At 39.7% G+C, this 134,556-nt stretch overlaps 38 protein-coding genes across 38 annotated transcripts; 22 read left to right on the top strand and 16 right to left on the bottom strand.

The window, feature by feature from the left end:
• The first annotated feature begins 30,886 nt into the window (after positions 1-30,886).
• F4807DRAFT_245786 (uncharacterized protein) lies at positions 30,887-33,302 on the top strand. Its single transcript, XM_047994337.1, has 2 exons — positions 30,887-32,819; positions 32,883-33,302. The coding sequence occupies exons 1-2, from the start codon at positions 31,467-31,469 to the stop codon at positions 33,060-33,062; spliced, it is 1,533 nt and encodes a 510-aa protein (XP_047850631.1). The 5' UTR covers positions 30,887-31,466; the 3' UTR covers positions 33,063-33,302.
• On the bottom strand, positions 33,203-35,293 carry F4807DRAFT_245783 (zf-C2HC5-domain-containing protein). The gene has a single exon (XM_047994336.1). It carries the CDS (start codon positions 35,102-35,104, stop codon positions 33,542-33,544), a length of 1,563 nt encoding a protein of 520 aa, XP_047850630.1. The 5' UTR covers positions 35,105-35,293; the 3' UTR covers positions 33,203-33,541.
• A 598-nt stretch (positions 35,294-35,891) lies between these two features.
• Positions 35,892-39,417, top strand: F4807DRAFT_245773 (Six-hairpin glycosidase-like protein). Its single transcript, XM_047994335.1, has 5 exons — positions 35,892-36,024; positions 36,135-36,207; positions 36,338-37,640; positions 37,704-38,237; positions 38,430-39,417. The coding sequence occupies exons 3-5, from the start codon at positions 36,407-36,409 to the stop codon at positions 39,251-39,253; spliced, it is 2,592 nt and encodes an 863-aa protein (XP_047850629.1). The 5' UTR covers positions 35,892-36,024; positions 36,135-36,207; positions 36,338-36,406; the 3' UTR covers positions 39,254-39,417.
• Positions 39,418-39,544: 127 nt separating this feature from the next.
• F4807DRAFT_440850 (uncharacterized protein) lies at positions 39,545-44,071 on the top strand. The gene is made up of 3 exons (XM_047999332.1): positions 39,545-40,079; positions 40,245-43,315; positions 43,368-44,071. Exons 1-3 carry the CDS (start codon positions 39,726-39,728, stop codon positions 43,930-43,932), a joined length of 3,990 nt encoding a protein of 1,329 aa, XP_047850628.1. The 5' UTR covers positions 39,545-39,725; the 3' UTR covers positions 43,933-44,071.
• Positions 44,072-44,130: 59 nt separating this feature from the next.
• F4807DRAFT_245680 (UPF0052-domain-containing protein) lies at positions 44,131-46,275 on the top strand. The gene is made up of 4 exons (XM_047994334.1): positions 44,131-44,572; positions 44,638-44,655; positions 44,755-45,037; positions 45,114-46,275. The coding sequence occupies exons 1-4, from the start codon at positions 44,395-44,397 to the stop codon at positions 46,042-46,044; spliced, it is 1,410 nt and encodes a 469-aa protein (XP_047850627.1). The 5' UTR covers positions 44,131-44,394; the 3' UTR covers positions 46,045-46,275.
• F4807DRAFT_440844 (malate dehydrogenase-like protein) lies at positions 46,133-47,890 on the bottom strand. Its single transcript, XM_047999331.1, has 3 exons — positions 47,641-47,890; positions 47,388-47,505; positions 46,133-47,301 (listed from the first exon to the last, which is right to left on the bottom strand). Exons 1-3 carry the CDS (start codon positions 47,704-47,706, stop codon positions 46,463-46,465), a joined length of 1,023 nt encoding a protein of 340 aa, XP_047850626.1. The 5' UTR covers positions 47,707-47,890; the 3' UTR covers positions 46,133-46,462.
• A 1,721-nt stretch (positions 47,891-49,611) lies between these two features.
• On the top strand, positions 49,612-51,135 carry F4807DRAFT_464116 (kinase-like domain-containing protein; the record flags this gene model as incomplete). The annotated part of the gene is made up of 2 exons (XM_048002077.1): positions 49,612-50,328; positions 50,362-51,135. 2 exons carry the CDS (start codon positions 49,612-49,614, stop codon positions 51,133-51,135), a joined length of 1,491 nt encoding a protein of 496 aa, XP_047850625.1.
• Positions 51,136-51,226: 91 nt separating this feature from the next.
• On the bottom strand, positions 51,227-52,617 carry F4807DRAFT_245648 (uncharacterized protein). The gene has a single exon (XM_047994333.1). It carries the CDS (start codon positions 52,380-52,382, stop codon positions 51,342-51,344), a length of 1,041 nt encoding a protein of 346 aa, XP_047850624.1. The 5' UTR covers positions 52,383-52,617; the 3' UTR covers positions 51,227-51,341.
• A 491-nt stretch (positions 52,618-53,108) lies between these two features.
• Positions 53,109-54,596, bottom strand: F4807DRAFT_470505 (uncharacterized protein; the record flags this gene model as incomplete). The annotated part of the gene is made up of 1 exon (XM_048002825.1): positions 53,109-54,596. The coding sequence occupies one exon, from the start codon at positions 54,594-54,596 to the stop codon at positions 53,109-53,111; it is 1,488 nt and encodes a 495-aa protein (XP_047850623.1).
• Positions 54,597-55,204: 608 nt separating this feature from the next.
• On the bottom strand, positions 55,205-56,749 carry F4807DRAFT_245571 (terpenoid synthase). Its single transcript, XM_047994331.1, has 4 exons — positions 56,345-56,749; positions 55,736-56,275; positions 55,646-55,679; positions 55,205-55,591 (listed from the first exon to the last, which is right to left on the bottom strand). Exons 1-4 carry the CDS (start codon positions 56,566-56,568, stop codon positions 55,289-55,291), a joined length of 1,101 nt encoding a protein of 366 aa, XP_047850622.1. The 5' UTR covers positions 56,569-56,749; the 3' UTR covers positions 55,205-55,288.
• A 779-nt stretch (positions 56,750-57,528) lies between these two features.
• On the top strand, positions 57,529-58,387 carry F4807DRAFT_245576 (uncharacterized protein). The gene has a single exon (XM_047994332.1). The coding sequence runs from the start codon at positions 57,898-57,900 to the stop codon at positions 58,339-58,341; it is 444 nt and encodes a 147-aa protein (XP_047850621.1). The 5' UTR covers positions 57,529-57,897; the 3' UTR covers positions 58,342-58,387.
• A 357-nt stretch (positions 58,388-58,744) lies between these two features.
• F4807DRAFT_440812 (uncharacterized protein) lies at positions 58,745-60,364 on the top strand. The gene is made up of 2 exons (XM_047999330.1): positions 58,745-59,209; positions 59,271-60,364. The coding sequence occupies exon 2, from the start codon at positions 59,287-59,289 to the stop codon at positions 60,259-60,261; it is 975 nt and encodes a 324-aa protein (XP_047850620.1). The 5' UTR covers positions 58,745-59,209; positions 59,271-59,286; the 3' UTR covers positions 60,262-60,364.
• On the bottom strand, positions 60,365-61,211 carry F4807DRAFT_440809 (uncharacterized protein). The gene has a single exon (XM_047999329.1). It carries the CDS (start codon positions 61,139-61,141, stop codon positions 60,407-60,409), a length of 735 nt encoding a protein of 244 aa, XP_047850619.1. The 5' UTR covers positions 61,142-61,211; the 3' UTR covers positions 60,365-60,406.
• Positions 61,212-61,232: 21 nt separating this feature from the next.
• Positions 61,233-62,602, bottom strand: F4807DRAFT_440808 (uncharacterized protein). Its single transcript, XM_047999328.1, has one exon. The coding sequence runs from the start codon at positions 62,465-62,467 to the stop codon at positions 61,523-61,525; it is 945 nt and encodes a 314-aa protein (XP_047850618.1). The 5' UTR covers positions 62,468-62,602; the 3' UTR covers positions 61,233-61,522.
• A 1,122-nt stretch (positions 62,603-63,724) lies between these two features.
• On the top strand, positions 63,725-65,776 carry F4807DRAFT_440807 (glutathione synthase). The gene has a single exon (XM_047999327.1). It carries the CDS (start codon positions 63,810-63,812, stop codon positions 65,334-65,336), a length of 1,527 nt encoding a protein of 508 aa, XP_047850617.1. The 5' UTR covers positions 63,725-63,809; the 3' UTR covers positions 65,337-65,776.
• A 3-nt stretch (positions 65,777-65,779) lies between these two features.
• On the top strand, positions 65,780-67,377 carry F4807DRAFT_245348 (major royal jelly protein-domain-containing protein). Its single transcript, XM_047994330.1, has 3 exons — positions 65,780-66,737; positions 66,790-67,007; positions 67,082-67,377. The coding sequence occupies exons 1-3, from the start codon at positions 65,880-65,882 to the stop codon at positions 67,296-67,298; spliced, it is 1,293 nt and encodes a 430-aa protein (XP_047850616.1). The 5' UTR covers positions 65,780-65,879; the 3' UTR covers positions 67,299-67,377.
• F4807DRAFT_245238 (uncharacterized protein) lies at positions 67,181-67,784 on the bottom strand. Its single transcript, XM_047994328.1, has 2 exons — positions 67,558-67,784; positions 67,181-67,505 (listed from the first exon to the last, which is right to left on the bottom strand). The coding sequence occupies exons 1-2, from the start codon at positions 67,651-67,653 to the stop codon at positions 67,377-67,379; spliced, it is 225 nt and encodes a 74-aa protein (XP_047850615.1). The 5' UTR covers positions 67,654-67,784; the 3' UTR covers positions 67,181-67,376.
• A 247-nt stretch (positions 67,785-68,031) lies between these two features.
• On the top strand, positions 68,032-69,498 carry F4807DRAFT_440806 (glutathione S-transferase domain-containing protein). Its single transcript, XM_047999326.1, has 3 exons — positions 68,032-68,345; positions 68,397-68,836; positions 68,910-69,498. The coding sequence occupies exons 1-3, from the start codon at positions 68,300-68,302 to the stop codon at positions 69,120-69,122; spliced, it is 699 nt and encodes a 232-aa protein (XP_047850614.1). The 5' UTR covers positions 68,032-68,299; the 3' UTR covers positions 69,123-69,498.
• A 1,058-nt stretch (positions 69,499-70,556) lies between these two features.
• Positions 70,557-72,650, top strand: F4807DRAFT_245319 (uncharacterized protein). Its single transcript, XM_047994329.1, has 2 exons — positions 70,557-71,108; positions 71,209-72,650. Exons 1-2 carry the CDS (start codon positions 70,705-70,707, stop codon positions 72,518-72,520), a joined length of 1,716 nt encoding a protein of 571 aa, XP_047850613.1. The 5' UTR covers positions 70,557-70,704; the 3' UTR covers positions 72,521-72,650.
• Positions 72,651-73,513: 863 nt separating this feature from the next.
• F4807DRAFT_440790 (carbohydrate esterase family 1 protein) lies at positions 73,514-75,563 on the top strand. The gene is made up of 2 exons (XM_047999325.1): positions 73,514-74,311; positions 74,365-75,563. Exons 1-2 carry the CDS (start codon positions 73,994-73,996, stop codon positions 75,013-75,015), a joined length of 969 nt encoding a protein of 322 aa, XP_047850612.1. The 5' UTR covers positions 73,514-73,993; the 3' UTR covers positions 75,016-75,563.
• Positions 75,564-76,647: 1,084 nt separating this feature from the next.
• Positions 76,648-80,199, top strand: F4807DRAFT_464102 (armadillo-type protein; the record flags this gene model as incomplete). The annotated part of the gene is made up of 3 exons (XM_048002076.1): positions 76,648-76,805; positions 77,127-80,080; positions 80,144-80,199. The coding sequence occupies 3 exons, from the start codon at positions 76,648-76,650 to the stop codon at positions 80,197-80,199; spliced, it is 3,168 nt and encodes a 1,055-aa protein (XP_047850611.1).
• Positions 80,200-81,246: 1,047 nt separating this feature from the next.
• F4807DRAFT_464101 (uncharacterized protein) lies at positions 81,247-85,517 on the top strand (the record flags this gene model as incomplete). The annotated part of the gene is made up of 4 exons (XM_048002075.1): positions 81,247-82,184; positions 82,272-82,377; positions 82,437-82,964; positions 83,094-85,517. 4 exons carry the CDS (start codon positions 81,247-81,249, stop codon positions 85,515-85,517), a joined length of 3,996 nt encoding a protein of 1,331 aa, XP_047850610.1.
• Positions 85,518-85,853: 336 nt separating this feature from the next.
• Positions 85,854-91,580, bottom strand: F4807DRAFT_453680 (DHS-like NAD/FAD-binding domain-containing protein; the record flags this gene model as incomplete). Its single annotated transcript, XM_048000494.1, has 4 exons — positions 85,854-88,598; positions 88,658-88,783; positions 88,822-88,860; positions 89,838-91,580. 4 exons carry the CDS (start codon positions 91,578-91,580, stop codon positions 85,854-85,856), a joined length of 4,653 nt encoding a protein of 1,550 aa, XP_047850609.1.
• A 611-nt stretch (positions 91,581-92,191) lies between these two features.
• F4807DRAFT_453679 (retinol dehydrogenase 13) lies at positions 92,192-93,396 on the bottom strand (the record flags this gene model as incomplete). Its single annotated transcript, XM_048000493.1, has 4 exons — positions 92,192-92,322; positions 92,373-92,507; positions 92,592-93,254; positions 93,312-93,396. The coding sequence occupies 4 exons, from the start codon at positions 93,394-93,396 to the stop codon at positions 92,192-92,194; spliced, it is 1,014 nt and encodes a 337-aa protein (XP_047850608.1).
• Positions 93,397-93,755: 359 nt separating this feature from the next.
• Positions 93,756-95,742, top strand: F4807DRAFT_244823 (FAD/NAD(P)-binding domain-containing protein). Its single transcript, XM_047994327.1, has 4 exons — positions 93,756-94,189; positions 94,280-94,704; positions 94,760-94,875; positions 94,935-95,742. Exons 1-4 carry the CDS (start codon positions 94,114-94,116, stop codon positions 95,617-95,619), a joined length of 1,302 nt encoding a protein of 433 aa, XP_047850607.1. The 5' UTR covers positions 93,756-94,113; the 3' UTR covers positions 95,620-95,742.
• Positions 95,643-98,409, bottom strand: F4807DRAFT_470500 (putative maltose permease; the record flags this gene model as incomplete). The annotated part of the gene is made up of 10 exons (XM_048002824.1): positions 95,643-96,037; positions 96,094-96,248; positions 96,305-96,314; positions 96,364-96,475; positions 96,623-96,884; positions 96,938-97,318; positions 97,376-97,439; positions 97,494-97,499; positions 98,046-98,198; positions 98,263-98,409. 10 exons carry the CDS (start codon positions 98,407-98,409, stop codon positions 95,900-95,902), a joined length of 1,428 nt encoding a protein of 475 aa, XP_047850606.1. The 3' UTR covers positions 95,643-95,899.
• A 1,318-nt stretch (positions 98,410-99,727) lies between these two features.
• On the top strand, positions 99,728-100,577 carry F4807DRAFT_464095 (MACRO domain-containing protein; the record flags this gene model as incomplete). Its single annotated transcript, XM_048002074.1, has 2 exons — positions 99,728-100,344; positions 100,409-100,577. The coding sequence occupies 2 exons, from the start codon at positions 99,728-99,730 to the stop codon at positions 100,575-100,577; spliced, it is 786 nt and encodes a 261-aa protein (XP_047850605.1).
• A 394-nt stretch (positions 100,578-100,971) lies between these two features.
• F4807DRAFT_464094 (Aldo/keto reductase) lies at positions 100,972-102,179 on the bottom strand (the record flags this gene model as incomplete). The annotated part of the gene is made up of 3 exons (XM_048002073.1): positions 100,972-101,667; positions 101,759-101,779; positions 101,856-102,179. The coding sequence occupies 3 exons, from the start codon at positions 102,177-102,179 to the stop codon at positions 100,972-100,974; spliced, it is 1,041 nt and encodes a 346-aa protein (XP_047850604.1).
• A 1,087-nt stretch (positions 102,180-103,266) lies between these two features.
• On the top strand, positions 103,267-104,972 carry F4807DRAFT_440697 (PLP-dependent transferase). Its single transcript, XM_047999324.1, has 2 exons — positions 103,267-103,598; positions 103,649-104,972. The coding sequence occupies exons 1-2, from the start codon at positions 103,457-103,459 to the stop codon at positions 104,848-104,850; spliced, it is 1,344 nt and encodes a 447-aa protein (XP_047850603.1). The 5' UTR covers positions 103,267-103,456; the 3' UTR covers positions 104,851-104,972.
• Positions 104,973-105,341: 369 nt separating this feature from the next.
• F4807DRAFT_470495 (uncharacterized protein) lies at positions 105,342-106,724 on the bottom strand (the record flags this gene model as incomplete). Its single annotated transcript, XM_048002823.1, has 3 exons — positions 105,342-106,037; positions 106,096-106,177; positions 106,234-106,724. 3 exons carry the CDS (start codon positions 106,722-106,724, stop codon positions 105,342-105,344), a joined length of 1,269 nt encoding a protein of 422 aa, XP_047850602.1.
• A 1,249-nt stretch (positions 106,725-107,973) lies between these two features.
• On the top strand, positions 107,974-109,554 carry F4807DRAFT_464091 (glycoside hydrolase family 128 protein; the record flags this gene model as incomplete). Its single annotated transcript, XM_048002072.1, has 5 exons — positions 107,974-108,351; positions 108,405-108,557; positions 108,607-109,190; positions 109,250-109,365; positions 109,430-109,554. 5 exons carry the CDS (start codon positions 107,974-107,976, stop codon positions 109,552-109,554), a joined length of 1,356 nt encoding a protein of 451 aa, XP_047850601.1.
• A 640-nt stretch (positions 109,555-110,194) lies between these two features.
• On the top strand, positions 110,195-111,664 carry F4807DRAFT_470490 (uncharacterized protein; the record flags this gene model as incomplete). The annotated part of the gene is made up of 3 exons (XM_048002822.1): positions 110,195-110,243; positions 110,311-110,932; positions 111,034-111,664. 3 exons carry the CDS (start codon positions 110,195-110,197, stop codon positions 111,662-111,664), a joined length of 1,302 nt encoding a protein of 433 aa, XP_047850600.1.
• A 302-nt stretch (positions 111,665-111,966) lies between these two features.
• Positions 111,967-113,917, bottom strand: F4807DRAFT_453673 (putative MFS quinate transporter; the record flags this gene model as incomplete). The annotated part of the gene is made up of 4 exons (XM_048000492.1): positions 111,967-112,694; positions 112,788-113,142; positions 113,206-113,346; positions 113,468-113,917. 4 exons carry the CDS (start codon positions 113,915-113,917, stop codon positions 111,967-111,969), a joined length of 1,674 nt encoding a protein of 557 aa, XP_047850599.1.
• A 2,888-nt stretch (positions 113,918-116,805) lies between these two features.
• Positions 116,806-119,628, top strand: F4807DRAFT_244461 (MFS general substrate transporter). The gene is made up of 4 exons (XM_047994324.1): positions 116,806-116,945; positions 117,117-117,735; positions 117,808-118,020; positions 118,270-119,628. The coding sequence occupies exons 2-4, from the start codon at positions 117,544-117,546 to the stop codon at positions 119,392-119,394; spliced, it is 1,530 nt and encodes a 509-aa protein (XP_047850598.1). The 5' UTR covers positions 116,806-116,945; positions 117,117-117,543; the 3' UTR covers positions 119,395-119,628.
• A 1,794-nt stretch (positions 119,629-121,422) lies between these two features.
• F4807DRAFT_244546 (NTF2-like protein) lies at positions 121,423-123,327 on the top strand. The gene is made up of 3 exons (XM_047994326.1): positions 121,423-121,954; positions 122,023-122,466; positions 122,562-123,327. The coding sequence occupies exons 1-3, from the start codon at positions 121,639-121,641 to the stop codon at positions 123,275-123,277; spliced, it is 1,476 nt and encodes a 491-aa protein (XP_047850597.1). The 5' UTR covers positions 121,423-121,638; the 3' UTR covers positions 123,278-123,327.
• Positions 123,328-125,134: 1,807 nt separating this feature from the next.
• F4807DRAFT_244378 (MFS general substrate transporter) lies at positions 125,135-127,481 on the top strand. The gene is made up of 5 exons (XM_047994321.1): positions 125,135-125,457; positions 125,516-125,595; positions 125,653-125,717; positions 125,773-125,992; positions 126,050-127,481. Exons 1-5 carry the CDS (start codon positions 125,367-125,369, stop codon positions 127,187-127,189), a joined length of 1,596 nt encoding a protein of 531 aa, XP_047850596.1. The 5' UTR covers positions 125,135-125,366; the 3' UTR covers positions 127,190-127,481.
• On the bottom strand, positions 127,482-128,445 carry F4807DRAFT_244379 (uncharacterized protein). Its single transcript, XM_047994322.1, has one exon. It carries the CDS (start codon positions 128,092-128,094, stop codon positions 127,774-127,776), a length of 321 nt encoding a protein of 106 aa, XP_047850595.1. The 5' UTR covers positions 128,095-128,445; the 3' UTR covers positions 127,482-127,773.
• On the bottom strand, positions 128,445-131,123 carry F4807DRAFT_244389 (uncharacterized protein). Its single transcript, XM_047994323.1, has 2 exons — positions 130,805-131,123; positions 128,445-130,606 (listed from the first exon to the last, which is right to left on the bottom strand). Exons 1-2 carry the CDS (start codon positions 130,896-130,898, stop codon positions 128,796-128,798), a joined length of 1,905 nt encoding a protein of 634 aa, XP_047850594.1. The 5' UTR covers positions 130,899-131,123; the 3' UTR covers positions 128,445-128,795.
• Positions 131,124-134,556: the final 3,433 nt, after the last annotated feature.

Raw genomic sequence — 134,556 nt, 5'->3', positions numbered from 1 at the left:
GTATTTTTTCAAGATAATATTAAAATTATTTTTATATTTTTAAATATTATATTATTAAAGATTATATTAAATCCTTTATTTCCCTTAAAGAAATATTATATCCAAATTATACTTTTAATAAAGGCTTAATTAAAATATTAATTAAGTTTGGAAAGCTTATTAATATAACCATAAAAACATGGTTTCTTTTTATTAAAAGTTAAGGAAATTAATAAAATACACTTATACTTTAACTTAGTTATAAGGTTACATATTAAAGCCACACTAATATAATAAATAATTCTTCCTTTAAAAACTCATAATTAATTTAAACTTAAAAAAATTAATTATTATTCACAACACCATTAAAAGATTTTATTACTTTAAATATAATATAAATATATTATTAAACTAAAATTTCCATATATATTAATAAAAATTTTATTAATTTTATTTAAAAAAATAAATTTAAAATAACTTTATTTAATATATATCGTATATATTAAAAGAATTAAAACTATAATTTCTTAAAGAAATTAATAATAAATAAAAAAAAAAATTTTCCGGAATTATTAATTATATTTAATTAATATAAACTTAATAAACTTAATATATTAATTTAATAAATTTAATATATAATTTAATATTAATATATTAATATAATAAAATATAACCGATATAACTTTTTTAAATTATTAATAAAACTTTTTTAAAATTTAATAAATAATTAAAAAAAACTTAATTTAATAAAAATTTCAAAAGTAATTAATATAAATTTAAAACCGATAAAAACTTAAAAAGTAATTTAAGTTTATAACGTATTAAAAAAAATAATTCGGTTTTAAAAATAAAGTTAATAAATGTTTTTTTTTTTATAAATCGAAAAAATTATATACATATAACATGAAATAAAATTCTTACGATAATTTAATAAAAAAAATTACACAACGATTTTCTTATTAAAACATACGGCTCGTTGCACCGAAAATTCGAAATAAAAAATAAAAAAACTTTATTTAAATAAATAATAAAAAATTAAATTAATTATTACCTTAAAAAGTAATAAAAATAAAATAAAACTATCATTTAATAAAATCTTTTAATAATGTTATAAATAATAATTAATTATTTTAAGTTTAAGTTAATTAAAAATTTTCGAAAAAAAAGTTATTTATTATATTAATATAACTTAAATATATAATTATATAATTATATTAAAATAATAATGAATAAAAAAATTAATTAAAAATTAATATAAAATAAACGTAATTTATAATTATTTAAATTACGTTTATTTTATATTAATTTTTAATTAAATATATAATTAAATTAAATAAATTAACGTTTTAAAAAATTAATTTTTATAAATAATATAATTTAAATTATATTAAAATTCAAATCGGTTAATTTTAAATTTAAATTGTTTTAAAATAAAGGTAAAACATTATTTAAATTTATTTTAATAAACTTAAATTAAAGTTTCGTTTTTAATTCTATTTTTTTAATTATATTTATTTTTAATTAATTATATTATAAAAATTATTAAAAGTTTTAAAAATTGAATTTTAATTTAAAGTTTAATAATAATTTTTTTCTTTTAAAATTATATTTTTAAAATATTATTTTATAAATATTTATATTTATTCCTTTCGGAATTTATTTAAAATATTTTTATTTATTTAATTATATTATTTTATATTTAATATAATTTTATAATAATTATTATAACCTTTAATTATTATATTATAATATAATTATAAATTTTATTTTTTTATTAATAATTTTTTTTTATTTCTTTTATTACTTTTTTAATTTATTTAATAATATATTTTATAATTATTTTTATTTAACTTTATATTAAAACTTTTTAATATTTTTATTATTATATTTATTATATTTATTTTTAATAAAAATAATATAAATAAAAATAATATTAATTTAATTCTTTAAATAAAAAGCTTTCCTTAAATTAAATTATAAATAAAACGATATAATTTTAATATAATAAATAACGAACTTATATTTATAATATTAAATATTTTTTAAAAAAAATATATTTTATTACGGTTAAAATTAAAAACTTACGTAATAAATAATATATTTAAAAAATCCTTAATATAAAAACGTTTAAAAAAATTTAATATTGAAATATAATTTAAAAATAATATAAATTAAAACATTATAAATATATTTACATTTTAAAATAAATTTTTTATTTTATTATTTTCAGGTTTTTTTTAATAAATTTAACCTTAAAATATTTAAAACATTTAATAAAAAACTTTATATTATTAAAAATGTTTATAATATAAAATAAATTAAAAACTTTTTCCGGTAAATTAATTTATAAATACATATTAAACTTCTTTAAATTATTATATTTTTATTAACGATTTTCGTAAATAAATAAATTAATTAAAAATTTTATAATTCCGGTAAAATTAATATTTTTTTTAATTATTAAAACTTATTTAATTATAATATTAATATTAAATAATTAAATATTATACCGATTTAATTTTTTACTTTATATAATTAATATATATTTTTATAATAATAAAGTTTAACATTAAATAATAAAAACGTTTATTCGGTTTAATATAAATTTTAAATATAAAATAATTATAAAATAATTAAAATAAATAATTAAATAAATAATTAAATAATTTTAAATATATTTTAATAACTTAAATTTTTATAATATAAACTTATATTTAATAAAGAAAATAATTTAATATTAAATAAATTATTTATAATTTAAATATTATATTTATATATAATAACTTTAATTTTAAAAATAATATTAAAATTTTTAATTTAAATTATAAAAGCGTTATAATAAACTTAATTAATTGTTTTATTATTATTAATTTTAATATATATGATTTTTTTTAATTATAATAACATGTTATAATTTTTTTTAATTAAAAATAACTTATATTTTATATTATATTATTATTAAAATATAAATTTAAAGTTATAAAATATTTTATAATTAATTTAATTTAATTAATTTTAAACTTATTTTTTTTTAAAAAAATTACTTTTTTTTAAACTTATTAAACTTTAATATAATATTAATTATATTTTATAAATATTTATTATTTATAAAAATAAAAAAGAAATAATAAATATATATTAAGTTTATAATACTTTATTTTATAAAATACTTAAATATAAAAAATATAAAAATTAATTAATAATAATTTATAAAAATTAAAAAATTATATTTTTTATTTAAATTATTATAATTATTTAATTTAAAATTAAAAATATTTATAATTAAAAGTAATAAATATTTTTTATATTAACATTTTTTTATATTTTTTTTAACTTTATTTATATGATTTTTTATATATTTTAAAATGAGTAATGTTAACCGCGTAGTATGGGGTTGCTTATTTTCGCTGCGTAGTACCGTTAAAATAATTGGGAATAGCTTTAATTTTATTTTTATATTTAATAATTATTTGATAATATATGTCGTTACTTTTTTTTTTTTATATATATATTTTTACATCGCATATATAATATAATAATAATTAATTATATTATATATTTTTATAAGAAATATTTAATTAATTGTATTTATTTATTTTATTATTTAATAATTTTATTCCTTAATAAAGCTTATTAACCTTGCTATATTATTTAATATTATATATATTATTTATACTTTTAATCCTTAAATTAATTAATTCTTTCAAACAATGTGGCTTAATATTTTTAAGTTAAGAATAACCTTTTCGTCGTTTTTTTTTAGGTTTTTTTATTAGCTTTTTTAATTCCACACGCATGAATTTTCTTATTTAGCTTACTTGTCCTAGTACCATCCATACTAAGGTTAATTAATTGATTTTAAACATTTTTAATATATAATACATTTATTTTTTAATTAGAATTATTAAATGTAATTAATGTATTATTATATTTTATATTTTTCTTTTTTTTAATATTATTTGTTTTTAATAAAAAGTAAAGGCATTTCCGTAGTTAAGTTAAAATATTTTTATAGTTGTTAGTATTATTATTTTTAGAATTGTTTTAATTATATATATTATCGAAGTAGTTATTGTAATAAATAAAGTTGGATATATTTTAAAAAAGGATATTATTATTATATTCGTTTGTTAATTTGTTATTATTTTATGTTTCCGAATATGTACGTTTTGTTTTAGTTATTTTGCGAGTATGGGTCCCGTTTCGTGGCCGAAGATAATTATTATTAAATTCTTTTAAAATTTTTTTAGTGTTATTGGTTTCTTAAATTTCGAATACATTAAGAAACATGTTTATATTTATATTGGGGTTTTTAAGGATTAATATGATAAGTTTAATAAAAATTAACTACATAAAATAAGCGAAGAAATATTTTCGAAACAAACTTTAAAATGAAAAAAGTGGCTTGTTGTGATAACGTATAATTATTTTTAGGTTACCGTTATTTAATTTACCCGGAACTAAAAGTGTATAAGAACGAAACCGAAACTTATTATTATTTTAGGAATTTAAGTTTTTTTTTAGGAAGAAAACAAGGTTATTATAGTTAAAGAATTAATAAATATCCTTATAAAAAAATAAAAGATTATAGTAGTTATATAATGGGTCGTTGTGTAAGTAACCCTTAATTATTACGTAATCGCACATATGATTTCTTATAAACCATTTCTTATTGTTTTTTAATTTTAAGATAATATAATAAAGTTTTAATTTATAAAATAACTTAGTAACGCGATAAAATTTATTATATAATTTAACGGTGGGGAGGGAGGTAAATAATTTAATAAATTATTCCGTTTCCGTTGCTTCGGTTTTATTTGGTTTATTAACATTAGTAAAATTAACCGTGGAAAATGTTTCGGGGATGGAATTAAAAAAAGATTAATTTTTAAAGTTTAAATGGAATAAATATTAGCTTAGATTAAAATATTAATATTAAATATAAAAAATATATATATAAAAGGATATATAACTTATTATTAAGTTAATTTAAGACGTAGAAGTAATATTTATTACTTTGTAATATATTATTATTAAATATTTTAATAAAAGGTTTATTAGCGTTTAGAAACTTTAATAAAAACGGTTTATTTTTCCGATTTTTTTTTTTATTCTTGGTTTATATATTATAAGTTATAATATAATAAGTATAATATAAAAAAGGATAAAAAATGTTATTATTAAAAACTTGCAAGCTTATTAATGGGTTTAAATTTAGATAACCGGGGTGATAAATATTAATACGCCGAAGTAAATTTTTAGTTTTATTACCGGTAAGAAATGATATAAATGTAAGGAATTTATAAGAATTTATAATTTTTAACGTGATAATAACGTTGTTAATAATTCGATAAAAATATAAATAAAATTAAGATTAAAAATGGTTAATATTATTAAGTATAAAAATATAATAACATCCCGGGATAATATAAAGCCGAAACCGATAATTATAGTTTTAATAATTTCATTAATTAAATATTTAAAAATAAACTTATTAAATTTAAGTTATATGTCCCGGGTTATTAATAATAATTACTAAAATATAAATTAATAGTAATTATAAAATAACGTCGTTATTTTATAAAACCTTGTTAAATTTAATATATTTTTATATTAAACATGTTTTTAAATTTCCTAATAATTTTTTAAAGGTTATATAAATAATCTTTAATTTTATAAGTAATTAGGTAAGGTTAATTTATTGCTTTTATAATATATTAGATTATTATTGTTATTATTATTTTTGGTAGAAATAAACGAGTTATTATTACTCGAAATCATAATAATATTATTATGTTTAGTAAAAAGATTTTTATTATTATGTTTAATAAAAAGATTTTTATTATTAATTATAACATTTTATTAATAATATTTTTATTAAATATTTTTATACGGTTTTTTATAACTTTACTTAAGTAAGGTATAATCGTCGTTATAATTGTTAAATTATTAATGATTTTTAACATTTTTATAAAACTTTTTTATTAGAAATAACTTGCATTAAAAGGATTTATTTAATTTTCCGTTTTACCGCTTAAATAACCCTTTAATTATTTCCGTTACTCGTTTTTTAAGCGGTTTGCCACGGCTTCGCTTCGATTTTTAACTTAATTTAGCAATAGATTTTTAATCTTAATCCTCGATAGATTCCCATTATAAAGAAATACAGGATATAAAGGAATAATGTGTTTTAAAATATAACTTGCGTTGCCGGTAAGTAGCTAAGCTTTGTATACTTATAACCTTTATTAAACTTTAAAACAAGTTATTAAATTAATTACGAAATACCGTAACTTTTAAGTTTTCGATTTATAATAATGGTTTATTATTCGCTTTTAAAAAATATTAATATTATTAAATTATAACTAAATTTATATTTATTTACCGTATCTTTTCCTATACGCCATTAATTATTAATATCTTTTAAATAAATACTTTTAATTTTTAAGTTTTTATTTATAATATAAATATATTTATAAATCTTATGGTAATATAATAATCCATATTAATCCTTAATAAAATAATTATAGGGTAGTATTATTTAAGGAATTAAGTTAGCTTACATAAGTAAATAATTAGATGTAATTTAATATTACGTTAATAATAAATTAAACGCTTTTTATATGCAAATACGTAATATATTTTTAGCTTATTTAACTTTTATATATTTTTAATAAATTTTAACTTTTTTTTATTTTAAAGTTATGACATAATTATAAACTTAGTTTCGTACCATTCTTTTTAACGATTTTTCTAATTTAGTAAGATCCGTTTTATTATTTATAATAAATAGTTTTTTAATATTATTATTATTTAATTTCGTAAGAAAGGTTATTTATAAGCCATAATTCCGATATTAAAACATATAATAATTAACTTATTAGGTTTTAATAAAGAGGTATTTAATTCTTAAATATTTAATAATAGGTTTTTAATTTTTAACGAACTCGTCGTTTAATTGTTACCATACATTGTTAAACTATTCCTTAATGCTAAAATAAATTATATGTGCTTATAAAAGTAACACGCTAAAGCAGGTATAAAGGATTTTTTTAAATAAAACTTTTAACTTAATAATAAGTTAACAAACATAATTATTTAATTAATATAATTCCGTACAAACCTTATTATTTATTAACATCCCTTAAATATTAAGTTATGTTTTTTAACGATTTAATTCTACGTTAAAACCTTGTACATTAACTTTTTAAGTTAAGTTATTATATTTATCGTTATTATTATTTAAGTTATTAAATGTTTTTTACCATTTCTTTAAAACTTAAAAGCAAATATTTTTATTAAAATAAAAAATACACATCGTTAATTAAAAATTTAATAACTTTAATTTAATTATTTCTTTAAACTATTTTTAATAATTTAAGATAATAATTTTTAATTTTTTAAACTTATGTTTTTTAAAAAAACCTAAAAATTAATTTAAAACTTAAAAATAAGAATCCATTATTTTATTTAAGAAAATCACGAATTTAATATTAAACATAATATTCCTATTTATTATACCCGTAATATTAAAGAAAAGCATTTAATATTTATTCGTTTTATAAATATAATTAAATAAAACCATATTATCAAATTCCCTAATAAAATCTTTAAAATCTTTATATACTTAAAAAGTAGTTTAAAAGCGTTCTCGTTTAATAATTTCCTCTTTAATAATTTCATTAATTTAATATAAAAAATAAAGTATATATAATTTTCTTTATTAAAAACTTAAATAAGCAGATTTAAAAATATTAAAAAAGACTTAAATTAATATAAAACCTTGCTAAAATACCTTGCGGAATAAGTCGAAATAATTGTTAACATCCTTTAATAATATAATTATATTAAGAAAAATAACTTTAAACGATTTAAAAATTTAAGCGGATAATACCCCGGTATTATATAATCCTTCGATATAACGCTTATAATTTACCATAAAATAATAATAAATAAAGTTACTATAAGGTATAAAATCAAAAATATAATTACAATATTTATTATCGGTCTTATATAAACGGAATATTTAGCCGCCGTTTCGGTTAATATAATTCATACTACCTCTCTAAATACATCCAAGCTTTTTAATAAAAATAATTTTTTATAAAATTTTAACCTCAAAAAGTTTTACTTAATCTTTAATACACTTTATAATAAAATATTTAAAAACTTTATCCTTATAATTGTTAACGTTACAACAATAAATACCATAACCATTTTCCTTGGCATATTATTATAAAAATTCGAATAAAAGTTCTATAATTTACAAAAATAAACCACCTTAAAGCCCGCTTTCGAAGGGATTAAAAATTAACATAATAAAAGTATAAAAAACGTAATAAACTAAAAAAGAAAAACATAAAATAAAAAAAAAAAAAGAAAATAAAAAGGTATATTATTTAATAAACATGATAATAGGAATATAATTATTATTTAAAGTTAAGCAGTAATTAAAAAGACGTAATAAATGCATATAACGGAATTTAAATACGTACATAATTATTAAAACATATACCTTTAAAGTATAAGAATAAAAATAAAGTTATTTTTAATTGTTTTAACAATATTACACAACAGAAATAAGCAACCCCATACTGCGTAGTTAACATTGTTCTTTAAAATTTATTAATTAAAAAAATATATAATTTTTTAATTATAATTAATATATTAAAAAAAATTATATTTTATATTATTATAATTTTCCATTATTAAGAAATGTTTTTAATGTTTATATTTTTATTTTTTTAATATAAAATTTTATTAATATTAATGTTTTATATAATAATTAAATTTATTTTAATTTTATATAAAAAGTTTTAACAAGTATTAATTTAATGTTAATTAAATAAAAATTATTAATAATTTAAACTTAAATATTTAATTTTTAAACGTAAAAAAATTAATATATTAATAAAAAAAATAACTTTTTTAATATTAAATTTTAAAGTTTTTATTAATATATAATAATTATTAATTATTTATTAATAATAATAATTATAATGTAATTTAATAATTATAATATATTAAAGTAAATTATTTTTTAATTAATTTTTTTTTATAATATAAAATTAAATAATTATAAACCGGAAATATTATATTTTATTTAACTTTTTTATATAAACGTTATAAAATTAAAATTAATTATAAAAATCCTTCCATTAAATTTTATTTAATGTACGATTATTAAAAATAAATGAAAAATTATTAACTTAACTTTAAAATATATTAATAATATTTTTATTATTAATATTAAAAATAATAAAAATTCCATTTATAATATTTTTATTTTATTTAATTATTTATTTATAATAAAATTATATATTATTTTTATTTATAATATTTTAAAACGTAAGTTTAATATTATTTAAAAAAATTAACATATTATATTATTAATTAAATATAATATAATAAAATATATTTATAAAATATATATTAATAATAATATTAAAAAACATTTAAATAAATATATTATATTTTATTTTTTATATAATATATTAAATATTTTATATTAAGATTTAAAATATTTTATAAATATAAAAATTAATAAATTTAATATGAAAATAATTAAGTTTATTTATATATTAACTTAATAAAATATACTTATATTATATATAAAAAATAATTTTATTATTAAAAGTAATAAAAATTAACGTTTATATAAATTTAATAAAAAATAATAATAATAATAATAAATAATAATAATAATAAATAATAATAATAATAATAAATAATAATAATAATAAATAATAATAATAATAAATAATAATAATAATAAATAATAATAATAATAAATAATAATAATAATAATAAATAATAATAATAAATAATAATAATAATAAATAATAATAATAATATAATTAATTTATATATTATATAATTTTTATAATATAAAATAATAATTATAAAGTTAATAATAACTTTAATATCAAAATTATTAATTTATTAATAATATAAAGTTATATAATTATATTAATTTTAAAAAAAATATAACATTATAATATTATTAATATTATTATAATTATTATAAAAATATTTTAATTAAATATTTTTTATTATATATTTAATATAATTTTTAAATTATTTTATTTATATTAAAATTTATATAATTTTATATTTTTATTTAATTATTATTTAAATAAATATAATATTATTTAAAAAATATATATTTATTTATATATAAATAATGTTTTAATTCTTTAATTAAATTTTTATTTTTTTTATTATATTTTTTTCTTTTATTTAATATTATATTTTATATATTTAAACTTAGCTTTTTTATACTTTATTACTTAAGTAATTAAAAAAAAAGCTAGTAGCTTTATTTTTTTTTTTTTTTTTTTTTTTCCTTTTTTTTCTTTTAATTTCAAATAAAAATAAAAAAAGTAAAAATGATTTTTCTTTTTTTTCTTTACCTTTATTTATTAAAAAAAACATTAACTAATTTTCTTACGTTTTTTATATATTTATTTTCTTAAATAAAAATTTTAATAATTATTAATATTATAAATAAATAAATATAAAAGTTAAAAAATATTAACATTATTATAATATTAAAATTATTTGTAATTTAATTAAAAAAACTTATAACTTAATTATTTTACTTTTAATAAAATAAATAAGCTTTATATTATATTAATTTATTATAAATTCTATTAATGAAATAATATTTTATTTTATTATATTTTTATTTTATTTTATTTAATATTTTATTAAAATTAATATATATATATAAAGAAATAATTAATTAATTACAAAGCTTTTTACTTATAAAATTTTATTAATGAATAACATTAATATTAATACCGGCATTAACATTAATAATAATTTTTTAAAAAATTATTATTATTTTTATTAAATATTTACGGTCGATTATTTATTCCTTTATAAGTTATATTATTTTAATTATTATTATATATAATAACGTTTATTAAACTTATAAAAATAATTATTTAATATTAATATATTTATTTAAATAATTAACGATAACGGTTTAAATGAAAAAAATAAATATATAAAAAAAAATTTTAAAAAAATTAAAAAATAAAAAATAAAATAAAATTTTTTTTTTAAAATAATAAGCTTTATATAAATAATAATATATTATATATGTATTTTTCTATAAACATTTTATAATAATATCGTTATTTTTTAAATAATCGAAATATATTTTAATAATTTTATACGTAATTTTATTTTAATTTTTATTATATAATTTTAATATTAAAATAAAATATTATAAATAAATTTTAATAAATAAAATTAAATATTTATTAATAAAAAACTTCCTTATTTTATTAATATTAAACTTTTATTAATAGTAAATTTTTATAATTTTATATCTTTATTATTATTAAATATAATTTTTTAATATTATATTACGTTAATATATAATAATTTTAATAAATTAAATTATATTTAATTAAAAATTTTAATAAATTTAAATTAAATAATTTTTTATTATATTTTAATATTTAAAATATAACTTGCGTATATAACGCGTTTAATTTATTTATAATAATAAAAATAAACATGCGGTTTAATAACGTTACGTTTAAATTTAATAAAAAAATTATTTTAAAAAATTAAGATTTTTTATTAAAATATAAATAATTTAACGTAATTTAAAAGTATTTTAAATATATTAAATGTTAAAAATTATTTTTACATTATTTATATTTTTATTATTTTTTTAAATATTAATATAAGCGTATAATTTTTATTATTTTTTTCGCGTTTTTAAATATTAAATTTTTTTTTATTTAATTAAAAAGTTTTAATAAATATTATTAACTTTAATATATAATAAGTTTTTAAATTTTCTACGTTTATTTTAACCATTTTAAATTAAAATATCTTTAATAAAATAATTAAAATTTTTTAAATTAACTTTTTTATTAAAAACATTAATTATTTTTTATTAAATTTTATTCGATATAAATATTTCTTTAAATATATTTACTTAATAATTTAACCCGGCATATAATTATTAAATTTATTCGTTATAAAATATTTAAAATTTTTATTATATAAATTATTATATAATTTTCTTTTTAAAAGTAATTTTATTAAATAATTTAAGAAAAGGTTTAAAAAGTTAATTAAGTTTAAGAAAATATATATTATAATATATTATTAAGTGGATTTTTATTTTATTTTTTACGTTATTTTTTATTAACTTTTATAAGAATTTTAAAATATATTTTTTAAAATATATAACATTAATAAATTTATATATATTAAAATAAATAATTTATAAATTTTTTTTAAATTTAAGTTTAAATTTTATTTATTTAATAAATATAATTATATTAAATTATTTAAATTCCGGATTTATTATAAATATAACTTTATTATTAATAAATTAAAATATTATAAAATTAAAATTTATTAAAATAAACTTTACATAAGTATAAATAAAATTATTAAATTCGTTATTATTAATTTTTATTATATATTATAAATTATTTTATTTATACTTTAATAATTTTTTTTTACACTTTAATTTAATAAATTTTATTATATTAATACTTAATATAATAAAATATTAATAAAAAAAATATATTATGTTTTAAAATTTTTTATTTTAAATAACTCGGTTAAATTTTATATAATAAGTTTATAAAATTATTAAAAATAAAAAACTTAAATTATATAATTTATTTTACGTTATAAATATTTGTATTTATTTTAAAAATTATAATAATTAATATAATTTAATAAAAGGATTTTTTTTTAAATTTCTTTTAATATATTCGTTATTAATTTATAAATTAAATATTTACGTTATATTATTAAATAACGTGTTTAATTTTATTAGAAAGTAAATTAAATTTATTAACTTCCGAAAATAAATAATAATAAACGGTAATATATTTTTTTTTTATTTATAAAAATAATAATTTTATTAATAACTTTAAAAAATATTACGTTTTATCCCATTAATTAAAAAAAAATTTATTAATAATTTTTAACTAAATAACTTTTATTTAATAATTATATAATAATAAAAATATTATGTCGGTCATTAATAACTTTAATAAAATATAATTTATTATTTTTAATATTTTTTTAATAAAAATTAATTTTAAATAATATAAATTCTTTAATTTCCTTATTTAATATCGTAATATATTTAAATTAAAACATCATTTTTAAAATAAAAGTTTTTATTTAATAAATATTTAAATATATAATTTAAAAATCTTTTTATTAATATATTATATAAAGTTTATTAATAATTATAAATATTATTTTTTAATTAAATTTAATATTATAAAGTAAATTAAAAAATTATTTTTAAGTTATTTATTTTAAATTAAAAATAATATAAATAAATCGTTTTTTAATTAAATTTTCCCATATATTATTATTTTATTAAATAATAAATAATTATTTATATATAGATAATATTTATTAACTTTATTAATTTTATTAATTATTAAAAACGGATGTGTTTTTAATATTTAAATAATAATATTAAATTAATTTCATTTTAATTATTTTAATAAATATATTTATACGGTTATTTTATTATATATAATAATAAATATAATTTATAAAATAATGTTTTTTTTATATTTAATTTAAATAATAAAAATTATATCGTTATAATAAAATATAATATATTAAATTAATTATATTTAACCGGCTTTAAATTAAAACTTAAATACGTTTTTAATATAATTATTATTTAATAAAACATTAACCACGGCATATATAAATTAATATTTTAAATTATATATATATTTTTCGTTTATTTTAAATTATATATATTTAAAATAATATCGAATATAATTATAAAATAAAACTTTTAATATTATTTAATTAATTAAATTATTTAACTTTTTAAATTTAATAATTTAATAAAAAAAATCCTTAAATATAAAAATAATAAATAATATATTAATTTTTTTTAATAAGATTATCGGCCGGATTATACACGTACTTTTTAACTTCGGCGAAAAAGGGCTTTATAAAATTTAAAAACTGAATAAAAGTAAAGAAATTTCCCATTATACCGGTAATAACTTAATAAAATAATTAATAAAAAATAATAAAATAATACCGGAACGGTACCATACCATTTAAAAATCATTTACTTAAATACACCCGTTTTTTATTCTTTTATAATAAAAATAAATTTTTATTAAAAGTTGGAAATATTAATATAAATAATTTAATTTAATTTTATTAATAAAAATATAATTTATAAGTTTAAAACGGAAAGATTTTATATAAAAAACTTTCGATTTAATAATATAAAGAAAATTTAAAATATTTATAATTAATTTTTCGTTAATATTATTAATAATATAATAAAAATCGGTTAATTATAAAAATAAAAAAAAGAAATTATTTATATTAAATTTATAACGTGAATTTTTTTTTATATAAACTTTAATTAATAAAAGGGTTTGTTTACGTTAATAAAAAAAATAACCATATAATTCTTTTTAAATTTCATGTTATAAAAAATAATTATTATTATAATAAAAAAATTTATATTTAAATCGCGGGTATAACGTTAATAAAATAAAAAAAACTTTATTTAAAAATAAAAATAATAACCATTATATAATAATTTTATATAATAACTTTATTTAAAACTTTTTTATTTTATTTATTATATAAAAATATTTATATTATATATTTATTTATTTTTATTTTTTTTATAATTTTTATTAAAAAAATAATAAATTATATTATTATATAACGTAAATTGTCATGGCCTGAGCCATGTCGGAGCTTAAATCGGTTGGCCCTGAGCTTGGGCCACCTTGAAGTGGCGGTAAAACGTTGTTCCGGTACAATAAGGAATGGGGGGTATATCCCCGCAATTACGAAGTCGCATAATTGTTTCTTTTTTTAGTTTTTTTTCTTTAAGTAGATTAATACATGTGATCACCCCTTAAAAAATTAAACCATTATGTTTAGTTTAATTAATCCAGCCCTTAACATAAATAATTAATAATTAAAGCGGGTTAAGTTTTTTTTAACGTATAATTTTTACTTAAAAAGTTACCCCGTTATAACACCGTATATTCCTTATATAATATATATTATATAATTATATAAAATAATAAACACTCGAAATAAATAATAATAATAATAATAATAATAATAATATTAATTTTTAAATTTTAAATTAATTAATTTATTAATTATAATATTATCATTTTTAAATAAATAATTATTAAATATATAATTTTAAATTATAAATTTTTAAAAATTAAAATATTTTTAAATAATTAAAAAATTTAAAGTTTTTTATTATTAATTTTAAAATATATTTTTTAAAATATATTATATATAATTATAAAATAATATATATTTAAATTTTAAAAATAATTTTAATTTATAATTTTAATTAAAGTTTTTATATTATTAAACTTTAAATTAAATTTTAAAAAACATTATACCCGTTTTATAAATATATTAAAACGGGTTATATGAGTTATACGTAACGTGGTTAAATGTAACGCATTTTTTAAAATTTAATTTAAATTAATTAACATAAATTTAAATATAATAAAAAATAAAAAATATATCCCCGTAATTACGAAGTCGTATAATTTTTTTTTTTTATTTTTTTTTAAATAAATTAATATATAAATTACCTCGTTATAACACCGCACGTTTTTTATATAATATATATTATATAATTATATAAAATAACGAGCATTCGAAATAAAAAATAATAATAATAATAATAATAATAATAATAATAATAATAATAATAATAATAATAATAATAATAATAATAATAATAATAATAATAATAATAATAATTAATATATATAATTATTTTTTAAAAATTATTATTTTTTATTAATTTTAATTTATATTTAAATTATTTGCGATAAAATCGCAACGTATTTAACGTAAAAACATCGTATAATTATTAATCAAATTTAATAATAAAACATTTCCCGTTAATATTATTATTAATATATAAACGGGAAATATAATAATTAATGTATTAATAAATAACGTTATTAATTTAATTAAAATAAATTTAAACCGTAATAATACCACATTTAATAATAAATAAACCATTAAAACAAATAAAAAAAATATATATTAAAATAATAAAAACATAATTAAAACATTACTTTAATAAATAATAAAAATAATAAAAGATTTTTAAAAATTAAAAACAAATAAAATTATTAAATAAATTATTTAATAAATAAATATATAACTTAATGGTAGTTAATTATTAAATTAAAAAAAAAAGCGATATTTTATAATTAAAAAATATTAAAAAAATGTTTTCCTTAATAAAAATTAACTTTTTAAAAATAATAAAAACTAAAATAAATATTATATATTTCCTTTTAAAACCAACCATATTATAAATTAATACCGTTTTAACTTAAAAATTATAAATAAATATAACCATTAATTATAATAATATTACCATTTATAATTAAATATTTACTTTAATAATTTTAATTAAAAAAATAAAAGAAATAATAATTAAAAACGTTTAAACGAAACTTAAACTCGTAATACATAACATTAAAAAAGTAATAAAAATAATAAATAAAACTTTAAAATCGCAAAAAGTTATAACCGTAAAATAATTACGAAATAACAACATTATATTTACATTTTATAAAAAAATAAAATAATATAAAAAGAAATAAAATTAAGTTAAAAAAACTTTCGGTAATTAAACATTAAACTTTAATAAAACCTTTATAATAATAATTAAAAACTTAAAAGTAAATTAATTATAAAACATTTATATTAATTTTAAAAACGTTTTAAAAAAATTAAAAGAATAAAATATATACTTTATAAATTAAATAAAATTAATTTATCGTAAAAATAATAAAATTAAATACACCATTTTTATAATAAAAATAAATAATTTATAAATAATTTAACGCTTATACGTTAATAACTTAATATGGAAAATAAAATTATTTAATTATAAACTTTTTTTAAAAAACATTAAAACCGAATAATATTATAAATATTATAAATTTAAATATACCGTTAAATATTATAAAAAATAACTTAAATATAATAAATATGCCGGTTTAACACACGAAGGAAAAAATAAAAATTATTAAAATATATTACGTTATTATAATTATAATAATAAACACGTAGTTTAAGAAAAAAAATATAAATACGTGGAAAAAACAAAGAATAAAGTTAAAAAAATTTACACCTATAAACCTTATTAATTCGAAAAAAAAATAACCATAAAATATATATTAAACCCATTTTTATTAAAATATTATTTTAAAAATAACATTAAATAAAAAAAAATATAATATAATTAATTCCCGCTTAACTTATATTAAATAATTAAATATTAATAATTCCTTAAAAGCCATATAAGTTTTTCTTACCTTAAAAAAAAGAAAATTAAAAAATAAAAACAAAAATTAAATTTAAATAAATTTTAAAAAGTTTATAATTTAATAATATTTCACTTAATTTTTATTAACTATTATAAGTTTATAATAACTTAAAATAAGTTTAAAACTTATTACTTAATAACCGTAATAAAATAATAATTAATTTCCTTAAAATATTTAATAAAAAAAATCCGAATAATATATTAAAATATAAATAAAAATAAAATAATAATTAAAACATTCCACTTTTAATATAATATTAATATAATTATAATTTAAAAACTATAATTTATTAATAATAAACTATATTATTTATATTTAAAAAATTATTATATAATATAAAAAAAGTTAAATAAAACCGTTATATATATTAATAAAATAATAAAAGAAAATTATTAAACCGGTAAAACCGGCCATAATTAAATATTTATAAACTTAAAGTATAATATTAAAAAGTTTACAATTTAATTCATTTATATTAAACTAAAAAAACTAATATAAAAAAACTTTATATTAAAAATCATTATAAAAAAAATAAATGAAAAAAATATAATAATAAAAGATTTTAATATACATTATTTATTATAAAATAAAGAAAATAAAATTATAAATAACTTAAAAAAATTACTTATATTAATAACGTAATAATAACTTGCCTTTATTATAAAAAAAAATACCATTATATAATTTAAAAAAAAAATAAAAATTTTATTATAAATTTAATATAAATAAATAAAAAGTTATTTTCCACCGTTTTTAAAAACTTTCCATAAATAAGATTAAATTATATAACGTAAAAAATATAAATTAATATCGATAATAATTTACCATTTAAACGTTTAAAATTAAATGAAAAAGTTTAAAAAAAATTAAACGAAACATTAATTAAAGTAAAATATAAAAAAATCGTAATACTTAATAAATTTAATAACTTAAAAAATATAAACGAATATATTTTTTATTTAATTAAATAATTAAAGAACATCGTAAAAACAACGTTATTAACCCGTAAAACACCTTATAATAAAGCAATAAAATAATAAAATAATTAATTAAAATAAATAAAAAAAAATAACTAAATTAAAATATAAATAAACCGTATGACGTATAATTAAATTATAAGACACGTTTAAAGCTATAAATATTAAATATAAAAAAATAATTAAAATAATTTAAAAAAATAATTTTAAGAAAATAATAATAAAAACTTTTAAAAATAAAAAGATATATTAAGTTAAAAACCTAATAATTTAATATTAATTATTAAATTTTACCTTTACGAAAAAATATTATAAAAGAACTTTAAACGAAAAACCACCGGGATAAAAACACGTTATTAATGTAACATTTTTTCTTAAACTTAATAATTAATTTATTAAACATTTTAACTAATTTAAATTTAAATTAAAAACAAGAAAAAACCTTCCAAATATTAAAAAAAAAAATTAAAAAAAAAATTAAAAATATTATTAAAAATATAAAACCTTAAGAAACATTTAAGGAAGATATATTTTTAATTAAATTCTTAAAAATATACGAAAAACCATTATATTACACTTTTTCCGTAATTATAATATAAAGTTTTTAATGCGAGCTTTTAAGGGCATAACATAAAGAGATAATTATGCACGTGGCCCGTGTTATAAATAAATAAGATAAAGGACCTTAAGTTTTTATTTTAGAATCTTTTAACTCCGAAGGAATTAAGAAAATTCATGAATCTTATATTATTTTCCCACACTTTAAAGGTTTGCATTAGTTTTATATTAAATTATTACTTTAAAACTTTTTAAAAAACATTAATAATAATATTATTAAAATTAAATAAGTTAAAAAAAAATCCCTTTTAAATGTATATAAACTTATCGCATTATTTAATATAATAAAAAAAATCATAAAAAAAATCATAACAATATAAATTATTATTATAATAATAAAAAATATATTTTCCCCGAAAAATAAATAAAAAATAAAACATATAAATCCATTAAAATTATAATTTAAATAATTATTAAAAACATTTACTTAACGTAAAAACATGATAATATTATATTATTATCTTAATTAAATATATTAAAAACTTTTAATAATATAATATATTAAAAAAAAAAAAAGTTAAACTTATATTTAATAAAAAAAATACGGAAAATTAATATATTAAAATTAAAATTTTTTAAGGATTACCTTTATTACTCATTTTATTTATTTTATACATTACTACTTTATATAAAAAATTAAAATAAAAAAATATATTAATAATAAAATTTACCGATAATATAAACTTATTAATAATAAATAAAAACTTTAATTATAACTACCGAAAATTAAAAAAAACGTATAAAACTTACGAAATGTAAACAATAAAATATAACATAACTTTCACATTATAAAAAAGTAAATTAATATATTTTATTAAAGCTCATTAACTTATAAAAACCTTAATAAAGTTAAATTAAATAATAATTAACTTTAAAAAAACGTTAAATTCCTTGGAATATAATTAAATAAAAAATTAAAATAATTAAAATAAAAATAAAATAATAATAATATGCTTTTTTAAAATTAATAACTTTAATTTAAAATTATAATATATTAAAAATAAAAAAAATTTATATTAAAATAAAAAAAAACGTTATAACATATAAAGTTATTATATAATATATATTTAATAAAAATAAATATATAAAAAAAATAATAAAATTTTTTTATAATATTTAATTAACTTGTTTTTAAAAAATAAATAAAATATATAAAACCACATTTATAACTTAACTTAAATTAAAAATAAAATACTTATTACTTAATTTATACTTAAATATAAAGTTAATAAAATTCAAGAATAAAATTAAGCGTTTAAAATTTAATAAATTAATTAAAAGAATTAATAATAAAATCGTAAAATAAATTTTAAAGTAAAAATAATAATAACGATAATAAAGTTGCAACTTCTTTTTTCTATAAATAAATTTTAAATATAATTATATAATTAAAAAGGAATAATTAAAGGAATAATCGTTTAACTTAAACTTAAAAAATAACTTTATAATAAAATGAAAGGAATTTTAAAAAATAATATAAAAGAATTATATTACACCGGTTTCGTAAACCTTTTTAAAAAATGTAATAATTAAAAAATAATATTACGGCTTAAAAAAATATAAAACCTTGGCTTTATTATAAATCCGGACGGAAAAAATAAACCTTAAAACATTTTTTTTTAAAAAAAGCATTTTTAATATAAATATATTTAAATATATTTATAATAATAAAGAAAGGGAAATTATATATTATATAATTATAAAATATTAATAATTCGTAATAAAAAAAAACGTTATAAAAGCGGATTACCCTTAATTAATTATTAATAAAAAAGGATTGTTTATGCGTTATAACCGAATTAAAGGAAATAAGAATAATTATAAAATAATTCTTAAAAAAAAACCTTTTTTTAATATATAAAGTTACATTATTATTTATGTTAAAAAAAAAGATATAATATAAATAAAAAAAAGCCGAATAATTTATATATAACTAAAAATAAATGGAAAAAAATAAATATATTATTATTATAATAAGATTTATAAGAAATAATTAAAATTAATATTAAAACTTAAATAAAAATAAACCTTAAAATTAATAAATAAATTTTTTAATTAAAAAGATATTATTAATTTTAAAAAAAATATAATTATTAAAATAAATAATAAATTATTAAATATTAATATAATTATATTAAACTTACATTATTATTATTAATATTTATTATAATTTTTTATTAAGAAAGAAAAAATATTCCTTTAAGATAATATAACTTTATATAATATTTAATTCGGATATTAATAATTTTTTAAATTTCTTATAAAACTTATTTTTATATATTTTTTAATGGGAATATTTTACATTTTTTAAAAGTATATAATAATATAAAGTATTAATAAATAAACCTTAACCTTTAATTATTTAAATATAAATTAATAATAATTAATTAATAATAAAATATATTTATATAAAAAATAAATAAAAAAAAGATTTATATTAAAATATAAGTTTTAAAAATAATGTTATTAAAATAAACTTTTTTATATTTAAATTTATTTAAAATAACGGGTTAAAATATTTATTATATTAATTTTAAAAAGCTTAAATATTTTTTAATATTAAATTTCCGTTTTTATAAAATTAACTTTTAATTAATATATAAGTTTAATAAATTTAATCCGAAAGTAAATAAAATATTAATAAATGTTATTAAAATCATTGGTTGGATTATATATGTATTCCTTAACCTTTACAAAAAAAGGTTTTATGAAATTTAAGAACCGAATAAAAATAAAAAGATTTTTTATTATATTAATGATAACTTAATAAAATAATTAATAAAAAATAATAAAATAATGTTAAAACGGCATTATATTACTTAAAAATCATTTACTTAAACGTATTTATTTTTTATTTTTTTATAATAGAAATAAGTTTTTATTAAAAGCCGGAAATATTAACATAAATAATTTAATTTAATTTTATTAATAAAAACATAATTTATAAACTTAAAATGAAAATATTTTATATAAAAAACCTCCGATTTAATAATATTAAAAATGTTTAAAATATTTATAATTAATTTTTTATTAACATTATTAATAATATAATAAAAATTAATTAATTATAAAAATAAAAAAAAGAAATTATTTACGATAAATTTATAATGTAAATTTCCCTTTATATAAACCTTAATTAATAAAGGGGTTTTTTTATATTAATAATAAAAAGTAATTATATAATTTTTTTTAAACTTAATGTTGCGAAAAAATAATCATTATTATAATAAAAGGATTTATATTTAAATTACGGGTATAACGTTAATAAAATAAAAAAAGTTTTATTTAATAATAAAAGTAACAATTATTATATAATAATTTTATATAATAATTTTATTTAAAATTTTTTTATTTTATTTATTATATAAAAGTATTTACATTATATATATAATTTTTCTTTATTTTTTTTATTATTTTTATTAAAAAAATAAGCTTTTATAATTAAAAAATAACAAACCATGTTATTACGTAATGTAAACAAAAAATAATTAAAACGGGTTAAGTTTTTTCCGGCACATAGTTTTTGCTTAAAAAGTTACCCCATTATAACACCGCACATTCTTTATATAATATATATTATATAATTATATAAAATAACGAGCAATTAAAATAAAAAATAATAATATTATTTAATTAAATTAATTATAAATATAAATTTTATATATATTAAATTAATAAATTTAATTAAATTAAATAATAATAATTATATAATTATAATTTATTAATTTATTTAATTATAATTTATTTTAAATATATTATAAAATGAAAAAAAAAACCTTAACATTTTAAAACTTTAAATTTTCTTTTTTTTTTAAATTTTCCCATTATTTTAAACTTTAATAAATAATTTTATTTAATTTTTAAAATTCGAATTCCTTCGATTCCTTATAATATTTAACTTTAAATTTAAATAAATATAATTAATTTTATTATAAGTTCATTTTTTGAAATAAAAATAATATTTAAAAACTTAATATATCAAAATTTTTAAATTTAAGTTTAAATTTAAATTATATTTTTAATTTAAATTTAAAAAATCTTATTCCTTTTAATTTAAATAATGCTTAATTTTAAATTATTTTTACGATTTTTATTTAAAACGTTAAAATTCTTAAAAAAAAATAATATAAAAACTTTAATTTTTAATTTTTTCAATTATTAATTAATTAATTTAATTTTAATTAAAACTTTAATTAATTATGAATAATTAAATTTTAATTTTAATAATAAATTTCTTTTATTTTTTTTTATTTTAATTTGATTTTTAATCCTTTTTAAAAGTTTTTTTTAACCTTTTTTAATATTATTACGCTTATAAGAAATATATATTTAAAATCATTTATTATACCGGTTAATTTATTTTTTATTTTATTTTTTATTTTTTTTCTATTATTCACGTTTATTAATAACTTAAATTAAACGTTTAATATTAAATTTATTTTTTTAATATATATTTAATATTTAATTAAAATTAAAATAAATATTTTAATATAATTATTAATTAATTATTTAATTTAATTAAATTTTATAATTAAAATAATATTTAATTAATTATATTTTTTATTATTTTATAATTTATTAAAATAATAATTAATAATCAATATAATTATAAAAATATTTAAAATATTTTAATATTTTATATAAAATAAATAATTTTAAATTTTATTAATATTATTATAATTTAAATTATGTTAAAACTTAAATCGGTTAATTTTAAGCTTAAGCCATTTTAAAGTGGCGGTAAAACGTTGTTCCGGTGTAATAAAAATAAAAAATATATCCCCGTAATTATAAAGTCGTATAATTATTTTTATTTTAATTTTTTTCTTTAAGTAAATTAATACATATAATTATTTATTAAAAAGTTAAACCATTATATTAAATTAATTAATTTAACCCTTATTAAATATTTTATTAATATATTAAATTAATTTAATAAAATTAATCGTAAATTTATTTTTATTTTAATTATTATTATTATAAAATATTATTAATTTAAAAATTTTTTTATTAATATATTTATTTTTAAAAAATTTTTATATAAAAAATTTTAATATATTAAATAACTTATATGTATTAATTTATTTTATAATATTTAAAATATTTTAAATTTTTTTTAAAAAAAATCAGGGTTGGAATTTAATTATTAATAATTAGTTAAGGCCTTAACTAAAACTAAATTAATTAATTCGAAGCCTAACTAAAACTAAGCTTAATTAGTCAGTGCCTTGACTAAAACTAAGCTAGTTAGTTAAGGCCTTAACTAAAACTAACTAAGCTTAGTTAGTTAGTAATTAAAAAAAAACTAAAAACTAAGGTTTTTAAACCACTTTCTTTTAAAAATTCCTAACTTGTTAAATAAAAATCTTAAAAATAATCTACGACCTGTTTTAATAATTTAAAGTTAAGGATTATTTAAATTAAAAGGACTGGGATTTTTTAAATTTAAATTCAAATGGGAATTAAAACTTAAAGTCAAATTTGAGGCTTTATATATACTAGGTTTTTAAAAATTATTTTTATCTTAAATAATAAACCTATAAAAGAAATAATGATATATACTTAAATTTAAGGTTAAATACTATAAGGAACTAAAGGAATTTTATTTTTAGGAATTAAGTTGAATTATTTATTAAAGTTTAAAATAATAAGAAGATTTTGGTGGGGGAATATTCAAGGTTTTGAAGTGCCCAGGCCCACCTGCCCCACCCTGCAACACACCTAAAATAAATCATAACTAAATAAATAAATTAGCTACATTTATATAACCATCATTATTGAATTCAGTTAAAGTTCCTAATTTAATGCATATATAGTATATATTTATAGCTAATTTAATTAATTAGGTATTTATAATAATACTAGATTATAGGGTAAAATTTTTAAAACTTGGAAAGTTTCTCCAAAATAAGATATTTGACTGCAAAAAGTCGGTTGCTTAAAAGGACCTTCCAACTTCAAAAATTATTCTAGGGCCCACTTTTAGTCTTATAGTTATATAGTTTTATAAACCTTGAATTTAAAGTTTAATACTATAATAATTAAAAGGAAGTGGAATTTTACCATTTATTTTCAATTAATAATAAAGGATTGAAAAATAATTTCGAAATAAATAAACTTGACTTTTTATAAAATAATTTTCTAAGTTGAATTAAAATCGAAATAAATAAGCAAAAAAAAAGACTTTTATATAGTCTTGTTCAGTTTAACTTTAAATTTGTAAAACTGGTTTTTATTTATTTTTAGGATAAATATTTACGAAGTTAGAAATTTTTAAAAATGGTGGTATTAAAACCTTTAGTTTTTAGTTTTTTCTTAGTTACTAACTGACTAATTAAGCTTAGTTTTAGTTAGTCAGTGCCTTGACTAAAACTAAATTAGTTAGTTAGTTTTCTTACGTAATCTTAGTTAGTTAGTTAGTAACTAAAAAATGACTAAAAACTATTAGTTTTTTTTCTAACCTTGTTCATGTATTAATTAATATTTATATTAATACCGGTTAATTATTATTATTTAATATATATATATATATATATAAATAAAACTTTATTTTTTTTATTTTAAATATTTTAAATATAATATTTTATATATTTATTAATTAATTTAAGGTATATATTTTATAATTTTTAACGAATTTATTTAATTATTTTTAATTAATTATTACATTTAAAGTTTCATTATTTATATATATTATTAATTTATTTCTTATATTATTAATTATTTTAAACTTTATATTAATATATTTTTTTAATATTATATTATTTCGCGTGTTAAAAGTAAAGTTATAAATTAAAATATTTATTATTATTTTTATCATTAAGTTATTATTAATAATTATTAATTTATATTTTTTTTTATTTTATTAATGATATTATTTAATTTAAGTAATTATTTTTTATTAAGTAAAATGCTTATTTTTAATTTTTAAGTTTTTTACCGATTTAAAATTAAATAAAATATTTATTTTTAATTTTTTTAATATATAAAAAAATATATTAATTTATTTATTAAATTTAATTAATAAAAATTCATTAATTAAATTAACGTGCTTTCCGTAATAAATAATTTAATTAATTAAGTTTTAATAACATGCATTTATTAATATATATATATTTAAAATAATTGTTTTTAATAATAAAATATTTCTTACATTTATAATAAATAAGTTAAGTATTTAATATATTATAAATATTTAAATGTTTAAAGTAATTATATTTATTAAATTCGTTTTTAATTTTAAACTTTTTATATTTTTTTATTAAAAAATATTTTTTTTCGTTTAATCTTTTTATAAGTATTATAATTTATTTTATATCTTATTAAATCCATTAAATATATTTTATTATTAAATTATTTATTATTTTTAACCTAAAGTTTAAATTAATTATAAAGTTAACTATTAAATTAATATTTATTATAACTTTTATATTAATAAATTTATTTATTATATTTATTTTTATAATAACTTCGTAACTTTTTATATCCCCGGCGTTTATTATTACGTTAATATTTATTTTATCCACGTTAATTATTTTAATTATTTTAACCATTTTAATTATAATTTTAATTATTATTATAATTATATTATAAATAATATTAATTATTTCCGTTATTACCGTTTAATTTAAGTTACTTTCCATAATATATATTAAAAACATCGAAACTTTCATTTATATCCTTAGCATTATTCGTAATTTTTATTAATAATTTATTATTTAATAAAAATCCTTTAATTAAATATTTTTATAATATTAATCCTTTTATTCTTAAATTTTTTTTTATAATAAATAATTAATTCCGTTAAACTTTTTATTAATTACTTAAATATTTAAAATATTTTTTTAATAATATATTTCTTATTAATTACGTTATTAAAACGCGGAAATTATTATTAAAAACATTATAAATAATTAACAAATATTAAGTTAATAAATTCATTTATAATATTTAATAATTTCGTATTACTTTTAAAACTTATTCTTTCATTAATTTATTATATAAATAATTTTCCCTAATAAAATAATTTTTTATAAAAATTTTAATTCATTTACTTTATTAATTTTATAATATTTAAATAATTATTAAAAAATATATTTAATATTTTTAATTATTTAAACTTAATTCACTTATAATGATAATATCATTTATTATTATTACGTTAAACGTTTAAAAAATTAAGAAAACTTTTATATAATAACCTTTTCTTTTATTTTAATTATTTATATTATTTTTATAAAATTAATAAATAAATAAATATTTTTTATATAATATTTTTTTTATTATTATATAATTTTTAAACTTAAATAATACCGGTAAATTTAATTAAAAAAAACCGATGTCGTGTATATTTTATTTATTTTAATTATGTAGGTTTTAATTATTAAGGAATTTTTTTAATAAATTTACTATTTATATTATATTATTAATTTAGTATTTACCGTGTGCGGGTAAGTTAATTTTTTTTCCATTGTCCGATATATTATTATTATTTATTTATATATTTTTCGACGGTATTATATTAAATTATATATTATTATTAATTGTTTAAATCGTTATAAATTACGTATTATAATTAATTATTTAAATTATTATAAATTATATATTATTATTAATTATTTAAGTTTTTTTCGAAAAAATCTTAACGTTAATTTAATAAACTTATAATAATAAAACTAATAATTTTCTATATAAGCCCGGGTTAATAAATTATAAAAGATTTTCCGGTAAATATTATTATACGTTAATATTTAAAAAAAAATTCGCTTTAAAATATATTAAATATTTCGTAAATTAATAAAAAATCGAAGCTAATAATAATATTATAAATACATTTTATTTAAGTTATTTAAAATATAATAAAGTAAGTAATAATAATTTTTATATATATTATTAAAGTATTATAAGGTTTAAAATCATTATCCGATTATTTATTATTAAAAAATCGAACGTTAAAAAACAGGGTTAAAAAAAAAATTAATAGTTTTTAATTATTTTTTAATTATTAATTAATTAATTAAGATTATGTAAAAAAACTAATTAATTAATTTAGTTTTAATTAAGGTCTTAACTAATTAAGCTTAGTTTTAATTAAAGCATTAATTAATTAAAATTAAGCTTAGTTAATTAGTTAATAATTAAGAAAAAATTAAAAATTAAAAGTTTTTATCCCACTATTTTTAAAAATTCTTAACTTTATAAATATTCATCCTAAAAATAAATAAAAACTAATTTTATAAATTTAAAGTTAAATTGAATAAGATTATATAAAAGATTATATTTTTATTTATTTATTTTAATTTTTAATTTAACTTAGAAAATTATTTTATAAAAAGTTAAATTAATTTATTTCGAAATTATTCTTTAATTTTAAATTATAAATTTAAAATAATTGGTAAAATTCTACTTCCTTTAAATTCTAATAATGTTTAATTTTAAATTTAAGGTTTATTAGATTATATAATTATAGGATTAAAAATGGGCTTTAAAATAATTCTTAAAAGTGGAAGGGCTTGTTAAGGAACCGACTTTTTACAATTAAATATTTTATTTTAGAAAAATTTTCCAAATCTTAAAAATTTTATTTTATAATTTAATATTATTATAAATAATTAATTAATTAAATTAGTTATAAATTTATATTATATATGTATTAAATTAATGAGTTTAATTAAATTAAATAATTATGGTTATATAATTATATTTAATTTATTTATTTAGTTATTAATTATTTTAAATGTGTTGTAAGGTGGGGCAAATAGGCCTTGGCACTTTAAAATCTTGAATTTTCTTTTATTAAAATCTTTTTATTATTTTAAACCTTAATAAATAATTTAATTTAATTCTTAAAAATTAAATTCCTTCGATTACTTATAAAGTTTAACTTTAAATTTAAGTAAATATAATTAGTTTTATTATAGGTTTATTATTTAAAAAGAAAATAATTTTTAAAAACTTAATATATATAAAACTTAAAATTTGAATTTAACTTTTAATTATAATTTGGATTTAAATCTAAAAAATCCCATTTTATTAAATTTAAATGATATTTAATTTTATATTAATAAAATAGGTTTTAAATCATTTTTATGATTTTTATTTAATATGTTAGAAATTTTTAAAAAAAAGTGGAATAAAAACCTTAGTTTTTAATTTTTTTTAATTATTAATTAATTAAGCTTAATTAGTTTTAATTAAAGCCTTAATTAATTAACTTAGTTTTAATTAAGGTATTAATTAATTAAGCTTAATTTTAATTAAGTTTCGAATTAATTAATTTAATTTTAATTAAAGCTTTAATTAATTATTAATAATTAAATTTTAATCTTAATAAAATATAATTATTATAAAGTATAAAATTATTAAAAATATAATTAAAATATAATTAAAATATTAAAAAACATAACATTTAAATTATTAAATTTTAATGTTTTAAAAATGTTATAATTATTAAAAAATATTAAATTCGGATATAAAATAATACCGTAAATAATTAATAAATAATTTTAAAAAAATAATTTAATATAATTTATATAAAAAAAATTACATTTAAATTTTAAATAAAAGTTTAAAAATAATAAAAAAACAAAATATAAATAATTTAATAAATATTAATAAAATATAAAAAATAATTAAACGCGGTAAATAATAAATTAAATAAAATATTATAAAAAAAATGAAATAAATTTTAACATAATAAAAAAATAAAAATATTTTTAACCGTATAACATTAATAAAAAAACAACCATAATAATAAAAATATTATTTTTTTTCGTTTATAAAAAATAAATATTAAAATTAAAATAAAATTAATTATAATAAAAATAAAAAATAATTAATTTAATAAGTTTAATTAATTTAATATATAATAATTTTTCGTAATTTTATAAATTTTAAAAATTTTAATTTAATATAATAATAATTATAACTTTAATTTTTATAAATAAATTATTATAAATATATTATTTATTATTTTATTTTATAAATTTCGTAATATTATAAATAATGAAATTAATTAATTATATATAAAAAATTTTTATTATTATATTTATATTTTATATTTTTTTTTATAAAAATAAAATATATAAAATTAAATAATAAATAATATATTTATAATTAATTAAAATTAAAATTTAAAAATTTAAAAAAAAATTATTTTTAAACGTTAATATTAATATTTTATTTAATTTTTATATATAATATATATATTTTTATATAATTATTATTTTTAATGTTTATTATATAATAATTTTATAATATATTTTAAAAAAAAATATTTTTATTATAAAAGATTTTTATTTTTATAATAATATTATTATAAAAATAAAATAAATAAAATTAAATAATAAATAATAAATTTATAATTTATTAAAATTAAAGTTTTATAACGGTCCGCACTTTTTTAATGTAATTTAATTTATAAGTGTAACTTAATTTTTATAAAATTATATTTTTAATAATTAATAAAAATAACCCGTGTTTTTTATTTAAAGTTATTTTAATTTTTACGGTGCCACGTATTTTTTTATAAATTTTTTCTTTTTTAAATTTAAATAATTTAATAATTAATTTAAAACGTTTTAAATTAAATTTTATAATATATAATTAATTAAATTATTATAAGTTTAAAAATTTAAAAAAAAAATATTTTTAAACGTTAATTTTAATATTTTATTTAATTTTTCGTATATAATATATATATTTTTTATATAACCGTTATTTTTATCGTTTATTATATAATAATTTTATTATATATTTTTAAAAAAAATAAACTTTTTATTAAATTTTTTTTTTAATTTATAAATTTTTAAATTTTATTATTATATATTATTTAAATAAATTAATATTATTTTAATATTATTACGTATAAAAAATAAATAATTTTATATTAATAATAAAATTTTATTAATTTTTAAAATATTTTTATTTTTCCATACCCCGTTATATGTATAACCCCCGTTATCGATATTCTTTTTATATATAAATAATTATGCGTTCCCGTTTTTCACGTGAATGCAATCCACTGTGCAACATGTTAATAATTCCCGTGCTTGAATGGCATGTTAGGTCCCGTCTTAACCCCTCAAGATAAAGTTGTCAGCTGCAATCCCAACAGTCAGTGACCAACCCCCTCTAGCCCCTCCAAAGTCTTGACCGCCAGATAATGCCCCTCCCACCCCATGTGAACTAGAGAAAATATTTTCTGCTATTGGAGGTCGAACAATTGTACCTAGTCACTTTCACCTGCCTATTACTCAACCTATCGTATCTTTTTTTCTTCCTTTTTTTCCCTTCCACTTTTTCATGTCATGCATGCATCGACGGAATGAATGATTGAACGATTGATACCTTTTCTCTCAATTCTGTTATTTGATTGAATCATAATACCCAACAAACCACGCAGCATTTAATACAACTGAACGCTGCTCCTCAACCGTACCCCGTTTATATCAAAATTCGTCCTCGGCATCAATCCATAACCAGATCAGTGCCCGCCTCGGTTTTCATTTGCGACGCCATGGGTAACGTACTCTCCGCCTTTTCCAGCGCCCCTGTGCTCGGCAAAGAAGAGAGGGAGGCCATAGAAAAGAAGATATCCGAGAGAGATGACAATATCAACACCCTCGAGAAGGATCTAGCCACGAAGGAAGAGGAGCTCGCTGATGCCAAGAAAGAGCTCACCAAGACCTCCGAAGAAGCCGATGCCCTGCGAAAGAAGATTGACGAATTGGAAGCACAAGCAACTAAACTTAAGGACGAGCTCCAGGATCAAGTTGACAAGCTCCAGGGTGAATTGAAACAGGCCACCGACAATTCTTCTGAGCAGCATCGTACCCTTGTGGAAACTGCCTCTGCCCGGACTCAAGAGCTGGAGCAGGCACGTGCTGAGCTGGCCCAATTGGAGGAGAAGCTGAATACCTTGCAGCAAGACAAGAATTCGTTGAGTGAGGAGCTATCATCGGTCAAGCGAGAATTAGCCGATGCAGTCGAGCAGCGGAATTCTCTGGAGGCCTCTTTGAAAGAGGAATTGGCATCCGTGAAGGAGGAACTGCTTGCTTCGAGCAAGAAGCACGACGTGCTACAGAGCGAACACACCAAGCTCTCGGAAGAGCTCGCCTCTGCGAAGGCCCGTGAAGATGATCAAGAGGGCACCCTTGTCAAATTACAGAGCGAGTACAAGGCTTTGGAGGAGGCACATGATCAGCTTAAGACATCCTTGGAAGACGAGATTTCTTCGGCCAAGCAAAGCTTAACCGACGCCCAACAGAAGTACGCTGAACTGGAACAAACACTCAAGCAGACGATCGCGGAATCCAAAGAGAAGATCGACGCGGCAGAAAAAGATGCGGCCGAATGGAAAGCAAAGCACGAATCTTTACAAAGCGACCATGACAGCATCAACAAAGAACTGGCTGCTGCGAAGGAAGAGGTTACCGCTGGCGAAGACAAGACGAAAGCGCTCGAGCAGGCGCACGAGGCTGAGCTGCAGAAGTCCCGCGCCGACGTAGAGAAGTTACAGCAGAATGTGACAGATCTGGAAGAGAGCCAAGAAAAGCTGAAGGCCGACCACGCAGCTGAGCTCGAGAGTGCCAAGCAGGTAGCAGCCCAGCTACAAGAGAAGCTAAAGTCCGCACAAGACGAGCGTGAGGCGTTACAGCAGCAGCACGAGGCTCAAGCGGAGGAACTCGAGAAGGCAAAACAAGAAGCATCCGAGCTTCAGGGCAAGCTCAAGTCCGCTGAGGATGAACAGGAGAAGTCGCAGAAGCAGCACGATGAACAAGCAAGTCAGATTTCCATTCTTCAAGGTCAAGCCGAGGAGGCGAATGCCAAAGCAGAGAAGGCCGAGAGTAGCCTCGACGCTGCGCAGACTGTAAGTTATCATTACGATGTTGTCGACTTACCTCTTTCCCAATGATACTAACTATATTCGTAGGAGAAGACGGCCCTGGAGGGTAAGCTCAGCGAGCTAGAGTCCGAGAAGAACGACCTTGCGGAGAAAGCGGAGGCCCTCGAGAAACAGGTTAAGCAGCTCAAGGCAGAGGCGTCGGCACCCCAGGTTAACGGCACAAATGGTACAATGGAGGGTAAGGGAGCTGAGGAGGTTGCCGCATAATCTTAACGATCATTCAACTGCCGCTAATTTCGCGTAATCATCGAACCACCGAGACAGGGATAACACCATTAATGACGTCTATTACGGCAAGGAACCCTAATGTTAATACTAGACAGAATGCTTTGTAACGTTATGCCAATCGTTCGATAGGAAGCAGGGGCTGCTGGATTCGAAGGCTGGGCTTACTCGCGCTAGCTTCAGATGTGAATAACAAGAGGGATTGTTTTCGGAATTATCGCCCTGCAAACACTTCAGGAGAGGGGTGAGGTCGAGGTTGGTGGGAATGAGTTGATGGGAACCTTGACGGAAATCTAGTCTTCCATCTCGGCACTCCCAATGTCCTCACTAGCTAAACTTGGTCGTACAGTAGTGATCGGTTGAGATAAAGCAATACCAATGGAAATAGTCAACGTTCATTTACAAATACGTTTTGCTAGACCTACTTGTAGTCGTCGATATTCCTTTTCCGGCTCAGGGTGTTACCCACAGATAGGCTCGTCTGCAGCGGGAGTGGTAACTTGTTGGCTTGAACGCCCGCCATAGGCTCCGCCGTCGAGGATGACGGCCTCATTATTGTCTAGGTCATCCTGAACTCTCCTCCACCGGATAACTTTGGGGTCACGGCCTTCCAATAAAGGCCCCTTATCTTTGACATCAAGGACTGGCCTTATCAGTGGGCCTAATAAGGGATTCCTGCTGAAAGCACCGCCAGTGCCGCCTTCTCGGCCAACACTTGTCTCTGCTATAATGTCGTTAACCTCTGTCTTATCTTCGGGGCTCTCTGGTCGTTCGATCGCAGCCATCTTCCTGACTACCTTGCCACCAAGTAGATCAATGCTAACGACCTGTCGTCGTTTCTCATAGTCTGGTCGAGCATTCCATTCCATCTCTCTTAGAATCTTCTGCTGACGTTTTAATTCTCGAGCCCTTTCCTCGGGAGTGGCCCATATGTTGCTGCCGGCTCCGCCAACATCGAAATCGGCGGCCTCGTCTCTCACAGTGGTCCGGCGCGCATTCTGAGCCTGAAAGCCTAAGAGACGGTCTCTATTCTCTAAGGCTTTCGCTTGTGCCTCACCGATTTCACTAGAGACATCTCTAGGCTTGGAGAAAGGAGCGGGTTTTTTCGATACTTCGGCTCTCTTGTGAACTTCCCTATCGGCAGCCATTTTCTCCCGTCCTCGCTCGTCTCGTAGTTCCCGGATCATCAACTGAACTTCCGCAGGGGTTAGAATTGGGGTTCCGCAAAATGTACAAGGGCCCAGTCCCTCCTTCACGCAGATGACTTTGCCGCAGCTTAGGCAATTGGGGGCAGCAGCTAGGAGAGGGTGTCTGGAAGCTACACAATTACAACGTCTGTTGACGTTGTCTATTCCCTGACTAGGATTGGTGGTCATCTCTAGGGCGCGGATGGCATCGTCCAGGTCTGTTAGCGCGGTGGATGCGCCATGCATAGCAGTACCTCCGGAGATGTGGACTTTAGTTTTGGGAGCGGGAGTTGAGGAACGTGAGGTAGGTGTCGATCTTGGTTTCGGCCTTGGGACATCAGATATCAGATGACCTCCGGCCGAGGGAGGTAGTTTCGGTGGTAGAGAAGCTGTAGGCTGCTGAAATGACTGAGATGAATACTTCTTTGGAGTACCGGATCCTCCTGGCGTTGCAGCTGGACTAGGGCGCCTAGCGACATAATCGCTTTCAACGTCCTTGTTATAAGCTGTGCCGGGGGCAGGGCCTTGGTTGGTGATTTGCCGTGCGGCGGGAGTGTGCAACTGAGCTTTTTGCTTCTTGGTTGCCCTCACAGGCCTCGGCACTGGTTCAACGTCTGACGAGGATACGTTAGATATTGTCGCAGAGGATCTAGGGCCTTGTCTTTTCGAATTGAAGCTGGCTATGAAGTCGACAGCCTCTGGGGACTCGCCGAGAAGGTTGCGGAAGTGCTCGGCAGCCTCTGGCTTGGATAGTGTAGCCGCATAGGCCAAGACTTGCTTTAGCTCGTCATCGGGCAGAGGCAGCAATCTATAGAGCTGAGACACAGACATGGTCATTTAGCAGCACTGAACGTGAGCGTGGAGTATATAAAGAATAGTCTAGCTTTTGGGATAGGTAATAATCGAAAACCTGTAATGAAATCATTTGCGTTGATGAAGACAGTGGTGTTTTGACAACAGGGTGTGAAGACGGTATGACTCAAGTCAGTGTTTAGATATTTCACTAATATATTTAGAGCCTTAGAAGGTAAGGCATTAAATACATATTATAAGGTTTACATATGTAGGTACCCGATATAGGTGTGGATTTATAACCGATGCTTTCCTTATGCATGTAAGGCAAGACAGGTGGGGGTCAATTTCTAGCTGCATACACATGATATATGTTACCTACTAACATTCTTATCTATGTAAGTAGGTACATATATGTATATATCTAGGTTCTTTGAAATGCAAGCAAAGGAGGAAAGGGCGTATATATATTATATCACCGGACCTTACAGAAGGTTGGACTCGATAAGGTACATTGTATCATATATATCGGGTTGGAACTAGTTAAATCAGTGTAACGTCTTTCTGATCATATCCCCATGAGCGATCAATCTAGACATCGTCTTTTTTTCATTGACAAAGTCATTTCGCACCTAGTTAGGCAATCAAATTCTTAGCTATCTTTCCCCGTAAAAAACACACTGTATTATGTGGAGAGGTTGTTCTCCTGACCTTTGGCGCGTGATTATGTTCAATGTTGTCTCAGATCTCATGCATACCTACTACTAGATACATGGTCTCCTTCCTAAAACATGCATCGAATTGCAAGCTAAATAGGTACATAAAGGTGATGTTATTTTGATTGTTCTCGCTGTCTTGTTAAACAGATTTTAAATCGAAGGTGAAGAGAAAAGACAGCCCTGATTTATCCATTCTAATTTGGGTACTGCCTGCCCCATGATAGCTGAGTTCTATTACTGATTAAGGTTCCTCCCCCATTCCGTTCCCCGCACGTTTAAGGTTAAAGTTACCGCTGCCTGCGCTGCCGTAGGGGAGGTTGGTAACGTGGGGCACGGGTTCTAACCCCTGGCGCTAGCTTCCAGTGACGTCGCCTATCGTTCCGCAAAGGTTGCCTTACCATTGACACCATCTGCAGTCTTCCAGTCTAGGTACTATGCAATCAGTATGTACACAGGCATATATACCTATCTAGTCTGCCAGTATATAACGTTCGTTCCATCTAGGCCCTTCCAATTGGATACCCGTCAATTCATGCAAATATTCATGCACACCTACTAGGTTCCACCACAGGAGGTAACTCGCTACTCTATTTAGGCCCCTACTAGGGGTCATACCTCTGTTTATGACATGGCGCGAATTTCCTACAATACCTTCGATTCCCTTTCTAAGGCCGATCTGAAAGATTCAAATAAACCCGATGGTAGAGTTGACTCGTTGCTTCTGCGTTCTAGTAAAGGGGATGTTGCGGGGGGAAAACGTAATGGTCGACCTTCCGACGATGATTACCTTCTACTTAAAGTTACCGCTTTCGTCTCTGCCGTTGGAATTTTATGGGTGTTCGCATACACTATCCTTACACACCGGGTACTTCCCCAGCCAAAGAATGGAGGTGTTGAGGGCACTTCGTTCTTGGACCACGAAAAGCCTATTAGCACATTTGCAGGCAAATCATTTCTGAGACATAATATTCCATTCATCGATATTCCCGATCCGCTCATCCAAGATGTTTACTATTACAGGTGGACATCTATGCAGCGGAATCTCCGGTACATCAGAGCCGGAACAGGTTATATGTGTACTGAATTTGTCCAACCGGTTGGCTACGCCCAAGCTTTCGGATCCATTGATGCTGCCGCGGGTCATCAGATCGACGAGTCAAGATGGTTGAGAGATACTTCTTATGGCGATGATTACATCCAGCTCTATACCCGTGGACCGGCTGACGCATTGCAATATACGCAATGGATCCTCGACGCGATGAGTCGTCGGGCTATGGTGACCGGGGATTCTTCTTTCCTTGCGGCACAACTTAGCGACATGATTCGTTTGTGGCATGAGTGGGATCAGGTTTTCGATGCTGATGCCGGCTTATATTACTACCAGCCGGTGTGGGATGCGCAAGAATTGTCTTTACCTGGCTTTGTTGCCGACCCTAATGGCACCGATTGGACCTTGAGGAAGGATGGCCCCGACACCTTCAGGCCTAGCCATAATGCATATATGGTGGCAAACGCGAGAGCTATATCTAGGGCCGCCAAGTTCGCTCGTGATGGATTTAATGAGGTTTTATTTTCTAAGTTGGCAGATGACCTGGAGACAGCCATGTATAAGCGAATGTGGGCCCCTGAGCAGCAGTTTTTCATGGATATTATTCGACCTAATAACCCAAATTTAACGCGACTTACTGGCAGAGAACAAGTAGGATTGTTCCCGTATCGCTTTGGTATCGGTTTGAAAGGATCATATGCCCAATCGGCCGTCGATTCTATGTTTGACGTAGAGGGTTTTTCTGCCCCATATGGCCCGACAACATTGGAGATACGAGATCCATGGTTTATGGCAGTTAGACCAGATGATTATTGTACGGAAGAGCCTCTTGATGCTCTCTCTTTTTTGGTCTACTTTTCACTAACTACATCCATAGGTTGTTATTGGAATGGCATGTCTTGGCCGTATTCAACAAGCCATACTCTTAAGTCGCTTGCAGAAATATACCGCTCTGGAACTACTAATGTGACCGAGGAACAGTACTTCCAATATCTCCAGATGTATGCAAAGACCCAACAAAAAGATGGTCGACCATACATTGCAGAGTCTCATTACCCCTTCTTGAATGCGTGGAGTGCTGATAGTTGGAATCACTCCGAGCACTATGATCACTCAACCAATAACGACGATGTCATAACCGGCTTGCTGGGAATCATCCCACAACAGGGGAACACATTGAAAATTTCCCCCATTGTCCCAAGAAACTGGACTTATTTTGCTCTCGAAAATTTGCCATATCACGGTCACTTAGTGACTGTATTGTATGATAGACATGGATCAAGATATAAATCCGGGCGTGGATTAACCGTCTTCATTGACGGTAAGAGAGTGTATAATGGCCTCCAAACGAGTGCTTCGATACCTATCCCTCCTCCGATATTACCATGCGAGGCTTTGATCAACATTGCAGGTTGGTTATAATTGTCCTAACATACACCTACTTCCCCCCACTCTACCTTTAGGCTGACTGTCTCGGATACTTTTCTTTTCGGAACCTAAATCCGTAGACAGTTCTTCATTGTTCAATTCGATAATTTCTCTGACATGAATGCGAAACAACGATTGTGGACGGAATAGTCGCTAATGTGTTATACTTATGTAGCGAACCCTGCCGGCCCTGGCCAGTATCCGACAGCTGAGGCTACCTTCACCAACTCGGGAGATTTCCAGTACAAAGCCATCGATGGTGTTTTATTTTACGATTCAATACCTGACAACAGGTGGACAAATTATGGTTCCCCCAATGAAAATGATACGTTAACAATCTCCTTTGCTCGACCGAGAAATATAACCTCCATTACACTCGCGTTGTATTCGGACGTTGCAAGGGGCGGAGGGATAGATGTCCCGGCCCGTATAGAGATATATGGATCGAATGGCCTGTTGTTTACGCTCGACGACCCTTCTAGCTTACTGCCAAATGATCGCAACGAATTGAGCTTCGACCTGGTCGAGACTCAATTCGTAGCTGTCAACATGTACCGCAAGTCTTCTAACCTCTGGGTTGGTATCTGCGAACTCGAGGTCTGGACGCCACCGACCCTTGGTCCCATCAACTATGCAGCTGATGCCTATCTGACCGGAGAAGAGACGAGGGTGGTCTTCGACAACACCTCGACTGCTACATCTAATGGGGCTGTTGTTGGGGGGTTGAAGTCAGACAGCAATGTGGCATTTTCTGGTATTGCGTCCAACGGCGGCTGGAATACTGTGGTATTAAGCTACTCCAATGCTGGCAATGCAACAGCAGAGATGGGTATCGAAGTCAATCAAGTACCGCAGAAGCGATTATATTTGGTTCCAAGCAAGGGAAAATACGTGGACGTTACAACCAGGATTGTACTAGCTTCTGGGAAGAACTATGTTAGTATAAGAGGGGGTTCGGATTTTGTAGACGTGAAGCTGGAGTCATTGGTCGTGCTTTGAAGTTATCGTCCGCCGTCGTTTGATCGAATGTTGATTACTTGGATGCAAACCTCTAGGTACGTATGTGTTTTAATACATACTCCAGTACTTACATAATTTAAAAATAGATGTACTAGTAGATTAAGTGTAACTAGGGTTTATTGAAATAAGTTATGCATTCTCCACCTATAGTTGTGCACGCCCCATTCACGGATGTGTGTAACACAGGTTGCCTTGTAAGTATCTAGGTACCGACGCTAGTAAGTCAATTAGCTACACGTCACTGCGAAAATCGAAAATCGAAACTCGAAACTTTAGACAACCTTAGAACCTCGAAACTCAGCTTCGTTTCCTTCACATCCACATTTACACACAACTCCTCTAGACACATCAACTCTTGATAAATCTGACCGGTCCTCTCTACCGGATCACACAAATCGTAATTGGAAAATAGGAGATGATGACCGACTAAAAGTTCCATGGTTATGTTATAATGGCTCTCGTCGATAGCCCTCAGATCAAGAGCGCCGAGCTTCTCTCTCCGCTGCCTGTCTACCTTCATGCATACGTCGCCCCTTTTACTATAATATGGCCCATATTTGCGCGATACTTTTATACGCCCGAGTTGTACGACAAACACATCGGATCGTCTGAATGGACTTTTGTCTGGTGCGGTACCATCATCACTCTGCAGAGCTTGGCTTGGCTCTGCACGAACTGGAGTGTCAACCTCAAGGCTATCTTCACCGCTAGGAAAGCGAAGAAGGTTGAAGATGCTCAGTTGATAAAGGTCATCCCAATCGCCAATGCCGGCTCAGCCGATATCTGCGAGATCATTCGCGAAAAGGTACTTATTATTCCAAATCTTGATTTTTCTTCCTGTTTATGGCTGTCTCTTGTCACATCTCCGTTCTCTTTCTACGTTCTATATCTTGTTCTCTCCATCATTTTAAATCTGATATATCTGGTTATTGTGCTGACATATTGCCCTCTTTTTTACCTCGTATTCTAGGTTGGCGATAAGATAAATCTGTCCTTTTTGTTCCAAAAACGTCGTTTCCTCTATGATCTGGCAACGCAATCCTTCAGTCCCTTGACCTATGAGATCGATGCCGAGCCGAAGCCCAAGATCGAGAAATTCCAGTACTCGAGAGGAATCTCTTCTCAAGCTGAGCTTACGAGACTCGAGCAGTATTATGGCACAAACACTTTCGATATCCCGGTTCCTACCTTTACCGAACTATTTCGAGAACATGCCGTTGCTCCTTTCTTCGTCTTTCAGGTGTTCTGCGTCGGCCTCTGGATGCTGGATGAGTATTGGTACTATTCGCTGTTTACCCTTTTCATGCTTGTCGCCTTCGAGAGCACCGTGGTCTGGCAAAGGCAGCGAACACTAACCGAATTCCGGGGCATGAGTATCAAGCCTTACGATATGTGGGTGTACCGGTTGGGCAAGTGGACGGAGATTCAAAGCGACAAGCTTTTGCCGGGCGATCTTGTCTCTGTTGGGAGGACTAAAGAAGACAGTGGTGTTGCGTGCGACATGCTTCTGGTGGAGGGAACTGCTATCGTTAACGAAGCTATGCTTTCGGGTGAAAGCACGCCCTTGCTCAAAGATTCCATACAACTGAGACCCGCCGACGCCTCCATCGACACCGAAGGTCTTGACAAGAACGCTTTTCTCTGGGGCGGAACCAAGGTTTTGCAGGTTACGCATGGCAACCCTGACGAGGAGAGACCGAAGCTTGCTTCCGGTGTTCCCGCGCCTCCCGATAATGGTGCTATGGCCATTGTGATGAAGACCGGGTTCGAGACATCTCAGGGTAGCCTGGTCCGAACAATGATTTACTCGACGGAGCGTGTCTCGGCCAACAATGTTGAGGCCTTACTTTTCATCCTCTTCCTACTTATCTTCGCGTTGGCCGCTTCCTGGTATGTATGGGATGAGGGCGTCAAGAAAGATCGCAAGAGATCGAAGCTGCTGCTCGACTGTGTCTTGATTGTTACTAGTGTTGTACCTCCGGAGCTTCCGATGGAGCTCAGCTTGGCTGTTAATACTAGTTTGGCAGCGCTGGCTAAATTCGCCATTTTCTGTACCGAACCTTTCCGCATCCCTTTCGCCGGTCGTATCGACGTGGCTTGCTTTGACAAAACTGGTACACTAACAGGCGAGGACCTGGTCGTGGAAGGTATCGCGGGACTTGGGCTTGGTCACTCCGGCACGAACACCCCTCGCGAGTTCGATGGTGCACATAGCCATCTTACATCCGTTAAGGAGGCCGGGATGGAGACGACTCTCGTGTTGGCTAGTGCCCATGCCCTTGTTAAGCTTGAGGACGGCGAGATTGTCGGTGACCCTATGGAGAAGGCTACGCTTGCAGCTCTCGGATGGGCGCTGGGAAGAAACGACACGCTCGCGGCAAAGCCTTCTGTTACAGCCGCTGGTGGAACTTCTGGTACGGTTCAGGTCAAACGACGCTTCCAATTTTCGTCCGCTCTAAAACGCCAGAGCTCCGTCGCCACGGTACATGCTGTTGATCCAAAGACGGGGAATAGGATACGTGGTACGTTCGTTGGCGTCAAGGGTGCACCAGAAACGATAATGAAGATGCTTGTCACTGTCCCCAAGGATTATGAGGAGACCTTCAAATATTTCACTCGTCGCGGTTCTCGCGTGCTCGCCCTCGCCTATAAACAGTTGACTACTGATAACGAACTCGGTTCCGGCAAAATCAATGATCTGAAGCGCGAGAAAGTCGAGGCTGACCTGATCTTTGCTGGTTTCCTGGTCCTTCAGTGCCCCTTAAAGGATGACGCGAAGCAGGCGGTACAGATGCTCAACGAGAGCAGCCACCGCGTCGTCATGATCACCGGAGACAACCCACTCACGGCTGTGCATGTGGCAAGGGAGGTCGAGATTGTTGACCGTGATGTGCTCATCCTTGATGCACCGGAACATAATGATGGAGGAGAAAGGCTAGTCTGGCGTAGTGTCGATGATAGGACCAACATCGAGGTGGACGCATCGAAGCCTATCGACCCCCAAATCATCAAGTCGAAAGACATATGTATGACTGGATATGCACTGGCCAAGTTTAAGGATAACGTTAACGGTTGGCGATCACTCCTGCGCCATACATTGGTGTATGCTCGTGTGTCCCCGAAGCAAAAGGAGGAAATCCTTCTAGGTCTTAAGGACATGGGGTACTATACACTGATGGCTGGAGATGGTACAAATGACGTCGGCGCCTTGAAGCAGGCGCACATCGGTATAGCTCTTCTGAATGGCACTCAGGAAGATTTGACAAGAATCGCGGAGCATTCTCGCAACGCCAAGATGAGAGAGCTCTATCAGAAGCAGGTCGACCTTATGAAAAGGTTCAACCAACCAGCTCCTCCTGTGCCCGCTGTGATTGCCCATCTTTACCCTCCGGGCCCATCTAATCCTCACTATGAGAAGGCACTGGAGCGCGAAGCACAGAAGCGAGGCATCACCACTGAAGAACTTGCGAAGATAAACGGTACCAACATCGAGACTGTAACCAGCCCAGCAGCCCAGCAATTGATGAATCACGACCCGAGAACGGCTAAGCAGCGGGAAGCAGCTAACAAGGCAGCTGGCTTCGCTGACAAGATGACCAGCGCCATGATGGAACAGGAATTAGGCGACGACGAACCACCGACACTTAAGCTTGGCGACGCCTCGGTTGCCGCGCCATTTACTAGCAAGCTCCGGAACGTTATTGCCGTCCCCAACATTATTCGGCAAGGCCGTTGTACCCTGGTAGCCACGATCCAGATGTACAAGATTCTAGCTTTAAACTGCTTGATAAGCGCCTACAGCCTTAGTGTTCTCTACCTCGAAGGCATCAAGTTCGGCGATGGGCAGATCACGATTAGCGGCATGCTTATGAGTGTATGTTTCCTTTCGATATCCCGCGCCAGATCAGTCGAAGGCTTGTCGAAGGAAAGGCCACAACCGAACATCTTCAACTTTTACATCATCGGTTCTATCCTTGGTCAATTCGCGGTTCACATTGCAACGCTCATCTACATTGCCCGATTCTGTGATAAACTGGAGCCGTAAGTTGATACGTATTGTTCATCTCTTGACGTGTTGCTAATTTTGTCGCAGACGGTCCGAGATGGTTGACCTGGAGGCCGAATTCACGCCGTCTCTGCTGAACAGTGCCGTGTATCTCCTGCAGCTAATCCAGCAGATCTCCACCTTCGCAGTCAATTACCAAGGTCGACCATTCAGGGAATCCCTGTCCGAGAACCGAGGCATGTTCTGGGGTATCATCTCGGTCACTGCTATTGCCTTCTCCTGCTCGACCGAATTTATCCCGGAACTCAATGAACAGATGAAGCTAGTGAAATTCACGGATGAGTTTAAGACGACCATGACGACGATCATGATCTTGGATTACGCCGGCTGCTGGCTGATCGAGATAGTGCTCAAGCGGCTCTTCAGTGACTTCCGTCCTCGTGACATCGCAGTACGACGACCTGAGCAGAATGAGCGCGAGAGATTGAGGAAGGAAGCAGAGAAGGCTGTGAAAGACGCCGAGGAGGAGAAGAAGCGGCTGGAGAAGGTGGAGGAGTTTGAGCGTAAAGTGGAGGAACGAAGGCGGAAGATTCGAGAATGGAGCCAAGGTGCTCGTGCTCAGACAGAAGGCCTCGCTCAGCCGGCGAGGTAAAACTTGTGTCATTTCTCGCTGTTCTAGTCTATGTTCCGTATAGGAGATGGGCGGAATATCACTCCATAGACCCAGCATTATAGACATAGAGAACCGAGTTCTATAGACGAAATCACCAATCATTGTTTTCTTCCCTTTATTCTGTTCTCCTTTCTTCTGCTAAGGGACAACATATCTATCGAGTAAGTCTAATAATCTCTAATTTGTAACCTTGGTATATTTTAATATATATACACCTGTATAAGTGACTATGATCGGCCGAACTTCGGAAGGAATAGAATCGTCCCGATTGTCGTATTCAATAGATAGCCTTTAGCAAATGTCAAAGGTGTCTTGTTCAACCCCGAGCTTACATTATACTTAATCAGGACATTCCGACCGCTTATATTCAGGACGTCTCGAACGGCTAGGTTCTGGCTCAAGACTTAAGTAGTAACTGAGAATAGTAGATCCACCTTCACCATGGATACGCCACGACCAAGAGGCATCGTGGTTTTTGGGGGCGGAACGGCAACTAACAACCTAGTTGACGTATTCGAGGACATTAGAGAGAGCCGTAACTGCTCGCTCAGCTACGTAATACCCATTAGCGACAATGGAGGAAGCTCGTCGGAGTTGATTCGTGTGTTCGGTGGTCCCGGTATGAGCTCTTGTCTCTCTCGTCTTTGTCTGCATGGCTGACGGTCTATATGCGATAATGGATAGGTATCGGTGATGTCCGGAGTAAGTCCTGGTCGGCTCAAACCCTTTGGCCTTGGTGGGTGGGAAAGGGGGTTTCTCTAGACGAGATTCCTTGCTGATGTTCGCTACGCTCGCCGTTAGGTCGGTTAGTGCGTCTCATCCCCGGCTCAGACACGGATGCCGAACGGGCATCTATCAAGGGGCTATTCAACCACAGACTGTCGCCAGATCCGCTACAGGCGCGGTTGCAGTGGCTTGATATTGTCGAGGGGAGAGACGAGCTCTGGACTAACATCTCAAGTGAGAAACGCGAGCTTATCCGCTCCGTCTTCAACCACGTCAATCTAGAAATAGTCAAGAGAGCCCGGCCCAGTTCAGTCTTCAGCTTTGCTAAGGCTAGTATCGGCAACCTATTCTTGACTGGGTACGTGTGCCACTACTTTGCTTGCACTTGTCGATATCACACGTTAACATGTCTACCTGTTTGCCCCCTTTTCCAGGGCAAGAGTCTTCACGGGCTCTCTCGAATCAGCTATCTACCTTCTTTCGACCATCTGCTGCATTTCGCCGACAGTTTCGGCTCTACCGGCCATCAACACCAATTTCACCCATCACATCTCGGCGGGCCTCGCCAACGGCGTCCAGATCACGGGGCAGAACTCTATATCGCACCCATCGGCGCCCACGTCGCTGCCGCCCGATGATGATCTTCTCGGCAGCGGCAACGTCGGCACCTCGTCGATGCAGCAGCATCTGCGGGAATTGGAAGAGCACGACCGGATCGAGGATGCGACACTGCCGGGGTCGCTGCCGACGTTGCGCAAGCGGTACATCGACTTCAGCAAGGCCGATGAGGAAGACCTGCCGGCGCGTATCGAGCGGATCTGGTACATCAACCCGTACGGGCACGAGATATGGCCGCTCGCGAATCCCAAGGTGCTCGAGGCCATCGGCCGCGCCGGCGCCGTCATCTACAGCATCGGCAGCTTGTACACGTCCATCGTGCCGAGCCTCGTGCTTCGTGGGGTCGGCGAGGCCCTCGCCAAATCTGGCGCGAGGTACAAGGTGCTGATCTTGAACTCGACGGTCGATCGCGAGACGGGGCCGAGCTCTTCGCCGCTGACGGCGACCGACTTCGTCAAGGCGATCGCGCGGGCGGCCGCCGAGAGCCAGGGCGACTTTGCCGTCGACGAGCGACGCAAGGGCGAGGCGAGGAAGTATGTTACGCACCTGATCTACCTCGAGGGCGAAGGGGCGCCCAAGGTGAACAAGGACGAACTCGCGGCGCTAGGTGTAGACTGCATCAGGGCTTACGGACGGCGAGTAGAGGGCATGCTGAGGTACGACGAAGCTGGCTTAACAAGGGCCCTGGAGGCGGTTATTGGCAAGGCGGAGATGCTGAGAAGTCGCAGAAATACCAGTGGTCAATGAAGCTGCCTATGTATTATTATAAGGTGTCGGGATTAACTTGGGACGATAGCCGTAATATATATAAACTAAAGTCGGCCACAACATGAATCTCTTGCAGATGGGTGAGTTGCTTTTCATACTAGACCAATTAATACGGCTTAATGAGTATAATTAGGGGTATATAGTAATAGGAGGAGGGAAGTGTCATCAGATCATATCTTTCTTTTCTTTCTTTTGAAATTTAATATCGTACAGCTCTCGAGGTACCAAAGCATATCACGTCTTCCCACGAGATAACCCGTGGAAGCTTCAGCCCTCTCTAGGGTTTGTATGACTAAATGTAGCCTGTATCATCTGAACCGGCAAAAATGACTTTTCCTCGCTTCAGAGATTCTTTATGTAGGTACCTTACTATCGCCAAAGCCTAGATTTAGACGGCTTATTTGGGTGGGTTCGCGGCAACAAAGGCGACACCCTTCTCAATGTTCTTCTTCAAGTCACCAAGGCACGCCTCCAAAAGTGCCTGCTCGTTGCTGTCGACCTCACCGACGGGAAGGATCTTCTCGACTCCATTAGGACCTAACTCGACCTTGGAGGCAAAGAATTCGATGCCTTGATCCTTGTAAAGAGGGCTGTCCACGAAGGTAGGCTCGATGACACCCTTCTCACCCTGGGCGGCGCGGAGAAGCGATTCGGCCATGCGGGCACCGGCCATGGCCATGGACAAAGTAGCAGAGCCAGCGCCATCCTTAGCCTTGACGACCTCGTCGCCGCCGAACTGGACGCGTTTCACGAGTTCGGCGTTAGACGTCAGGTCGGGGTGACCGCTCTGGCTGAAGAGGGGAACGATAGTGACGCCGGAGTGACCACCGACAACGGTGATCTTCTCGTCCTTAGGGTCGGTACCCTTGATCTCGCTAACGAACCGGCTAGCGCGGACAACATCGAGGGTGGTGACACCGAAGAGACGCTTAGGGTTGTAGACGCCACGTGCCTTGAAGACCTCGGCTACGATGGGGACAGTGGAGTTGACAGGGTTGGAGATGATGAGGAGGTTGGCTTCCGGGCATGTTTCGGCGGCGGCCTTGGCGAGGTCACGGACGATGGAGGCGTTGGTGTTGAAGAGATCGTCACGGGTCATGCCAGGCTTTCGGGGAACACCAGCAGGAATGAGAACAATGTCGCTGCCCTTCAAGCTGTTGGCTAGACCGGTGGGTGTGGGGTCGAAGCCCTTGACTGTGCTCTTAGTGTTGATGTGGGAGATATCAGCAGCAACACCTAGTTATGCGTCAATTACATGTCAGCCCATACAAAATCTCAGCTGGACGACCCGCCAACGTGACGATTGGAGGTGCAAGACATACCAGGACCACCACGGATATCGTATAGAGCAAGCTCGGTTACTCTGGGGTTGAGCTTGAGAAGGAGGGACAATGGCTGGCCAATGCCGCCAGCGGCGCCAAGGACTGTGACCTTGGAGAGCTAAAAATGACGAATATGCATATGTTAGCTTATGTTAGCAATTGAGCTCTGAGCTCTGAGCTCTCGTCGAATTTGACGCAAGTAATTCAAATAGTTGCTGCTCCATCAATGCCTCAAGAATTATGGGTTTCTTACATTTCGCGCCGAGGCCGAGAACGCTCGGCGCTGGATGCCACCGAAAACTGCTCGTGCAAGAACCATCTTTTTTAATTTATTTATTCCTCTAATTGTATGAATTGGGATGCCGTGTTATAGTAATGTCACAATAGAGACTGGATGCCGATAGAAAGAGAGGAGGGATGGCGAGAAAGACTATGAGACGTCAAATGCAAAGTAGAGAGTAGAGGGGAAATATTTGTAGTCAAGAAGAAAGATGAGGTAAAATTGTTGGCGATGTTAAAAAACAATCCAATGTTAAAAACTAGTACCTGCGAAACATGATGAGCCGGGCAATGCCGGAGTTACACCTACATGGTAGGTATAGGTACATACCTACCTACATAGTAATCCTTTATCGGTTATCGGATCGATGGAGGGGATTACCGTCCAAAGATCCGCAGGGAACAATTAACCGTTAATTAACAGTTAATTTATGGTTTGAAGAAAATAAACGTTTGAGAAAAACAAACCACTGAGTAACCATATTTTTATATAAACGTTTATATGCATTTTAATATTTGAAGAAACCTAAAACGTTTGAATATTCAATCGTTTATTTAAAGCTCTAGATGTACCTAGACGGAGAGGCCACGGGAGCTAACGGGAGTAACGGGAGTAGGTGTAACGTTGGGACCAACAGGTAAACAGGTCAGGTCAGGTTAGGTTAAAGCTATTCAGGCTAAGGAGGCCTTCTACATCTACAAAATCTACAATTACAGTATTAACTGTAACTACAATACCTACCTAGCCACGCAGTTGAGTAAGTGAGCACTGCTAGCAAGTCCGTCTTGGATATCCTGGCGTTCCTGGAGACGATCCTGGTGGGTCCTAGGTAGGTAGGTAGGTAGGTCTTTAAAGACTTCTTCAAAGACTTTGAACCTTAGAGCACTTAAAGTTTAGAAGAAGAAGAAAAAGGCGTGTAAATAGGTAGGTGGGAGCAAAGTTTTATATAGACTCTAAGGCAAGTAACACAACAAGATTAAAACAGTTAAACTAGAACGATTGGAATGGCTTCACACACCTTAGGATCAAAGGTCCAAAGTATCGAAATAGCTACACATACTTAGATTAGGAGGTAGACCAGGATAGCTAGAATACCAGGACAGTTACACACACCTATTGAAGCTATCGTCAACTAGAAACGGTCGTTAAAACTCGAACGTTTAGAAATATTTAACAATAAAATGCAAGCAATCGTTTAATTTTATAAACGCTCGGATAAGTAAACGTCAAATTAAAATAAACCATATATTTATGGTTTAAATAAATAAACCATAAATTAACGGTTAATTGTTTCCTGCAGGTCTTTGCCAAGTATTAGGTAGTACCGTATAGAGACTCTATCGGTGAAAGCTCGGATTTTATTTACCAAGGTATTCTACGAGTGGCTGATTCAGCACCACCGACGCCGTGGCCAGTGAGGGGCAGTGGGCATTCCTGCACACATCTTCAAGTGTTTATGTAAGTGAATTTCTACATGGAAGTTACTTCCCTTGATAGATACCTACTAGGTAGCTATAGGGAGAGTGCATCCGAGGTCTCAGCATGTTCCTAAAGCGCAAGAGGTTCTGGAAGTATAGTACTTTTTTTTTCACTCTTTCAAATTTCACTCTTTCACTCTCTTTATTCTGCCCTCAAACAAGATTTGAACGATTGGTCGATTGAATATTGACGCGATCAATGCAACGTCAATACCCGGACAGCTACTTTCTAACCCTGCAAACGATCATCTTTCATCTACCCGTAACCTACTACTTTTAGTACCTAGTATTTATGATCAGGGCGGGCCATAGTTGTAAATTCTCTAATTGAGCAACCAAATTTCTAGGTGACATCTACGGATACAAAATGATGATCATACCTGTAAGTATGAATTCGTATCTACCTAGATACAAATCACTGCTCAGCTGAACTATCATCACCCTTTTTCCGTGGTTAAACCCCGAAATGCTATCTAATACAACTGCTTCATCAAATGGGCCCGTCTCACTTCAGAGGTCGCCAGACTCAGACTTGGACTCAGTCTCGGACTCGGATTCTCTATTCGGGGACAGTTCCAAATCAGTCACGCTTGAGGATCATTCGAAGCCTGCGACTCCAATTTCTACAGAAGCTGTTGATCACCAGGACGACCCAGTACACGGACTTCAGTGGACTTGTAAGAACGATGTCTTTTCACTTACGCCTCAATGGACCGTCGAACCAACAATCGGTGCCATCGTCATGACGCTGCAGAAAGCCATAGATCCCCACAAGCAGTATAACGTTGAGCACCTTTGGGACGGAACATACAACAAGATATATTCAGTTTCGTACGACCAAACCGACTTTGTCATGCGTGTGTCTCTGCCTGTATGTCCGAGAACCAAGATAGAAAGTGAGGCCGCAACATTACAATGGGTCTGTGAAAATACCAACCTACCAGTCCCCAGGGTTCGGTCTTATGACTCTTCACGCAACAACCCCATAGGCTTCGAATGGATATTAATGGATCGCATTGATGGAGTACCTCTTTCTCAATGCTGGAGCTCTACTACTCAGGATGCCAAGGAGCGCATCGTGAAACAGGTCGCCGGATATGCCGCGACCGCCTTTTGGGCGCAATTTAAAGGCGTCGGCAATTTATATCCTCCACAGTCGCATTCGCCAACTTCTCGGCCTCGGGTAGGTGAGATAGTAGCACCGGTGTTCTTCTAGGGTGAGCGCGCCAGTCTACGCCACTATGGGATCCCTTTTCGCACCGCATTCAAGTGGACGAAGCGTCGCCTCCGACTTATTTCAGCCGACCTTCGCTTGAAAACACAGGAGATATCCGACAAACACCATCGCGCCATTGCCGCTAGAATGTTGGTACTTGTCGACCGTCTTCGAAATATAGAAGACATGTTTTTCCCAACTCCTGAAATTTGTTCCGACAAGAACCTAGCTCTTGATGATAATGAGTCAACTGACGAGGGTGAGGATATCGCTGACAAGGAGGGATGGCCTTATGAGCCCACTATGCTTTGGCATGATGATATTTCTCTCGATAATATTCTAGTAGATAAGAGCGGAATTCTCTGTGGCATCATTGGCTGGGAATGTGTTTCTTGTCTCCCTCTTTACGAAGCCTGTCAATTTCCTGCTTTTCTTCAACAATCGCAAGACCGCCCTGTCGAGCCATTGACTCCCTACGGAATCACACAAAAACAACTAGACAATAATCAACACATTGCAAATTACGATAGGAATTTGAGACAGCACCATACTACCCTGTTGCGACGGCTGTTTATTACGGAGATGATGGATAAGTGTCCTGAATGGGTCACCATTTTTGACAGCCGGAAATACTTGAGGGACTACGAGGCCGCGGTACAGAATTGCGACAACGAGTTCGCCTACGAGATCGTTGAGACGTGGGTAGATGCCGTAGAGAAGGCGGAAAGCCCCGACAAGACCCCTTGGCATCTTCACGAGCGTCTCATGGGGTAATACGAACCAGCATGGGCATCTTTAGTGTCAAGATATCGGGGTGTGCTGAGGATGCCTCGGCCTGGAAATGTCACCGATGCTGATAATTTCATTATTAAAAATCAAACTCAGTAAAACTCAGATAATTAATGTTAGGTATGCATAAACTCTACAAAGGCTACCTATCAGTAACCAATCCCAGGCTTTTACTCAATCCCAAAAACCACCTATTTACGGGTATACAAGCTGAAGCACGACCAGAGCATTCCCAGTGCTGTTTTCTGTCTCTCAGGCCCATTGACCCCACGCTCCCTAGTTTCTATTAGGAAGTCGATCATATCATCCGTCATACCCATTCCATCGAATCTGTCCTGCACCGGGCTGAACGCGTTGTGATGCTCCTCCCTTGCCGTTCCATGAATCTTGTTAACGTGCTCTGCCATGTCGTTACTTACCTCTGCGCAGTCTAAGTTGCCGTAGGGGGTGTGTCCAATGTTTTTCTGAGAGTCAATCCGCAAATTGCGTTCGATACTGGTCTTACCTTCGTATTCTCCGTAGCTCTCCAAGTTCTTATTAATGTCGACATCCTCATAGATGTCGTAATCATCGTCAAGCTCAACATCCACAAATTCAATCTCATTTTCCTCGTCACCTACCGTGAACAGCTCAGTCTCGACATTGCAGTCCTTACGGATATTACTGTCCTCCCCCTGCTCATCTTGCAGACTAGAACCTACCTTCATGTCTCCGTCACTGTGGTGGGCTTCATCATTGGCTTCGCTATACTCCCGTGACGCTTGCTCGACTTCTTCGAGGTTGACTTCCTTTGTAGCGATGTCCAGACTAGAGGGGGGTGCTTCTTGTGAAGGAGAATCAGCGGATTTCACATCGTGCCTTCGCCGATAATGGCTATAAAACTCTCCTTCTGGAGTCAGCGGCCCGGTCCAGGGAGTTACCAAGGCGGTGATGTCATCCTTGGTACACTCTGGGAGGACTACGATGTTTTCAAGTTTGTCTGCCGTGTCTACTTCTCTGACGAATTCCTTTTTTGCCTTGTCTTCAATTTTACACGCTTCAGACCGCCCCTGCTTTGATCCACAAGCGAATGGCAGATTGGCAACGACTAAAGTTGACGCTTCGTGTTGGCAGTCAGGTTTGTTGCAAAAGTAGGTCAGATTGTTATCCGACTTGCAGCCGCAAGTGTGATAGAGCACAATGGCTCGACAGGCAGTCATCATATCAGGGGTTGGCGGTGGTACAGTCGACATTTTCTCTTCCCTTTTTTCCTTTCTCTTCACTTGGCAAGCCTGCTTGCTCTATAATCTATACCAACTTGAGAGATATAGATGACCTGACCTGCTTGATCGAGTTTTTGTTTTGGCAATAAGACGACTTAAAAAAGTTGGGGCTTTGATTCTTGACTCAAGACAAATTACACCGAGCCTGATGAAGATGGCTGGAACGCACATTTTATCTTCGCACGCTGGCCTTTTTCAATGGGATTGTTCTGAGATAAATACAATATTCATTGTTAGAAAAACAAAGCTAATTCACTGGCTTCCGCTGGGCCGAAACCCCCTTTATTGTGTTCTTTGATACTGGGCCATCGGCTTTCTACCGCGTGATTATGTTGCTAATGTCTTCCAAAGTTACCCCTATTTATTATTTTCATTGTAAGACGATCTAACCTTGACAGAATTCTCGTTAACCGGTTTAAGTCAAATAGAGAGACCGATTCTTGCAAGCATTGGTGCCATGTACATCTTTGTGATTTGGTTTACCCCTGCCCTAGTACGTGCAATAGGAACCTAATCATACAGAGGTGGGACACATGAAATTGCAACGCTAGCCTACTCATGCTTTCCTTCTCTTCGATACGCTGTTATATACAAGAGTAACATCAAAACCTCGCTAAGTTCGTAATGGTTCCACTAATACCCAGTTCTGCAGACGAAGCCAAGTTGCCGGGGAGGTTTTCATAGTGGTATATCTCCCTAAGTCGTTGTATTTCTCTCCGGAAGTTGGGCAACGTAATCATCCCAGAAGGATATGTCATCTTCTAGGTCCAATATTGTGAGCATCCATCTCCAACTGTCCAGCCATGGGTCCGCCGTCTCTCTCTGGAAAGTTCGATCTCGTAAGTGTTGTTTCCATTTTGATTTCATGAGTCTATACTCAAAGGCGATTAGCTGGAGCTTTTCTTTGTACTCGGATACCGGCTTCGAGGCAGTTCGAACAAAGGCTGCTGCGATCCGAACCCACTTCCAAGCGAGGTTCGCGTCCATCGTACTCTGAAAATGACGAAACTCGACAGTGCTTTGATCATTCTCTCGGTTATAGATAGCTAGAGCCAGCCGTCTGTTCATTAGGTTTACATTAGTACCAGATAATAATTCTGCGAGTTCACCCATGTCTCTTGCTCCAAAAATGGCTGAAATCCAAGTCTTCTCCTTGGCAGAAAACTCCTTTGGAAGGCCGTCGGGGGTGTCTTCTTCTTGGTCTGGGATTGTCGGTTCGACCTTATCCTCCGAAGGATTATTTGCGTCGCTAGGCTCCGTAGTGACTGGGCCCTCGCAAGATGGTGCGGATTTATCCTGGGTTGGTTCAAGTGTTATACTGTCTTCGCCTGGCGGAATATCTTCGTTGGAAACACTCTCTTTCTCATGCGTGGGCTGGATATCTTGGGGCTGCTCATTCTTCGTATCATCCTTCTCTTGGGCGACCCCTACACCCTGGTCCTCTGGGGTCTCTATGTTATTTTCCGTGGTAACGTTTATGTTCTTTTCTTCGGGGACCTCACTGTCGCCCGGAGCGTCCTCTATAATGTCGGGTTCTGCAATATCAAACTTTGTCTGAGCTAGGATCGAATACTTTCTGATTGGTGCGTTTGACAATGTCATGCCCCTATCTTCGTTACAAAGAGAGAAGAGACATGGCTCGAGAAGCCATCCCAGGATAGCTGCTTTCTTGGCGGTTTCCAGGTCGAGACCGTTCTCGACACCGATATGAACGTGGAGACCTGCGGTTTGAGTAGGTGAGGGCTCGAATTTATCGGAAATATTGGTGTTTTTCGGAATACCGCCATCTTTGATTGCGGCAAAGGTGGCGTCGAATTCGGGACAGCCTTGATCGTCGAAGTTCAGGGCACGGGTGGAAAGTTCTAGACCGATAGCAATTTTCCCAAGTGTGTCCTTCTGAGCCTTCTCCTTGGTGCCAATAACAACGGAGCTATCTCCGGAGAAGCAGTAGTAGTTTTTCCAGTCTGCCTTATCGAGTAGCATCCCATCTGGGTACCGATGGGCCGTACCTCTATATTTACTCCATTTTCCGTAGATGCAGGCACAAGGCAGTGGATTCGTCAAGTTCCTCAAGAAGAGCTCTGCTATAGCCTGGTACGTTTCCTTATTGTTCATATGTTCCTTGCGAGTAGTAATGACGAATTCCAGCTCTACGCCAAAGGTCAGTGCCGGGTAGGAAGCCATCACGAAAACGAGTGAATGAATAAAGTGCTAGGTATGGTAATGTATCGTAGACAGGATGCTGCAATATATCTACCCGAGAGGGGCGGTTTTAGATGCTGCTATAAGAGCGAAGGACCGAGGTTGGACAAAAGATAAACAGTCAGAAGATATTATCTTTTTCTTTTCTTTTTTTTTTGTTTTGTTTTTGAATATTTGGAACAGTTGAAGCTTGAAGGACATGCAGATTTCACTTTCTCTGTAAATAACCCAGATAAGTTACCCAGGTAGTTACCCAGGTAGTTACCCAGGTAGTTACCTAGGTAGTTACCTAGGTAGTTACCTAGGTATGTACCTGTGTAAGTTATGCATATGTGCCTTCTTGTTGAAGTCTTGACGGCGGACGATTATAATGTTGAATGCCGCTACTACTTTTGAATGCCGATACATATCTGTATGTTCTTTCTTAGAAATGCTACGTACGCTGAGATTTAAGATGGTTAGGAAGGTCCATTGTATTTGCCGAGATACTCTGACGTATGACAACATAAAAAGAAGGTACCACACTGCTAAGTTAGAGAAGTTTCAATGTTGTTGGACTTACCACATAGGTACCTATGTACTTTTAAAGAAACCGCAACTAATGATCTTTCAGATCTTCGTCTAATAAATCGCACAAGGGCCCTCTCCCAAATGGTATCCTATACACTCCAGCATTACAACGGTATAATATAGCTTCCATCTTCCTGCTTATACTCCTTAACACCAAATCTCTTCGAATCCATGAAGAACTTAAAACATCCGGTCTGAAATGTTTCAAACGCTCTGATGAACAGTCGAATATTCTCCCGGACGTTTTCGTCATAGTTGAGTCCCTTAGTCCTAAGAGAGGCGGCGGCAACGTCGAATTTCCTAGCCGACGAGTACATCTGCTCTACTAATTCGTGTACAATAGAGTCTAACGACTTTCCTGTTTCTGCAACCATGATGGGCACCAAGTTGGTCGGCGTGTCTTCTTTCTATCTTCTACTTAGTGTCTTTACAATAAAGGCGTCTGAGGGGGATACCCATACCATTTCCTTTTTTAACGAGTACAAGTCGTTGCAACTGATAACATGGTTCAGAAGATCGAACGTACGGGAAGAAAGACACAGAATACTTACAGGAGAGGCTGGAAGCTAGTTTCTAGCCGCAGAACCCTTACTTCCTCACACCAGGCCAAGCCATCAGGCAAGGTCATGTTATTCACATACTGGTGTAGCGTGCAATAGGGGAATACAGCGCCAACACCATGCCGGTACGTCCAATATTCCTCGACGCTGGGGAGTGACCCTGAGAGTCGGTAGGTTTGCTCCAGGGCGTTGGTGTCGATGAATTCTTGGATGTCAGTGGCAAGCCTGTCAAGATCGACTTGGCCTGGCCCAGCCGCAGTCACCCTCGGCGCGAACGCCTCAAAACTCGCAAACTCCTGCGGTGGGTGGAGCAAGTGCGTTTCCGGGATGGCCTTATCGTTGTGTTGAAAGAGTTTGTGTCGCATGTAAGCAATCGAATCTTGCCTCAGTTTCGTGGCAGCATCGAAGTCAGAAGCGAAGTCTAGTGTCTCGTCATCGATCTCCTTGTCGATCGTATCGTCGAAAATGAAGAATACCATGGACATCAAAGCCATCGTCTTTAGCTGTTCTATCCCTGCACTTGGATAACATCTGGGACATCGAATAATGTTCAACAGGCATTGTTGGTTATCTATGACATGCGTGAAAGCAACAACTTACAATGATGCAAACCAACCAAGATCAATCGCCCTTGTCTTTACCCGGGCTTTCTTGTTTTTGACATAAATGTCTATCTTCTCGTCAATAAACGCCCTTAGCTCCTCGCAGTGAGGGTTGAGTCCAGATGCCCAATTTGCATAGATCGGTCTTAAGTCTGGTACGTGTAGTAGCTTGCCTTGCAAGCCCCTGAGTGCGGCTACGCCCTCGCTTTCGAACATTTTCATCCGATGCTCGGTTGGAAATTTGGAGATGAGAGAACCAGAAGGTTTACCACGATATTCGGTAAGATTGCCTTAAGCGTCACAGGGCCGTATCACTGATGTCTTATATAACTATTTTTTCGAGCGACTCCGCAAATCCTTCTGTGGGTTGCACTAAAATACCCGCTGCGTCCGAGCTGTACTATCTTCGATGAGATTTACCTGGTGTTATTCAAAGCTTTCGGTGGAGTCTTTACCGGCCATGGGCTCTCGGCTCGTCGACGTGGCATTGCATGAACCAATTGGCCAAAAAAAAAAAGGATGGGATTGAGATGACATTCCCAACAGCGAACATGGTTTACGAGCTCAGGTAGAAAGAGGCACGGAATGATATTAGATAAGGAACTAATGGCCGGCCTTTTACGCTTAGAGGTGATCTGGTTACCTGATATGATTCACCTAACCTACCTAGGAACCGAGACACCTAGTCTGTTAATCCCTGCTGCTCTGCAATGTTACCGAATGTCGCTGTCTCCGTATTGTTAGTGTCCCTTCGCCCAATCTCACCTTGGCTTGCTAGCAGATATCAACTTACATGCGATATTATTGTAGAGAGTCCACAAAATTCTTCGAGCTCGAAATAAAGCGTCTCCTTCATCGGCTTACTTAGGTCTCTGTGCATCGGAGAGGAAGAGGGGGTTAAGAGGTACATCTAGAATGGCGTGTAGGATGACGCTTAGAACGATCGCTCTCATATTTATGTACCTATTTATGAATATATGAATCGACCTTACTTTTCTGCCCCTTGTGGTGGAAGCAAGGGATGCTTCTACATTTCCGGTTACGAGTACTCATCGTAACTTGATTCAGTACCGGTAGGTATACGACTCGAATCCTAGTCATATAGATGGTTATTTGCAAGATGCGTATCTAATGGATAAATGAATAAAAATAGGAGAAAAACAGGGAGAGATGGAGGAAACAAGACAGATAGAAAGAGGATGATAAGCTTGTTCAAGATAAAGGCATTGTTTAGGGCAGACAATAATTGCCGGCCTGTTTGTCGTGGAACAGGTTAAGAGTTTATGGAGAATATCTTTATCATGATGGTTATATTAACCAACTAACTGACAAAGTGAACGGGTCAAAGAAAGTGGTAATGCAACCATCAAAGGATATTTTATATCTCCATTCCCCCTTTTCCGAGATAGCGATCGTTAATTGTCAGTCGTCAATCGTCAATCGTAATCGTAATCGTCAATCGCCAATTGTCAATATTGGCATAATTGGCATACAACTAACGATCCAGAGAACGAGAATCTGTCCGGTCAGTTCCCATCAGTTCCCGTCAGTATGTGCGAGTTTCGCGGTATGACGTTCCCATGCGGCTGCGTTACGTGGAAGGGCAGCGAGTACAAGTACTGCTCGAAGCGAGGCAAAGGGTGTAAGACGAAGATCTTTAGGCATTTTGAATGGCAAACTTTCTGTCCAGGCTCCCGTAAGTGTCTCAAGGGGAAGACCAAGTACGAAGAGGGCGCCGTCCTTCCCAAATGCTGCGCTCACCTTGAGAAGTCGACGCTCGGAAGTCTCTGCTTGAAATGCAACTCCATCCCTAACAAGGACAATGAATTCGACCGCCCTTGCGCGTGGCACGTGAAATGCGTATCTGTCATGGTTGACGCAGACGCGGAAAACGAATTCGAAAGGTTTGTGCGGCTCTGGCCGGTCAACTTACGAACTCGATACCTTCGCAGGAAGCTAGATTTGAGAGTGAGAGATGTTGGTTGGTCTCTATGATCTGCTCAGGCGAGCGAAGGTTATACATAGGTAGGTATTCATACATACCTAATATTGTTTGGTGTTTTGTGTTTTCTGTTTAGAATTTGGTCTAGTTAACTCGGTCAGCGAACCGGAGGTACTTAGGTAGTGATAAATTATCATGATTGGAAGAGATTGTTTTACCTATTGTTAGAAATGCTGTGGCTGGGACGATAATATTTCGAAACGTTGTATAAATTGTATCGTATAACATCCGACATAATTGATTGCCCCTATTATATTGCGGAGTTACTACGTATATTAAAATAGCTTGGAACAAGTCGGCGATCGGTGCGTGGGAACGCCGTGATCTCATGTTACTAGCGTGAAGTGGCATCGCGCTATTGGACGAGCGTGAGATGATTTACGTTTTAGGCAAGTCGCTTAAGACCGACTAGGCCGACCAGGCCGACTGGACCGAGAGCGACCTTTCGCTTCTGCGCAGCAACTCGTGAACCCACCAGGCCGGTTACACACCCGTCGCACATGCCTACCGCGCCTATGTAAGGATGAGGTCAACAGACCCACTCTCAGCCGGAAGTTAATTCTACGACTAGCAGACTAGAAATACTTTCGGAAAACTACTCAGATAACATGGATCATCTCTTTTTCTTGATCGTGACTTGGTCACCTTTGGTTAGGCCGATGTTCTATTCCGATGTTCTAGCCTCGGGATGGCGGAAGGACGAGATGACGGGATGACGGGACGACATAAATATTCTGACTCGAGTTACCATGATAATTCTTTGTTCTAGCCATCTCACATCCTGCATCTGGCATTCTTATATTTAATACCTGCCACATATTTCGACCTTGTCTTATTATTGTCAATATTGAAAATATTCCCGTATTTACTTGTTCCCCGACGTCTAATGCCTAATACCCATTGCTAATATCAGAAGGAAAAGGGGAAAACAGAAGAACATGTCGCAGCAGCAACAGCAACAGCATCGAACTGGGCCACCCTACGCCCCGACCACCGCCAGCGTGGGTGGCCTTCCCTCTGTTATCCCAGATGTGCCCATCTCGGCCGTCTTCGTCGCCATGTACGTGGCTTTCGCCGCCTTTAATATGACCATATATCAGATTAATAGTCGGAGAGGACACAAATTCATCCCTTCCGTCGCCTTATTTGGTTTCTGCATGGCCCGCATCATGACCCTCGTTCTCCGGATAGTGTGGTCTACTCGACATACCAATGTCAGTCTCGCTGTCGCCGCCAACATCTTCGTCAACGCTGGTATTCTCATCATCTATGTTCTCAATCTCATATTTGCCCAGCGCATCTTACGGGCAAGGCAACCTGCTATCGGGTGGCACATGTCGCTTCGTATCCTCTACAGAATCCTCTTCGTCGGAATCGCCTGCGCCCTTATCATGGTCATAACAGCATTAGTCTTGTCCGTCTACAGCTTAGACTCTTACACACTACGAGCATGCCGGGACGTCCAGCTAACCTCTGGAACGTACCTCCTCGTCTTCACCACTATACCTGTCTTCCTTATAGCTACCGCTTACCTATTACCATCATCTCCAGCCAAGGAAACGTTTGGGGAGGGTAGTATGAGATCTAAGACTATTATCGTCCTCCTAGTTACTTGCCTCTGTATGATGAATTCCGGTTTTAAAGTTGGAACAGCTTGGTCAGCTCCGCGACCGGCCAATAATCCAGCTTGGTACCACGGCAAAGCTCCTTTCTACGTATTTAATTTCGCCCTCGAGATCATAATACTGTCCATTCTAGCATCCACTAGGATTGACAAGCGATTCTATATCCCAGATGGAAGCAGGGAGCCAGGCCACTACTCGCGCCGTGTCGAGTCGCCCACCGAGAACGTCAGCGACCCTTCTGTCGAGAAGGATGGGAAAAGTGAGGACAGGACTTTGTTCGATGCATAATGAAAGCCGGGTGCTTAGTAGATAGGATGACTCGGCCTTGATGGAGATGTTTATTTTTATATATAGGTGCTGATGATACCCATTTTTAATATAAAAAATATGATTTCGCTGTCTATGTCCTAACATTGTTGATTATGATGGTGACTTATAACCTACTCGACGACATGTTTGTAAACGTCTCATCCAAACCGCCCACTTCCCATTGCTCCATGTTGGCCGCTTCCCACTCGGCCTGCAGATAGCGTAAAATGGCCCAGACTTGGTGGAATTCCGTGTCACTTTCGGATTCCTGGTCATTATCGGGGTCGAATTTGCCGTGTGTCCACTCGCCATCGTTTTCCCAGCTGAAGCAAAGAACACGGACAACAAAGTGTATCGCGTGGTCCAACGCTGTCCAGCCTTCCTTGTTAGATATCGGGGAGCTCGCGTACTTGGGCATAGCGAACGCGTCGGTCGACCTACATAATCTGAATAGTTCGTCGCAGTCTATATCCTCGACCTGCGGGGCCACCTCGAGATAGTCGTGCCGGTACTCCTCGAAGAAAGGCTTGATGAAGTCGCCATCTAAGATTTCCCGCACTAGATGCTTCTCGTCATCGTAAAACCCGAGATAAAAGCAGAGCGTATCGTAGACCCGCTGCAAGGCTGGAATTCGTTCCTGTGGGATGGCTTTGCTAGTCGCCATGTGTGGTTGGGTGTATTTAGCTGATGGCGGTCTATGGAAAGTAAACCGTGAAGATGAGAGAGCACGACGTTCGTGTAGCGTGGTGAGGCGAACTGAGTTATGTAGCGCCTCATCTAGCCACCCTGCTCTATGCTGAATGAGGAGTGACGGAGATCCAAGAAGCACAAAGCTGCATGATCGCGAGGGGCTTAGCATTTGTACCACGTGGGTGAAGCATGACGGATCCAATCATTTCCCTTGCCGAGCTGCACGACGAGATGGCGGTAAACTACAAGTCCTTATAAAGTTGTACATAATGTATATTTCGCATATCAATTTATTCCCTGAGCGACGACTTTCCTCGTCTCGATACCACTACATGCTCGAGAAATATTCTGCGTATCCCGTATAACTATCCAGTCTCAGGACTTTGCTGATCAGGCCCTCTCAGTCTTGGTCTCTAACTTTGAAATTTGCCCCTTGATCTACTAAGCGCCATGTTTTGGTTGTGATCTCCTAATTCAGTCTCTTGATCAACCAAACCTTTTGCATATCAGACCGGGAACATTTATGGTGTATATGGAATCCAACACGTCTTCAAATTAGTATTTCTTCGTTCCTCGGCATAGGTATCTCATAGGATTGGCACTGGGGCTCTCTGTAAATAGTCCTGGGCATTTCCGGTTTGATATACTGAGCAATAACGTGGGTGATGCTGGAGGTAGACTCGCGTTTTCTATCAGGATGTTTCTTTAATGGGTTGCCTTGCCGTTTCCGTAGGTTGCTTAGTTGCAGAGAAGTCTTTTCGCTAGGATCGATGCATCGCAGGTGCTCGAAGCCGGGATTGATAGCAGATCTGCGCCGTCCGTGTATTTTAATACTTTCTAGCGCCGAAGAATGGTCATGGGCTCGAAAACTCTCATTTTCGTCTCCTAGAATTGAGTCCAGCTTGTGGCTTCTCGGTTTGTCGTGTCTATTCCAGCTCCGTCCTTTCGATTTCCTATCTTGCCACCCAGTCGCCTTAGAATGGTCAATACTCGTGCAACTTTTAGGACGCCTATGGCTGGGGCCACTGAGTCTGTGAGGTTTATTGTGGCCGTTCGGGAAGGGCCTTTGAACGCGGCTACCGGTATAACAGGCGTCTTCTGAGATGGGCACCTGCTTCCCTTTGGGGTCAGGATCAATTAGCGACGCCGCCCTATTTGTCGAGTCTCCAGTCAAACTCTTCCAGATCTGTAGGCGAAGGGCTATATCCGTCGTGATTTCCTGTTCGAGGTATCTTAGAAAATCTGAATACTGCTGAGGCTCAATATGAGGATCAGTAGCCAATTGGTAAGATCGCCTGCGCCGTCGTATTGTAGCAGGGGAGCAAGATCGGTGTATTACTGGGTTGTCCCTAGATTCAAGTATTCGTAGAGTCCTTTCTCGTTCGTCAGTCTCGTCAGGTTCCTCAGGCTCCTCGTCTATTCTGGAATGCCATAGGGGCGCATTGCGGGAAATAGCCACGGTAGGGCTCGGATGTGATTTGTTGGATGAACCCATTCGTGAATCATGAATCTCGAGCCGGCGGGACCTTCGCTTATCTGGGAGTGATTTAACGGGGGACTTGGGAACTGAATGTGCCCCCCTATTCACCCCCGGTAGTGTTTCTGTGTCATTCAAACCGTCTATCCTTGCACAGGAAGACGGTGGGAATATAAAGTGCGACGGCGAATAGGACAGGTTACTATTTCTATCTTGGCTATGGCGGTGATTTTTACCGTGGTTGCGTTGAACTGTCGAGGCAGCCAACTGTTTGGAGGCCGAGGCGTTCTGAAATACCAGGTCCGGTTGTCGTGATGCGATGGCGTTTTTGGAAGTGCTTTGTTGGGATATCGGTCTTGCTAACCTTTTCTTTTTTGAAGATGGTTTGTGAGATTTATTGCTTGAAAAAGATTGAGGCCTGAGTCTTGACCGTAGGCGATGGAAGAACGCTCGCATACTATCGGGAGATTTCTGCAGTGACACTATACCTTCAATCCTAACAGATGAAGAAAGACCTTCCCTTTCAGATACGGTTGCGTGCGGGTCGGACATCTTGCACTATAATAGGTCCAAAGATGGTTCTTGGATCAAGATTAGGTACCTATACAGTGGCGTAGGGCGGGAAGGGGAGGGGAGATGTGTATAATATTCTGATAATAAGAATATCCAGGTTAGAAATGCGGAAAGAGAAGCCAGCAGGTTTCGTCGTGGGCGAAGAAATCATAGGGGACTGATGGTAAGGGCCGAAGATCGAATGGGATTTATACCCCTGAAGGGTTCATCATGGCAATAAGATTCGTGCTATAAAACGCCAAAGGATAGAACGCCAACACGGCGCAATTCTCGTGCGCCACAGAATATTTGTGGAATTAGACTTCAATGAACGACATGAGTTAACCAATAGTAAAACCTAATTACTTTCCGTCCTCCTATCGCTGTCGCGAAACTCGAATTCCGGAGGACATCCTGGCCGAGGATGAACGTAAGGCATCCATATTTTTATCATTATTATGAATGACTATGACAGCTTAAGACTTAATGAAAACCACACGAAGAAATGAATAGGGTTAATTGTCTTTATATGAGCGCGGCCAAATTTGCAAATGTAAGTGTAAGTGTAACTAGCTAACGGTTTCTCATAAGCCACTCTCCATCCTCCACACGGATGGATTTCTCAACGTACTACCTGAGGAGCGGGGTTCGTGGATTATTTTATGTTGAAATTTCGCTATGCTAGATATTTTCAGTCATATCTTCTCTCCTTCATTCACCTACGCTTCTTTGGCCTCGTATCGCAACCTCACCCCACTTCCCCCTTTTTTTGTATTAAATTTTTTTTTCTTCATCTGGATGCGTCATCATGCAAGTAGAACACCTTGACGAAGAACATATAGAAAAGATCTTGTCGGAACTAGAAGACTACCAAATCAGCCACGGATCACTTCTTAAGATCCCACGCACTCTGGCTGACTGCGAATCGGTCGTGGCCGTTGCTCGCCCAATTGGCGTTAGCATTGTTCCCACTATATTTCCCCGTCACCTCTTCTATCATGCTCTAGACATTCAAACTCTCTTCAACGAGCTTTATATAAAACTTTCTGAGGATGAGTCTTTCATTCAAAGTATTATCCAGAGGTTGGGAGAGGCGGACGGATTTGCCGCCAAACTATGGTCTATATGGGAACATGTAAGGGAAGAAGGAGAGGTCCAACGGCTGAGGTGCGGAATATTTAGGAGCGATTATATGATTCATCACGACGGTTCGAACAGCCGCGGGAAAGAAGTCACCGCAGAGGATTATATGCTGCAATGTCTGATGGGTTCCGAGCTTAAGCAGGTCGAATTCAATACCTACTCCTGTGCTGGAGCAACTCACGCCAACGTCGTAGCGAATATGCATCGATATCTAGCAGGAAAAGGCATACACAAAGCGCTCCATCTACCTACAAACAACGCGATTAGGTCAATTGTGGAAGCTCTTCAATGCGCACATAGGGAATACGGCTTACCAGCTGACCCGAACAGAGAAACAGCTATACTAATGACGGTCCAGCCAAACAATGTCAATATTTGTGACGAGCGACCTATCGAGTACGCTTTGTCTGAGTGTGAGCCGCCCATTACACTCTACCGGGTTGAGTTTGGCAACGAGATAATGCGCACATGCAGTCTTGCGCCGAATCGCGAATTGCTCTTTCGACCAGATGCCGAAAGCAAAGCTATCGAAATATCGATTGTATATCAGCGGGCCGGATATGAACCCCATGAGTATGATCAACAAGGAATTGACGCGCGATATATGCTTGAACGGTCACGAGCAATCAAATGTCCAACGATATTATCTCACCTAGCCGGGTTGAAAAAGGTGCAGCAGGAACTCGCTTCTCCTGGGGTCCTAGAGCGACTCGTACCTCCTGAGGCGGTCAGCGTCCTGCGTCAGACCTTCGTACCTCAATATCCGTTTGATACATCTCAAGAAGGCATACGAGCTCGAGAAATAGCATCAGACAAACACAAAGCCGAGAATCACGTTCTAAAACCCTCCCTCGAAGGAGGAGGCAACAATATCTATGACCAAGATATACCGGATTTCCTTAGAGCCATTCCAGAGGAGCAATGGAGTAGATTTGTTTTGATGGAGAAAATACATCCCCCATTGACCCATGGTATCCTTATTTCCCCTATAGATACTCACAAAGGACCGGTCATCTGCGAATTAGGCGTCTTAGGGACAGGTCTCTGGAGAAGAAATGAGCAGGGCGGAGAGAAGGTGAGGATTATCGGTAACACCACAGCCGGGTGGACATTCAAAACGAAACCCGAAGATGTTCAGGAGATGAGCGTTGTTAAGGGGTATGGATGCTTCGACTGCCCATCCCTTCTCTAAGCATTTTCCATCACAGGAATTTGCCTATCCTTTCCTCTTAACCTAGCAACCGATCAATGCCTTTGGCCGCGCCTTTGGAATTTCAAAAAAGAAATTCTTTCTCATTGTTTGCGTCACACATGTATCCCTTTATAGGCAACAAAGGAACTAGTAAGTATTCTGGCTGGGAAACAGATAAACACAAAATCGTACCTATTTACGACAACACCGACCCCCTACCCCCTACCCCCTGAATATAAATCCTATACTTTAAGCTTCCCCGCATTACATCACATATGGAGTGTCAACATCATGTATTCTCCAATCTATCTGCAGGTACGCTGTCGGACATGTGATAGCTAATCTCTCATTGGTCCTGGGTCGTAAACCGTAGGTACCGTAGGGATCTCGGCATTGAGGTTACGTTATTATTTTGAGCTCGGGGAAAGCGAACCGTTGCCGGCCACCCCTCTCACCTCTCACGCACATACCAGCACATAGAACCCTCCGTGAACAACTCCTCAGATCTATGTGAAATAATTATCAGATACATATGTGTAGAACATGAAGTTGAACATTTTCGTCGCGACTAGCTCCTTTGGCTGGGCATTGGGCCAATCCTATTTCCCAGTAACCCTCAATAGCACGTTCGATATTGCCGGTCCACGAAACATTCGGATCGACACGGGGAAATACGGACCGGCGGTTGAAGAATATCACTATTTTTACGACCAGTGGCCCATCGGACTTGCGGTGTCCAAGACGGGGAGGGTTTTCACCTGCTACACGCGGGGGACGTATGCGTATACCCTAGGTGAAGTGATCAGTGAGACAGCTGAGATAGCATATCCTAGCCTAGAAGTAAACACTCCTCCTCAAGGGCTTTACAATACTAGCAACGGCGTCACGTTCGGCAGCAATGACGTGAGCCACTTTGTCAGCGTACAAGCACTGTACGTGACACCCGACGATACACTTTGGGTGCTCGACACCGGCCGTCCAACGATCAACCAGTCACAAAGTGTTAGCATGCCGTATGCCGCGCCTGGCGGCCCCAAGCTAGTGGCGATTGACCTGACTGCCAACAGCATCAGCAAGACATATACCCTGCCGCCAACGGTCCATTATCCGGATTCCTATATGAACGACTTGAGATTTGACCTTAGGCCCAATGTCACCGAGTCGGGAGGTGGTATCGCGTATATCGTTGATAGCAGCAATGAAGGAAGAACAGGGTTCATCATGATCGATCTGGCAACAGGAGAGAGTTGGCGGCAGTTGAGCCAACACCCGAGCACTCGGGTTGTGTCCGAAGATGTGCCCAGCTATAACGGAATACCGTTTTATACGCGACAAAAAGGGCACCCGTTGGGATTCCAGGAAGAAGGTCTCGACGGTGCCGAGCTAGATCAATATGGGGAGGTAAGGCAAATAGCGAAGCGAGATACGCCGAAGTGAAACTAACGTCTCATAGGTTATGTACTACTCGGCGCTGACGACGGACTATTTATATTCGATAGAGACGCGATACCTACGCGTGAACCCCGAGGGCGATCCGCTCGCGAATAAGAATGCTTTTGACAATGTCAAGAATTTAGGCCAAAGAGGTGGCAATGCCAATGGATTCACGGGTGACAGTCTCGGCAACGTGTACATGCTCATGCCCGAGCACAATGCTATATACATATACAAGTATGTTCACACAGGCTGATTGATATTCGCAGCTACGCAGATGGTAACCAACAACTAATATCTTTAATGCCCAGTTATTCAACCCACTTGACAACGCCTTATATTAGGGACCCTCGCATGGTCTGGCCGGACAGCGCTAACGTGGGCTGGGATGGATATCTCTATTTCACGATTAACCAGCTACCCTACCAGCCGGACTGGAACAACGGTGTGGATGGGCGAGTATACCCAGGGTTAATACTGAGATCCAAGCTACCTGACGGTGCTAGCAAGAACACGCTTTTGATGTAATTAGTCTCTATTTTCCCAATTACCTGACCCTAAATAATGTCACCCCGGTGTCTTTTTGATCGATTTTCCACATTCAACCTATCCATCCTTAGAGGCCCGTGGCAGGCCTTGGCTCTGGCCGCCGCTAGCATTCGTTTCTTTCAAACCCGCACCATGCTCATGTTCGGGAAGTTCTGCCGTCTTGTCCGCTCGCGCGACGTGAGAGGTCTTGCACTTTAGCGAAACTGTAGAGATAGGGGTAAAAGGGAAGCAGGCTCACCTTTGGCTCGTTGCCAGTGCCGTGGATAATGTTGTGATCAGTCTCGGGAGAGAGATCTTGAGCGTTGTGGGCTCGTCCGCTTCCTTCTCGAGGCATTTTTATTTTCGTTTCGTTTCGTTTCTTTTTCTTTTCTTTTTGAAATTGGGTGTTGGTGATGTTTGGTCTTCGTTCGGAAGTGAGACGCTGTGCGGTAGCCGAAGATATTTATAATTTTAAGTTGAAGACGGATCGATCTCTGACGTCACTAAGAAGCAGAGTATGACAAACCAAGCAAACCGCGTGTGCTTAATGTGTGGCTACCATGTGGTCAGTTTACGTCATGATGAAATGAACCATTCTATTGTCTATGTACATGTATCTAAAGGCAAGAGCCTGTTGTCTCTTTGTTCTTAGGCATGTACGTACTATCCCATTCTCGGCCGGGCTAAGAAAGGGGGAACGGGGAAAGAGGTAATGAAGCTTATACAGACCTACATAGTACTCGACAATAAATAAGTTGTCCGACTTGTTTCGGTGTAAAGTGCCCGATTGCGCCATCGCCCATTCTTGTTTCATCTGCGATTCTCTGCGATTCCGACCCCGCGGATTTATAAGCAGCCCCAATGGAATTTGATGCTTCGTACGCAAGCCGCACGGGCATAAATAAACCCGAAGAAACCATCGATTTCCAGGTACCTACCTGACTGTCGTGAACCCTTCCTTAGAACAACCTCCCCAAGATCTATCTATACCTCTTGATACCATGGCAACGCCCAAGATCAAATTATACACGAACCATGGGTGCCCTTGTGCGTAAACTCCAACCTATTAGTCAAGAAGGAGCGCTGATCCATCAATAGGGGCTCATCGAGCGCATATAGCTCTTGCAGAGCTTCAGCTGCCCTTCGAGGAGGAGATCATTGACTTGGCCGTCCCCCGGACCCCGGAATACTTAAAAATCAACCCTCGGGGTCTAGTTCCGGCCTTGGAATTTAACGGCGAGATTCTCACCGAATCGGCTATAATCTCCAATTTCTTGGCCAATGAGTTCCCCTCGCATCTGCTTCCCGTCTCAAACGCACCCGGAGGAGCATTGCTTCGTGCCAAAATCGATTTCTTCGTCGACACTTTCATCTCCAAGGTGAACAGTAACTTCTTCAAGGCACAATATGCCAAAACGGACGACGAGGTAGAGGGCTTCGTCAAGGAATACGTCGAGGCTGTCGTGAAGGAAATCGAGCCGCTCCTGATTAACGCAACGCCCTTCTTCAATGGCAGTGACAAACTTACACAGGCCGAAGTAAGCACCTCCCCTCTTTCAATTCCTAGCAATCTCGCCTTTCGACCAGACGTCATTAGCTAAACCATGCTAGGTTCTAACGGGCTCATTCATCGTCCGTCTATTCACGCTGCCAAAGTACGGCCTCTTTCCAGAGCACATACTGACCGATCTCTCCACCAAGGCTCCATACTTCTACCGTTGGGGTCAGGCTGTTTCCAAACATCCTAGCGTTCTAGTGATATATGACGAGAAGGTGATGGCGGCAAAAACAAGAGAGAGGCTAGCTAAGCTGCGGGCAGCTTGAGTAACCCAAGTGAAGAGTCAGCCAACCTGATTGTTTGAATGAGATGGGATATAATTCCAATGCTAGCATAGGAACTACCTGTTGCGAGCGGAGAGTAGCGACCTAAGTGGCTAGCATAATAATTGAATGATGCTGGTGTTACAATGTTCGACCCTCTTCGAGTTATCGAAAAATTGATGATGCGAAACGATGTTTTGGAATTAGGCGACGACACGTGCTAGTTTACCGGTCTAACAGGAGCTCCGGCATATAACTAGAAAATGCAGGGGAGTCGGAGTCATCCTTTACATAGCCAAGTTACCTGATTTAGGCAGGTATCTACCTCTCATCCAGTTCGCTCGTCGGTTCGGTCTTCGCATATTGTCATTGTCGATATCTCGTAATGGAAAAGAAGCTTAGCAACAGCCCACTCAATGTCCCAAAGCAAACGTACTCGGTTTGTTACGACATGATTTGCGACACCTGCCTGGGTATGGCCCGAGCCGTGTCTCCCGCTTGGCATGAATCTTGTCAATGACGAACCACTCTTCCAGGGTTTGGATATTCCGGGGTAGTTGGCGGTTATTAATGGGGTTGGTTCACAAAGACGAGCATGCTTTTTTTCGATAATGTTTTTGTGATAACACATACTATGTATTCATCGTGCTTGGAATAAGAAATAAACAATCCTTTCTTTCCACAGTGAACCGGAGTACACGTCGGATTTAATGAAAGGGTCGGAGATTATAGTCGAGAAGAAGCTGTGATTGGCCTACCGCTTTCATGGCTGACTTTAGTGCTCGACTGTTGGGATACGTTGCATTTTATTGCATCACTTCCCTAGACCATAAAGGCAATGTCAGAGCAATCCCTTGTTAGCCACGAGGTCCTCCGACTTTTCCGGGAGTTCGAGATTCCCATGTCGTTTTATATCAGTCAGCCAGCTCAGGTTATCGTGATGTTACATACATTAGGTAGGTATCTGCATATACATACAATACGATGAACTTGTTATGAGAGGTACGGATCCGAGCATACAACGTACCTAGTTGGCTAATTCTATAATTACGCTCTTACATACGAGGAAGTGAAGGGAGAATGGCACTGTGAGATCCATACATCTGTTCTGCGTGTGTATGTCTGTTCCCCGAAGGATCCCTGGAGCCCACTCCCCCCTAAGGCCGCCTCCTAACCACTCACGACCCCTGGCTGACAGCTCCGAACCCTGGAGGCTTAGCAAGATGAAATTAAGCGCGCCAACCCACTCAAAAAGTCCCCTTCCTCCCCACCCTACGCGAATTCTCATCAATCAGACCACTCCACTCCTCTTTTCCCAGACTTACATACCTCTCTTTTCTTGCCCTACACTACCAGCGCTACCTACATAGTACTTACACTCTCACTCAGCGCGCTCATCCCATTCCCGCAGCGCCCTAAGCCCGCCACCCGTTACTCGTCATTGCTGCAGTGCAACTCACAGCCTGGGAGAAAGAAACATTCGCTGAGCCCAGCTCCCCCCCCCGACTCGGGATCATGGGCTCCTTGCTTTCCGACCGCGTGTATATCGGCATACGGTGAAGGTTGGGATACTGACCGGAAACCCATGGGCCTGCACGAGGCGCGAGTAGGGAAGTCGGACGCGATGGGCCGCGATCTCGTCCACTTGATTCGGAACCCTCAATTATCGCCCGATTCTGTGGACTCGATCCTGAGTCCCAGCGAATACAGACAAGAAACCTCCCCGGTACCGTTTGAGGCTGCTCGCGACTACTCGCTATCATGGACCGGCGAGCCACTTGCGCAGACGCCGGACGATGTCGACTCGCCCGGTAGCTCCGTGCAGACGCCGCCAAATAGTTCTAATAAGCGCAGCCATCGTAAGAGGACGCATAGCCCCGATGTCTGGGAAGCGCACAAGGCGGAGATAGCCCGCCTCTATCTAGACGAGAATAAACGTCTCAAGGATGTAATGGAAATCATGGAGAGCCAATGGGGATTTCGCGCATCGTAAGCTCTCTAGTTTCCCTTGCCCTCAGTCTTCTTTTTTTTTTTTTTTTTTTTGGTTGTTTTTTTCACTTCCGCCCGTTAACTAAGCCGACGTTTAAAGCCAAAAGATGTACAAGACGAAGCTCACGCAATGGAAATTCTTCAAGAATAACCGCCAGGCTGACGTAGCAAACTTGCTCTACTTACAGCGTCACCGGCTGGCCATCGGCAAGGAGAGTACTTTTCGTAGGAATGGCAAGCCGATCGATGTGGAGGCGTATATGAGAAGAAGGGGGATCAGTGCCTTCGATCTAGTCGAGGTGGCCGACTCTGGCGATCTGCCACCGACGGTTAGATGTCGTACGCCGCCTTCGGTCCCAAAGATACTAGATCCCCCAGACGACCTTCGTCTCAAGGAGAGGTTCTTCCAGTGGACCTCGCAGAAATTTGTTAAACCTCGGCCGATAGAGTCGGGCTATCTGAAGAGGCTCGACTCACATCACGCGAGCAAGGCGTTGCATTCCGTCCAGCTGCTCACCCATGGATGTTGGCTATTTTCAACTGGTCGTAATCGAGAGGCCGGGGACTTCTGTCGGGGAGCCTTCGCCCTACTTCATCATGTCCTCGAGACGTCCGCTTTCCTTTCCTTCTTCGAGATGATGATGGCGATCCGCAGGTATCCCAACGCAGAAATTATTAAAGAGCTTTGGAGTTATCTGTCGCGGTACGCCGCCGCGATTGATGGGGTGAACCAGCCGCTGCATCGGGTATTGGCTGCCTTTTCCAACTTTTCGCAGCAGCACGGCTTGGTGCACAACATCGATATTTTGGACTGGGCGTTGCAGTGGGCCTCGGGCAGATTTAATAGTTCCTTTGATGGCAAGGCGTTTGACTATACCATGCTCAAGCCGTGGGATCTCGTGCCCGTAGGAAATTCGTATCATCGATATTATCTATGTCTAAACCACTGGGAAGTCGAGTCTATACCCACCGTAACCATACCGAGCCTGGACGTGTACGAAGACCCTTCGAATTTGCGAGCCGACTTGCTACTCATTTTTGGTAACCAGAGTAGCTGGCGCGACGACAGGATCTCGAAGGTCGCGTTGAAAGTGCTCGAGCAGAACAGGTCGTCTCCCAAGCCTTCGGATTATCTCGAATTTGTCTGCCTCTACTCCACGGCCCAGCATAGCAAAGTACGATCCGCCGGTGAAGATCCCACGACAAGCATCGACCACAAGTTAGCTAGAGAATACCTACAGCTGGCCGCGGATCTTCAGAAGCGGGCTTGGCCGCCGGGGAAGAACTATTACGAGACGCTGACGCTCCTCGAGTGCTGGTATCGAGAAGCAGGCGACTATGAGTCCGCAGAGGCTACGCGAACGAAACGTGACCAGGATTGCGTGGACGTATTGAAAACTTTGTCTAAATGAAAAAATACCCCGACCTCAGGGTCATGTGGCGTTTGTAGGGTTATGTTATGAGATAGGCAGCTGTCGTGTTATTGCTTGACGTTAAATTATTCAGTTGGGAATAATGCCCGAGATGGAGGGCAATGCGCAAGGGCTTCATCCGAGGTTTATGATATAGCTGTGTCTTTACTCAATGGCCTTGGTCGTCCCCGATACAATATAGTCGGATATAAGCACTGTAACTAAATAATAAAACATTCAATGCTCATGCTATTTCTTGGATGGCCAGGTGGTTAATTCGTTGTCTCTATAGCAAGCAGATGTTTTTAGGGGTGGGATCTCTCCAATGCAATACCCGGGAAGCTCTCAGCTACGATATGCTGGATATGGTGGATTCCACCCATATCTACCAACATAAGTTATGTGAAAGAGACGGTCAGACTTGGACTTGTACTAGGTATACTCCCTCCTATTGCTTTCCTGAAATCAAGAACACGATGTTGAAAAGCGAACAGTCGTCCGGATTTCTTCGTAGACAACCTCCTTTTCTTTTTACTTGAGCCATATATTCGTCGGCTTTGTTGTCGAGTATGTAGGTAGGAAACTAGTTTCTTGGTCAACATCTATGATGGAGGTTGATTGTAGCGGAGCGACGGCCTATGCGGGCCTTTTATAATTAGCACTGGAGATCGCCCACTTGGGCAAGTATCGGCCTGATCTACCTGATCTAAATGTCTGGGCTGCCAGTAGGCAGCTGGGATAATGAAATTATGATAAATCATAATGGGACTTGTGTGAATACCCATGGTCCTACGATAGACGAGAAAGAGGTACAATCATTCTTCATAACCCTAGTACGGTCTTACAAAGTATATATACGTATAGGTCTGTAATGGGTACGGCTACATCACTTCAACACGGTTTACGGAAATAGGTATGCAATAAGGGGGGGAGGTCCTTGTTATTATATATGTCGTTTCTTCGCAAAGCTTTTAGCAAATAGAACATATTGACGAGCTTGTCCAGCGTAGTAGCGTAGGTGCTGAAGATCGAGCTAGCAATGACACATATACATATTATGCATGCGATGATGGGATGTAAGCCCTATGTATATTCCTTCAACATCGTACCTATGGAAGGTGGCTGTGAGACCCGGCTGGCGGGAACATTTATTGGAGTCTCTAAGATCATACGTGAGAGATCGTCGTCGTGCGCACCGAAATAGAAAACTACTTCTCCGCTAGCCAATATTTTGTCTGGTCGTTCTCTGTATTGGCCTGATTGGTAAATATGTCTCTGAATTGGGCAAATGACGTGCCGATGTTAGGGTACGCGGCGAGATGAAAATGCTGCGCAAAGCGTCAGCATGTGCGATTTTCGCTATTGGCAACTCATCCTTTGTACTTCTATGGAGGAATATATATTTAGAGGCCAGCAATCCTCAACACGGTCAATATCTGTCTAGACTACGAAAGCCTTCATTGATATTCCACCATGGCTTTGTTCTCAATTGCCTGTCTTGCCTTGGTCTCTCTCGCCAGCTCGCTCGAGTTGCCAAAACTCTCCGAGAGAGCTACTGGTTGTGGTAAGACGCCATCCTTTACACCCGGCGATTTTAAGAACTTCACAACCTCGGATGGTCGCGAGTACCGGGCTTGGCTGCCAGCAAGTTACGACTCCAACAAGGCGAGCCCTCTTATTCTGAGTTACCACGGCGCCAACAGGGATATATCCCACCAAATCGCCTTGGACGAATTAACACACCCGCGCTTCAACAAAGACCATATTGTAGTGTATCTACAAGGTTTGGCGGTGAGTATTCCGGAATGTCGGTATCAAGATTTTGCACCGCTCACGCGTAGAAGGCCGATGGAACTACCAAGACGAAGTGGGAGGGAGCTCCGGACTGTAACTCGAACGACATCAAATTTACAGGCGAGGTGCTCGATGCTATAACCGGCAGCCTGTGCGTAGACGAGAAGCGAATCTACGCGACAGGCAAGTCCCAGGGTGGCGGGTTCGTAGGGCGTCTCGCATGCGATTCCGGCCTGTCGAGCCGAATCGCGGCTTTTGCCCCTGTTTCCGGCGCGTATTACATTAAAGAGATCGACAAAAAGTCAGACTGTCATCCGGAAACGGTGAAAGTGCCATGCGACGCCGCTCGTACCAATATCCCGATACTGGCATTCCACGGAGGCGCCGACCACACGATAGAATACCACGGCGATTTCCGATCGAATGCTTGTCTGCCAGACGTCAGCTCCTGGGCTCGACAGTGGGCGCTGAGGGATGGCTTGAGCGGCACACCGGTCAATTCGACGGTGGCCAAGTCAGATAATGGAGTGAATATGAGCTATGGGGGAAATGGCTTGGTCACTCTGGTGTACGATGGTGATAACATCGGACACGATTGGCCATCTACGGTAAAGAACGACGATAACGACGGAGTCAGACTCGCTGCGTTCAACGCCAGCGCGCGTATTATGGATTTCTTCCGAGGCCATGAGTTGTCTTGATCATTCGTGTTCCGTGTTTGGTTAGATATTATATTGATATACTTCTCTTCTTATCTTAGATACCTACTTTTTGGCGGCGATGGTTGTATTTTCTGATCCCTTGAAACGGTCCAAGCCGACCATTGACTCTTCGTATGAGCTGAAGAGATGGGTTTAGTTCGCATAGTAGATAATAGTCATATCGCTTTGGCGATCCAGTTCCGAGTCTGAAGTCCGTGACACATCTCGATATTCACGGCTGAACAGGTTGCGAGGCATCTCAGCCGCGGCGGAGAAGCGGTAACACTTCAACAAACGGCTGAAGCCTTATGAATAATTAGGTAAGATATCCTGATGCTACAGAATGGGAAGGTAAATGAATGAATCCCAGAGACACGGAGTAGATATAGACCAGACTGGCTTCCCCGGTCTGTCCAGACAAGGACTCGGGCTTGGGCGGGACTGTTCCTTTGGCTACACTGTGGAGGTTTCGATTCCTAATGAAAAAAAGTAAGTGAAAAAGGAAGCATATTATTAATTTTGCATGCTTAATTGCTTACGAAATAAAAGTGTGCATAAACATTTGGCGGGGAAAAGAACCTTGAAGTCGCCTTCACCGCTTTCTTGCCCCTTAGGCTGAGCCTAGCCAATTCAGGCTGCTACTATGTTAGGATTAGCTTGAACAACTTACCCAAATGTCAACTTATATGTACACAAGTACATACCTATGTAATGAGAAATGGAAGGTTCAACTGGAATAGTCCCTAATAGTGGGATAAATAAGACACGATAAGCATGAATCGTGCTGGCTCTAATCAATTTGGAACCAATCAGAATGAAAGGATTGAACATCCCTTGTCTGACGGATGTAAAAAGTCAAAGTGAGCACAGTACTCTGTACTTGCATAGCATGCCTTATGCTGGGTGGCAGTGGCGTTGCAACGTCCACTAAAAACCTGGCCAAGCTACCTGGATCCACTTTTTAACTGTCAGATAAGTATCGATTACAGTGGGAGAACCCTGTAAATTCGAACCCCTCCCCCTCGGCAGCCCACCCTATCAATTTTGCCCCTCGTTGGATTAGAAGGGTCTAAGAGGGCCAAAAAAAAAGTTTTCGTCTGTAGAATTTTTTTTTCTTTCCCCAAGATTGTGTATCTCCCATAAAATCTTAACCACTGCCTCCTCTTCTCTCAACACAAATTTCTACCCAATCTTCCCTTTTCCTTTCTTTTACTCAGTAAAACTCCTCCCTTCTTTCAATTCATTTTTTTCACTTTCTCTTTTCTCGTGAAGAGAGTTATTATCTGGGTTTATTCGACTCAGATTCTACCTCTTCTCGTGCGAATTTGAAAGAGATCTTAGTTCTTTGCCACGGTTCGGCCTAGACTAAAATAGACAAGACGAGTCACGATAGAGTAGATTTCTGATCTCATCGTCAGCAAACCTACGGGCTCCGGTGTGATACAGGACGTGTTTCTACGTAGATTTCAGCATCCGTCTCCTCCAAACCTTCCGATTCCTACGATCGAATACGCCGACCGACAGAGATAATCACGACCTCTACCTATAGACGTGAGACTCGACAAAGCTCGATCAACGTATTCCTAACATCTCACTCTCCCCGACAATCTACTACCACAAAAATCATTCATCATGTCTACAGCACAAGAGAATGCGCAGTCCGTCAAGATCTTAGATGATCTGATGCAGAAGCTCACCCTTTCTAAGGATGCAGCGACTATTAAGGATGCTTCGCATTCCTTGGCCTCTTTTATCAACGGTCGCATCGAAGACCAAGAGGCCCCTACTAGGTGAGTTTTCTTCCTGTTTTTTTACCCTTTCCCCCACTTCTGGTCCATTAATACACCATATTGTATCCTCCACGGCCCATTCCGTTAATTCGTTTACTTATGATTTACGCCCTTTACAACTATGTGGACTTTTTGTACCTATAACTAGGAATTAGTAACTAGCAACCCCCGTTTTCCTTACCCACCTAACACACGTGCTCACGCTATTACTTGACATTGGTGCTCCTTCGACCTGTGCTGCTCTTCTCTGATTTACCTCGCTATACGCTTATGCTCGCTATTTGCCTAATTTGGAACATACGCTAATAACCAACTTCACAGAACTGTCGAGGCTTTGAAGAAACAGCTATCCAACAAGAAGGATGCTGCAGCCCGCGAAAAGGCTGTAAATGCCATCCAAGCCATCGCACAACACTCGGAGATCGCCCCTAACGTGGAGCCTTACCTGGTCCTTCTGCTGCCTTTGACCCTGGCTGCTATCGGCGACAAGATTACCTCCGTCAAGAATGCCGCTATCGCAGCGACAACAGCCATCGTCGAGGCCGTCAACCCTAACGCTGTTAAGGCTATTCTACCTGCCATTGTCAAGTCCATCTTGGAGGCTCAAAAATGGCCCGAGAAGATCACGGCCCTCGAGTGTATCGACATCTTGGTCCGAACAGCGCCTGCTCAACTGGCTTTCCGTGTCCCTGAGCTAATCCCTGTCATCTCCGAGTCTATGTGGGACACCAAGAAGGAAGTCAAAGAGCGTGCCTATAAAACGATGGAGAAGATCTGCGAGTTGATTGTCAACAAGGATATTGAGAGATTCATTCCAGAGCTTATCAAGTGTATCGCTAAGCCCGAGAATGTGCCCGAGACCGTTCACTTGTTGGGTGCCACCACTTTCGTCACTGAAGTTCAAGAACCTACCCTTGCCTTGATGGTTCCTCTACTGGACCGTGGTCTCGCCGAACGGGACACCGCCATCAAGCGAAAGGCTGCCGTCATTGTTGACAACATGTGCAAGCTCGTTGACGACCCTAACATCGTTGCGCCTTTCTTACCTAAGATGATGCCCGGTCTGCAGAAGAACTTCGACAACTTGGCTGATCCCGAGGCCCGAGAGAAGACCAAGCAGGCTCTCGACACCCTCATCCGCGTCGGTAACATCAAGGATGGCAAGATCCCCGAGGTTCGCCACGATGGTGATCTCCCTACTGTTCTTGCCCATCTCCAGGCCGTTATTCCTAGCAAGCACGCCAAGACGGCGGAGAAACTGACCCCTGTTTTGGAGTACATTTCTGCCATCGGTGGACAGCTCGTTGATGAGAAGGAGACTGAGCCGTCTACGTGGGCTACTTCAGTAAAGCCGTTTGTCACCGTTGTCGTTGGTGATGTTGACGCCGAGAAGGTTGTTGAAGGTCTCCGTAAGCGTTCTTCTCCAGGCGTCGAGGACGAGGCCGAGCAAGAAGTTGAAGACGATGACGGCGAGGATCTTTGCGACTGTACCTTCTCCCTCGCCTATGGTGCCAAAATTCTGCTCAACCAGACCCATCTCAGACTCAAGCGCGGTCGCCGTTATGGTCTCTGTGGTCCTAACGGATCTGGAAAATCCACACTCATGCGCGCCATCAACAATGAGCAAGTGGAAGGTTTCCCTAAACAAAGCGAGGTCAAGACTGTCTTCGTCGAGCACGACTTGGACTCTGCTGACACCGAAATGACCACCATTGACTGGACCATGAAGAAGCTCTCCGAGGCCGGCGTCACCACTAGCCAAGCCGATGTCGAGAAGCGTCTCGAGGAGTTCGGTTTCACTCCGGCGATGACTTCAGGAGAAATCACCGCCCTCTCTGGTGGTTGGAAGATGAAGCTGGCCTTGTGCCGTGCTGTCTTCGAGGCGCCGGATATCCTGCTCCTTGACGAGCCTACCAACCATTTGGATGTGAAGAACGTTAAGTGGCTTGAAGATTACTTGATCAACTCGCCTTGTACTTCTATCATAGTTTCCCACGACAGCGCGTTCCTCGACAATGTCACCCAGTACATCATCCACTACGAGCGATTCAAGCTGAAGAAGTACAAGGGTAACCTGAAGGAGTTCGTCCGTAAGAACCCACACGCTAAATCCTACTACGAGCTTGGAGAATCCGAGATTGAATTCTCTTTCCCGGAACCCGGTTTCCTCGAGGGTGTCAAGACCAAAGCCAAGGCCATCTTGCGTGCTACCAAGATGAGCTTCCAGTACCCGGGCACACCCAAGCCCCAGCTTACCGATATCAGCTTCCAGTGCTCACTCGGTTCGCGTATTGCAGTCATTGGCCCCAACGGTGCCGGCAAGTCTACCCTCATCAACGTCCTCACGGGCGAGCTGATCCCGACTGGCGGTGAGATTTACCAGCACGAGAACATTCGTATCGCCTACATCAAGCAGCACGCTTTCGCCCACATCGATAACCATCTCGACAAGACCCCCTCTGAGTACATCCAATGGCGTTTCCAGACCGGTGAAGACCGTGAGACCATGGATCGTGCGAACAAGATTATCACAGAGGAAGATGAGAAGGCTATGGACAAGATCTTCAAGATCGAAGGCTCCCAGCGCCGCGTAATCGGCATAAACAGCCGTAGAAAGTTCAAGAACAGTTACGAGTACGAATGTTCTTTCGCTCTCGGTGAGAACGTGGGCATGAAGAATGAGCGTTGGGTCCCCATGATGACAGCCGACAATGCCTGGCTTCCTCGAACCGAGCTCCTTGTCTCCCATCAAAAGATGGTCGCTGAAGTCGATATGAAGGAGGCTCTTGCCTCCGGCCAATTCCGCGCGCTGGTTCGAAAGGAGATCGAGTCTCACTGCGCCAACTTTGGACTCGACGCTGAGCTCGTCTCCCACTCGAGGATGCGTGGTCTCTCAGGTGGTCAGCGTGTCAAGGTTGTCCTTGCCGCCTGCTCATGGCAGAAGCCTCACTTGATCGTCCTAGACGAGCCTACCAACTACCTCGACCGTGACTCTCTCGGTGCCTTGTCTAAGGCTCTCAAGAAGTTTGAGGGTGGTGTCATCATCATCACTCACAGTGCAGAGTTCACCAAAGACTTGACCGAGGAAGTTTGGGCCGTCATGGATGGTAAGATGACTCCTTCAGGCCACAACTGGGTCCAGGGCCAAGGCTCCGGACCCAGACTGAAGCAGGAAGATGACGACGAGGAGAAGTTCGATGCCATGGGAAATAAGATTGTGACCACTAAGAAGAAGGCCAAGTTGACTAGCTCCGAGGCTAGAAAGAAGAAGAAGGGTAAGTTACACATCGCCGGCGAGCCATTAATAGATTACCGTCCAGTAACTAACATGATGGCAGAACGCATGGCCCGCCGAAAGCGTGGTGAGGAGGTCTTCTCCGATGAGGATGAATAGACAAGCCGTTACTATCCTCGGCGTCGCTAATTCTTACGACATGATTCCGACGAATGAGATTACATTATTCCCTTTGTTTGATGAGCTGAAAAGTTCGGGGCTCGCAGGTTAGGCATTGTTTCTGTGTTTCTTTCGCGCCATAGGTCGCGCACGCTCAATGCAACCGATAAGGGAGCTTCATCCTTTGGTCGAGCAGGACGAAGTAGGAAAGGCATGACCCCTCTGGTTTGGAGGTCCAGGGGTTAACCTTTCGAATTCTTGACTGAGAGGATACCATTGATAGGCAAATAGGCCGACGAATAGATTTGATATACGATGACACGCCGGTTGTGCAACAGCGCCCATGTGATATAACTCTTTACGTGGTTGAATGATTCCAGCAATTGACCTACTGTATGTGGCGAGACCTTGCTAATTTGAGCGAGACCCAAGAGGTTGCTTGTTTCTCTTATTACAAACCTTCAGAAATTTACCCTAAGACGACTGTCCCTGCAGTCGCGTGCTAATTATAATCACAAGTGTGGCCACAACCCTATTTACAAGTCATGGCGCGTGGAGGGTCCATCGTAGGTCAATTTCCAGTCTACATGCTTTGGACGGCGATGGTAAATTGGTCGCTTCCGGGACTCTTCCCCTTCATTCATTGTATCGTGTCCTTCCCTTTCATTTATCTACTTGGCCAACATACAATGGATTTTTGCCGTCTTCGAATCCGGTTCCAACATTCCAATATTTTTTATGTCTTTGTTTGTTCGTGCTCTTGCGCTTCGAGTCGAATTTCCGAGAGCGGTGATGGTCGTGGCGTGACAACAAAGGCTTTCACCTCGCATGACGATCTACCCAAATGGATATTATCTCGGTCGAAAATGCCCCATTATCTGTTTGCTATAACCTGTAGCTTGATACTGGCTTTGGAAACTCACAATAGTCATAGAGGCGGCGACGGTAGATGATACTGCTCTCGTACACTGTCTCACTAACTAACGCTTTAGTATTGGACTACCCACCCGAAAGAGAGTTATTCCGTGACTGGTGTCATAAGCGACGATGGCAGACGAATACGACGAGGCGGTGAATAACTTCGTCGCACGGGAAAATGCATACATACCAGTGCGGGCGGAACATTATGATTGGTATCCGTTTCTCAGAGCGTTGAGCGAGGGGAATATGGTAGTCGGTGGCGTCAACAGGATTCGATTTGGTACGAGTAGAGATAGGATTCAAGTTGCGATGATGCAAAGGGATGAACCTCCCCCAATTCCGGCTCCACGAGTACCTAAGGCTCCTAATACCGGGTCGTGGGACTATACGTGGTACATTCCCGAGTGGTCTCACCCCGATTACGACCCGAGCGTCGTGGTCACCTTCCCGGGAGAGGTCAGGCATCTGTCCCACAGAGATCCGATCACGAGGTTATACCCGGCCCTACGAGCCGCGGACGCTGTTAGGGGGCCTACAGATTGGGCGAAGCGTTTCGGTATACATCCGGAGGAAACAGGGGGTCGAAGCCGGCTCAGCCCTTCACTCTCCGCCACCCGAGACCCATTTGACTACTTTGCGAACCAGGTCAACATGCTATCTGAAGACTCGAGGCGTCGTGCCATCGAGGCGTCCAGAGTAGCTGCTTACAAGGCGGGCGGTCCCATTCCCACCGACCCCAACTACGTCGACCCGAACGTGTTAGAGGAGCTACTATCCGAACACAAGGTGCTGTCCGGCAGGGTGGTGAGAGAAAAGCTACAGCAGGTATTCAGCAGACCTGGGGAATTCGAAGATATCACGAACCTCGAAACATTCATCCAGGGCTTAAACGATCAGTCACCGGATACTTACAAATTCCACCAACAATTTTTGGAGAATGCCTTACATGATCAGGACTACCAGCGATTCATATTCAACAACTTGACGAGCGACGAGATCGTCACCAACAACTTTTTCAACACCTCGGGCGGCTTCTTTTGCAACTTAGATAACCAAATTCACCCGTAAGTCCTGGCACTAGACCTCCCCTGACGAAGAGAATGTTCTAGCGAGGTTCGTTGGCTAACGGCGTATGGTTGAACGTATTATAGTGTTCTTTCGAGGCAACACTGGTGTGAGAGTGACTGGAAGGGAGCCATCCGGCGTGAACCTCGATACCTCTATAGCATGGGCGGCGAAAGGCTTGAATGGGATATCGTGAGTTGTCTACCCCTATCCCTCAACCACCTCCCCGTACGTATTAACATTGCTGGCAGCTACACAACGACGCCATATGGAACGCGATACGGCCCGCATTACAGCTCGTGTCACTGGTTCTTAATAGCGAACATCCCATGCTTCAAATGCTGTCGGATATGACAAATCGACAACCAGTAGCCCCCGAAAGGGACAATCGAACCGAACCTAGGACAGCCTGGCTGTGGGCGTTTCACCCACAACCCTCAGAAGGGTACTCGTTTGCGCCTCTGGGAGTCGCCGAGCTAGCCGCATCGGGGTTCAACTGGCCCAAAGAAACGTGGGATACTCTCAATCATTGCCTCGACATCGATATCGTAAGCGGACACCTCGAGATCAAAGATGACGCGTCGGACCTTGTTAGAATAAGAGAGAACCGAAGCTTCGGATACGGGAGCACGAGAACCAATTATGCCGGCCCAGATTCTCGCATACATATCACACTCAGCGGCGAATTGCTCTGGCCGTTGCTGGTGCCGCAGTACAATGGAACTGAGAAGTTGACGGCCTCTTTTCAGGTAGCCGCAACCCTAATACACGAACTAGGGGTAAGACATACTATACATGCACATATCTTGTATACATATCTCGGATTGATTCCTTTCCCGTCCCTTCCAACCCTCCCAAATCTGCCATCTCGGATACAACGAGGATCAAGTACGCTAACATATCTATAGCACGCCATCATCCAAGCCCATGCGCTTATTACCGCCTACCCAGAATGGGGTCAGTATATGGGCTACGATGATTTGACGAGGGATCGACTCCGAAGATTGGGCGACGAGCTTTGGGACACAAAATTGGAATCCTGGGAGCCCTACCGCCAGGATGCCTCGGCTAATGAGTGCGGTTTCGAACTGGAAAAGGCTGTATGGGGTTTCCCTGTGTTTAATCTGATGCAGTACACCAACTTGAATCAATCCCGACAGCTGTACACCGTTCCGTTCCTTGCTAGCCATGTCCCATGGCCCTACGCCAATACGGCCGCTCGGGAGGACGATTTACCTGTCAAGGGTGGCTCGTTTCCAATTGCCGACTACTTTATGCCGATTCCTATTGACCACATGGCAAAGTTCTTCAGAAAGCAGTTTTGGGAAACGGATTTCGTCAATTACGGGTTCGAAGCTCTCAAATTGACCCCGGGGAGCCATTCCTATAAGACGGTTATGATGCCGGAGAAGTTCGATCATGAACGCGGCAACGCAACTTTCGGCGTTTTCGAATGGCAATTCTTGTGCTTCGTAACGCAGATGTTGAGCACCAATGAATTCCCCACCTTGTCAGATTATGTGGCTCGGTCTATGTGGATGGTTATGCTTCCCGGAATCTACGTCGACCGTTGGACGAGAGAAATGGAGAAATGGAAAGTAGATTGGATGTTAGAGCTCGACAAAACCGTGGAGGAATTGAGGCTACGCCTCTTAGAAGCGAAAGACATCAGCCAAGCGAGTATCGAAAGCGACCAAGGCCTGACAAGAAGATGGCAGCAGTACGCCCTGAATACTCAAGGGAGCGGAGGGATTCCGATGAGCCTGCAAGATTGGACGATGCAAATGAAGGTCCGTCTGACCCAGCTCTTTTGCAACGGGGGTGAATTGATGCGGCTGTACCTTACGCTCTACAGGAAATTCATGGACGAGATCAGGTACATGCAGCGGCTGATATTCGATTGTTTCAATCTGCACCCCGACTCCAGGCAGCATTTGGACGGATACGGGACCGGTGTCACGCGCGGTTGGCAAGCCATCCCGCCCGTGAAGGAAGCATACGTGCGGATGCTCCAAGAGCGCCAGAGGGCGCGTTGGTTCTTTGGTACTCTCAACGGTATATGTAACATAAACCAGTTGGTCGCGCTCAAACCACAGTACCAGGAATGGGCGAGGAGATTCCAGTATATCTGGAAACTGTTCGACGAACTTATCAAGATGATGGAAAATCCTCCCGCCCCTGGCTCCGACGACAGGAGTTGGAAGAAGCGCTTCTCGACCGTGCCGTCCTCTTATTGGAAGGCCAGCACCGATCGTATCCAGATCCTCGCGCAGAGAGAGTATGTTCGAGTAGACCCTCGCATCCGCAGCGTCATAGAAGACTGCATGCAAATCGTCCGTAACAGCGGAAACAAGGCGCTGCTGAAAGAGCCGTTCGTGATACCCGACGTCAATGCTCTGACCGAGGCTATGAGGAAGGCGAGTGCCCCGGAACCTCTACCTCAAACGCCGCATACCATTTTCAGCTGGCACCCGCCGACTGGCGGGCAGCGGAGCGACGATGCCAACCAAGTGCCGCCTGTATTACAGAATCCTAGCACTAGCGCCCCCAGCCAGGTGAACACAGGTCTCGTGTTCGGTCAGCCAGGCCAGCTCGGCCCGGCGTCCAGATTAGGAGCTATCCCTGCCCGCCGAAACGATGACCTGCCGGCTGGTGCGAGCGACACCGGCTTCAATACTTGGGCCGCGAAGACAGGGTTCCCGGAACCTAAAACAGGAGCGCCAAAGATCTCATTTGGTACGGGAGGGGCGATGAACGTCCCGCCTGGAGGGTCAAAATTCACGGGTTCCGGACACGGGACCTTGTTCCCGGCTCCAGGCGCTGACGCAAACACGCTGACATCGGACGTGGAGTACTTCAAAGACACGCGTATCATGGATCAGTGGGAGTTCAACATGTTGTTCAATCCGGCGTTTAGGACGAATCAGGGTTATCGAGACGTAGTGCCGCCGTATAACGACGAAGAGGACGAAGAAGCGCAAGAGAGAGCTCGTCAGCATGCACTTGCTAGACGTAACGCTTTTGCCGGCCCGTCTGATAGTCCTTCGGTCTTCAGTCCCTCTAATTCTGCTCCCACCCCTTACATTTCCCCTGAATACTTGCCGGGGCCCAAGTCCCCCGGAGACGCGCCTGACTTTTCGGATCTCTTCCCAGCTGGCTCGCCGATAAACGCAGATGAGCCCTTCGGAGCAGACCCCGCTACTCACCTCTACGACATGTTCAGCGACGTCGATTTCGAATCGATTGGTGCTGCGACTATGGATCTGGGTAATTTTCCATGGAATCCTGACGATAACGACCCAAATATCTCATTGAAGAATCTTTCCTTCTGAGGATTTGTATGGCTATTGGTTCCTCCATAATTGCTAGATTAGACGAATCGCGTAGCAGTTATAATGTAATATATTCCTGGCTTTACTATTCACGTGCTCGTCCAACTACGTCCCCATAAACTTGACCAATCCTTATCTGCGTCGTGCGCTCGAGAAATGCGTCCAACTTGAAGGTTGCTAATTAAGGATAATTCGGTAGAATTAATAATGTCTAACCGTTCACAAGTGACCAAGGCTTCGTTGATTGATTGACTGATATAGTGTATTTGACTGTGGGTATAGACGTATTTATAGATATAAAGTATAGTCCTGTTATGACCATAATACTGGCCTGCTTTATCGCGAACGCTTCAGCCCCTCGAGAGCTTGTGCTCCTTCTAATGCTTCCTGTTGAGCAAGTTCCCACCGGAGCTGGTCTGACGGGCTAGGGGTTTTATCGTAGATAACCGCGTCTGCGTCCTTTGGGGGCTTTCTATAATTAGTTGTTTCGTACCGCAGCTTGACAAGTGGATCGCTAAAGAACATTGGATGAGTGGCTTGGCGCCTGGCGAAAACCTTCGGTTGTACTATTGGCGGCAAATTAGCTAGAGGACTGCGCGGCGACACGTTTAGACTGGGTTCTAGTGGTTTGATCCTCGCCGGAGGCGAACGCTCCCATCCAGGATGGAAAGGGGGGAGAATTGGGCCTTTCGAAGGGAGCGTACTGTAAGTTGTCGTGGGAGCTAATCGATTCTCGGCCTCAACCTCCCTCCTAATACCTTGAAGGGGCGTCGATAGCGGAAGCCTAGGCCTCTCTATCCGCGAGATAGGAAGGCTAACTGGGACGCCCTCGATAAGTTTCCGTTTTCGCTGACGGGGGTGGATCTTAACCGCAGCAGTGATAGAACTAGGCGGAGTGTAGGGTGATGCTGTTTTCTTCCCATGCAACATCGCAGCCCTGTTTAGCTCTGCCATCCTAACAGGCGTAGGAGATTTGCCAGAGCGCGCCAGCTCTTGCGCAGCCTTTGCGTATTGATTCCGGCTGGCGCAGGTAGTCAGGAACTTAGCTTTAACAGCAGGTCTAGACTTCGTCTCCGAGTCAGTAGGAGCAACAAGAGCCGCTGGTGCGGATTTCCTCGCTTTCTTCGCTTTAGTGATAGCCGGACGAGGTTGGGATGTTACAGCGGGACTCAGAACGGGAGGTGGTGCGGCTGGCGGGGGTTGTTGAGGAGGTTTATACCCAAGGTTATCAAAGGGACGGTTGCCAATCTTAGCCAGAGTTTGAAATATCTCCCACACTACGTACGCGCCGCATTGGTAATCGTTTCTCATCGAAGAGGGATTCTTAGGCGGAGGTCGAGGTTTGTCTAACGCGATTGTATGTCGTCTTTTCTCCCCAAGGCTCTCTCGTTTCTTTTCGGCGATACTTTCACGCTTTTTGAACAGGTTCTCCTTCTTCTTTTCCGCCAAGGCCTCACGCCTTTGTTTTTCGGATTCTAATATCTCGTCAGGTGACAGCCAAAGATGAGGCTTTCTATTTTTCAGGTCATCGACCCAGGCGTCGCAATCCCACTCGATCCAGTAGTCTATGATATCACCCCATGCGCTTTCAGATGGTTTCGTCAAGTTGATGAATATGACTCTGCCCCCCTTGTTATGCACAGCTTTGGCAAATTCCTTGACCATCACTTTGAGTCCATGGACTCTAAGGCTTGTCCCAAGGATCAGGAGAAGATCTGGTCCGGCGGAGAGGTCATGTTGAACTATAGGGGATATTAAGTCAGACTGAGGGTGTTCCTCTCCATAGAGAACAATGTCCGGTCGAAGCTTGCCAACGCCTAAAGCTCGCTTTCCTTTCTCTTGCCGTGCAGCGGTTGCTCCCGCGCAGTGAGGACACTCGGGTTGTTCGCCCAGCATTGTGCAAGATTCTCTTCCATCCTCATCCCAATTGCAGAGCTTTCCGCATACGAAACAGCGCAGGGAATTTAGAGAGCCATGGAGAAAAACGCATTCAACACCTCTGTCCGGGGCTAACACTGATCGGGTATTGCTCCGCCCAGAAACTTCCGAGTTCTGCGAGGCCTGCCCGGTATCGACGCGATTTGGATCATCCTCGTTTTTCGGGGGTTCTTGGTTTTCTTTGAAGTCTTTTTCGGAATCCGTTACTTGATGCTTGGCGGACTTTCTCCTTCTATTGCCTGCACCATTTTTCAAATCTGTCGATAGACCGATCTTCTTTTCGATTTCGTCGATGTTTTGTGTATACACTCGTGCAAGCTTCCCAACATCGCGGAGCTGGGCGATAAATCGATGAGTTGTGGTCGGTTCTACTTCTTTTACTTTCTGTCTCAACGTCGTCGCAAACCGGTAGAACACAGATGTCTTAAGTGGATCAGCCCATATATTGCAATCGAACAGGTCGCGGCCTTTCATGTTTCGCAAGCTTGAGGTGGACGTTTGCGAAGAAAACAGATCTAATGAATTCTGTGTTTCCTCGGAATCGGATGTATCGGAGCTTTCTGTGGACAAGTTTGCATGTTCGTACGGGTCAAATAGAATAGGAGGAGGTGAAGAGAGAGGTGACGAGCTAAAGGTTTCACTCAGGATGGCCCTTGGAGTGGTAGCCCTCGCCTGGCCATCGCGCGTCTCTTTTACTTCACAGAGAGACGACTCTTCGGTTTGAGACGATGCACTTGAAAGCTGCGGTGTTGAGAAGGACGAATCTTGGCTTGTAGAAGATTCTGTGGAGGTGGAGGTTTGAGTGATATGTCGATGTAGGATTGGTCGTAGTCCTGGTCGCGAGTGTGCAAGCCGCTGCAGAGAGGTCTTAGAAGAGAGGGTTTCTACTTCCGGCTTCACCCGGAGGCCGTCTCTGGCATATGAAGTCAAGTTCTTGCAGTCATTCGAGGCTCGTGTGACCCTTTTCGGTTCCTCTTGTTCCGTCGAACATTCAGCTGTGCGAGATATTCTCCTCCTCTTCGTAGGACGTCCACTTGAGGCGAAACTGGCAGACTGTCCCTCAGCATCTTTAGGGTGGCTAGCTTCCGCTCGCTCAAATTGCGCCTGGATAAGTGAGTAGAGGCCATTTTCGGAGCGAAAGTCCTGTTTGACTGGTCAATGCCTGTATGCATGTTCGAACGAGACGGGAGACGAAAACATACTGGGATACCGGAATTGGTACTTATACCGGCTCCTGTAATGATCACAACCTTTCTCGCCTTCCCGAGCGAGTTCGCTACGTGTTGGAGGAGCTCCGATGACGTGGGTTTGACTTCAAGAATAGGCATCTTGAAGGGTGGGGATTGACCGTGAATTACGAGGAAACGTTGTTTAAGAACCGCGTATAAGCGTCATCGCGTAAGGCCTCGCTTTTACACGTAACAGTAGCCGCAACTTGGAAGCAGAAAGGGAGCCCGTGATATAATAGATGCGTATATAGGTGCCTGGCAACTCCTCCCTCTTCTACGAACCTCTCCGGGCGCCGATACCCGCAATTCAAGCTCGATTGGCTCCGAGGCGGCCGAGGCGGGTGCATAGGAGGGGGAGGAAAGATTGAGAACAAAGACGCGTCGGTACGCGCGTATTCCGAGCCTAGTAATACACCTCTTTTTATCCTCACAAGAGTGGTGAGAGCCAATGGAGAATGGGTGGCTAGAATGGAGCGCGTGAAGTGAGAATTGCGGCCAGTCGACGATCGGGAGGAGAATTAGTAGTCGCGTAAAAGCTAAGTACTATAAAGCTAAGGACCCATCGGAGAAATAATATCTAGTAGGCTTTTACCAGGCACTGTGGCTTAAAGTATGTTTGTATGTAGTTTATTTTAGAGAGTTTAAACAACGTGGCTGATTTAGACTCAACACGACGGGGACAATTGTGTGATGAAGGAGGTATGCTTTGCTTAGTTAGATGGCTAAGTAAATATGGGATAATGGATTATGTAAATGTCTGGTGTGATGCAAAGCGCGAATGTAGCTAATGTGGAGTCGGTAAACACCTCTTGCCCTGGACGGCAGTAGCAGCAGCAGCTATGGACGCGTGCTAAATTTGGATACCCCACCCATCATGCTTTCTCCACTAATATCCACTATGTCCACTTAGGGACACATGCATCTGGAATGGGTACGATCCCCATTTTATTCTTTACATGTTTTAATTTCTTTAATACATGCCAATTTTGAAGAAAGTCAACTTCTCGTCCAAATCCGATTCGATGCAATCCAACCCAATCCAATCATTAAACATCAACTAGGAAATATGCGAATAAACTTGCTTCGTATATATCTCGGTTCCGAGATCCATCACTCATCCCAATACGTCCAGCAGCTTCTGGAAATCGCCGACGGAACCGAGGCCGGTCACGCAGTCATAACCTTTGACGCTTTCCCACCCAGGTTCCTTCTCTTCATCAAATAAGCAGCTCTGGCTTACGCCTGCAGTGACGTCCTGCAAGGCTTCCCTCACCGGCTGTGAATACAGGACCGGGTTGAGCCAACCAGTACTGTTCTTCCCAGCTTTCAACCTCGACTCGTTGACTAGAGCTATTAGAGCCGCCACCACTGGGGTGCTCGCGCTAGTGCCAAGGACGTCCGTCTCGTAGCCGCCTACTTGAATGACATAATTTGTCCCAGTAGCACTGATGTCCGGGAACGCTCGGCCGGTCTCGTTATATAGTCCTCTATGTGATCCGTTGATAGCTAATATGTATCCGTCCACCGCTTCTTTCTGCCACTCTGGCCGGGCGAAATAGTTACTAAATCCCCCAGTGCTAAAGTCGGCTCCTTCGAGGGGCAGCGTGTTACCCGTCGCACCCACCGCCGTGACGTACGGGCAACTTGCTGGAAACGTCGGGAGGAACATCCTGCGTCTCTGCCCGTCGTTGCTATAGCACTGATTCTGCCCGATCCCGCTGGCGCCGCCATCGCCCGACCCGGAGAGGATCGACACTCCGCGGGCTGCCAAAATGGCAAATAGATCGCATACTCGGGTCGCGTAAGAGATCGGCACGGATTGCTCATCGTCGGCATACGAAATACTAATTATGTGAGGTATCTCCTCGTCGTTGAGGTCGAGAAGGTATTGTACGAACTCCAGGTACGGCTCGTTGTCGCTTCGATTAGATGGAAGCAGGTCGCCGTTTGGATCAACTTTCTCACCTCGGCCTCCAGTCGAATAGTAAATCACGTTTACCGGATAACCGAGAGCCATAGCGTACTCTACATCTAAGCTAGCCTCAAGTCCCGCTCGCGAATCCGGCGTGTTAGGTTGAGGGTTCGTACCGTTGTTCGCCGTCGCTATAGTAAACGTATAATTCAAAGGCCCAAGTTCAGGTGAGTATCTTCCTAGGAACTCTGACACGTCTTCGTACTTGATCCACTGCTCGAGGAAACCGGCAATGCCAAATCTTATAGGAGATTTGATGGGCGTCGTCACGTTAATGTGCGTCACATTATAGAGACTTATGAGACATGCCGGCTTGACCCCGCCTGAGCAAGGCTGGTCGTCGGCGAGGGTTGATACTGCGGATGCCTTCCGAGAAGGAGTGGACTTAAGCCTAGATTGCGGTGGTGGCATGAAGTTGGAGATCGGGTATATGAGCTCAACAGCCCCGTCAAGAGAAAAAGGTAGCGAGTATGACTGAGCGCGCAAGACTGGAGATCGCTCTTGAAATGAATAATAGCCAAGAGTTGTATCGAGGATCTCATTTACTTTCGCCACTGTCGAGGTGACCGTCATCAACGATCCGTCAACAATTACATCGGTGATCCCGGCCGACATGAGCCACGAATGAACCATTTCCAGCGCCACCTTGTCAGGCTCTTGGTATGCTCTGGCTTCATCTCTCGTGAGATGATACCCGTATTCAGCACTCGTCTTATTGCTAATGCGATCGAGCCGAGCTTTCAGTTCATCCATCCTTGGTTGTTTGAGTGCGATTGACAGTTTTATAAGTTCTTCTGCTTTCGCTTCCTTCTCAAGTTTCCATCCTCTCGGTAGATTACTGACTACTTCACGAGCAGTCAATGGTTCTGCGGCCGCGTAACCTATCCATACTCCAGCAAGAGCACACAGGAAGGCCAACCTCATTCTGGACTCGTCTGAGATTCTAGGATTGTTTGAATTCAAAAGGTAGGTGATATGATCGTCTATTCAGATTATTTTCACTTCAATATATCTGCACTAAGGTAGGACGTTCATGCATATCATCCCAAAGAAACATTCACTGCTCAAGTAAAATGTTTGTTTACCAGCACCATCCCGTCGAGCATAATTTGAAGTACGCAACGGAGCGTAGCTAGGACACAAGCACAAACTCGCTTAAAAGCGACTGCACTGGCATATGCAACCGGTTTAGCCGGGGTAGAAGTCGCACAACTTTTACGAACTCGGCGAATGGCCGGGGCTTCTTTATTGCTCATTTAGACTCGTGAAGCACACGTTCCTGTCTCGATAGCGTGGATAGCTGGGCTTTAAAATAGAAATGATTACACGGAAGCAACATAGGCGTCGAGTTCTTCGGCGCATTTAACCCGTAACAACACCCACATCGAATACTAGGTGTCTACATGCGATACTAGACACATTAAGCCATGTTTATAACTCCCGCGTCAGACGGTATCTATAAGACAGGTGCTAATAATGCCACCAGAAGTTCTTGAATACGAATAATGTTCGCCGCACGAATCCCACCAGCATATTCACTCGAGATTAAACTTCTCCCCGACCAGATCTTCACTTAAAAGCCACAGACGCTCAGCTATTGCCGGGTTTTTGGTGTAGTCTGCGCTGGGAAAGAATTGGCAGTCGGCCAAGTATATGTCAGTGGGGACTATTTTGAACGTCAGATGTAATTACCAAGAGACGGAGGAGAGAGCTTACCGTCTAGTGCTGGATCTAATGCCGCCACAAGAGTCGTCGATGCACCTTGGTCGACATTCTTCCAAAATTTAGACGTTTCCGCGATGGCATTGGCCATCTCCTCATCGTGCTCTCTACCAAGGTTACTACTCACGCCTAAACAAGAGTTCATCTAAGTTAGCTTATCGTTTGCTAACAGATTATCGATGATCGGCATGGGGTATATGGCGTATTCCTCACCTCCTGGGTGTACAGCATATGATGTGATTCCCTTCTTCTGTAGATGGCTTTGGAGATAAAGCGTAAACAAAATGTTGGCCGTCTTGCTCTGCGCATATGCAATGGTAGGCATATAGCCATCATCTTGGACCCTTGCGAATGCGAGAGGTAATGGGGAGAAGGGTTTCTCCTCCAGAGGTACTTCTTTATTCTCGATATTATAGTCGTGGAAGCGTATCGTGGATAGTCGGTGACCGTGGCTAGAAAGATTAATCACGCGAGTTGCTCCAGCGGGAGATTCCTTAGCCGCTGCTTCTAAAAGAGGGAACAGCAACTTCGTAAACAGGAACGGACCAATATGATTCGCACCAAATTGCATCTCAATCCCTTCAGCTGTCCATCGACGCGAGTTGTAGGTCGCCCCAGCGTTGTTGATCAGGATATCCAGCTTCGTGATCATCCCGAAGACCTCCGTAGCTGCTTTACGAATGGACGCCTGGGAGGCCAAATCTATCGCGATAGTCCGTACATCGACCCCTGGGTATAATTGGCGAATCGAATTCGCCACGGCCTCGAGTTTTTCTTTCGTTCTTGAAGCAAGAATCAGGACTTTTGGTCCCTGGGAGGCAAACGAAATGGCCGTCCCCTCGCCAACGCCCTCAGGTGCAACACCAGTAATCAGAACTATTTCATAATCAGCTGAACGGGTACAAAGAAGGGCCCGTGTCATGAGATTCTCACCATTTCTGCCTCCAATTCTCTGCGCATAGACCTCGGCGACCTCCAACCCGGAAGCCTTCTCCCCCCACTCTGAGTGTGAAGTCATTTTAGAGACTTAGGGGTTCGTGGCACGATCGACATCCACAAAAGGGTCGTGACCGTGTTATAGTCTGTGGCTTGGTCTATGATACAAGTCCAAGTTGCAACCCGGATGAAGATACAAGGGCGTATCACTTGATTTGTTACCATCTACTACCCGAGACTGGATCCCGTCACCCCGAGCTAAAGCATACTACCATAACTCAGGATCGTCGAGGAGGCCGGCATGACTTTTGGATCGCGTGATCGGCTATTCTGGGCCGAGGATGGACGACGAAGTATAGCCTAAGATCAGGGAATAGAAGGAATTGTAGAGATTTCGTAAGGGGGCAACAAGGTCTCTACCCAATAGTTGGCCACGATGTCCGGACAAACTATCCAACGCTGTCGATCCTCCCCCCCCTTCGTCACCTGAGTCCAGGCCTCGGGGACAACGGCTGGAAAGAGTCAGCCCCTTGCCAACTTAGGCCAACTTGGGGGAATTCCCCATATAATCATTCCCCGCCCCCGCATCGCGTGTTGGGAAGATGGAGTTTCTCATCTTGGATGCAACCGGCATATTTAAACGTCGATTAAGTCAACACCCTATTGGCCATTGCCACTCTCCTAAAGTAGCTTGACCATCCACTCGCAACTTGGGGGATTCTAAGCCTTCTGTAGCGAAGGGACTCTCTGCCCTGTCTTTACACGTCTCGGGAAATTCTTTTGCGTTTGGATCATCAAGATGGCAACTAATGGCTACACCAATGGCGCAACAGAGCGGCCTAGGACGGGTGTGAAAGTAATAGTGGTTGGTGCCGGTATGTATGCTATGCGTATTATACAGAATTCCTAGAGTCAGTAAGAGGTTGATAATCTCTAACATTGTTTCCCCTTTCTCCGGTGATTAGGATTCGGTGGCCTAGGAGCAGCGATAGAATGCCACCGTCAAGGACACGATGTCGAGATATATGAGGCGTTCCCAGAACTTAAATCCCTGGGTGATATTATCTCGTTCGGGCCAAATGCAGGAAGAATCTTCTACCGCTGGTCGAATGGCGAGGTTGCCCGACGAATGCGGCCCCTGAGCATCGACTTGAGAAAATACGGCTTCAACATCCACAAGTACGATACTGGCGAAATAGTTATTAACCAAAAAACGCCGGAATACGCAGTAGATGCCCCAAATTTCAATGGACACCGAGGAGAGTTGCACGAAGTAGTTTTCAACTACGCAAAAGACGACCTAGCCATACCGATCCATCTGGGAAATAAGATTGAGCAGTACTTCGAGGACGAGAAAGAAGCAGGCATCGTGCTAGAAAGTGGTGAAAAGGTCTGTGAACTTATTGAAACCGAACCAAATCGTTGCTATTAGCTCACTATGCAAGAAGATTGCCGCCGATGTGGTCATCGCGGCAGATGGAGTACGCTCCAAGGCCCGGAAAGTTGTCCTGGGATACGAAGATAAACCAAAGAGCAGCGGATACGCTGTTTGGAGGGCATGGTATGAGGTCCAGCCTATCTAATTCCATGCAACAATAACTGAAATTATTCGATATTCAGGTTCCCAAATAAGGACATGCTTGCTGATCCAGAGACTGTACAATTCTGCAACAATGGCGATACTTTCAACGGATGGATAGGGCCGGATATGCACTTCTTATTTAGCACCATCAAGAATGGCTCTGACTGTAGCTGGGTCCTGACGCATCCCGATGAGCACGACATCGACGAGTCGTGGAGTTTCCCGGGCAAGCTCTCGGAAGTAAAAGAAGCAATAAAAGATTGGGATCCGCTATGCACTCGAATCGTCTCCAAAACGCCCGAAGAAATGCTTGTTGACTGGAAATTAGTCTACAGAGATCCATTACCAACTTGGGTCAGCCCCTCAGGGAGGATTGTTCTACTTGGTGACTCGGCACATCCATTCCTCCCTACAAGCGCGCAGGGCGCTACTCAAGCACTCGAGGACGGAGTAGTCATCGCTGTATGCTTGCGTCGCGGCGGAAAGGAAAACGTTCCTGTCTCTGTCAGAGCACACGAGAAGATTAGGTACGATCGCGTGTGTAAGACCCAGAAGACCGGCGAAAGCACACGAGATATGTGGCATAAGACCGATTGGGAAAAGGTCAAGAAGAACCCCGAGATCATTCAGTTCCCTCGGCAGAGTTGGATCTTCGATTTTGACGCGGAGAAAAACGCCGAGGAATCATATGACGATGTCGTAAAGGAACTTCTCAAGGCATAGACTATTTCTCTTTTTGCCTGCTAGATCGCATCTGCCTCAATGACGTTTATCTGCAGGATGATTTTGGAATAAAGAAATCATGTACATTGCCAATTCCGATAGATAAGATGTTAATTAGACGTGCAGTGATCTTCCATCTCATATAAAAAGGGTTCCTACAGAGGAATACGTTAAATTCCTTCATATACGACATGTCATGATTAGGCCAGAAATCCTCTCCTTCGAATCCATCACACCTACCAACCATGTCTTGCCCCCAAAAGACAACGATGACTGTTCTTCAAGCTCTTGTTTCTTTCTCCTTGGCACTTCCTACCGTTTCTTCGACATACTCTGCTTGGGTCTTCTCCTCGAGGACAGCGTGGCTTCCTGTGCAATGGTATTTGCGGAACTTCCGAGCAGAAATCCGAGCCTCGAACTGTTGTTCTAGTGATCAGCATACTCGACTATTTTCGTAGGACCTTGAAGCCTCACCATTTCATCGATCTCCTCAAGGGTGCGGTCCTTCACTTCTGGTAGGAAGAAATAGATCCAGACGCCTGCGATAAGGGATGACCCCGTCCAGATATATCCATACTTAGGGCCCCAATTTAATGCATCTGGATTGATGAAGTACGGCGCAGTGAAGGCTACGTTGACTTTATGTTAGTTATCCTACGAATTAGCCATACAGATCAGGACTTACTAGTAAGCCACTATGAATCATTAGCTAAGAATTCTAGAGGATTGTCTCGAAGTACTTACAGCAAAGAAGAATCCCACTCCAGTAGCCAATCCAAATGTGTGCGAGCGTAGACGCTGCGAGGAAAGTTCGCCTCCAGACAGCCATGCATAAGGAGCGACCATCGCATTATAACTACAGGATGGTAGTCAGCGACGTTTCTTAAGTGAAAATATCATAAATTTCTAGGTAAGTGGTAGAATTGTTGATTCTTTAATTGGCGAGACAGCGCAGAGGGGGTGGACAGGGGTGGGGGACAATGAAGCACCAAATATTACATACGCGACTATGTAGAGGACACTCATCCCGACGAGAGCTTTGCCCGAGTTTTCGGTATTCGGATGAATCGTGTATATCACGGCTATGATTAGTTGAGAGAGCCCGCAAAAAGCGAATCCCATGAGCATCATCACTCGTCGACGCCCAAATTTCGTAATCAAAAGGGCGGTGGCGAGTAGCGCGGCCACTCCAACGCCAGTGAGGATACAGGAGTTCTCGAATGCATTTCCGACATTTGCCATTTCGAAGAAATAGGTCCCGTATGCTGCCACATGTTAGAGAATAATCAAGAGACTTGGATGAACAAGGTGTACGAACATATAACGTACATAGAACCAGACGCTGCCTGGCTCGTCAATGCAAGCACAGCAACAGTGGTTCTACGACGGTCAATAGGATTCCTGAAAAGGTCCAAATATCCAATACCGGCCTGCAGTCGAGCCTCGGCTTCGAGCGTCGTCCGCATTTCCTCTATTTCCTGGCCAACTGCCCACCCTCGAGGTCTTAGCCGTTGTAAAGCTTGCTCGGCCTTTTCGAAGTTCCCTCTCGCCGCGAGCCAACGGGGAGATTCAGGAATGAAGAAAAGTCCAATGGCCAAAATTCCAGGCACAATATATACAATTCCCAGGGGAATGACATAGGCGTCTCGGGTAGGGTTCTTCGCTGCGAAATTATCGACTATGGTCCCAATTAGGGATCCTGGAAGCTGGTTAGATGCAATTGAGCCATATCCCGTGTAGGCATAATGAATCTTACCAAATGAAATCCAATATGAGAAGAACGAGATACCCAATCCTCTATAGCGACTTGGGACACTTTCCTACAACAACATAAGTTACTTGTGGCGTTAGTAAGCTTCATCGACTATCCGTACCTGAATCTATAACATGTTAGCTTCTCGAAGAGAGAGAAGTTGTGTTAGATGCTAAATAATAATAAAAAGGATTTTCGCTCTACTTATTCTTTTATTTCGTTTCACCTTGGAACAGCACTCCTTTGATTCACCCCCACCAAATCATCGTGGATTATATAGATATAATAGGACACTTACTATTATCGAGTTAGTTTTCGCATAAGAAGAGCAGAATATGGAACGGGTTTGCAGGGAATCTAGATAGCGTATGATTTAAGGAGAGAGTTTCTTACATACCGTAAAGTTGAGAATGCGTCATTAACAGCCCATTAGCAAAGCCTATGATCAGTCTTCCAGCATATAGACCTCCTATATTCGTAGTAGCCTGCATGAGTGCGGTAGATACGAAAACGCCAACGCAAGCAATCCACTTGAACAGTGAGAATCAGCGATTTATTCTTCAGAAATTTCCAGCATAGCTCGAGAGCTGAAGCTTCTCGATTGGCTGAATTAAGACCCTCTCACTCCCGAGACACGCTAAAAGGGGAGGGAAGGGCTGTCCATATCGCATACCAGAGACATTTTCCGACCAATATACTTAGCCGTGAATCCAGTCGAGGAAGAAGACACGAAAGCGCCGAGGACCATCAAAGACGCAATAAGCTGTTGCCTGTCGGCTTGGATATTATACCCGAGGGGAGTCGATGGATCTTTTTTCCCGAAGACCTTGAAGTTGGTGTTTGAGCAAGATGACATGCAAATCCGCCAAGGGGAGGAAGCAAGTCCATACCTGGAGAAAGGGAACCATGGCCTGAAGACCGCCAATGATGCCGAAATCAAGACCATATTGAAAAGAGCTTAGAGATACTAGAGTCATAGCAATCATCGCCTTCCAGTGGTCCCTCACCCCCCATGATTTCTCTTGATCTGGTGCCATTTTGATCGTAAGTGAATGAATAGCTGTAAGTCGAAAGGACAGAGACTAGACTGTGTTTGAAGACTCCCTTGCTCGCATACGTGCTGCCCACCTTGACTTAAGAATTAAGCTCGCCTGTGATATAGATGATGAGGACCTTGCTCATAGCTACAGGGAGCCTGCATTATTCAACCCTTGATTTGGATATGCCGTTGTGGGCGTGCAGGTTTAGGTAGACGTAGCCACAATGCTAAATGATTCTGTATATGGAACCCCTGTTGCTCTACTGTCCAGCAGACCTTTCCAGGCTTGATCGTCCCCCCTTTTCCCCACACATTGGCCATAACCATAGCTAATGTGGTATTGCCGGCTAAGCTGTTGCAACGTCAACTTGGAGAAGCCAACCCCATCCCCGCCATGTGGCGGATGAGATGGGCCGATATCATATTGGGTATTTCTGGTTGGATGGAAATTTTCATGGTATAGTTGTGGTATTATGATTGCTTGTGGTAGAACTGAGCCATGGTATCGACCCCTGTGATTCGTCACGCTTTAGCTAATACGAAACTTCGTTTTCTTGAAGTGGCTATTCGGTTTCTTCCTATGGATGACTATGCAGGTATCGATGCAGATCCGGATAACCGATATTTGTGGGAAGCATTGATCTCAAACATGTTTGGCGTAAGAAGAACGGGATATGGGTGACTACAGACAGTACAGAGTAGGCTAACCCAGTAGGTATCTAGAGAGTTAACAAAGGCAGGAAACTTCATTACTAGGATATCAGATACCTAAGCTAGAAGAATTTGATGAGATTCCATATCCATATCCAGGAAAATGACAGAAGAGGCCGACTAGGAAAGGATGGATATTGAATTCGGAGATTTGTGATCGACATCCGTTATGGAATGTAGCATATTGATTCTGAAGCCTTTTCCTTATAAGTTACGTGGGATCTCTCTCTGTAGGCGCAGAAACAGTTGAGGTAGTGACTCTTTTCTGTATTTTGTGATTATCATACTTAGATATTGTTGTTGTTGTTGTTGTTGTTGTTGTTGTTATTATTTGGCACATTGAATGCTAACAGCTGGACTGGGTCTTTTGTGGGTCCATTGATGTAGGTACTTTCCTATCGATAAAGCTTCCACCATTCGACGTCACTTTCCCCACCTGGACCGGTGTGCTGGGGTGTTAGGACGCTCTTCCCTTTGAATGTCGTAGGTACATCACATCGCGTAAGAATTTCAGATCGATTGGATCTTCGACTTTTCAACTTTTCAACTTTTCAACCTCAACTTTACCATTGAAAATTTCTCCCATGCTTCGCGCCGCTGTCAAGATGGCTCCCACTTCTGCATCTGACATTCCTTCTCTTAATCTTCTCTATAAACTTAAGAAGTTAGACGTCTCAAGACTTGGTCCTCTCAAAGGCGCATCTCCAGTCCACAATGACCGCATCGGCTTATTCCGTGGCGACATCACCACCTTATCTGTTGATGCCATCGTGAATGCCGCCAATACTTCCCTACTCGGCGGTGGCGGCGTTGATGGTGCGATCCACCGAGCTGCTGGGAAAGGTTTACTCGCTGAATGCCGTACCTTGGGCGGTTGTCCCACTGGCTCGTCCAAGATCACCAACGGATACAATCTTCCTTGCCAGAAAGTCATACACACCGTCGGCCCTGTTTACAACGACAGCAAACCTGCCGAAAGCGAGGCTCACCTGAGAAGCTGCTATCGGACCAGTTTAGAGCTTGCTGTGCAGAACGACCTGAAGACTATCGCGTTCAGCGCTATCAGCACCGGCGTATATGGCTATCCGAGTCTGGATGCCGCCAACGTCGCTTGCGACACCGTCAGAAAATATATGGATGGCGACGATGGTAAAAAGCTAGACAAAGTTATATTTGTCACCTTTGAAGAGAAGGACGTGCGCGCTTATAACAGCCTTCTTCCGTACGTAGTTAACCAACCCCTAAACCTCACAACACAGTTCACTGATCAATGCTATTTCGTATAGTCGCCACTTTCCCCCAAGCATTCCAGCCTCGTCCGACCAAGATAGCATCACCGGGGAGCAGGCCGCCGAGGCCGAGGCCAAGGCCAGTCAGTTGCCCGACGTACCTACTACCGACCCTGCCGACTCCGAACACGTGCCAAAGAAACAGAGACAGTCTAATGAGGATTAAAATCCCATGCTTATGATGGACACGATGTTACGACGATACGAGAAAGGGTTACATGGTTGGTTCGGACAATGGAGTTATGGCAATAGTAAATGTGTAGTATGGAAGAATATCCCGATACGCGGCTGCTCATTTCACTAACAACATGGTAGCCCGCCGAGTTTCCCACATTACCATTCCCGGGTCATCATATAGGGCTATTTTGACATTTCGGCTAGTTATCGTCGGTCAACTCTTAGTCGAACGACACGAATTCATCCCGATGCTGGCCCAACGGGTCATGGCGGGTTTCTATTAAACAGACCTACGCCAATTGAAACTTCCAGTTTTTCTCTCTGGTACTTTTCTAGAGCTTCTATCCAATTCATTGTTAGAAGATCGGTGACAGACCCCATGTTCACTGACTGCGCTCCGGCCCAAAAAGCACTTCTTTGGTATCATAGGCGTACTCCATTGGGAATTGCCAATACGCCTCCATATCCCCTTTAGACAGCTGCCAAGCCTTTTCTAACACTGCAAGTATCTCTTTATCTAGTGGCCCTTTTTCAAGGTAGTCGAGATTATCCCTTAACTGTTGCAAGTTGGAGAAGCCGATCACGATCCCGTCGTGCCCACCTTTGACTTGTAACTGTGAATGGTGTACTAACCAACGCACGGCTAACTCGAGTGGACTTAGGCCCCGTGATTCAGCCGCTTCACGAATCAGGCGTGCGCCTTCAATGATGCCGTCTCGAAAGTATCGTCCACGCGTCAGGTGTTGAAATGGACCAGCAGCGAATCTCCCTTCCTTCGGGTCGTCATCTTTGGTCGTTATTTTGCCTAGCAGGAAGCCACCTCCCGTTGGGCTGTAGGCGTCGACGGCGATGCCGTACCGGCGGCACGTCGGGATCAGCTCGGCTTCAATCGTTCTAAACAAACAGTTGTAGATCGCTTGGTAGACTGTGGGGCGTACCCAACCGTTGTGCTGGCACGTCATGACGATTTCGGCGACCTCGAAAGAGGTATAGTTGCTTAGGCCAAGTCTGGAGAACTTTCCCGCTTTATGCAGCTCGTTTATCGCTGCGAGTGTAGTTGAGAATGGAACTGAGCGGTCCTACGTAAAGGATTGCCTGGTTAGTGCGGAGTTTGTGCTTCATAATCCACAATACCTATTCTTTGCAATTTTACGCAAGGGGTTTCGTTACCGGAGAGTGAAGGTAGAGGATCTATAATCGTGTCAGTCTCGTCGTCCAGGCACCTTTTGATCGTGGGAATAATTCTATTCTTCGATCAGATACGTACGTCTACCGAGTCGGTCCCAAGCTCTTTCAAACTGGTCTCGAAAGTCTCTTTCAACGGCCCTGGTGCGTGAGACCCTACGGGAAGCGGCCATATTTTCGTGCCCATGCTTAAGCCTCTCTCCTTCCAACCAGCTTTTCTCGTGAATGACTCCTGCTCCCCACCGATATACACACGTGCTGTGTCAAGCTCATTATACCCGCGATCTTGGAAGATGTCGAGAGCCTGTTTGAAGTCATCAAGACTTGTCATACGTGCTCCCGGACTTCCCTCGGGTCCAATAACCATGAGGCCTAGGATAATTCGCGGCTTTGCTTGGTCTGCCATCTTGCACAAATTTAGATTGGGTATAAATCCTTAATTCCCCAAGCTGTCTTGATTTCGAAATAAATTCAGTGAAATGAAAACTCCCCAGGACACAAATGTGAAGTGAAGTAGCCTGGATGATTATTGGCTAATATCCCCGGTCTTATAACTGCCTACCTACATATGACTTGGCGTTGTTTTCTCCCCGCAATAGCTCCATCCACGGGAATCAACCATATCAATCGCCGGCAGCAGTGCCGAGCGGGGAAGAACCACTAACAACACTGTGGGCATAATATACAAACGATCATGTGTTAGTTTTAGCTGATGTGTCTCTTAGTGGAGAACATACGAGACTTAGAATCAGGTATACTGGTAGATAGTGTCGGTTGAGAAAAAGGATGCTCAAAAGATTTGTTCACATATACCTGCCTACCTAGGTATATACCGTATTCAATACCAATGCTTTCAACTAAGGATGCTGTCGATGTTATGTAATAAGCCCTGACAACTTACGTTAACATTTATCCCTTAGAATATTTTCCCATATCCTGAACCTCGCAGTGAGCCCCATGGCGACCTAGTATTCTTTTCTTAAGACTGACAATAAATATGAGAAAATGAATTTATGGTTGCTTGAGGTGGACAGTGAGATCGAAATAGTTAATTAGTAGAAATGTATTGGTTGGTTTAGCTTAAGCCTTCCCCAAGTGTGAAGGTGGAAGGGGAAAAGGGGCAGGGGGTAAAATACATAATTCAGGGGCGAGCAGCCCCCTATTTGACGTGATGACTAAGTCACATAGATGCACAGCGAACTATACCCATATAAAGAGCAACTAGCAAGCAAGTAATATCAATACAATCCTCTTAATCTTTTCTATTAAATACGTTGTTGAACATTAGACACCTACATACCTGATTAAGTAGTGTCACTTATTAGTAGAATCAAATGCTCTTAGCTAAAGTTGAATTTCTACGTGCGATTTGTGACTCCAAATTACTTGGGTAATCATCCGCGACCGGCTTGGAATTATTCGATATCGGAATACGACGTGACATACTAGATGTCTTTCTCGCGCCCTTCCGTGCGTGTCAGTGTGGGGTCTACTATTTCCGATACGGCTAACGGACACGATCCCGTGGAGCGTACTAGTAGTTAATTGCGCTAGCTGTGGTTAGGGAGTAAAACATATAAGGAAACACCAAGTCTTCATATCTTGGATCTTTAGCAGGATTGTAATGTCCATAATCCCTTTTCGAAAAGAACTTGCAGCTTGCCAGCCTGTTACGATCCTAGAATGAGCTCCCATACCGAGACTTCGGCCCCATCCACGATAGGGAGCGATGTCGTAGGAATGAGAGAAAACACTTCGCCGGTATTTGGCCAGCGAATGCTTCAACATTTCGACTTCGACCCAAGTTGTCGTAACTTGAATCATGGTAATGTGCCCCTTTTCTGTGAGCGTAATCATGTTCCTAATCAACAATAGGGTCTTTTGGAGCAAGCCCTCGGGAGATTAGAAAAAAGCTCTGCTGGTTTCAGGATCTCGCTGAAGCAAGGCCCGATCAATTCATTCGCTATGAAGCTCCCGATATTCTGAACGAGTCCCGGGAAGCTGTGGCAAAACTACTCAATGCACCTACTGACACGGTCGTGCTTGTTCCAAACGCTACTGTTGGAGTGAACACAGTCCTGCGGAATATTGACTGGAACGATGACGAGAAGGACGAGATTCTTTACTTCAGCACTATATACGGAGCGTGCGGGAATACTATTGACTACCTAGTAGATTCAAGCCATAGCCGTATCTCAGCACGTGAAGTACGGTTAACATATCCACTCGAGGATGAAGAAGTCATCGCTGCCCTCAAAGATGCGATAGAAGCTTCTACCAAATCCGGGAAACGTGCGAGACTTTGCCTCTTCGATACAATATCCAGTCTCCCGTCTGTTCGTTTACCCTTCGAGCAGATCACCAAAATCTGTAGAGAAACCGGAATCCTAAGTCTCATCGATGGGGCTCAAGGGGTTGGAATGATCGACATCGATCTAAAGGGACTCGATCCTGATTTCTTTGTTTCGAACTGTCATAAGTGGCTTTTCGTGCCTAGGAGCTGCGCCGTCCTTTACGTCCCTGAGCGAAATCAGGCGATGATCAAGTCGTCGCTCCCGACTTCTCATGGATATATCCCCAAATCTGGAAAGCGGTTCAACCCGCTGCCGAAGCATAATGGGTCTAACTTCGTCAATAACTTTCAGTTTGTGGGCACTCTAGACACGAGCGCATATCTTTGCGTAAAAGACACCATAGAATGGCGACATCGAGTCCTCGGAGGCGAAGCCAAGATAATAGAATATATCCAGACACTAGCGAGGGAGGGAGGTAAAAAGACAGCATCCATTCTCGGGACGTGGGTTCTGGATAATAAGTCGAACTCAATGTCCAAATGTGCAACCACCAACGTTGCTCTGCCTTTAGGACCTGAAGATAGTATCCGGGCTTCAGGATGGATGATGGAAACAATGATGTCTGACTATAAGACGTTCATCCCGTTGTTCAGGCATAATGATCGCTTATGGGCCAGAATAAGTGCCCAAGTTTACCTCGATATTCAAGATTTTGAATGGGCTGGCCATATTCTCCTCGAGCTCTGCGACAGGGTGAAAAGAGGTGAGGATAGGAATGTGTGAGCTGGCAAATATCCCATGGGAATGTTATTATGATAGAAACATTCTTACCCCAATTTACAGAGATTATCATAGTTCAGAAAGAGAATATTGAACATTTATGACCGGCCTAGTTGGTCTACTAATAGGACATTTACTCATATGCCTAATAAGACTTAGAGGCATCAAGATAATAATTTTAAATAATGCCAAAGTAGTTTCCGTCTTGAAAGAAATTGGCGAACGTTCCATTTTCTCTTCGTTCTCCTTTCCCTATCACCCCCTTTTTGAGTTTACCAGGCAAGATGTTGATCCGTGTAAGCAGGTCAAGTAGGGCATAAGCCAAGGCTTCCGCTCTCCATGATATTCAAGTGAGTTCCATGCAGCTTTAGAATGATTTAACGAATGTATCCTACAACTACCTATATAGAAAATTACTCGAACCTCCCAACCGCAGCTCTTCACCTTAATCCAGACTATCGTCAAAATATAGAGGCAAACACTTTTACATATACCTAAGGTACGTAAAAGGTAAAATGAAGACAGTTGTTCTTGCTAGCCACGTCGGGAACCCCGGTCCCTCCCTTGATGTACGCTTTGCCGTGACCAATCTCCTTATACTCCCAGTCGACGGCGGCTTGGTTACCGGGTCCTTTCCAATTACCCTCGGTACTCGCAAGGGCCTTCTCGCCGTTGGGCTTTTTCTCCACCGCTGCTGCCGGTGCATCTTTGACAATATCTTTTTCAAACCCGTTAGACACGTTGGAACCATCTGTCGAGGCGACAGTAGCCGCACCATCACACCCTTGCTCTAGCGAGATATCGCCATGAGCTCCTCCGTCGTTGGATGCCTTGACCTGAAACTCGCCCCAGGTAGCCGGCTGCTGGTCTCCACGCTGAACGCGGCCTTTGAAGCCAAGTTCAAGCGGCACATGAATAGTCTGGTTGGGGCCGACTTCAACATTTTTTAGCGGGTGGTCGAAATTAGCGCCAGCCTCGCCATTGCCGTTCCAGTAGTTATCGTAGAAAAAGTACGTGTTCTTCCGAGGAGATTTGTTGGTCAGTTGGATGCCTGGGCCGAGCGCAGGAGCAGCGGCAGCCATCATCTTGATGTTGCCGCCTGATACCCCATTACTTGCTCCTGAGGCAGCTGCAAGCGTCGCTTCTTGGCCAGTGAACGGCTTGGATGGATCTGGTGCAGCATTTCCGTCCTGAGAAGCGTTAGCAAGAGGCGACGATACATATATCCATAATTAACCTGGGTCTTACGCTGTAGATGATCAAGATATCCTTGCTACCATTACCGGCTTTGCTCTGTGCATTGTCTGCTGGGTTACCACCACTCGGCCCCCTTGGAGTAATATTAGAATCGTTGGGGATCTAAGCAGAGTGTATAAGTCAACTCACCAAGCACCCACACCGATGTACGTTCGACCGTTCGCAAAGGTTCTTACGAACTCCTCTAGAGGTTGATAGTCCTTCGGTGGACCGATACGCTTAACATTTCCCTTGCCATCGAGGAAGACGTGGCCGTTGAGTTGGTTCTTCTTGTCTTGAGGAAGCTTGTGATAAGCCTGATTGCAAGCTTGCATGAAGTTCTCGAGACCTTTATACTTTCCAGCAGGATCGCCGACCTGTTGGCAAGTCATGTTGCCACCAGCGCCACAGATGTTGCTAATATCGATGACATCGTTGCCCTGGTAGCCATGCTTGGTGATCTCACATTGCTCGCCAATTATGCCTTCGTGTACAGCAATGATGGCTCCTGAGGTGCCATCAGCGGCTTCGATACTGGCTTGGCCATTCGCATTGATAGTTAGATCCTTATTAGCATTGTATCCATGACATTGAAAGGTCTGAGAGTGGTTAGACCTGTTGTGAATCTTAAGATAATGCATATTCGCTAGAATTGTTTGTATATGTAGGTAGGTAGGCAGATAGTTGCTGACTTGATGCTATGGATGTATGGCTGTGAAAATGGAAGGAAATCTAGGGCATTTTATATTTCTACAGCTACGAATCTCTCGTCTTATTCTCTACGTACATTTGTCTTGATGAAAGAGAATATGGAACACCTGCAATATTACTTCTCTTCTGGTGATACAATCCAAATGAGATTTTACGATGTCACCCGCATGTTGAGCTGAGCGAACTTAGCCACCACCAATATTTCGCAAGACATACAGGACACAAAGTCCTATTCAGATTCAAACCATCACGAGAATCTCCACCATGCCTAGGTCGTCATGGGGTCCAATAATGCGGCGAAGAGGTCAGAAATACAATACTTTGCCGCAAAGGATTCTTGGTGAGGACTAGACTCTGATGTCATAATCAACCAACAACTCCCTCTGGTAGACATTCCGACGAGGTTACACTCAGATGACTGACTTCGCATAGCTATGTCTCCTTAGAGAGTAGTCAGAGGCGAGAGGTGAAAAAAGAGAAAAAAAAAAAAAACCGCAGCCAAATTCTGTTCGGGAATATCCCTGCGTCAGATATTGCCTTCTAACTTAGCGTTTACATGATGAGGTGTGAGAAGCTGCTATGCCAAGTATTATGTTAGCTCTCCAATACTGGTTGGTTGACTGGCGATATTTACGAGCTGACCCCAAGAATTATGCAGCCAAAAATAATAAGCCCTTGAAATAACAGGGGATATAGCCCCCAGTCCTCATGATCGGGAATAGGTAAGCCAATATTGAGTCCTATTGAGTCAACGATTACCGTATTTCAACGACAAATCGATACTGACGAAGGGAGACCAGAACTTACCTAAGTCAGAAGCAAAGGTCGAGTCTACGACCTAACCATCAATTATTTCTAATCATATGATATACAGAATGCCGGGAGAGCTTGCCTAACTAGTTAACCAGTGCAACCATTCACCTAGGTAAAGCCGGCACATGAGCTATTGTCAGCATGAGGCGGAGGGCCGCCTCACCTCAGCCCGACCCCTAAGCCGCTCTTGCAGCATGTTGATGCCGTCACACTTTCGATTCAACGACAGCTTTATATAAATACGTATAAGAGCCCCTTTATATCTGCTTCTCAACACCATAACAATCGTCAATATTCATATAAATCAAACTACACTACTACTTTAAACCCCTTATCTTCATAGCAGGCTTTGCATCAATATTTAAGATGGTTATCAAAAAGCGTCAGATCCTCTGGGACTGGACAAATTCAGCTGGTCCAGGAAATCCAGGTGTTCCCGACAAGATCAACCAAGTCCCCTTCGGTGGCAACAGCCCAGTCGCCTCTGTCATAAACTGGAACGCATGGGTTCCCCCGGAGCTCAAGGACCGAGTGCCGTTCAGGCCTATGGTTCGCGTTCTTCAGAGTACATCTGGCAACGATTGGGCAACGATAGAAAATTCTAAGTACCCGATCATACTCTTTTTCAACGAGCCTGAGCGTGCTGGCATAACTCCGGAGCAGGCAAAGGATATTTGGTACAAGCAGATGTTACCCCTGAGAAAGAACAAGGGAAAGAAACTCGGTTCTCCAGCGGTTGCTTCTGTAAGCACATTCAACATCTCATGTTGACTCTATCAAGACTGATTATTCCACAGGACGATAATGGTATCAAATGGATCGAAAGTTTTATGTCACTCGTGTCAAACGACCCTCCCGACTTCCTCTGCTTGCACTACTACTCGACCAACGCCAATGATGCCATCAAGTACATCGAGAACATGCACAACAAGTGGCCCAAACATAAAGTCGTAAGTAGATGTGATTATATCTTGAAGTTGGTAACTGACGCATTCCAAGATGGTGACCGAAATTGCATCCATTGATCGCAACTACCAGAATGTCCTATCTTTCACCGTTCAGGTCTGCAATTGGATGGATAATCAAGACTGGGTCTTCGAGTACGGTCTCTTCGACTTCCAACGCAAGGTTGCGGATAACTTTGTGAGCCCGGCCGCCCAGCTCATGGACGCGAATGGTAACTTCACGGAGCTGGGTAAACTATATGTTAGCCAGCAGCCCATGAAGGTGCCTGGAAAAGCAAATGTCTCCGAAAAAGCATTTTCTGCAGCTTCTGTCCCTGAGGGTGATGCCAAAACTGGAAGCCCCGTATCTCATGAGACCAACGATGCTGTTTTCCAGGCCGCCGAGCTTGCTGTGAACGGCAAGAATGAGCTCACCGCGTCTGCAGCTCTGAGCGGTGACCAACAGAAGGCTCTCGACGTTCATAACAACAAGAGGAAGGCGAAAGGTCTCCAACCCCTAGCCTGGGATAACCAGCTTGCTAAGAACGCCGAGGACTACGCCAAGCATCTCGCACAGATAGGTAAATTGGAACACTCTTCCGGTGATCAACGCCCTAACCAGGGAGAGAACCTTGCGTGGTAAGACGATATTCTATGTAGTTAAGATGAGAAATAACTCTAACGTAGGTGATATCTAGGGCTTCTAGTTCAAACACACCTTTGGCTCAGGCTGCAAACATGTGGTTAGACGAAGAGAAGAACTACCACGGGGAGCCGATTGGGCAGGGTGACTTCGGATCTTATGGTCATTACAGTAAGTCGTCTTCCAGCTAATTTTTTTGAGATTTCCCTTGTTCTAACTTATCTACCCTCTCCAGCCCAGTGCATGTGGAAGTCGACCACAAAGCTAGGCATGGGTTCGGCGAAGGACGCGAAAGGTGGTGTTTACACCGTTGGAAGATATTCTCCCCCGGGAAACATCGTCGGCCAGAAACCCTACTGATCTACCGCAAGAAAACTTATAATAACACTTGTGGGATATCATACTACGGGATGGATTTGGGTTATTATCTTGAAAGGTGTATATTGTTTGAAACTGCTCTGTGCTTAGCCGTATTGTCGTCAGCTTGCCGATCACAAGCATACGCTCTTTTAGCATACTACGCGAAATAAAGTACAGGATCGATATCGATACAATGTTCAATATGCTGAATGTAAAATTTAGCTTGGCAAATGTTAATAGTCCGTATTGAGTTGCAATTTGTGTCCTGACTCATGAGAATGTCTAATGAGGATCCATGATGCAGTACCCCTATTTGTGCCCACTTAGGTAGTATTAAATAAATAGATCAATGTTATTGATTCATTGCCGTAAAAAACTATCTCTTTCCTGTGTCTCGTTGCGTCAGATGTACGGCGTTAGGTTCAGTTCGAGGTTTCACATTGTCGTACCCCTATCAGAGGTATCTACTACCCACATATGAGGTATCATGAAACTGGGTAACAGTGCTTTCTTCAACAAACTAATCTATCTCAGGCACCCATCTACCTAGTTTCAAATCTTGTATTGCGATTCTGCAAGCTAATACAAAAAGTCGAAACGCTTAACAAGATCGATACCTGCTGCAACCGACTCGACCAAAATGTGGTTGATTCGCATTGCCAGCATAGCGGCAGCGCTGTTCATCACTGGTAGGTTTATGGAAAGACATTGATCTGTTAACCAATATATGAACCCCTAACATAAGAGATATCGTAGTGGGCGGATTTACTATTCCGCAATCATGCCCAGGCATTCCATCTCCCCATTACCCGTTTGAGCTCGCCAAAGATTGGAAGGCAGCCAAAGTAGCAGACGGGTTGCATTCTCCTCGCGGATTGGCCTTAGATGGCGAGGGTCGCCTCCTTATCGTGGAAGAGGGCATGGGAATCAGCCAACACACGGTCGACACCAATGGTTGCATCACGTCGTCGCGCGTTCTCATATCCATGCCCGCCTTGAACCATGGTATCTACATGGGAAGTGATGGAGGCGCATTGTACGCCAGTTCAGCGGCTACCGTGTTTAGATGGACGTACGATCCGAAAAGCGGCAATACGAGCGGTTCGCCAGTTACCATAATCACAGGAATGGCTAACGAAGACCACGTCTCGAGAACATTGATTATCCCGCCTACTCGCCCGGATTTGCTAGTTGTCTCTCGTGGTTCGAATAGCAACTTAGATTATGCGACTATAAATCCAGCAACAGCGCGGTCAATCGTCAAGGTATTTGATATCATGAAAGTGCCCAATGGGGGGTATGACTACGCTAAAGATGGCTGGAACGCGGGATACGGGCTGCGAAACGACGTCGGACTGGCCTTTGACGGAAATAACATGTACGTCAAATGTGCCCTTCTTGCTCTCGTTTCAGAATATCTATCTCCCTACTTGGATACCTAGGGAAACTAAGAAAGAACCTGACAATTTTCATGTGTAGGCTCTGGAGTGTAGAAAATAGCGCCGACCAGCTCATGCGCGAAGTTAACGGCGTAACCACGGACATTCACATGGACAATCCAGCAGAAAAACTGAACTTTCTCGGTGATATAGCGACCCCTAACAATGCCTGGTATGGTTATCCTGCCTGTTTCGCGGTCTGGCGCCCTGACCCAGCTATTGTCGACGGCACCACCATGCACGAAGTTGGCGTGGGTCAACAGTTCGCCCTGGCGCCAAATAATACCTTCAACGATACAACATGCGCCTCCTTGGCGAGGCCGCCGCGTCTCGTATTTGAAGCGCATACAGCACCGCTTGATGCCAAGTTCGATATGCCCAGGTACGAGAACATGTTCGTCACGTTCCACGGTAGCTGGGACCGCAATCCGCCTGTGGGATACAAGTTAGTCGCGGTACCGTTCACCCGTATTACTCAAGGCGGTTATGAGCCTGTGGCGCCGGCTAACAGCAACGCTGGATATTTCGATATCTTCTACCCGCCCGATGAAGGAAAGTGTTCGTCGTCCACCTGCGCGCGACCAGTCGGTTTAGTTTTCGACACGGTAGGACGCTTATATATGACGAGTGATACGTCTGGGGAGGTGTTTATGCTTGGTAGAAGCGGTTAAAGGGGGGCCTTAGAACAGCGATTGACGATCTTTATCTTGAGTCTGAAGTGAAGGTGCAATATCGAGTTACAGTTCCAGTACTTGCTGCAACGTAATATTATTGGAGGAGTTCTAGGAGATTAAAAGGAGAAAAAGGGGTTCTCATGGTGCTTTAGCTTTTTATCAGAACAGTTATCTCGTTACCTAATTCTAGGGGGCTGGTAACTTCATTAATTAGACCAAGTTTTACTCTGCTAACAGTCTAATTCCTAAGCTACACAATGTCCCTAGTAGGACCAGGTAAGAATTAGGGCTAGACAGCCTTAAACACGAATATCCCCCTTTGGTCTCTCCTCGCCAACTACGTCAACGTGATCTACCTCCACTGCCGCCGCCTCCTTCTCGTTGTAGGCCTCGTCCTTACGGTCAGCATCTTCGTTCCCGCGTCGTCCAATCTTGTACCACGGCAGCTCGAATAGGCGGTCCATCGATTCCAAAGATCGGCCCGCAGTCTCGGGCACGAAGAACCAGACCCATAGACCGCCTAGCACGGTGACGGCACCGAAGAACCAAAACGTTCCCTCGGGCGAGATGCCACCCTGACTCGTGGGAAGCAGCATGTTAGGAACAGCGCGCGAGTTACCGTACTGGTTTGCAAAGTGAAGCGTCATCACGATCGACGTGGACAGGGCGCGGATCCGCAGAGGGAAGAGCTCGGCCGTGAGCAAGTACTGCATCGAATTCCAGCCAAGGGCCCAGCCGCAACCGGAGATGTAGATCATCGCGATAGCACCGCGGCTAGCGTTCCTCTCGGCCTGCGGAAGTATGTAGCTGTCGTCAACTCCCAGTTCTGGTACGGCTGTCAGGAACCCCGCCACGTAGACCATGGAGATGGCCTGCAGCGTGATGCCGAGAAGCAAGGCACGCTTGCGGCCGATGACGTCGACAAGGAAGAGGGCGCAGATAAGCGCCGCGACGAACTTGACGATGCCGAATATACCCGTGACGAGCAGGGACTCGTTCTGGCCTGTTATGCCGAGAAGGTCGAAGACTATTATATTAAATTAGTAAAAAGTGGAATGAGGAAAGTTCAAATGTATGGCGAGAGAGGAGAGAGAGGAGAGAGAGGAGAGAGACAACGGACAGTCATTAGCATATAGCGTGATAGATCCCGCACCGGACCACTGAGATAGGAATTGCACCATCGCGCTGAGGTAGAGGCGGTACAGGTTACTTGGGATCAAGAACATTTCCTTGAGCACACCGTACCAGCTCGTGCCCATGGTAGCTTCTAGTTCCTCTTCGTGCGCGTCCCGGATGGCGCTAATCTCTGAAATAACATACGCGTCGTCGACAGGCAAGTGGCGGATGTGAGCCATGTTCTCGGCTGCTTTCTGGTATTTGCCTTGTTTGACGAGGAAGCGTGGCGACTCATACTGGAAGAATGTCAAGATGAAGATGAGACCGGCAAAAATGATGTGCAGACTCGTCGGCGCGAGCTAAGGGGCCATCATGGTTAGTTACACGGGTTTCACGATATGAATTGGCCGAGATAAACTTGCCCATCGAACGTGAGTAGTGTCGCCGAGGTTGACTTGAGCCCCATAGTTGGTAAAGTACGCGAGGACAATACCGACGTAAACGAAGCCCGTGAAGATACAGGTGCAGAGACCTCGGATAGAAGCTGGCGCGATCTCGGCGATCTACCATATGTCAGTAACCCGCATAAAACCTCAGAATATCGGTTAAAATTCTGTTATAACATACTGCAAAAGTGTTAGCTCATATTCTTGACGTGATAAAATAAAGACACATACCATAAACAGGACCGACGACAGGCGTCTGTCCTACGCCGAGGCCGGCGATGAAACGACCGGCGTATACGGCTCCGAGATTACCACCATTTCCCATGAAGATGGCGATCCCCAAGATCCAAAGGAGGCACAATTGGCGAGTAGCCCAGATTCTGCCGATACGATCGCAAATGACGAAAGCGAAGAGCGCGCCGCCTACCGAACCTATCTGTACCATCGCCGACACATTCGCCTTGATGTTCGTCTGCTCGACCTTGCTGTAGGAAGAAAAGTTAATGTACCGCTGGAAATCCTTGGAGCTGAAGGAGCCCGAGATGAGACCTTCATCTACACCACGGGCAGCGCCTAGGAGGCCGAATGAGATGACGGCAAACCATAGCCGCCAATTGAAGACATTCTTAGGCTCGCCTAGATTCTTGAGCCTGAAGATGTTGACTGGTTTCTTGACGCCGCCAGCCATTGTCGATCTCCTGAGGTAGCTTGAGTCTTGGAATGGGTAAATACAGCAGGAGTTGAAAGAGGCTGGTAGTGGGAAGCCGTCGTGCTTTATGTAAATGCCCTACATACGAAGGCCTCGTGGATAAAACAGTGCAACACAGAAAGGCCTGGCACTGTGAAAAGTTCCCTTTCAGCAGCCGACCGCCCTGGCGTACAGCAAGCTTTGACCAAGCTTTTATGAGTTAGCTACTGAAAAATACAGCATCTATTCGACGCTTATGTAATTTGTGCACTGGGCAACGGCAGCGAAAGATATGCGGAATGATGGGCCGAGGCCGAGATTCTGCTCGTTTCATTGTCTACCGATCCTAGCAGATACGCCGACCTGATCAAGCCGGCAAGAAACAGCCAACCAGAAAAGGATTTCTTCAGCATGACTAACAAAGGAACTTGCCATGTGTAACACGAAAGACCAATGAGCCTCTGAATCTCCGGAATCCTTGACGGGTATACGCGGGGTCCCCGCGTCTTCTTCTCCTCATTCCCATTGCGGAGGAGGTCAGCAAGTCTTGGAAGTCTTGGAAGTCTTGGGAGGTAAGGGGGTTAGCTGGGTAGCTGGCGACGGTCTTCTTGGCTCTCCATAGAACTGGTGATGGCCTAACTATAATAGTAAGGAGATGTGAGAAATAGCTGTTTTCTACATTCGTCATCACGTCCTTACTTACATAACTAGTTCGCGTACCTAGGCTCTTGGCATATAAGATAATAAGATAATCAACCCGCCTTGATATGTTGACTTTCGACCATGCTGACCATGCTGACCATGGGGACAGCGGTGTATGTATGCTCATATTTTTTCATACCCAGGGTTTCAATGATAGGTATCCACCCGATTTTACCTATCGTGAGAAGCTCCGAAGAGATCTTTCGATTTCGGCTCTGATTCTCGGATATGGTTTGCGTGAGGGTGAAAGTGAAGGCGAGACACAAATTGGTGAACGAATTGAGAAAGCTGGCTTACACAATGTATGTGGTATGCAATAATGACTTTTTAAACGCATGTGTCCCTGACTCTCATAAAAAATAGGGGTAATTAGAGTTTGATTACATAAAGACCCCGGAATGGGCCGACGCAAATGCGAAGATATCCCGATGCGTAGAAACCAGAATCTTCCCGTACGCTGGGGACCTCGTTACTCATCCATCTAGACCTTTTCTTATGGATATCGCAAATGCATACGTACGGGATTAAGGAAATATATCCGAATGGCCCTAGATACTGCGTGTGCTGAGATAAGTGACGCGCAGAGGTCGTACTATATCTCGCCGCAAGCAGTGCCAGCGACTGAGACCTGTTTCTAATGCGACTATTCAGTATCTATGGTCACAGCATGAGGCATTGCCTTATCTCTTACGTTAGGGTTGATACGTAGCGGGTGGGAAAGAATGAGACTCATTTGACAATTTATTGACTTTTATGTCGTCGATGTTACGAATGTGAAAACACTCGTGTCTTAGGTGTGCGGTCCAGACCATATTCTTGAAGGCTTAAAAATTCAGCTTGTACTTCCCAAAATTTTATTTTTTATTTTTTATAGAAAATTTCTTCGTCTTCAGTTACATCCGATTTAGATACTATACGCTTAATGCAACTGTCAATAAGCGCACCTTGCATGTCGCACAGCGCGATGTTGTATTGCGGTTTCATGACAGGGGTGGAGGCGGAATTCTACGATAGCCTCGAATATTGTCGACCAACGAGAATTAGGCCCGACGGGTTAATCGTATCCCTAAGATCTAGAATCAACGTATGATGAGCTCTTCTTATGTAGATGTTCCTTTCAAACGAAAATGTCACGCTAACCGAGACATTGGCATTGTCATGGCTCGACCCGACTTGTATCGGGCCATCTGCCCGAGCTGGTCAAACCCGCCGGTATAATCCTCACTTCTTTCAACTTCGGAAGCTAAGCCTATATCGAAGTACCGAATTATCTGCGATTAGTGTAGAATGTTCCTGCTTATACCAAGCAACCGAGCAACGGAACGACGGCTGCTAGTAATGAGTCAAAGCTTGCTCGTGATAAGGCGTCTTGGCAGGTCTAGGTGTTGTAATTAAACGACTTTAGTTTTATTGATTTTATCTTACTTTATTTTTCGCGTTGAATGTTTTGGAAAGATTGGATATGTAGAGGTGTGCTTTTCATGTTCAACCCGGATATAGGACTTAATTTTACCCCATTTTTAATATCACAGACCGCGTAGGCTGCCCAAGTCTTCGCTGTCTCACCTGTCCAGTGTGGGGGAATGAGGGGACGATTTGAGGGGAAGATGGTGCCAGTTCCTAATGTTTTTACCAAGCTTCTATTCTAAACTTCGCTAACTAGCCCGACAACCCAAGCCACTTTCTGTCTGTCCCTTGAGAGCTGTCAAGGGTTTCCTTGCCCCGCTAAGCCGCTAAAAATTCTTGGTGCGGCTGACCTTCGGCTTTGGCTTATTTCGGCATGGTATCCATGGGCATATTTGCCATCCATGGGCTTCTAAGTGATGTAACTGCATGATAACGCGCCGCCTTGCAGTAGATCACCAAAGCACCAAGCATACAGAGGAAAATAATAAGCTACAGTACATATGTAGTACTTGGTAAGGATATGTAGATCTACCGTAAGAGTTGGAGAAATTTAGGAACTGGGGCAAAATGAACTGACACATACCTAGAAACACAACCCCAAGAAGCTCGTGGCTGGGGCAGCTAGGGCAGCCAGGGCAGCTAAGGCACTAGGCCAGCTGGGCAGCTGGGGTCGCTGGGGTTGCTGGGGCTCAGAAGTTGGCAGTTCGCGGGGAATCCGACTTTACTCATCAATATTTGATAGGCTACCGGTACCCCTTGCTTCCTCCTCTTTGGAAGTAACGTTTATATCATAGCTTCTTGTGTTATGTATAGTATTCACACAAGAGTGGCCGATCTTCGGTTTGCTTGGTGAAAGCTAAACGAGGTTATACGATAGTTGGTAATCTTTGTTCTTTCCGTCTAGTGCTTAGTTATGTAGGTATGAAAGAATTCATTGCCAGAGAAGATAATGTGATAACTAGTATGTACTTGGGCACGTTTACTGAGCTAAGCCAGTTGAGTTCGTGTGGCGCTGGTGGAGTGGCCTTTTACTCTATGTTTCCCTCCTCTTCTTTGCTCTCATGACAGAGCTAACCATCCATAACGTTAGCATCAAAGTATCTTAGGTATCCAATCATCATCCCTAGAACTCACGTACCTAATCCCGGCAACTCCCAGGATCCAATTCCTTTCCTCCGCACCCGCATATTCAAGAGATATCTACCTAGGTTTTGGGGTCATGACCAAAGTATTGTCATTGTACTGGAATGGTCACTAGCTCGACCACCACATTATAATAACCCGTTGGCCGCCTTTCCCTCTTAATATCGTGGTCGTATTTTGTTCTACTATATTCCTTCCTTCCTTCCATCCCCTCCCTCCTGGAGTCGTTTAAATACGACCGGGCCCCTCGCGACTTTGTTCTTTGTGTGTGTGTGTGTTTTCCCTTGGATAAACGAAACCACCATACAGACAGAAGTCTCCTTGGTTACCTTAAAGCTTGCCGATATAGCTAAGCAAATAGCTAAACAGTAGCAATGGCATTGACAGCATTTGAAGATGACTCCAACTTTTATCCTCCGCATCATGGCATGTCGGTCAGAGAGTATCTCGCTACGCGAATCACTTCTCTGAAGCCTCCCATGGCCAAAGCACCTAACCCCATTCGCTTGGTTAGGATGCTGACTCGTCGTCAATGGGCTTTCTTTTTTGTCGCATTTTGGGCCTGGGTATGTCTTGATGATTTTTCTCTCTGAATGCGCAGACTTTTGTGTTCTCGCTGCTGACCGTGTTCGACCTAGACTTGGGATGCTTTCGATTTCTTCACCGTCTCTCTGACGGTTGATCAATTAGGCGAGACGTTCAACAAGTCTAACACGGACATCACTTGGGGAATAACGCTCGTTCTAATGTTCCGGTCCCTCGGTTCCATCCTCTTCGGCGTCGCAGCAGATCGGTACGGTCGAAAATGGCCATTCATTGTCAATAATCTTCTCTTCATTGCGCTTGAATTAGTAAGTCATAACGTCGAAACGTCGATTACATTGTTCATCACATCGCCTGCATTAATCGGAGATCCACCCCAAGACCGCTGAAGTGACCTCGTCGCGTGGTGTTTCTCTCCCATATCTTGGCAGCACTTGGCGCAGTGTTAGCAAAAAGCTTCGCGAATCCCGATCTTCTGTTTCCAGTCCCATCCTTTTCGCTCGCTTAATGCCCGAGTGTGGGCCATTTTGGTATGGATCGCTGACCTGTTGCATTAGGGAACCGGATTCTGTCAAACGTACGGTCAATTCCTCGCATGCCGAGCCCTCTTCGGAATCGCAATGGGCGGTCTTTATGGAAACGCCGCCGCAACGGCTCTCGAAGATTTGCCCGACGAATCGAGAGGTTTAATGAGCGGTATTCTTCAGCAGGGCTACGCTTTCGGTTACCTGCTTGCTACAGCTTTCGCGCGTGGTTTAGTCGATACTACGTCTCATGGCTGGCGTCCGTTATTCTGGTTCGGTGCCGGTCCTCCCGTCATCTTCATTCTCTGGCGTCTCATTCTGCCGGAGACCGACACGTACGAGCAGCACCAAGAAATGCGACGCGCGAACGGGGGCGTCGGGAAGACATTCATAAAAGAAGGAAAGGTTGCGCTTAAGCACCATTGGCTGCTTCTCACGTACTTGGTCCTCCTTATGGCCGGCTTTAACTTCATGTCTCATGGCTCCCAAGACCTGTACCCGACTATGTTGAAGAACCAGTTCAACTTCAACTCCAACCAAGTCACCGTCACCCAGGTAGTTGCGAACCTAGGCGCTATGTCCGGAGGTGCTGTCGTCGGTTTCTGTTCGCAAATCTTCGGCCGACGTCTTAGCATTTTGGTCATGTGCGTTATCGGCGGCGCCCTGCTGTACCCGTACGGCTTCGTGTCCAACGAGAGGATTATCGCCGCTGCCTTCTTCGAGCAGTTTTGCGTCCAGGGAGCCTGGGGCGTCATTCCCGTGCATCTAATGGAACTGTCGCCCGGCGCGTTCCGAACCTTTGTTGTAGGTACCAGTTATCAACTTGGAAATCTCGTCTCGTCCGCTAGTTCGACCATCGAGGCCACCATCGGCGAGCGCTTCCCCCTCGCGCCCAAGGGCACTACGAAGCGATACAACTACGGCATCGTCATCTCTATCTTCATGGGATGCGTGTACGCATACGTGATTCTCCTGACACTCCTAGGCCCCGAGCATCTGAACAGGAAGATGGACGTCGGTCACGATGCCGACGCGGTAGAAGCAGCAGGACGGGAGAATGTTAGCAAAGCTCTAGAACATGGACTCCATGGGCGCGAAGGCTCTGCCAGCGAAGATGGTGATCCGGAGAAAGGAACAGCTAGCCACCATACTCCTTAGAAATAGGTCGACAACAGCTAAGTCGAATTCGATAGGGCACCAGCTGACGCTGAGCAAGCCGCTGGGACGATCATGTTTGGTCTATGATAGGGACAATCCCTGCCGGTGGCGATCTTCGGATGATGAAAGATAATGACTTCTTCTGTGCTCCTTTTTTAAAAAGAAAATCTTACAAACTAGGTTTTTGATTACCCGGTATTATACTTTGGCATGGATTTTTGTATCGGCAGCGGGATTTAAGGATAGGAACTCGTTTGATACCACCGATAACTGGATGACATTGGATAGCGATTGCAGAGTACCCAAGTCTTTTTTCTTTTTCTTTTCAGGCTAGGGCTTAACATTACGATGATGATGATGATCGATCGACATGATTTGAATGGAAAAATATTCATCACCTTGAGTTTAACCCTCTCTTTGTATGCCTTCTCCAGGTTTCACAGGTGGGCCAGAAAGTCGTCCGATGACTTACGCGACGCAAGATGGGGTTGCATATGCGATATGTGACCGTCTCTTTTTCGTCATCGGTACGACGACCTGGTTCTTGGATAGGTAACTGGCATCCGACCATGAAAGTGAGATTGTATGACTGATGATCTCTTGGCCTCGAGTGCCGGGTCCTTCTGTTATCGTTAGCATCATATGAGGGGCATAGCTTTTCGGCCGAATAGGGCTCGAGCATGGCGTGACGGGGCCGGCTAGGGCAGGCGCCGAGCAAGCGGAAGCATGTCTAGTTCGTCTTGGCTGTCTTGGGTTGGGATAGGGATCAGGTATAGCGCACATGAAGTGGGCCGCCTCCGCGCGTGCTCTAGGGTCCACCCGCAAGTCGACGTTTTACGTATTAATAGAGGTATAGTCGAAAGGGAGCGATGTGAATGTGGATGTAGGAATTTCTAGCAACCTTGTTTATAGTAGATCATCTATAAGTTTCGTTTACAGGTCATACAGCTGTTTGCTTTCGAGCAATATATGGATTCCAACGAGCCTTGGTGATCCTGGTCTTTATCCGTAATAGATATGATGCTTCCACTGAAAGCCGTTTGAGGTCTCTCAATCTAGGAAAGTCATGGAATGAATTTGCGAACAAGTTGCTATCAGAATCAGCACCATAGTTTATAAAGTTACACGTCATTATACTCAATCATTTTCTTCAGTCATAAGACACGATTAAGCAAACCTTACAGTAGTTTATATATTCAAAACTTGCTCGAACCAACTTGAGAGTTTTAGAAAATACAATAACTAGATGTCTTTTACTACCTAACTCTAAAAGTCGTAGATATCTTCGCCCGATCCTACATCTTCATTAAAGTCGGACGAGGGGAACCTTGGCCCTAATGCCAACACTAAGCAGAACAATCCGAAAAATGCAACAGATAAAGACATCGGCGAGTTATTCTGCAAGGCTCGCGAAGACATTGCTAAGATGAGTTCCGAAGGGGAGACAAAGAGATTCCCATGGATCAGTAAGTTTAAAACATGTTTAAATTGAGTGTTTAAAAACTAATAGCTAGGTAGCTATAGAGCGTTGCAAAGCAACCCCTACTAATCAATCCATTCCTCCTCGAAAGTCGGAGCTATAACCTTCAAGGCAAGGTGAGGAGTGTACGAGTATAAGCAGCCTCGATGGATGCTGGATGTACGCCAATGGCGTATTATCGACCTACGAAAAGAACCCGATATATGGGGAAAAGAGGGCGATAGGGACCTGTCTTAAGGAAGTTGCAAAAGAGGCAACCCTTGTTTGGCTATTCCGGTATCCTATTGAATGTGGCGAGCGAAGTTGGTTCAATTCGCTCTATGTAAGATGAATATTGCATCTATTTCTCCATCTCGGATTGGCTGTCGAGCTTTCACGGGAAGTTCACAACATCCCAATTCAGGATGGCAATTTCTAGGCCCTGGATAAAAGTCGGATACACACACAATTCGCCTAAGGGTCTATTGGTGTGATTAGCTCTATGTTGGTAATATTGGTCGGGGCGGCGTGTTGTACGTAAGCGTGCATCAAGAGTTGAAGGGGCAGAAGGGGGTGAGGCAAGGAGGCATTCTTATTGACGTCATATCGAGTCAACTTTCCATCATAAAACGTTGTCCATGCCTTGTTTTTCCCGGCATGATCGAAGAACGTATTATTTAGATAATCAATTGAGCCATCATATATTAATATAGTTGTAAAAAGAAGTCGAGGTCGAAATTGGAATTAAAAGAGATCTAGAATAATCTTCTTCTATCTGTCGCGTTATGGAAATCAACCTCCCTCGCATCATCGACGCTACCATGCCGAATCGTGGCGATCGAAACATTGGAATCATCTCTAGCAACGGTCTTAACCACAATGATCCCGGATTTTTATCTAGCGAATTCCCCCATTCACCTCCTAGACTCTATATTACAGCCGAAAGTGACGAATTTGACTTGCTAACACTCAACGAATGGAAGGATGAGGGCTTCAAGGTTGAATATATCCCTATGGGCAATGGGGGTAACGAGTATCGAATGAAGTTGGACTCGTTGCGTAAGGCCAACTTGGGCCCATGCGAAACTTACGGAATAGTTGGTATGTCCGTCGTCTTCTCCTTTGATACTACGACGTCCACACCTATCAGGTCCTAACTTGGTGCTTAGCGTATGGCGATGCCGCAAGTTTCTGCCTGGAACACTTTCATATGTTTGACAACAACCCTGAGTTCCGGCTCAGTTGCCTCATCGCCTATTACCCTACCCGCATACCAGATCCTCAGACCAGATTCCCTGGCGGTATTCATGTTCTTGTCCACCTAGCTACTGGCGAGTCTGTCGGTATCGTGAAGCAGACGCAGCTGGTGGGGATTCAGGGGAAGAAACGCGTTGTCGATAGAACAATCGATCGGGGTAAGGGTACTGGCGGGATGTTGCAGATGTCTTATCCGAGCTACACGTATAAAGCCACGCCCGGTTTTGCTGAACGGGATTTGGATGAATTCGACAGGGTCAGCGCAGAGCTCAGCTGGAGTAGGAGTCTGGCGACTGCACGCAGGGCATTTCGTAAAGATGCGGACTTAGAGAAGACCCTTGAACAAAACGTCGAAAGTGAGTAGCCAAAACATCGTCTAACCCTAATACCTAGTTCATCCAATGAACTAAAGGACGAATGGGATTGACTTTGACCTCGCTAATAACTATAGGCAAATTCTACACGCGCGATCTGCGGCAGACTCTGTCCACTTACTCAGCCCATCAGAGCCCTCATGTAACCTATGTTCCCACACTAACAGGGGGCATCGGTCCCGAAGAGCTCCAGAGATTTTATTCCGAGTTTTTCCTCGACCGGAACCCCCCATCTATGAAACTCACTCTGCTTTCACGTACAATCGGTGCTGATCGTGTGGTGGATGAGTTACATATCTCATTTAAGCACACCCAAGAGATGCCGTGGATTCTTCCAGGAGTGCCGCCCACAAATAAGAGAGTCGAGATTATAGTAGTGAGCATAGTGACCCTGCGCGGAGGGCGGCTGTACCATGAGCATATCTACTGGGACCAAGCGAGCGTACTGGTGCAAACTGGCCTATTAGACCCAAAGGTCGTACCGGGGAAAGCAAGCGAAAAGGGGCTTAAGCGACTACCAGTCGTGGGAAAGGAGGCAGCCAAGCGTGTGCTGCGAGGTTATGATGAAGGTGACGAGGGCGAAGCTACGAATGATCTAATAGCAGAGTGGGACGACGACTTTGATGACGACGCTCACGACGATCAAAACAAGACTAAGAATAGCGGGAGCACCGACGGAAAGGGGACAGAAGTCAAAGAGAGCGATAAGCCGGACGACTCAAAGGACAAAGAGCCTGAGAAAGAAAGTCCAAATCAGCCACCTGTCGAAGATGAAAAGTCCGAGGCCAACTAGTAGGACACAAGCATATGTCATGAAACTACATCTCCTACAGCCGCCTAAATCTAATTTGGTATATTATAAATCGCAAGTTGAAATAGTACAAGTTTGAGCTCAGTCATGTACATTAAATCTGCTCAAATCCAATTTCTGGGATTCTATCTGAAGTTTTATATCCTGCGCCACTTGTCGCGCCAACCATTGCGATCTGCCTACTAAGCAGTAAGCCCTACGGATATTCCGTGCGGAAATTAGGATCTCTTGGTGGCTTAAAGACACGATCGGTATGCTGACGACACCGACCAGCCGATTAGCCAATCTGACTACGTTTAAGGGTAAGACGCCAAGGCTTAGGTGACGGCTACTTGAGAACCTATGAAGATGAATATTTGGATACGATTTTCCTCAAGGGAAACAAGACTGCACCAAGATAAAGGAGTGCATTACATGTGACACATCCATTAACTCGTGTAGACGCACACTTCTTAGCTATCCTTAATTTCATTCAATTCGTAACTATTCGATCATCGTGGCTTCGTGCTGAAGTTATCGAATGATTCTATAAAATACGCAGAGGAGTAGATATTCATATGATGAAGTTTTAAGGCTAGTTCGGATGTTAATACATAGAAAAATACGTTCTAGAATGCCAGGATATATGTAACCCCGGGGTCGTTGGCGTGGGGTAGGGAAGAATAGGCGAAACAAAAGTGATAATGCCATGATCCATGGATGTCATGATCCCGTCTTTCTTGTTCTTGCAGCCTTAACTCTTGCAGACCTGTAGATCAAATCTGGCTACATACTATGTATAGTCACGTAGCAGCCGCACTGCCGTATGGTAATTCTAGTAACATTGTACCACGATACCACCAGCTCAGGCCGCGTTTCATGAAGTGGAATGCAATCCATTTATGTCGTATTGTAACGCCTATCTACCGAGGTGGAGTTGTACCTGGTATTTACTTGCAGTAGCGTAATATGCCAGGGGTATATGGGTCCAGTATTGAGGTTTGGCCAATCGGGTTTTATGAACTTCACCATCGCTGCGAAGGTCGCAGATATCATTATCGGTTGTTTCAGCCTCTCGAATCTACGACAAAGTCACCTTTAGAAATGTTTCTAGCTTGATCGCGCGTAGCGAAACCGCCTACTAGTGTTGTACTACTGCGAAGACCGGATTTGCAATGTGTCGTTTGTAATCGATCAAGAGTCGATACACGACGGACGAGCTGTTTCGTTACAACCAATCACAAAGTGTCCAAGTTACTCTGCATTACCAATGCTCTGGTATGTTGGGGCAGTGAAGTTTCTTCATCGCGACCCATCAGAGACAGATGTCCCGATTAGGACGTTTATCGAACGAATCTAGATTCAGAACAAGTTAGTCCTTCATCGACGAAAGCTAAGGAGCTAGGTGCCGTGATGAATGGAGCCGGATCGCCAGGGGCTTGGCAGTTTCCGACTGCCTTGCCAATGTGGGATACTGTTTTATCATCCCAGGATCCGCGGTCAAATCCCGCCCGCGCGCTTGAGACGACTAAGAACGACGGAACACTCAAGATGAAGATCAATCGCGACAACCCAGAACAACCGAACAACCCTACCAACATCGTGGAATTATGGCCGTGCTTCTCCATACCTATTGGCCCATTCTTTCTGACAGGTAAACAGAATGGACGATAGATCCCCCATCATTCAGAATGAGCGAACCAAAGCAGCGCCACCCCTGGTCCTGCGACATCTTCATGCTTTCGTCCATCTGATGATCAACGGCTCGACCGCAGGGAGTCAAGGACAACCAGGTCGACTATCGCATCGAACGTGCGATAGTCATTACTAATTAACCCCCATGCCAGCCGATCTCCTCAAGGGTTTCGAAAATAAGTATGCCGGAGTATCACCAATTTTTGATATAATCTTTCCCTTTTCTTGTCATCCCTTTCGTTTCCTTTTTATTCTTCAACCATCCGACTGGGTACTGCCGGCAGTATCTATTTTCCATTCTCTTTAATTCACTTTCTTTTTCATTTGAATGTGTTTAATAGATACTGTTTTTTTCCCTTTAGATTTTATCGCTCTTTCCTAGTTCTTCCTCTTCAACATGGGTATCGGTGTGTTAGAAGATCGTTACCTGGACAGGCCTCCAGGAACGTCCAAGTTGGGTGAAGACCAGGGGCCATCCTTCGATTCGGGTGAGTTACGAGCAGTGTATGCCATTACCTATCACTTCATAGCTAATTGCCTATGTAGCAAGCACTAGTGAGTTGAAGAAAGATGGCGAGATCATTCTCGTTCCGCAGCCGAGCGACTCCCCGAACGACCCGCTCAACGTTAGTATTCCTAATGCTCAATGGAGAGATCGCGGCGGGGCTAATACATGTATATAGTGGTCGATGATGAGGAAGAATACGATCATGATCATCCTCGCGTTTAGCTCAGGTGTTACAACCTCGTAAGTCGACCTATCATGGTAACCTCGAGCTGTGCAAACGACCTAACACGCACAGATTGGGTCCCATGATCTCTCCGGGCTTAATAATCATCAGCAAACAGTTTGGTGTTGATCCCGATACCGTGTCTACTTTCATGGTCGGCTCTATCCTTCTTTTCACCGGCGCAGTTACCTTTTTCACGGCTTCGGGAGCGAACATCTGGGGAAAGAGACCGTTCTTCGTGATTTCTACGGTCCTGCTATTGATCTCCAACGTTTGGGGCACTTTCGCGGATGTAAGTCGAGCAGCCCCCCTTTTTCTTCTGTCTATTTGATGTTGATAAACTTGATAGTCTTTCCCCTCGCTGGCCGCTATGCGAATTTTCCAGGGTATTGCGTCGGCCCCGTTGGAGACGTTGGTCACGTCCACGGTTTCCGATCTATTCTTCGTTCATCAAAGAGGATTGCGTCTCTCGCTCTGGGGACTCATGTTGGGGACGGGCGTTCTGCTAGGTCAGATTATCTCTGGGTTCATCATCCAGTCGATGGGCGTCTCTGGAACTTTCGCCGTCAGCGCTCTCATTTTCTGTCTAATCTTGCCCCTGATGTATTTCGTCGTGGTCGAGACAACGTATACGAAGCCGCGAGGGCCCGGTAGCGTCGTTGATGCTCGTCCGGATTCGCGTGCATCGTCGATAGACGATCTGAAAAAGGACTTGAAAGGCGATGACCCAGCCAATGAGCCTAAGGAGGGTTACAAAAGCCAACTACGCCTCTTCCGTGGCCGCCTATCGGACGAATCCTTCTGGAAGGGCGTGTTCAAGCCAGTCCCTCTAATCATGTTCCCTGCCGTCATCTTTTCGACTCTCGTCTACGCATCTTTTTTCTGTTGGCTGTTGATGATCGGAGTCTTGTCTGTCAACATTTTCTCCGAGCCTCCGTACAATCTCAACCCAGCCCAAATCGGTCTCACCAATATCCCCCTAGCTATCGGCGCGCTGATCTTCTCGCCGATCTCTGGGTGGATGGCCGATGCTGTTCCGGTTTGGATGGCAAAGCGAAATAACGGCGTTTTCGAGCCTGAATTCCGCCTCGTCCTCATGCTTGTTGCCATACCGATGTCTACCGCGGGTTTCATCGGATTTGGGACGTCAGCTTCGAAGGGGCTGCCGCTCCCCTGGTGTTTGGTGTGGATTACCATGCACTCAATCGCCGTTCCCTTCGCCTCTCAGGCCTCGATTAGCTACGTCATCGATTGCCACACCAAGGATGCTAACCAGGCCTTCGTGACCATCAACTTCGTCAAAGCACTGTTGAGCTTCGTTGCTTCGACGGTTGGAAATGGCCTGCTTGCTAAATTTGGGCCCCAGACCCTTTTCACGGGGATCGCGATGTTGAACTTGGGAATTAGCCTCCTTACTATTCCCAGCTACATTTACGGCAAGAGATTGAGGAGTTGGGTGGCTAGGAGCGATTGGGCACAGAAGATCTAAGCGTTTGGATAAATATCGGGAAATGGTTAACTGGTGGTAATTTGTTTTAGGTCAGTATCACGACGAGCTCCCCGACGATGAAGGATTTAGGCCCGTATCAAGGATGTCGAGAGAAGGATTCATGGTCACCCGCTCCGGCCCAGCGTGCCTTTCTTATGTCACATAGAGGACGGATCCGCTTACAAATCGACATCTGCTATAATAACATTCTCGAGCGATTAAGTTATACTCGTAGCTTCGTTTTTGGAGACTATAGGTGAGTTAGTATTCTTTAGGGGTGAACATCTAAATCATCGACAACAGCAGTTTCGCTCTTTAGGTTTACATGCTCGACAATTTGCCCGCAATTACGTTATTAGAGGTCGTCTCTATCTTGCGACAAACGAGTGTTTCCATCTCACCGAACATTTGGTTTGTTAGTCTGAAAAGGGGCTGATAGGAGCATTTTTGCCAAGCCATGTTAACAGGAGGTAGGTAAGTATTCATACAATACACAGCTTTAAGGACTGAAACGGGATCTGATCGGATACACTTAATCTTCTCATATATATTTTCCTTCTTTCTAAACCTTCCAACGAAAAGATTTAAACCACTCGATTCTTTCTGCCCGCTCCTCCATGCGCTCTATGCCGACGCGGGTTCAACCTATTCTGCTCTCCACAATCTCCACAGAGCGACGAACCGTCCTCACGCTCCAACTTGCACTTACACGTGCACTTGCAGCCGCGATATGTCGGGTCGTTTTTGCCCCAGAGCTCGACGCGTTCGCAGACGAGACAGAGTGTCGGTGTCGGTGACGGGCTTCGAGCGCTTGGCTTGAGATCGGAGTTGTAATAGTAGTCGGGCTCTTGGGCGTGGCTGCGACACTGGCAGTGTTTGCAGTTGCACGGGCGGCGATGAGACATTTTGATAATCTAAGCAGGTAGGTTTAAATCAACTAAACAATTCTGAAGACTTAGGTTCCTGTTTCTACTTGGTTTCGTTAATTTTACAGATTATAGGTCGAGCAACCAAATCATCGGGCATCTTGGGAGTTAAGAACAGATCTAGATAAAGCAGAACCAGTCGTCGTACCAGTCGTCATTCTCTTAATGTTTTGTTCGGCTCTCTTTTAAAACTTTCATTTGGATAGCTTTGTCCTGTCGGCCCTAGAAGAGCTTAAGTAACTATAAATAAGGTGCATTGTTTCGCATCCTTTGGTGTAAAGTCGAAAGAAAGGGGTCAAACAAGATACCCGAAGAAGGCAGAGCAGTAAATTTGGTAGCAACGGCGCATGCCACTAGTTGGGCCCAACTTCTTGCCATCAACATAATGTTTCTGTTCTTGTTTTTTTACATGCTTCGTTGACTGTGAAAACGACGATATACAAATGCACAGCCGAGACATTCGTCGCGAGGGTATCCGACTCCAATCCCCGGAACATCCTATATCATATCTCCATATAACGCATCCATGTACAATCGTCCTCGTCTAACTAATTAGAACTCCGATGCAACCCAAGAGCTACAGCTATAACGATGCAAAACCCCAACACTTAATATGACTTGGTAATCAAAAAGTTACTAAGAACGAAAACACCCGTCGGTGATTTCTGGGCCCATGTGATCTAAAGTAGACTCTCACTTTCGGCCTTGGCGTTAAGGCTTTTTGTGAGATTCTCAACAAGTGTTTTGAGTTGCTCTACGTCGTCTCTCAACTTCCTGACCTCGATTACGGCTGGGTCATCTTCGATATTGGCTTTGCTCTCCGCGACCTTCTTCGTCCACCCTTCGCCTTCGAAGTCGACTTCACTCGCCATTTGTTCCCATTCTTCTTCTGTATCGTCATCCTCCTCACCCCTTGTCCTGTTACTTCGGATCTCCCTGGCCATCCTAACTTCAAAGAAGGCAGAACAGAAAAGTAGCGGAGAGTAAATGATGCCCATTACAATATCATTGAGGCGTTCATACTGGTTTTTAGGCATCCACCATTCGAAGGGGATGACCAAAAGGAAGATTTCGACCAAGTTAAACGGAGCAATAAAAACGTTCTCATCGGGGGCTCGTACAAACTGCATGGTCTTCTGAGAAAACAACGCGAGGAACTCGTCGTCGGCATTGTCGTAGATATCCCCGTAGGCGCTATTGTAGAGTGCGATGAGCACGTTTAGGAGAATGACCATGACAACGAAGGTGAAGAGATAGTAGAGGATGATTCCAAATGGCGGGCTAAAACGCTCAAATCCACTAAAATCCGGGCTTTGCATAATGGCATTGGCCATGGCTTGAAGGATGAAGATTGTGTCTTCTCCGGCCATATCGTCCGCGTAGTCCATTCCTATGAACGCCTGGAGAAAGCCGATGATAACGACAACTAACAAGGCAAAGAATATAATGCTCTCTTTCATCATCACCTTGATCACAACAAGCATCGCGCCGAAGAAGCGAAATGAATCTAGATAGAGTAGTAAGCGAGCCCAGAACATAGGTGCCGTAAAGGCGAGAAAGTTGTACGATAGTTGATTGAACTTCCGACGGGAATTGCCATCATCCGGCGAATGGGAGAAGGCGACTAGGCGCATGGCAAGCGACACCATCAGAAGAGCGTAGAGGGCATTGTTGAACGCATTCCAAAAACTAAGGATATGGTAACCGGCTTTATATAGCTTGGTGAGCTCATCAAATACGAAACCAAAGGTGAAGACGTAGAGGAGGATTTCGACAAAGTCAAGGTCACCACCCGGGTTAATGGTGTTGATCGCGCCTGTGTAAAGAGCCAGGTAGACGATGGACATGATCAGTTGGAGGGCGTTCTGGTACATGGGGGCCCGCATTCGGTCAGGATCAAGGTGTGTGAGGAAAAGGACATTGTCGCGATCCTTATAGTCGACGAAACTGGAAGGGTCGTTCTCATCCTGAACAAGCCAGCCTTTCCATAGATAGTTGATGCATTTTTGATAGCCGGAAGAACCGATCACACGTAGAGCGTGCAGATCGACTGCCTTCTCGATGACATTAATAGGAGGCGTGGCCTCGCCGTCGACGACGATCGAATAGCGTTTGAGCAAGACAGACTGTAACAGATATGGTATATCGTCTTCAGCCTCGATGATCTGCTTAGCTATAACCTCACAGGCGACTGCGCGGACTTGATGTAGCGAGGCATCCCAGAGTTCGACCAAAGCTTGATGTTTAAACCAACGCTTAACAACTAAAAGGCAGAAAACCACGCACGAACGATTCTCTCTACCGCCGGCCTCCTTGGCGGCTTTGATAACTTTAGGGGTGATTATCCTACTGTGAGACTGAGTAACGCGCTCTTCTTCGAGTTCGCATGGCACAGCTTGCTCGATGAGGTAGCGTAGACGGAGGGCAACCTTGGTAACTTCGGGTGCGGGAATGGCGGACTCGACCGAATCTTCTCGATGAATGGGGAGGACTTCATAGCGGATAGTCCGACGTCTGTTAGCCCAGAAGCTCATTATTGACCAATTGCGGTGTTGTTAAGATAATATCTCCCAAAATCACAAGATCGAATGATCAAAAACACCAAGATTCAAGATCGCAAGGGGATAGAAGCTAATAAGTAGCAGCAAACACAAGCCGAACAGACTGGATTCATTGACTAGACACTTACGTCTACGGCGAGATTCATGGACAGACCAGTCATGATGACCTTGCGACGGGTGACGATCCCATCCTAAAATTTTCCTCCAACTGAACCTTCCCATCTTTAGTCCGGGTTTCGAAATAACGGGTTTCGAAATATCGTCCTAGAAGCAACCGACTCCAATTTGGGGGGAAGTAGATATCGATTGTATCGATTGCAAGGAGGTCGTGGACGAAGAAGAGGGCAATCGTGGATTTCGAATTGAGAGTTCGAGAAGTTGAAAGGTTGAAGAAACAAAGACGAAGGAGGAAGGAGGCTAATTGACGTTAGAGAGCACTATGCGATTTCCTTGATTTCCCAAGTTCGCGATGCGATCTGGTTGGAGAATTGGAAACTTTCACAAGCGACATGACGTTTACAGTGGGGGAGCTGTGAAACATTGAAATCTCGTAGAGGCTAAACCCCCGATAATCGAAATAGCCTAAATCTGATAAATGCAAAAAGATGCAAGTATTGCATGAATTAAGATCTCCACAATTACCACAATCATTATGACGGATGTTTGAGCTTCGATGTTTACCTACTGCCTTGTACACACAGCACCTACCTCGGTAAGTACCTCAAGCGCAGCTATGTGCATACCTATCCAATTAGCTGTAATCTTTTTCGTTCCCCAACTTACACCTTCCACTCCTTACCTACCTACTACTATAGGAGCCAGGTACTACCTAGTACAGGACCCGAATTCCTAGAGTCGCACAAACTTAACGATACATTAAATCTTTCCAATTTGGGAAATGAGTTTGTGCGACATTAGATCTTCAACCCGACGTTGGAAAATGACGGAGAAAGTGATCGATACCCAGGTGTTTTCATAAATTGGCGCCACGGGTCACGGCAAACTCCAGCGAGAAAAGAGGACGCATACGAAACGCCAACTTCTCCGATTCGTCGATTCATCGTGAATTCAAGCACGTAAAGATATGATTACCTTCATATCTTGTCTCTTGTCTTGGTCAACGGATCCTTGGCATCTCGTCCCGGATTCGTTCGCGTCCCTATTTGTGTCGCTTACATCGGCACAATAAGCAAGGGACGTACCTTTTTTTTTTTTTTTTTTTTGTAAAAAAAAAAAAAATCTGTTGCTTGATAGACTTATCCCGTACGGCACAGACACTTTTTTTGCAGCATCGGGTTCCATGGTCACGGAATCTTGCTTGCTTGCAAACCAAACTCCCCGCCTCCCCGTATGACGAGTGCGGGTCTCCATCGTTGGATTGCGACTCTGAGATGAGGCACTTGGCTGGCGGGAGATGAGTTGCACCATCTAAATCTCAACGATCATCTAACCTTAGCCGATGGCGTTGCCTTCCTTCCTGCAAAAACCCGGTGCAGCGGCGGGATACTAGTTCGTTGTTATTAGAAAACAACCCAAAAATACCTCAAAGGCCTCGGTGGTCTTAGACGAAATGTACGTTCCGAAGGGATTCTGTGCGCCTCTCCAATGATTTAGAAGGTTACAAACATGCCGCAAATCCAATCCCGCCAAGTGCGAGTAAATTCTTGCATGCGTACCTTTCCACCGGCTTGGGTCGATTTTTGTTGAGGTGAGGCTTCGTGAGAGCGCCTAATTGATTGGACAAGCAATGTCGGTGTAGCGCTGCAGATATTTGACGAACGGCCAGCCAGAGCCCTTGGTTCTCCGACGCTGCATCACACATGGCCTCGAGATTACCGGCTCGGCAGAACAAAAAAATGTGAGATCGTCAGGAATAATTTATCCCGCCATCCAAATACTCCCTTCAGAGAGGAGCGCGAAGGCCAACATCGGTGAAGGATGTTTTGGGAAGATCTCAGATGCAAGAGTAACATTCTACTCAAAGCCTGCTTGGTTGAGTTACAGCATCGGCTCCCTCGAAAGGCCGTATATAGGCCGCACGCCTCTTGAAAGCCTTTGAGGTCCCGGCGTTACCGCGAGTTGTATGCCCAGAGCGGCCTTGCTCCAAGTTATACGCTGCCAGTCGGTTCCATTTCTAGACAAGACGGGCTTCAGCCTCACCCTTGCTTTTTCACTTGCACATGAACTCGGGATTTAGTTGCCTACCTGGTGGTGCCCCCAATTTTGATCGACACGTCTGACTAAAGCCATGATACTACACTTGCTATCAAAGGCGCAGCAAATCGATTTTTTTTACATGGTATATGAACCCGACTCACAACTATATATCTTATCTACCGGTCGATCATATCATATGAACGAATTCCCGGATCCTCAGTTGGTGTGCCGTGTCTGTGAAAATGGCAGACCTCCTGTAATTGGCTCTGCCAGCTTTTTGGGCTTGGTCAGGTGGCAGTGCTGCAGGCAGAAGAGGGAGACCCGGACTACGGTAGCATTTATCGAATGAGCCGCCTGAGACACTCAGCGACCGGCATAATAGGGCGGACGGGTTCACTGGAGTATTCTAGAGGTGCGTAAGGCAACCACGCAGCCATGGTCGCCTTCCATTCGACCCGCTCTATGCCTACGGACATGTACTACAGTTGCATTTAGAACGGCGAACGTGCATTACAAGTGGCCCTAGCCGCTTACATATGTACCTAGTCCTAGTAGCCTCTGTGGCTTCCAGCTCCAAGCTAGTTGGTACTATGTACGTATCGTACATCTCGAAGGGATTACGCTTGGCGAAGCCTCTTTCGTTAAAGCAAACGTCCTGTATGTGAGCGTGGGTAGAGTGGGGTCGGTCCGGGGGTCTAGACTACACATCTGTGAGTTCTAAGCAGAGAGAAATGAATCTCTTGGTTTCTTCGATTCAACTTGGGCACTAACATCACACAAATGGATTCGTACATACGGTATTGATTACTTACATAGTATATACGCCTATTAGTTTCTAGTAGGTAGGTAATAGGTAGCTCATATACGAGCTGTATAACATACACGCCCACCGTCCCGGCCTGCCGCCTACCCAGATACGCATGTTAAGCAGCTCGAGTCATTCTATTAGCCAGACTTCAATCCTTGTCCACCAACCACAACGTCCTATTACTGTTCTAAAGAGATGCTGTCATCTAAAGAATAGCCTAGAGATGGACCGGGTTGCAGCAACGCTACAGTCGTGTATCCAACTTCCAGCTTACGTAGATACATATATCAATTGATAGGAGGTATGTGGATATGCATGGATATGTAGATATGAAGTTGAGATGTATGTAGGTACTGCGGCACGTATTATACCATTCCAAGGTTGGTCTTGCCAATCAATGTAGAGTACATGCGATTATGATGTAGCTAGGCTAGTTGATCGGCGCCACTGCCTCATCACGCTCATCGGTATAGCAACTTACCTATTGTGAGGAATCGTCCCTGCCGTCTCTCCTTTTAACTGTTCTGACTTTGGACTTCCGACTTCCCAAGTGCTTCAAGGTTTTTCTATGCGCACGTGCCAGTTTGCCAAAGAATCCCAGGATGACGGTACAAGATCCTGGTAGACCGCTGTTTATGTAACTTTTGCACCTTTCCATCCATCCATCTCTTCAAGTTGTATTTTCACGGAGTAGTTCTCGCTATACTAGGTAGGTATTATCATTCAAGCCTACTACTTACGCGTTATCTCCTCTTTTTTCCCTTTTCTAGTTTTTTCTCACCCAACTTCACTTATTTCTCTCCCCAGCTCTTTTCTGCCTGGTAGATCTCTGCCGCAACCTTGCATCGTCAGAACTGACATTCATATTCACAGGTTACTGCCGACTACTTAGGTGACCATATCACCCACTATCCC

The sequence above is a fragment of the Annulohypoxylon truncatum genome, assembly GCF_022578515.1.
Source record: "Annulohypoxylon truncatum strain CBS 140777 unplaced genomic scaffold F4807scaffold_37, whole genome shotgun sequence".
In the NCBI taxonomy this organism is placed as follows: Eukaryota; Fungi; Ascomycota; class Sordariomycetes; order Xylariales; family Hypoxylaceae; genus Annulohypoxylon; species Annulohypoxylon truncatum.
The sequence above is the reverse complement of the archived record's forward strand: the minus strand, read 5'-3'. Positions and strand labels throughout refer to the sequence as shown.

What these genes read in the sequence shown, in the direction of transcription:
- F4807DRAFT_245786 (XM_047994337.1), top strand. Translation starts at nt 31,467, where the DNA reads ATGGGTAACGTACTCTCCGCCTTTTCCAGCGCCCCTGTGCTCGGCAAA. An exon ending in GCCTCGACGCTGCGCAGACT is followed by an intron (nt 32,820 to 32,882) that starts GTAAGTTATCAT and finishes CTATATTCGTAG; the next exon opens with GAGAAGACGGCCCTGGAGGG.
- F4807DRAFT_245783 (XM_047994336.1), bottom strand. Translation starts at nt 35,104, where the DNA reads ATGACCATGTCTGTGTCTCAGCTCTATAGATTGCTGCCTCTGCCCGAT.
- F4807DRAFT_245773 (XM_047994335.1), top strand. Translation starts at nt 36,407, where the DNA reads ATGGCGCGAATTTCCTACAATACCTTCGATTCCCTTTCTAAGGCCGAT. An exon ending in AGTTAGACCAGATGATTATT is followed by an intron (nt 37,641 to 37,703) that starts GTACGGAAGAGC and finishes CTACATCCATAG; the next exon opens with GTTGTTATTGGAATGGCATG. An exon ending in GGCTTTGATCAACATTGCAG is followed by an intron (nt 38,238 to 38,429) that starts GTTGGTTATAAT and finishes ATACTTATGTAG; the next exon opens with CGAACCCTGCCGGCCCTGGC.
- F4807DRAFT_440850 (XM_047999332.1), top strand. Translation starts at nt 39,726, where the DNA reads ATGGCTCTCGTCGATAGCCCTCAGATCAAGAGCGCCGAGCTTCTCTCT. An exon ending in GCGAGATCATTCGCGAAAAG is followed by an intron (nt 40,080 to 40,244) that starts GTACTTATTATT and finishes CTCGTATTCTAG; the next exon opens with GTTGGCGATAAGATAAATCT. An exon ending in TTCTGTGATAAACTGGAGCC is followed by an intron (nt 43,316 to 43,367) that starts GTAAGTTGATAC and finishes ATTTTGTCGCAG; the next exon opens with ACGGTCCGAGATGGTTGACC.
- F4807DRAFT_245680 (XM_047994334.1), top strand. Translation starts at nt 44,395, where the DNA reads ATGGATACGCCACGACCAAGAGGCATCGTGGTTTTTGGGGGCGGAACG. An exon ending in GGCAACCTATTCTTGACTGG is followed by an intron (nt 45,038 to 45,113) that starts GTACGTGTGCCA and finishes CCCCTTTTCCAG; the next exon opens with GGCAAGAGTCTTCACGGGCT.
- F4807DRAFT_440844 (XM_047999331.1), bottom strand. Translation starts at nt 47,706, where the DNA reads ATGGTTCTTGCACGAGCAGTTTTCGGTGGCATCCAGCGCCGAGCGTTC. An exon ending in TCTCGGCCTCGGCGCGAAAT is followed by an intron (nt 47,506 to 47,640) that starts GTAAGAAACCCA and finishes CGTCATTTTTAG; the next exon opens with CTCTCCAAGGTCACAGTCCT. An exon ending in CGATATCCGTGGTGGTCCTG is followed by an intron (nt 47,302 to 47,387) that starts GTATGTCTTGCA and finishes ACGCATAACTAG; the next exon opens with GTGTTGCTGCTGATATCTCC.
- F4807DRAFT_245648 (XM_047994333.1), bottom strand. Translation starts at nt 52,382, where the DNA reads ATGTCGACTGTACCACCGCCAACCCCTGATATGATGACTGCCTGTCGA.
- F4807DRAFT_245571 (XM_047994331.1), bottom strand. Translation starts at nt 56,568, where the DNA reads ATGAAAATGTTCGAAAGCGAGGGCGTAGCCGCACTCAGGGGCTTGCAA. An exon ending in CTTGGTTGGTTTGCATCATT is followed by an intron (nt 56,276 to 56,344) that starts GTAAGTTGTTGC and finishes TCGATGTCCCAG; the next exon opens with ATGTTATCCAAGTGCAGGGA. An exon ending in ACTCGTTAAAAAAGGAAATG is followed by an intron (nt 55,592 to 55,645) that starts GTATGGGTATCC and finishes AGTAGAAGATAG; the next exon opens with AAAGAAGACACGCCGACCAA.
- F4807DRAFT_245576 (XM_047994332.1), top strand. Translation starts at nt 57,898, where the DNA reads ATGTGCGAGTTTCGCGGTATGACGTTCCCATGCGGCTGCGTTACGTGG.
- F4807DRAFT_440812 (XM_047999330.1), top strand. Translation starts at nt 59,287, where the DNA reads ATGTCGCAGCAGCAACAGCAACAGCATCGAACTGGGCCACCCTACGCC.
- F4807DRAFT_440809 (XM_047999329.1), bottom strand. Translation starts at nt 61,141, where the DNA reads ATGCTAAGCCCCTCGCGATCATGCAGCTTTGTGCTTCTTGGATCTCCG.
- F4807DRAFT_440808 (XM_047999328.1), bottom strand. Translation starts at nt 62,467, where the DNA reads ATGGGTTCATCCAACAAATCACATCCGAGCCCTACCGTGGCTATTTCC.
- F4807DRAFT_440807 (XM_047999327.1), top strand. Translation starts at nt 63,810, where the DNA reads ATGCAAGTAGAACACCTTGACGAAGAACATATAGAAAAGATCTTGTCG.
- F4807DRAFT_245348 (XM_047994330.1), top strand. Translation starts at nt 65,880, where the DNA reads ATGAAGTTGAACATTTTCGTCGCGACTAGCTCCTTTGGCTGGGCATTG. An exon ending in AGCTAGATCAATATGGGGAG is followed by an intron (nt 66,738 to 66,789) that starts GTAAGGCAAATA and finishes AACGTCTCATAG; the next exon opens with GTTATGTACTACTCGGCGCT. An exon ending in AATGCTATATACATATACAA is followed by an intron (nt 67,008 to 67,081) that starts GTATGTTCACAC and finishes TTTAATGCCCAG; the next exon opens with TTATTCAACCCACTTGACAA.
- F4807DRAFT_245238 (XM_047994328.1), bottom strand. Translation starts at nt 67,653, where the DNA reads ATGCCTCGAGAAGGAAGCGGACGAGCCCACAACGCTCAAGATCTCTCT. An exon ending in GCACTGGCAACGAGCCAAAG is followed by an intron (nt 67,506 to 67,557) that starts GTGAGCCTGCTT and finishes CTAAAGTGCAAG; the next exon opens with ACCTCTCACGTCGCGCGAGC.
- F4807DRAFT_440806 (XM_047999326.1), top strand. Translation starts at nt 68,300, where the DNA reads ATGGCAACGCCCAAGATCAAATTATACACGAACCATGGGTGCCCTT. An exon ending in CACGAACCATGGGTGCCCTT is followed by an intron (nt 68,346 to 68,396) that starts GTGCGTAAACTC and finishes ATCCATCAATAG; the next exon opens with GGGCTCATCGAGCGCATATA. An exon ending in ACAAACTTACACAGGCCGAA is followed by an intron (nt 68,837 to 68,909) that starts GTAAGCACCTCC and finishes AAACCATGCTAG; the next exon opens with GTTCTAACGGGCTCATTCAT.
- F4807DRAFT_245319 (XM_047994329.1), top strand. Translation starts at nt 70,705, where the DNA reads ATGGGCCTGCACGAGGCGCGAGTAGGGAAGTCGGACGCGATGGGCCGC. An exon ending in CAATGGGGATTTCGCGCATC is followed by an intron (nt 71,109 to 71,208) that starts GTAAGCTCTCTA and finishes CGACGTTTAAAG; the next exon opens with CCAAAAGATGTACAAGACGA.
- F4807DRAFT_440790 (XM_047999325.1), top strand. Translation starts at nt 73,994, where the DNA reads ATGGCTTTGTTCTCAATTGCCTGTCTTGCCTTGGTCTCTCTCGCCAGC. An exon ending in TGTATCTACAAGGTTTGGCG is followed by an intron (nt 74,312 to 74,364) that starts GTGAGTATTCCG and finishes CACGCGTAGAAG; the next exon opens with GCCGATGGAACTACCAAGAC.
- F4807DRAFT_244823 (XM_047994327.1), top strand. Translation starts at nt 94,114, where the DNA reads ATGGCAACTAATGGCTACACCAATGGCGCAACAGAGCGGCCTAGGACG. An exon ending in TGCTAGAAAGTGGTGAAAAG is followed by an intron (nt 94,705 to 94,759) that starts GTCTGTGAACTT and finishes TCACTATGCAAG; the next exon opens with AAGATTGCCGCCGATGTGGT. An exon ending in TACGCTGTTTGGAGGGCATG is followed by an intron (nt 94,876 to 94,934) that starts GTATGAGGTCCA and finishes TTCGATATTCAG; the next exon opens with GTTCCCAAATAAGGACATGC.
- F4807DRAFT_440697 (XM_047999324.1), top strand. Translation starts at nt 103,457, where the DNA reads ATGAGCTCCCATACCGAGACTTCGGCCCCATCCACGATAGGGAGCGAT. An exon ending in TTGTCGTAACTTGAATCATG is followed by an intron (nt 103,599 to 103,648) that starts GTAATGTGCCCC and finishes AATCAACAATAG; the next exon opens with GGTCTTTTGGAGCAAGCCCT.
- F4807DRAFT_244461 (XM_047994324.1), top strand. Translation starts at nt 117,544, where the DNA reads ATGGCATTGACAGCATTTGAAGATGACTCCAACTTTTATCCTCCGCAT. An exon ending in TTGTCGCATTTTGGGCCTGG is followed by an intron (nt 117,736 to 117,807) that starts GTATGTCTTGAT and finishes TGTTCGACCTAG; the next exon opens with ACTTGGGATGCTTTCGATTT. An exon ending in TCTTCATTGCGCTTGAATTA is followed by an intron (nt 118,021 to 118,269) that starts GTAAGTCATAAC and finishes CTGTTGCATTAG; the next exon opens with GGAACCGGATTCTGTCAAAC.
- F4807DRAFT_244546 (XM_047994326.1), top strand. Translation starts at nt 121,639, where the DNA reads ATGGAAATCAACCTCCCTCGCATCATCGACGCTACCATGCCGAATCGT. An exon ending in CGAAACTTACGGAATAGTTG is followed by an intron (nt 121,955 to 122,022) that starts GTATGTCCGTCG and finishes CTTGGTGCTTAG; the next exon opens with CGTATGGCGATGCCGCAAGT. An exon ending in CCTTGAACAAAACGTCGAAA is followed by an intron (nt 122,467 to 122,561) that starts GTGAGTAGCCAA and finishes TAATAACTATAG; the next exon opens with GCAAATTCTACACGCGCGAT.
- F4807DRAFT_244378 (XM_047994321.1), top strand. Translation starts at nt 125,367, where the DNA reads ATGGGTATCGGTGTGTTAGAAGATCGTTACCTGGACAGGCCTCCAGGA. An exon ending in GGGGCCATCCTTCGATTCGG is followed by an intron (nt 125,458 to 125,515) that starts GTGAGTTACGAG and finishes TTGCCTATGTAG; the next exon opens with CAAGCACTAGTGAGTTGAAG. An exon ending in CCCCGAACGACCCGCTCAAC is followed by an intron (nt 125,596 to 125,652) that starts GTTAGTATTCCT and finishes ACATGTATATAG; the next exon opens with TGGTCGATGATGAGGAAGAA.
- F4807DRAFT_244379 (XM_047994322.1), bottom strand. Translation starts at nt 128,094, where the DNA reads ATGTCTCATCGCCGCCCGTGCAACTGCAAACACTGCCAGTGTCGCAGC.
- F4807DRAFT_244389 (XM_047994323.1), bottom strand. Translation starts at nt 130,898, where the DNA reads ATGGGAAGGTTCAGTTGGAGGAAAATTTTAGGATGGGATCGTCACCCG. An exon ending in CCATGAATCTCGCCGTAGAC is followed by an intron (nt 130,607 to 130,804) that starts GTAAGTGTCTAG and finishes TCCGCTATGAAG; the next exon opens with TCCTCCCCATTCATCGAGAA.